The sequence below is a fragment of the Mesoplodon bidens genome (genome assembly GCF_964165515.1).
Source record: "Mesoplodon bidens genome assembly, chromosome: 3".
NCBI classification, from domain to species: Eukaryota; Metazoa; Chordata; class Mammalia; order Artiodactyla; family Ziphiidae; genus Mesoplodon; species Mesoplodon bidens.
The window spans coordinates 93,914,239-94,025,085 of record NC_138178.1 but is presented as its reverse complement, the minus strand read 5'-3'; the positions used below and the strand labels follow the sequence as shown (position 1 = coordinate 94,025,085).

The following is a 110,847-nucleotide window of genomic DNA, read 5'->3' as shown; positions in this document are numbered from 1 at the left end:
CATGGCTTTGACAGCCTTAGCCACTGCCCACTTGCTCCAGGTAGGATTCCATTTCTGTTCTTGACTCTCCGACTCCTTAAATGTAGAAGAGGTCTAAAATAGGGTATCTGTCTATTGCTTGTTAATAAGTTGTCTACCCCCTCATGTACGTACAGTCTCAATGACATATTGTACCCAGCTGTTGTTACATGGCTTTTCACAGCTTCAAGTTTCAGTCTGCTATGTAGGGTATGAGTATCTCTTCTTATTTTAAGGTTTAGTGTCACACCACAAGACTCGAAAGAGTAATAGCTAGAGTCATCCTATAAATTCTAACACAATACCCTCTTCTTTTCCGGTCCCTCTGCCTCAAAATCCATTCAAAATGACTTGCACTGTTTCAGCTTTGCTTCATTTTGAGTGTAATTTTAGGATTTGGAGAAAGTGACAAATAGATGGAGTGACCATGCCGTCAGTTTTGGAGGAAGCTTAATGTTACTGACCATGGCCATAGGTATACCAGTCTGTGACTAAAATAAGATATTCATTGATACTGTAAAAAAAAATTTTAAGAACATTACAACATTACCTGCAGTTTGAAGAGAATCCCCTTAACTAATTTTATTTCCCTTGCTCCCTTCTGGTCTACCCATGCATTACATATTTCTAAAGTAAGTGAAATATAACATGAGGTGATAACAGCTTTTAGAAATTAACATATTGTAATATTTCCCCATGTTAACTGTTCTTCCTTGTTTGTATCAACAGTTACATAATATTTTACCAACTTGATGTAATATTTTCTTAACCATTACCTTACGTGGCATGTGGGATCTTCCCTGACCAGATATCAAACCCACGTCCCCCTGCGGTGGAAGCACAGAGTCTTAACCACTGGGCCACCAGGGAAGTCCCATTACTTTATTTGCTTATTGTTTCCAATTTTATGTTATAAGATAATGGTACAATGAGTGCCTTTTTGCATATAACTCTTTCTTTTTTCTTTGAAAAAATTTTATGGGAGTGGGATTACTAGAGCAAACTTTAGGCATTTACTTACAGCTTTTGATAGGCTTCAAGAGAATGCCAGAAGCAATCAAATTACTCTCTTTTACCTTCAGTATCCTTTTTAGAATGTTCTTCATGGTCACCTATTTTTTCAGATTATAGAATCCTGTCAAATTTTGTGTTTAAAACACTATTAGAATAGATTGTCTTGATTGGGATTTAGAGCAGGTATTTACTGTAGAGACGCCTCATGGAGGACTGTCTTTACAAACTGCATTTCTTAAGCTACAAGCCAGGTGTCTATCCTGTTTCCCAAACACTGAAAGCAGAATTGCTTGGAAGGAAGTCATCATTACTGGACTGAAATTCCCTAAATTCACATTCCTTTGGCTGAGCTTTGAGTCAACTAGTGATTCAAACTGAAGATGGCTGATTTGCCAGTACAGACCATTAACATGTAGCTTAATAGAAACTCCAGTTTAGAGATTTTCATTTTCTTTTCCTCTATGCCAAGCAGTGATGAGAGATTTACCTGGTAAGTTTGTGAGGTACTGCAGGCTGTTTCCTCACAGGTCTGAGACGGAGCAGATAGCAATGAAGTGTCTCGTGTCTTTTAAGATGGAGTAAGTAGGGAATTCCCTGGCAGTCCAGTGGTTAGGACTCAGTTCTTTTGAAGTAAGTAACTGGCCTGACATCTTTACCTAAGGTATAAGCTGATCAAGAACATGGTCTTGAGATGCCAAGACTCAGTTTTCTTCTCTAAGCTCTTAAGTCTCTAAGCACTAGATTCTGATCTCATCAAAACTAGCAAGGCTCTTTGTTTGGAGGCATGGTCCTGACACTTCCCACCACTCTTTGCAGTCTATTCAAGAACTGAAGCAGGTAGGTGAATTGTTATATCTAGTACCTGAATGTGGCTGGAGAAATAAGAATTGATCAAAGAAGGTCTCTGGGCTACCACAGTAGATATCAAGCACCATTAACCAGAGTTTGTGTTTTATTCACAAGAAAATCTCGTATTCCCTAAAACACACAGACACACACACACTCAGATATTCTTTAGAAATAAATCTGATAAATTCTAATAAACCTGGTGATATGGTCATCCAGCCCATAACAAATTGGAAGTAGTTAAATATACAGGCACTACTAGAAACTGATATGCTGATAACCAAGAAGGGCAGCTGACAAAGGAGGAGACAATATGAAAAACCAAGTAGCTCAGTAGACATTCTAGTGTAGACCAGATAATCCTAAGCAGTTCATTAAACCTAAAGGCATTTCAACAACATGTGTTTATAGAAAAGACCTCAAGTCATCAAGAAAAGGTCTAAAATGTGCTGGTGCTTATAAGTTTAAGCTTCAATAAAATAGAAGTTTACTTAGGTGAAACATCCCTGATAATACTAAAAAATTAAATGTTATTACATGTAATTCAGGCTGCACCTAGTTCTGTACAACTCAGTACTGTTTGTACTGGTCGATCTCAGTAATTTCCTGCCTGGTTTTTCCTTTTCCTTTTCCACATCTTTCTCCTTATCATTTTATAAAAAGCAATGGTTGATGGTGACTTCATGTGGTGGCATGGCTTAGAGATATCTGCAAACAACCTTATGGGCGGTGGAGAGAAAAAGCGTTATTCTCTATGACACTATATTTCTTGGGGGTAGGTGTTATCTTTTCTCTGTCAACTTGGGAATAGCAGATTTCTAGCTGTTATTAAATTATCCTCTGCAGGATATCTCTATGGGAAGAAGGCTGCCATGGAGACCCTCATTATTTGATGAAACATTTTCTCAGAACAGACTCAATCTCTGTATAAAAACTTTCAACTTTAGCAGAATGCACATTGCTGTACTTTAAATGATTTTGTGCTGCCTCCTACCTCCTCCTGGCAGATGTGGAGCCGAATCACAAACCTGGGATAGTATACAATCCGTGTTTGTAAAACATGACTCTGCATTCTGTGAGCTCCTCCTCTGTGCCCATGAAATTAGGGGCAATTCTGGTAGCTTCGTAGCCACAGAGACATCATAGATATTGCGAGATGGTTAGAGAACAGAAAGAGGCAGATACTAGCAAAGTTTGAAAAAGGGGAAAAGGGCAGATTTCAGAAATGATCCACTCATTTGTTTGACATTATTCCCCAGCAGAATTTTAGAATAAGTCATTACATGGTTGTGAAGACATGGAAAAGAATTTGATGATCACCAGGATGCTGATGTTTTTGGCAAAGAATTAAGTACAAATTAAGCAAAATTCCTCTCACTTATTTCAAAGTTTTATTAAATTTGTGTGTCAGATGAATGAAATAGGCAGAGTGTTGAGTGTTGCTTTTTTAAAAATTTATTTATTCATTTAGTTATTTTTGGCTGCGTTGGGTCTTCGTTGCTGTGCGTGGGCTTTCTCTAGTTGGGGCGAGTGGGGGCTACTCTTCCTTGCAGTGTGCAGGCTTCTCATTGCAGTGGCTTCTCTTGTTGCAGGGCACAGGCTCTAGGCACACGGGCTTCAGTAGTTATGGCACACAGTCTCAGTAGTTGTGGCTCATGGGCTCTAGAGCACCAGCTCAGTAGTTGTGGCACATGGGCTTAGTTGCTCCACGGCATGTGGGATCTTCCTGGACCAGGGCTCGAACCCTGTGTCCCCTGCATTGGCAGGCAGATTCTTAACCACTGCGCCACCAGGGAAGTCAGCAAAACATATGACTGGGTCTCTCATAGTATTCATAAGGTTAAGATGGAGAAAATTGTGTTGGATTACAGTTGATGTATTTGAGGATGGTAGCTGAATAACCATACACCAAAAAGCTAAAAGATCAGTATCAGCAGTCTTGAAAAAGAGGGACAGAATTGGAATCACACTTCCCAGTTTCAAAATTTACTTACTACAAAGCTACAGTAATCAAGGCATGAAGATAGACTGCCTCATGCTCTAGTCCATAGAGCAATGGACTAGAATCATGTGTCTAGAAATAAATCCTCACATTTGTGGTCAGCTGATGTTTGACAAGGATGCCAAAGCAAACTGGTGGGGGAAACAGTAGTCTTTCGATACAACTGGGGCAATTGGATATCCTTATGCAAACGAATGAAGTTGGACCCCTACCTCACACCATATGCAAACAACAACAAAAAATCAAATGACTTTAAAAAATGTATGAAAGGCTATGTAAGAGCTAAAGTTACAAAACTTATCGAAGAAAACATAGGCATAAATCTTCATGACCTTGGGTTAGGCAGTGGTTTCTTAAATATGATACCAAAAGCACAATCAACAAAATAAAAAATAGGTAAACTGGACATCATCAAAATTTAAAACTTTTGGGACTTCCCTGGCAGTCCAGTGGTTAAGACTCTGCACTTCCACTGCAGGGGGCATCGGTTTGATCCGTAGTCAGAGAACAAAGATCCCACATGCCACGTGGCATGAAAAATAAAATTTTAACTTTTGTTGTTCAAGAAAGTGAAAAGATAATCTATAGAGTGGGAGAAAATACTTGCAAATCATATCCTGATAAGGGACTTGTACCACATTATATAAATTACATCTCAACAATAAAAAGACAACCCAATTATGCAACACTTCGGCACTGTTGCTGGGAATGTAAGATGGTAGAGCCACTGTGAAAAACAGTACAGCTGTTCCTCAAAAAATTAAAAATAGAATTACCATATGATCCAGAAATCCCACTTTTGGGTATACAACCAAAAGAATTGAAAGCAGAGTCCTTTTTTTTTTTAACCACTGTAGCGTCCAGTTTCTATTCACAAAGAAAAAGCTCCAGTCCATCTTTTAACTTTTTTTGAAAATTTCCTGACATTACAGAAATAAACTGAAATGTATTAATATTCCACTCACATTTCTGTGACAAACAAACAAAAAGTTCATGAGCCAAAAACACACAAAAAACAAAAAACAAGGAGAAGCTTATAAAATGAAATATGGATCTCAGCATTAGCAGCTGAACAGAGAAAGGAATTAAAATGCTTTAATTAAAAAATCACGAGTGGATGATAAAGTGTGTAGAAACTGAAAATTTACAAACTATTTAAAACCTGGAATCGCTGACTGTACTCAGATGGATCATGGGTAGTGATGAACAGCAGAAAGGGATTATGGATGAATCTGCATTGTTCTGGATGCTCCTCATGCCACCTGTCTCTGAGGAAAGCCTGACATTTATTAGACATTGAGCCAGGCTAATGCTGGCAGCAGATCCAGTGATGGTAACCTGCCTATCAGTAGATCCTTCCACTGGGTTCGCAATTTTGATCTGCACCCCAGATATCTGACAGATCTCATTGATTTTGGCGCCTTGACGCCCGATTATGCAGCCAATCAAATCGTTGGGAACTGTGAGTTCATGAAAAGTAGTGTGAGCAGATGCATCCAAACCACTGAATCCGGTGTTGCCATGTGTCATGGGAAAATGAGACTGTTGCATTGCCAACTGGTGCAGCTTGGTCAAATCTGGCTGTGGAATGGCATACTGTCCTTGAATGGTGTAGGCCTCTAGAGGCAGTCCCTCTAGGTCAGCATTGAGGCACATGGACGGGGTGGTGTGGGGAGCTCGCACTGTCCATGTCTGTGCTGTACCTGTCCTGACCACCTGCAAAGATGACCGGAGAACTGGAGGCTTGGGCCAGTATGGGATGGTTACACCCTTTGTGGGGGGGTGACTGGGAGAGAGTCTCCAACATGACCACGCAGATCTGTTTCACACCCTCAGTGATGGATTGTGGTATGCCAGCAAGAATGATGGTCTGCTCAGTCGAGCTGGGGAGCATATCCCCTGCCACCTGGACCTGAGCCCCTGTACTCTCTCCTGTTTCTTTGATCTTTCAACCACCTTTCCCAATGAGAGCTACACTGACCAGCAGGGGCCACCAGCCTCAGGGTGACTGGGGGTCTACTGGCAGCTGTGCTACTGGTCATAGAGCTGCTGATGTCCTCTTCCAGTTTGTCAATGATCATAACAAAGGCTTTGAAGATGGCATTAGTGGGTCCAGCCAAAGTGATAATCCTCTCAGGACAATTCCCTCCTGAGATGTTGATACGTGCACCACTCTCCTCGCTCATCTTCCTAACTGATTCTCCTTTCTTTCCCGATGATACTGCCAACTTCCTTTCCATGCATAAGTAGCCGGATGGTGAGAGTGACATTTAATCCACCTTCATTCACACCAGTGTCCATGTCAAGCAGTGTTCTGAGGAGCTGGACTCTGAGTGGTCAAGTCTTTGGTCACTGGTGGGGGTGAAAGCCAAAAACTGCAGGCGAGACGACGGAGGGGAAAAAAGGAGCCAGCGGGAAGGGGAAGGGCGGGAGGCCGGGGCGGAAAAATAGGGGCTGGCAGGAAGGCAAGGGGGCCCCTCCGGAGGCGAGGAGGAGGAGGAGGAGGAGGGGGAGGAGGGGGAGGGGAGAGGGGGAGGGAGAGGAGGGGGTGGAGGAAGGGCGAAAGAGACCCCTGGGCGAGTGGAGGGCAGCAGAGGGTGGGCAGGCGGGAGAGAGCGTGCTCTGGCTGCTGCCTCAGCTGGTCTGGGAGCGTAGGGTCTTAAAGAGGTATTTGTATCCCTATGTTCATAGCAGCACTGTTCACAATAGCCAAAGGTGGAAGCAACCTAAACGTCCACTGACACATGAATGGAAAACCAAAATGTGGTATATACATACAGTGATATATCATTCAGCCTTAAAATGGAAGGAAATTTTGACCCATGCTACAACATGAATGAACCCTAAAGATATTATGCTAAGTAAAAGAAGCCCATCACAAAAGAACAAATACTGTATGATTCCAGGGCCTGGAGGAATGGGAGATTAGGGAGTGATAGCTAAGGGGTGTGAGGTTTCTTTTTTTGTATTAATGAAATGTTCTAAAATCGTGTTGATGGATATATAATTTTGTGACTGTACTAAAAGCCATGAAATGGTACATATCAAATGGATGAATTATATGACATTTGAATTATACCTCAGTATAACTATTTATTTATTTATTTATTTATTTTAATCTTTGGCTGGGTCAGGTCTTAGCTGTGGCATGCGAAATCCTTTTTTGTTGCGGCGCGCTGGCTTCTCTCTAGTTGTGGCAGCCGGCTCCAGTGTGCGTGGGCTCTGTAGCTGCAGAACGCAGGCTCTCTAGTTGTGTGTGTCCCAAGGGCTTAGTTGCCCCACAGCACGTGGGATCTTAGGTCCCCCACCAGGGATTGAACCTGAGTCCCCTGCATGGGAAGGTGGATTCTTAACCACTGGACCACCAGGGATGTCCCTCAATATAACTTTAAATAAAAGATCAGTGGGAATCCCCTGGCAGTCCAGTGGTTAGGACTCTACACTTTCACTGCTGAGGGTGTGAGTTCAATCACTGGTTGGGGGAACTAAGATCCTGTCAGCTGTGCAGTGTGGCCAAAAAATAAAAAATACAAATAAATAAAAATTAAAAAATAAAAGATCAGTGTCAGACTTAAGGAAAACCTTCCATGACATGCCATAGGATTTACTGTCAGTACTCAGTCCTTTTCAACATCCAAAGACAAAGCATAAAAGTAATGTTTATTAATTTTTTAAAGTAACATAGTGCCATAAAAGTAGTTAATAGTAGTCCCTCCATGGGAGAATAGAGGCTAAATTATCTTAATAGTTTGCGTTCAATCAATAATAGCTAACATTTAAAAAATAATAATTTTATTTATTTATTTTTGGCTGTGTTGGGTCTTCATTGTTGTGTATGGGCTTTCTTTAGTTGTGGTGAGCGGGGGCTACTCTTCGTTGCGGTGCGCGGGATTCTCACTGTTGTGGCTTCTCTTGTTGCAGAGCACAGGCTCTAGGTGCGCAGGCTTCTGTAGTTGTGGCACGTGGGCTCAGTAGTTGTGGCTTGCGGGCTCTAGAGCTCAGGCTCAGTAGTTGTGGTGCACGGGCTTAGCTGCTCTGAGGCAAGCCCAGGCCAGGGCTTGAAGCCGTGTCCCTTGCATTGGCAGGCAGACTCTTAACCACTGCGCCACCAGGGAAGCCCAATAATAGCTAACATTTATGTGGCATTTACTATATGCAAGGCACTGTTTTGTGTGCTTGACAGATATTAATTCTAATCCTCACAGCAACCTTAGGAGGCAGGTACAGTTATTATCACCATTTTACAGGTGAGGGTATTAAGCCCCAGAGATGCTAAATGATTTTTTCTCCCAAGATCAAAGTCACACAGCTAGTTAGTGGTAGAGCATGGATTCAAGCCCAGGAACTCTGCACAGTCCATGCTCTTAATCATTTCACTCTCCAACAACCTTTATTTTTAACAAAGATAGATGTAAATTCCTGTATTTAAACTAAAAAGAAGAGATGGCAAGCAAGAGACACCTGTGTATTTTAAGATATCAAAAATTTGAAGACCATCACCTTTTAAGGACATTGTCAAAATGATGTAGCCCCAAGAAGCAAAATGGTGAAGGGTTCAGGGCAACTTACTACCTTGGGCAAGTATAGGAACTAGGGCTTTAATCTAGAGAAAAGAAAATCGTTATATTAAAATATTTAGTATCTATATGTATATATATATATATATATATATATATATATATTTTTTTTTTTTTTTTTTTGCGGTATGCGGGCCTCTCACTGTTCTGGCCTCTCCCGTTGTGGAGCACAGGCTCCGGATGCGCAGGCCCAGCGGCCATGGCTCACGGGCCCAGCCGCTCCGCGGCATATGGGATCCTCCCAGACCGGGGCATGAACCCGTATCCCCTGCATCGGCAGGTGGACTCTCAACCACTGCGCCACCAGGGAGGCCCTTAGTATCTATATTATTCATATAGCTAAGGACCTGTCCTTGAAAGGCTCTATTTTGTTTTTTCCGGAGGACAGAATTAGGTGGTTTAATGTAGAATTTGAAAGCATGGACTTTGGAAACAGATTGGATGGGTTCAGATCCTGGCATTACCACTTAACCAGGCACACGAACTTGGGTAATTCTTCTGTGTCTTCTTCCTTAACTGTAAAATGGGGATTATGATGATAATGATAATACTACCAACATCATAGCTTGCTGTGAGGATTAAATGAGTGACTGACACATGCTAAGCATTATTATATCAGTTTTATTAACGAGTGGAAGTGATAGGTTGATAGATTCCAGCTTATTCTAAGGAAGAATTTCCTAATAATTATAACTGTTCAAATGAGGAACAGGATGTTCCTCAAACTAGTGCATTCCCTAGCCCTTAGTTGCTAGAATTGCTTAAGCAAAATCTTGAATGAACACTTCTGTCAGCAATCTTGCAGAATTCCTAAATTACAATACAGGTTTACCTAGATGATCTAGAATTCCTGCGTGTTAATTCATAATATGATTACTAGGTTCTCTAAGTAGCTATAACAGTATTTTACAAAAAATGTTTTGTATTTGTTTTTTTGTTAAATAAATAAATAAATAAATAAATTTATTTATTTTTGGCTGTGTTGGGTCTTTTTTGTTGTGCACGGGCTTTCTCCAGTTGCGGCAAGCGGGGCTACTCTTCGTTGCCGCACACAGGCTTATTGCGGTGGCTTCTCTTGTTGCAGAGCTCGGGCTCTAGGCTTCCGAGCTTCAGTAGTTGTGGCACGCGGGCTCAGTAGTTGTGGCTCGCGGGCTCTAGAGCACAGGCTCAGTAGTTGTGGTGCACGGGCTTAGTTGCTCTGCGGCATGTGGGATCTTCCCGGACCGGGCATCGAACCCGTGTCCCCTGCATTGGCAGGCGGATTCTTAACTGCTGCACCACCAGGGAAGTCCCTTTGTATTTGTATTTGTTTTTGTTTTTAGGAATATACATAAGAATATCTGCAAAGGACTTAAATATCTACAAAGGACTTATTAAATTTTTCCTAAGAATTTTATCGTTTTTGATGCTATCGTGAATGCAGTTGTTTTTTTTCTTTTTTAAAATATTTATTTATTTGGTTGCGCTGGGTCTTAGTTGCGGCAGGAGGGCTCCTTAGTTGCGATATTCAAACTCTTAGTTGCGGCGTGCATGTGGGATCTAGTTCCCTGACCAGGGATCGAACCCAGGCTCCCTGCACTGGGTGCGTGGAGTCCCATCCACTGCACCACCAGGGAAGTCCCCCAACACAGTTGTTTTCTTAATTTCATTTTTGTTATTAGTATAAAGTTGATTTTTTGTATACTGATCTTGTATCCTACAACCTTGCTAAACATGTAAGTTCTAGTAGTTTGTTTTGTTTTTGTTTTTGCTGTGTCTGTGTGTGTCTGTGTTTTCCTTATGACTTTCTACAAAGGATCATGTCATCTGCCAAGGAAGGCAATTTTATTTCTTCCACTCTGGATGCCTTTTGTTTACTTGCCTTTTCACACTGGCTACACCCTCCAGTACAATATAGAGTAGAGGTGGTGGGAGACTGCGTCCTTACCTTGTTTCTGATCTTAAAGGCAAAGTATTGTCTCACCATTAAATGTGATATTAGCTGTAGGTTTAGATGTCCTTTATCATAAGCTTCTGTAAAAATAAGATTCCTTGGCCTCATCTGAAGACTTAGGGAAGTGGATCTCGGAGAGCTGCAGCCGTGGGGAATCTGTACTTTCAGGAAGCAGCTCAGATGACAGCCTTGATGGTGTTTGAGGACCTATACTGCCCATTGCTTGTCGCGCGCCGTTAGAGGAGCTCCCATTTACACTCCCTGCCTTTCCTGGAAGAATCACTGAAGAAAGAATCTCAATACTCCTACAGTTGGGTGTAGTAAGCAACAAGACTGTCAGTTATAACAGTTTGACATTCTGCAGAATGGCCCTCAAAGAAAAGTGACGAATCTGCTCTCGCGCACTGACCAGAACTATAAACGGCAGTCTGGCGTTTGGGCTCTTTAGGAGTGGAAATGGGTCAAAGTCAAGAGGCAAACTTGAGCTATTAAATTGGCTGCCTAGGTGTCGTATTATGCCCAGTATTAAAAGCTCCTAGGCCCTGAGAATGAAATTATTAGTTTAATCTATAGCTTAATCTAACGATGGCTTAAAACTGCCATGCGGCCTAGCCAAACTACCTAACTATGAAGCGACACTATTTCTACGCGGAAATAATTTTACACCCCTAAGCAATGAATTACGAGAACATTTTTCCCTATTACCTCAACCCTGAGATCCAATCAGACGCAAAAACGGACCGAAAAAGAGACGCTGGCGCTATTGATTGACGTACATTTCAACCAATCTACAACGGAAGAAGAACGCGCCTGCGCAAGTCGTTATCCAATCCGTACTAGCGTTGGCGGAAGAGGCGGGGGTTGTGGAAACGGCCGCCGCAGGGTTGGCGGACTTGAGAAGGAGCAAAAATGGCGGAGTGAGGTTCGTGGAGGTCCCCTGGCCTTTGGGCCAGGGGGAGGGCCGGACCCCGGGCGCTCGAGTGCTTCTGCTGGCCCGTGCGAGGTAAGTAAGCCGAGAAGGCCAAGACGGGAACTAGCAGGAGGTGGCGCGGCCCAAGCCGTCCGAAGAACGGAGTGCGCGGAGCCTGCCCGCAGCTGGCACGGGCCTTGGCCAGGCGCGGGTTTCCTTCCGAGCGGCCCCAGGGCGGCAGCCCGCACTTTTCGGGGGGTGTTGCACCGTAACTCAGACCCGACCTGCCACTGACCTTCTCAGTGCCTTACCTTTGGCTGCCTTTGTGCTTTCGGCTTGTTGCCCGATGATTGCGCCCACCCTTGTGTATATGTGGCATTCTCTGCGTCGGCCATCGGTTTATCTTTGAAGAATATCTTTGTTTTATTGATTTATTTATGCTCCTCGCCTCACGAACTTCGTGTCCACTGTTTTGCCTGAGGCTCGGGTCTCAATCGAGGCCTGTTGCGGCTCTGAGTATTTTGTGTCCCTGTCCCTTTGACCTTGAGATTTGGTGTAACAGGTTTCCCCCACTTCCTGGGATTTAGTGTACGTTTAGTGTACGTTCTCTTGCTTACCTTTATTATATGCATTCGTTCCCACTCCCACCTCTCAAACTTTTTGAAGATCTGCGAAAGCAGCTTTGTCCTTGTATGACCTGATAGTTGCCTAATGGCGCATTAATCTCAGCTGACTCTAGGTAGAATTAACCGTAGTTTTCCAGAACTAAAGGAGTCAGTGTACAATTTTTATTTATATATAGAGAGAGAGAATGAGAAAGAGTTTGGGGAATTATTATTATAAAGTAATTTGTGTAATGGGGTGGAGTTACAAAGTATACTACTGTCAGGCATTTGTATTCGGTTCTTGTTTAATTTTATGGGATATCTTTTTTTGTAATTTGGGTTGTTATGACCCCTCATTCGGCCTTTCAGTTAAATTGTGGGAAAGGTTTCTGAGTTGGTGAAGCCTGTTTAAAACTGGCACATTAGTTAGGCCCAGTTCGAATGACATGTCCGAATACAAATGAATGTGTCTGGTATGCTTTTTGCTGGCCCTGGATTTAGCAGAGCTGAAAATACCAGGTAAAGAAATACTTCTAAATAAGACCTTTCTGTTGCTTTTGTCCAGAGTAGTTTTTTCATTTCATCTAGGAGAAGAAAGAAGATACTGGGCAGAGGAAAGGAACAGAACATCCTTCCTACCTCACAAACAGGGGAGTGATCATTTATACTAAAGCAAAGGTCTTTTGTGGGAGAAGAGTGTCCATAGCATCATCAGATTCTCACAGGGGACAGTGTTTAAAAACTCGAGAACCACTGCTCCAGGAGTTTTGACATCTTTATAAAATTAATGCCAGTGTAGGTAGAGAGTAAATTCTTTTTGATTGTTCCTTCTGAATAGTTTTTGATAGTGATGTTCTTAAGACTAGTTTGGTTCATTTGAATAATTTTGCACATAAATGCATACAGCAAAAGTGAGGGCTGTATCCTTACTGTAATGTTCTTTTTATTTTTCCTTATCACAGGAAGAACATTTTCCTTGACTTGTAGGTGCTTTTATATTCATCTCGAAAAGAAAACAAAATTCTGAACTCAGGATTTGGCAAGTGAGTAATAGTGGCTAATGCTTTCAAATACTGTTTACGCAGATTGGAAATAGCTAGATAGAAGTAGAACAAGAAATCATTAGCTTCAACAGAGGATGAACGTCAAAAGTGACTATAAATTATTGGTATAATCTCTCCCTGAAGGCACTAGGGAAGGATTTATTCCACGCTTTTCTTCTAGCTTTGGGTAGTTCTTTGGCTTGTGGCAGCATAACTCCAGTCTTCACAAGGCATTCTCCCTTTGTGTGTCTATGTCCTAAATTCTCCCTTTTATAAGGACACCAGTCAGATTAGGGGCCCACTTGGCCCACTTGGCTCCACTTGACCTCATCTTAATTAATTACATCTGCAGTGACTCTGTTTCTAAATAAGGTCATATTTTGAGGTATTCATATGACAACATAGGGATTTGGGGAGGACACAGTTCAAACCATAAGATCTACTTAGTCATATACCTTGATTGTATTATATGAAAAACATTCAATGTTGAACTGCTTTAAGGATTAAAATCTTGTATACCACTTGTATAAGGGACTTAGAGTAGTTAAAACCATAGAGACAGACAATAGAATAGTGGTTGCCAGGGGCTGCAGGGAGGGGAAATGGAGGTTTATTATTTAATTGGTACAGTTTCAGATTTGTAATATGAAAAGAGTTCTGGAGATGGATGGTGGTGATGGTTGCACGATAATGTGAATGTGCTTCTTACCACTGAAGTGAACACTTAAAAGGGGTTAAGATGATAAATTGTAAGTTGTGTGTATTTTACAATAAAAAAATTGAAGAAAGATGAGTGAAAAACTCCAACTATATGTATTTCAATATTAAGAAAAGGAATAAGAAGAGGGAAAAAGGAATAAATACCCTTTATCTGGTGGAGTCTTTATCATATACTTTTAGAGCCAAGGCTTTGTTGCTTGGATTGTAACCTTAATTAAGTCCAGGCAGACTGTTAAATAACACAAATTCAACTGAGTTAATTAATTAATTAATTAATTTATAAGTATAGTTGATTTACAATGTTGTGTTAATTTCTGCTGTACAGTAAAGTGACTCAGTTATACATACATCTATATTCTTTTCCATTTTGGTTTATCCCAGGACATTGAATCCCAGGACCTTGTATAGTGTGCTTTCATTTATGGGGAGGAAATAAATCCACTTAAGCACATCTATATTAGTATAGTCTAGCCCACATCTGGGGGCAGAAACTGTCCAACAAACCCAGCATTTGTTTTTCTTTTTCTTGTTTTGGCCGTGTGGCATGGGGGATCTTAGTTTCCAGATCAAGGATCGAACCCATGCCCCCTGCATTGGGAGCACAGAGTCTTAACCACTGGACCGCCAGGGAAGTCCCAGCATTTGTTTGTTGTTGTTTTTTTATAATTTTTTAAAATTTTTATTTATTTATTTATGGCTGTGTTGGGTCTTCGTTGCTGCACACTGGCTTTCTCTAGCTGTGGCGAGCGGGGGCTACTCTTTGTTGTGGTGTACGGGCTTCTCACTGCAGTGGCTTCTCTTGTTGTGGAGCATGGACTCTATAAGCATGCAGGCTTCAGTAGCTGTGGCACATGGTCTCAGTAGTTGTGGCTCATGGGCTCTAGAAAACAGGCTCAGTAGTTGTGGTGCACGGGCTTAGTTGCTCTGCAGCACATGGGATCTTCCCGGACGAGGGCTCGAACCCGTGTCCCCTGCTTTGGCAGGTGAATTCTTAACCACTGCACCACCAGGGAAGTCCTACAATACTGCTTTTTTTTTTTTTTTTTTGCGTTACGCGGGCCTCTCACTGTTGTGGCCTCTCCCGTTGCGGAGCACAGGCTCCGGACGCGCAGGCTCAGCGGCCATGGCTCACGGGCCCAGCCACTCCGCAGCATGTGGGATCTTCCCGGACCAGGGCACGAACCCATGTCCCCTGCATCGGCAGGCGGACTCCCAACCACTGCGCCACCAGGGAGGCCCCTACAATACTGCTTTTAAGCACAGATGTTTTATTTTATTTTTTTTAATTTTTAAATATTTATTTATTTTTGACTGTTGGGTCTTTGTTGCTGCGTGTGGGCTTTCTCTAGTTGTGGTGAGCAGGGGCTACTCTTCGTTGCAGTGCGTGGGCTTCTCATTGCGGTGGCGTCTTTTGTTGCGGAGCACAGGCTCTAGGGGCATGGGCTTCAGTAGTTGTGGCTCGCGGGCTTAGTTGCTCCGCGGTATGTGGGATCTTCCTGGACCAGGGCTCGAACCCATATCCTCTGCGTTGGCAGGCACATTCTTAACCACTGTGTCACCAGGGAAGTCCCAACACAAATGTTTTATATAGAATCATTTCATGGACTGTATTACTCCATTTGCATAAGAGGAAGTTAACGTGTATCTCGTTTTATATAATGCAAGTTTTTATATAATTTTAGCTTTTTGTATCATACTTACATAAGTTTCCTGGCTACTGCTTCTGCTTTTCTTTCTTTCTTTTTATTTATTTATTTGTTAGTTTGTTCTTTTTTTTTTTTTTTTTTTTTTTTTTTTTTTCTTTTTGCGGTATGTGGGCCTCTCACTGTTGTGGCCTCTCCCCTTGCGGAGCACAGGCTCCGGATGCGCAGGCCCAGCGGCCATGGCCCACGGGCCCAGCCGCTCCGCGGCATGTGGGATCCTCCCAGACCGGGGCACGAACCCGCGTCCCCTGCATCGGCAGGCGGACTCTCAACCACTGCGCCACCAGGGAGGCCCTGTTCTTATTTTTTGTATATTTATTTTTTTAGCCGCACCCTTACGCATGTGGGATCTTAGTTCCCCGACCAGGGATCGAACCCGTGCCCCCTGCATTGAAAGGTGGAGTCTTAACCACTGGACCTCTGCGGAAGTCCCTGCTTCTGCTTTTCTTTCTTTCTTTCTTTCTTTTTTTTAAAATAAATTTATTTATTTTTTTATGTTTGGCTGTGTTGGGTCTTCGTGGCTGCGCACGGGCTTTCTGTAGTTGCGGTGAGCGGGGGCTACTCTTCGTTGCAGTGCACGGGCTTCTCATTGCGGTGGTTTCTCTTGTTGTGGAGCACGGGCTCTAGGTGCACAGGTTCAGTAGTTGTGGCTCGTGGGCTCTAGAGCTCAGGCTCAGTAGTTGTGGCGCACGGGCTTAGTTGCTCCGCGGCATGTCGGGTCTTTCTGGACCAGGGCTTGAACCCGTGGCCCTTGCATTGGCAGGCAGATTCTTAACCACTGCGCCACCAGGGAAGCTCCCCTGCTTCTGCTTTTCCAGTGATAATACTGAATTTGTTGGTGTAGTTGGACATTTTCTTTTAAACAGTATGTAATCCAAAAAATTTTCTTCTGTGTGTTTTAAAATATTATTTTTAAAAAGTAAGCTCATAGAGAAGTACCTATCTTAATCTTCCTGTTTTCAATTTATTTTGTATTTCCAGGTATTTCTATGTTGTCTCCTGGAGTGGGGTTGTCCTGCTTCTTTTATCGGGCCACCTTCCCTATTCTTGAAATGTGGATATCTCTTCTCTACACTTTACCTCCATGATTTGGACTGGAAAAGGCTGCTTTTCTTTTTGTTCCACCTCTCAGATTCAAAGAAGAGAAGCGCCTGGGATGCAGTCATCCTGCTAACTTCTCTAGGAAGAAAGAAGCAACTGACATGCATCTTCTGCTGCAATTTGCTTAATCACAAATAATTTTACAAGCTGAAGGCTGATACCATTTGAAACAGGTGCTTAGATGGTGATATTTGTGAATTCTTTACCTTTTGTTCCAGACGAGAAGACGAAATAGCAAGCATGCGTGACATCAGGGTGTTTTTTTTAACGCCTTCCAGTTTTAGCAACTGTTGTGATAAGCACAGTTGAGACTTGCAGCAGTAAATTCCAAATATGTGTTCTAATTTGAAGTGAAAGAGATGCTTAAAAAATTACATATATATCTAATACCTGCCTCATCCTTTAGCATAGATTTACTGGATAAGAACAAAGGTCCAATTTTGCAGTAAAACCTTTGATGTGATAAAGAAGCATAAAGACAGGATATCACAAGGTTAGTTGCATATGTGAGTACATCATCACAACTGTATAAATACACATTTTTACATGTGTAAGTCCACATTTTTGGATGATAAGAGGGATATTTCTCCTGGAGACGGAAGCTGTGGTGGACTTCTTTCTCAGAAGTCTTTGGATATATGGTATTTTTTTAATGTTTTTTCATTCTTCTAAGGAGTAACCACATTGTGCAGATGCTAACCCTATGAATGCATGCTTGGGTTTAGTGAAAGGTTGGTAAAAGGAAACTAAACAGTTTTGAGTCCAGGGATGGAACCCTCTTCACCACCCTAGGATGAGAAGCTACTGTATTAAAATTAGTTCATTCTTTTTCATGCAGTCTTTTTTATATAGCACTTGAGACTTGGTGTTACATGCTGCTAAGGCTGGAAGAAAAGTGGCAAAAGTGGTTTTTCTGTTCAGAAGATCTGGGATGGACCCTACAGTATGACCTGCCTTCACCTTTGGACATACAGGAGTGGAGAAAGAAATGAGGAAAGTTTCCATATTACTCCTTTCTCCTAAGAAAAAGAAGTGAAAATGCTTTATGCAGCTCCACCTGACTTTATGGCGTTTCACATTCTATAGCTCTGTTTTTTGTAAAAGGATAAGGTAACTTTTTTCCTTTGATCCAAGATGGGTTCTTGGGTATTTGATTTATTTTTCTAGGCAATAGGTGTATGTTCGGCTGAAAAGGCTGGGACTGAGGTAACTTTCTCCAGTTGGAACTGAACTTTCTCATCAGAGAATGGGCCTCAGAAGAAATGTTCCCAGACTGTGGTTGGGTCAATGTAGATTTAGAAGAAATCCAGGGTCTGAAAAAACTCAGACAAGAAAAATAGTTCCAGTAAGAAATAATGAATTTCCTTTCTTTCTGTTAAAACTTAATACTATCTGATGAACAGACGACAGGGTAAAGCCGTCCTTGCTTCCAAATCAACAGAGGACCATTGTATGAATTGCCAGGTGTTTACATAAGAAGAATGAAACCTTTGTAAGTTTTTGTGAGTAGAGAAAGAATTTACAGCTGGTTAGATGAAATTAAGAACAAATCATCTTAGATCATCTCTGTGATACAGGGAATGTTTGCCCAGGGCCATGCATGTTGTGCTGCTGAAATCTTGGGGCAGATTTACCAGAATTTGAGAGTGATAGAAATAGCCAAAAATTGGAAATATTGAACACTCTTACTGATTAGTTAAATTGGTCAGCCAATTTGAATTGGCATACGGAAGCGTTTTAGTAAAATAATTACATAATATAGATAAAAATATAATTTCCTTTAATTGGGGGCAATTACTGAGTGGTAAAGCATAGTAGAAGTAACTTGGATAAAGGTAACTTAAATTTTTGTCTAAGTAACTTCTCAGCCACTTCCTGATGTTTTCTATCAGTATTTTGGAATCGATAAGGACAGAATGGAACCTACATACATGAGTCCTGTAGGTATGTTGGGAATATCATATCATGGAGAATTTGTATCTTCAGTTGTCTGTTACCCATCCTCCCCATGTTTTTTTGGGCAACTTTTTGGGTAGGATTGTTTGGCAGGGGATAGAGACCCTCTACTGTCAGCACCAGTGAAACCGTCTCTGGCCCACTTGTTTGAATAATTGTGTGTGTATCAGACTCATCTTCTCCAGTTGCTTTACAGATTTTCATTTCAGAGCTAAGAGAACCACTGTTTACTGCTTTCAAGTTGTTTCTGCATCTTCCATGATTTTCACCAGATGGCATTTAACAAAATGGGTATATTCCAGTTGTATTTGCCCAGTGTTTACTTAATACATCTACATTGTTTTTCCTGGTCTATTTTGGTCCACTTCATGATGGCAAAAGCTATAATTTTAGGCAGGACTGTGCCTCAATCTGTAGCTGTGCCTACATCCTTTCCTTTGCTCATCCATGTTAGCTGGCAGTTTTTCTTTTAAAAAGTTGAACAAAAATGGGATATGTGCAATAGAAATATATATATATATGTATATTTTAATACTTGTGGACAGATGTTACAAGTTGTTTAAGAACAACAAAATCACCAATGTCTTCCATTTTGAGATGTGTATAGTTTTGTAAGCATTAGTGCTTGGTAGCATATTGTAGTGCCATGTTAGGGGTTAGTGCATGAGCCTAGTAATAATTTAAACTTCAGGATGAATTATTGATAATAACTAATAGTGTAAAAAGAGTGGAAAATCTAGACCTTTTCTTTTCTCATAAATATCTGAATCCGTGATATTCTCCCTGGGGAAAAGAGATTGAGGCCAAAAAGACTCATTTATGAATAGAAATATGGGGTCACAAGGTGAGATACTGTCTTTGAGGATTTTTAAGCTTTCCATGAGGTAGGAAACCAGTTCCCTTTGTGTGTTATGAAACCTTATATCAAAATGAGGCCCCATTTCATGATTCTGCTTTGCTCTCTTTGAGGTGAGACTGTTCTTACACTGTTTTCACATTGTATGTCTTGTAGGTTTATTGTTTTCCCACTCTTTTTGCATCAGATTATTTTACATTTTGCATGTCTTACTGAGATGCTTTGTTAATTGCTCAAGTGAGTGCTTTTCTAATCTGAAGACCATTTATGTTTCGTATCTGCAGTATGCTACATGTTAACAGAAGAACACTGGTCAGTAGTTGAGTGTCCTAGATAATTTCTCTTGGGCTTTTCCTGTTTCCAAATTTGCTGAATTGTGTATTGATGAGATCCCAGACCTTTTCATGAGAATTGGCAATGTAGCTAAATGGAGGCTACCTAGGTTGCCATGTATTAATATTAACTAACTCCCTGCTTGGTTATAGTAAATTGCCTCAGACAGCTTTCACTCTTTTCTCTTTTCCTTGTAGAAATAAAAGTTGTTTTGTTCTAAAAGCATAGCTTTCTGTAGAAAAGAAATTTCTACCTCTAAAAGCTTTCTTAAGAACTTGGAAATGGCAGTTTTCTGGGGTGATTTTTAAATCTCAGTATTAGGAGAGTCCAGGATTTATTGCCACAGATTCTATAGTTAGTATGATAGGAAATGCAAAACTTTTTTAATGTGGTGTGTCTTGTGTGCAGAAGCAGGCTTAAAGAAATTGACTCTTGGGCAGCAAATCTCGAGGGACCCAGGTTTAGATTCTTATAGTGTACTTAAAGTAGTTGTACTCTTGGTTCAATTAGTTTAGTGCCTGGGAGAATCCACTTCTGAAAAGCATTTAAACATTTTAAAAAATACCTCTGAAAAGGTAATGAATGCAAAATAGCACAGTATATAGGAAAGAATATTTCCTAGTGCAAAAAAAAAGCCATAAAACAATTTTCAAGAGGTAGAATTTCAGTAGCAATAACAGTTTTGCATGTAAACTAAGTTGCATTAGCAGGGTTGTACAGTAGAATACTACTTGAGTTTGAGGCTCTGTGATAACAGAATTCCATGAAAGGAAAAAGATGTTGTAGGTAAAGAGTATATAAAAGGTACTTAAAAAAACTATGAATGTATATGAATATATCATTATGTGAGAAATAGCAACATTTGTGCAAGTTAAAGGTTAAAGACCCTACTTGTTTGCTAGAGCAGAGGGTTAGAGCAATTTAAGCTTTTCTAATACTTAACCTGGAAACGTACTCCTACTGAGTAACCCCACTGAAGCTCATCGTGTGGGGATTTTGCTTATGATGTTTCTTTTAACAACAGGCATTTATAAAATGGCATACTTTTTGCTTTGTCACCTCATCTTTCTCCATTAGTTTCCTGGGTACATTTTTTAAAGAGAGAAAAGTTTGCTGTGTGTGTATATTTAGAGTTTAAAAAACCAGACCAAGAACTTGGATAGCTGGCTTTTCCTCATGCCTGTTAGTGTAGGGGCGTTAGGATTTAAAGGTATAAAACAAAAGGACTGAAGGGAATGGTCAAAGACAGTACACTGTTTAATGTAGATGTGCCAAGGCCTGTGGCCTGTGACTGCTTATTTTAACAAGAACCCAGCAAACTAGTTTCTTGATCTGAAGAATCATACAGCTCTCACATCAGGATGTAATAGTGGAATGAGGGTGACTTCTTACTCCCTTTTACCTCATGTTCATCTTGGCCATTTAGCACCTTGAAGATCCCTGAAAAGATTGTGTGTGTGTGTTCCCTTGTTTTCCCAGGGGAAAAAACTGAAAGATGAGTGGATCTAAGAAAATAGTGCCTCTTGAATATTAAATTCTTAAATGGCAACTCCAAAGGATAGAGAGAAGGCTATATTAAATTAATTATAGCTCCTCTTTAAATATCCTATGTCTTCAGTTTTGTGTTAGAGACATTGGAATAACCAAGCAATATTCAAACATCTGCACGATCATGAGGACACCACTGCATATTACAGTGATGTCAGTAACAGTTTAGTTACTTAGAACAATTAAAGATTACCCTTAATAGCAACATTCATAGTTTTAAATGCTCAAATGTGCTACAAGTTTTTGTAGTCTCCAAGTATGGTTGATACTTCTCAATGTTGTTTTGGTCTCATGTTTACTCTTTGTGTACCTGTGATATGCAAAATATGAAGAGACCCTTGGCCTCCAGGAGTTTACATTCTCATGGTGCTGCTGGTGCAAGCAAATTGCTTCTAGTTTATTCAGAACATTGCTTGGCTGTTAATTATACCATGTTTGGAAGGATTCCTTGGCCAATAGTTTTCAAAAGCAGAGGGCTATGCTAAACTTCAGGGCATTGATTTTTGAGTTTACATTGTATTAGCTCTGCTGTTCATGAACTCCTTTTCCCCAGGGAGCTGTGCAGGTAATGCTCATTCATGTGAATCAAACTATTCTGCCTAAGAGCATCTTCATCATCTCTATACCACCTATGCTCTTCTATGCCATCACTGTTAGTAAATGGCCAAGAAAACTCACTGCTCCAGAGGACATCTCTCAGTACTCTATTTTCCCAAATTTTTTACATCATTCTCTATCCAAAAGGACCAGAATTTGCAATTAATCCTTTTATAACTGAATAATGGTCCTAATTTTAACCTTTTTGTGTGTGACTTTTGTACCTCTGTCTGAAGCAGCATTGTGATAGATGTGGAGCACCTTCCTGCATTTCTAAGCAATCACTTTATTAACCCACATTTTCAGTTGAAATTTTGCATGTATCCTTGTAATTTCCTCTACTTCCTCTGAGTCAAGGGGTTTACTCTGCATGTTTATTAAAAGTGGGTCTGGATGGAAGTGCAAGCAATAGTGGCAGGCCCATAGCTCTTATTTTAGAGTATAATATTCTAATGCATGGTTGAAAATGTCCAGTGTTACGTGGCTACTAGTAATTACATATATGCATTTATTAATAATGAAGCAATAGAGACTTAAACCACTAGCTTGAATTTATTGTTTGGATTATTAGTTTTCATTTTCTAAGATTATCTTACTTCCATTGAAAATGGAAGCTAGAAGATAAACAGGGGCAACCATAAGACATTCAAACTGTCAGGAATAGAGCATAACAGTGCTCACCTTCTAACCTCTTGCCTGGTTCCATTAGTCCCCAAGCATGTTTAAAAACAAAAGGCACAAACTAAGCATGTTCAAATAAATAAAGAAGCTGCTATGGCTATAATAATCAGAAAGGTGCAGAGTTTCAGAAAGAGTATGGAATACCAGTGTGGAAGATGTAGAGTAACTAGGGATGGGGTTTGTCTGATACAGTTTATGTGGCTTAAGTTTGGATCTCTTAAGACTAGAATCTTGGAAGTGAATAGAGGCAACATGGACATATTTCAGATGTTCCAGGATTTTCAGGTAACTAGGTGACTCTTTGGATGGTACTGGTATTACCCAGCCATAAAAGATCTTTCCAGCAAAGGCCCCATTCCATTTTATGGAAATAGTCCTTAAAATATAGACACATCTGTGGTTTGGTTTTTCTGTTGTTATTGTATTTAAGTTTTTAAAGAAATTTTTTTATAGCCAGAGTTTTATCCTTGATGTTTTGGTTAGACGTCATAATTTGTTGCCTAAAGCTTTTGATGCCAGGTAGACAGGAGCAAGTTTTCCCATTTTGTAAAAAAGAAAAACCTTGCTGTTTATTTTCTTACTTGATGCAGAAAATAGATCAGTTCATTGTAATAGCTTAAAATTTTTTGAGATGATTCCTGACTTTGAAATAACCCATGTAAGTACATGTGATCATAACAAATAATGTACAAATGCAATTCCTTATATTTAAAAGAGACCTAAGTAGAAGAGAATTCAAGATTAGACTGGATGATTTTCACTAGGCCCCTTCCAGGTTTCATGTTCTATGATTGAAAAATAATTTTTCCAAAATTATTTCAACCTCATTTTAATCTTCACTGTGGGATTTCACTCTGAATACCTTTATGAATGTTTAAGTGGAATGGTAACTTTCCAGTAGTTCCTAATGAATAACTTATAGTCCTTTTACCCAGTTCAGGAAGTGAAATGTCATATCCCATATGTAAAGTTTCTGTTTGGTACTTATCAGTAAATGTCTGCCAAACAATGAAACCAGTAAAGATTTAAGGACAGAGTTTCTCTAATCTCTGTTCCTATTATTTCCCCTAGGCCATATTAAAATGTTAATATTAGAAGCCAGACATCACAGATTTTTCCAGGAACCTATACTCGTAAACCATTAAAGTCAATAGTAGATATCTTAAGGTTAGAATTTTCGAAAGATTTTGTCTCCCTTGGTGATGGTATGCCATGCCATAGATTAAAATATAATTTTCTCCCAGGGATAAATATTCTGGCAATACATTATCATCAGTCCGTAAACAACAGTAATAGTCTTGGCCCTTACCTTAAAACCACCTATCACTGGTAATTTAAAAGATTCATGTTAGAATAACCTTTGCATAGAGTTTTACTTCAGTAGCTTTTGTTTTTACTTGCTGTTCAGATCTTCTTCATTGCCTCATTGGTATAGAAGATAATGTTAAAAGAATTTCATTGAATGTTTGAAGTTTTACAAAAGGCAGCTTGCTTTCTAATCTATGCATCTTTGGGATATTAGAAATATTCTTTGCTGTAAAAAGGAACTGCTGTAAAAGTTGGAAACTCTGCGCCTGTGTACATATATATTTTGGCAATAAAGCAGCATGGGCTGAGAATGCACTGAAATTTCACTGTGTTGTTATTTGGAATGGGTAATTCTAATAATGCAGTAAATTATGGAGATGGAAGAAGGAGCCTATCCACAGACCTGTGCTTAGGTAGGCGCCAGATGTCAAATAAAGAAGACAAAGGACCTGGGTTTCTTGATGCCAAGTTGTGGCAGTTTCTGTTGTAGTTCAAGGGAAAAACAGGCAACCATATGAATAAAGAGGCACCTTATTTAAACTGCCCTTATGCCATCCCCTGTTTTACCTTTAGGGCCAACCTTATGCTAGGTCTAGGAGCAAATGTTTAGTTTCTGGTAAGGAAATAATGATACAATTATTGCCGATAATTAAGCTTTTATATATATATATATATATATTTTTTTTTTTTTTTTTGCGGTACGCAGGCCTCTCACTGTTGTGGCCTCTCCCGTTGCGGAGCACAGGCTCCGGACGTGCAGGCTCAGCAGCCATGGCTCACGGGCCTAGCCGCTCCGCGGCATGTGGGATCTTCCCAGACCGGGGCACGAACCCGTGTCCTCTGCATCGGCAGGCGGACTCTCAACCACTGCGCCACCAGGGAAGCCCTTATATTTAATTTTAAAAAGTTAACTAAAGACGGCAACACTAATTAAGAAGAGATCCTCCTAGATTCAGGGGAAAGGAAAGGAGTTTTTTCAGTTTTAAGAAAGCTGTTACAAACTTCCTTGGGATTGGCTATTGTCAAATGAACAAAAGCTATGTGGTTTTTGTGATGTGATAACTAATGTAATAGTTCCTTCCTTTGATTTATGAGACTATTCATTTAACACACACTGATATACTCCACTCCCAGGTACTGTGCTAGATGCTGGAGTTATAAAAATTGAGATGGTTTCTGCCATTAATTAAGGAGCTCAAAAGTGTACAACTGAGGACTTTATATATGCAATTTTTTTGTTCTCATAAATACATGGAATTTTGAAAACACTTTTATTCAACATATACACAATGCTAAATGATAACTAGCCTTAGAATCTGTTAATATCAGCCAGTCATTATTGATGTTATAGACTTCCAGAGGAGCTTTTATACCACTAAGGCCTTGTTTAAAAAAGTCACCCATTAGTGAGAGTATTAGTACAATTGGTACAACATTTATGGAAGGCATAATATCAAAATTGTAAATGCACATGCCCTTTGACTCTGTTCCACTTTAGGAATCACTCCTACAGAAATACCAAGACAGATACGCAGACATGACAAGGATCCAATAAAACAATGGTTAAATTCTGATGTATTCATGATTGAATCACATGCAAGTGTTAAGTAATTTGTGAGGCCTGGTATAGAAAGCTGTCTGTGACATGTATTATTTGAGAAGCAGGCTGCAGAATAATGTGAAAAATATAATTGCCTTTTATGTCTGTGTCTGTCCACACGCATGAAGGTTATAATAGCTAGCATTTATTAAGCACTTAATATTAAGCGTTACTCTTAATTACATTAGATGTATTCATTAACTCATTTAATCCTCACTAGAGCCCTAGTTAGTTTTTAATCCCTATTTTACAAGAAGAGTTTAATTCTTCAAGTTCATGGCTAATAAGTAACCAAGCCACAATCTGAATCTAAATCATTTGGCTCCCAGCATGCTACATTGTGCCTCTCAGAAATGTAAGGGGAAGTGTACTTTTACCCTTTCCTTTGTCACACATCTATATCTGAATTTTTTTCTAGAGTAAACATGTAATTTGTATTTGAGATAAAAAAATATTTAAAACCAGCCAGCTTAATTTTTTTTTTTTTTTTTTTTTTTTGCAGTACGCGGGCCTCTCACTGTTGTGGCCTCTCCTGTTGCGGAGCACAGGCTCCGGACGCGCAGGCTCAGCGGCCGTGGCTCACGGGCCCAGCCGCTCTGCAGCATGTGGGATCTTCCCGGACCGGGGCACGAACCCGTGTCCCCTGCATCGGCAGGCGGACTCCCAACCACTGCGCCATCAGGGAAGCCCCAGCCAGCTTAATTTGATGTCAAGTTCAAGCATTTAATTTTCTATTGAAAGTCTACCAAAACAGCAAATCCAGAGGTTAAGGAAAATAGCTATGTAAGAACAGCTTTTTAAAGAAAGGAAATACGTTGAGGCAGACATACCCATACGCAATAAGAATCCCAGGGTGATTCAATGTAGTATTATTATTAGGTCTCATTCTTTAGGAGTAGAAAGAGCTTTTCTGGTACTGGTTGTTGCCAGAGGCTTCGCCCTTACTTAACCAAATTTTGCAACTCAAAAGCATAAAGCGAGCCAGAATTTTCTCTCTCAAATAGTTTTAAAGGAAAATAATATCCTATATGCAGTCTAAAATGGAAGGAATCTGCTCTTATATCTGCTAGCCACTGGGGACTCCCCTGGTGGTCCAGTGGTTAAGACTGCGCTTCCAATACAGGGGGTGTGGGTTCGATCCCTGGTCAGGGAACTAAGATCCCACATGCTGTGCAGCACAGCAAAAAAAAAAAAAAATCTGCTAGCCACATCGGAACCACATTAACTTCTCTGTGCACCACCACCTGGCTATCATCTCTTGATTGAGCTAGTGCCAGCCCCTCCTTGGTTGTCTGCTTGCCGCCCTCCCACCCATTCTCATAGGACAACCCTAATGAGGTTCTGAAAACGAAAATTTGATCCTGTCACAGGCCTCCTTTAATAGTCTTCAAGGTTGTTGGGAGAAAAACAAACATCCTTCAGAAGGCCGATAAGACCTTGCAACCGCTGGTTTCTGGACACCGTTGTAACCCCTACAGGTCTTTTTAAGGGCCTTTGTATAGACTGTTCTCTTCATCAGCTTATTAAACGCCTACTCATATTTCAGACCACTGCTGAAACATTACTTCCACAGAGAGGCCTTACCTGACCCCCAAACCAGGTCAGTTACTTGCTATATGTGCTTATATCTCTATGTCCCTTTTCTTCAGAACCCTTACTACAGTTGTAATTTTAAATGTCTTCATGTGGTTATTTGAGTGTCCCATCTCTTGACTACATTATAAACTGAGGATACAGAGTAGCTGATTTTGCTTATCTTTCATCCCCAGCAGCTAATAGATATTTATACTTTATAAATATTTATTAAATGAATAATATGATGAGCTACTAAGCCACAGTGCTACATAAAGCAAAAGAAAGCATTTCGGTAAATGTTTGATGTTTTTATCATTCCTTTCATTATCATCCTGTTAAGCTCAGTTTACAACAGAAAAGGGAAAGATAAATATATACTATGCAGTTAACTTACTGAACATAACCTACAGAAAATGTATGTACCCGTATTTCACATAAGAAAAAAATGATTCTCAGTATTCATGACAGTTGCTCCATGTAGGAATAATAGTCAACATAAGTACAATGCTATTTTCAGGGCAAACATGCATCTTTAGATCAGAGCACTCATGGGACATTGCCTCTTAATCCCTAAATTTGCAGTCAAAATGTTTTCCGAAATTGATAAAGAGCTAAAATAAATTCTTAAATAACTATGAAACCTGGACAGAAGTCTCCTTAGTTTCTCATCTTCCAGAAACAGCTTCACAAATCACTTGGAAAATCAGTCTAGAGGTAAACAATAAACCACATTTCCCATCCATCCTTGAAACTGATCTTTCTTGAGAAGTGATCAAACAGCACCTGTTGTTGAAGACAGCAATAAGGCCTGAACATGATACTCAAGCTTTGATTCTGGATCAGTTTGTTGGCTTGGACTGGTCAGGAGTCACTTCCTTCAGAATCTTCATAAGTGAATTTAAGCGAGTATGCGTTAACATTATCTTCTCTTTCAGCTGGGAAGAGAAATACATAGATTATCAGGGAATCTTAAATTTAACTCTCAATCTGCTGGTTCTAGAAGCCACTTCAGACTTAAGCTAGTGACTGGGAGCTGGCAATACTGCAACACATTTCAAAAGGACATCTGTTCTATTTCTGAAAGAATTTTATACAACAAACCTAGAGCATAATAAGGTGACAGATACAAAGTTTCATGTGGAAAAAGACCAGCCACTGCTGAGCATCACTGCTTCTAGTCTCCTTCCTTCCTAGCCCTTATCACCAGTTTGGTGATAACTCCAAAACCTGGGGAGGAAGACAAGAATAAAGGGGGATAAGAAAGCTTGTGGAAACAGAAGCATTAATAAGTCTTTCCCTTTTTTTTCCAGTGGCAAGAAATTTTTTTTTCTAATTCTTTGTTCACAGTAACAAATACCTGTCTTTAATATTCTGCTAATCACCTTTAAGAGTAGCTCTGGTTGTCAGATTTAGAACAGATGTTTGACCTAAGTGTCCATCATCGGATGAATGGATAAAGAAGATGTGGCACATATATACAATGGAATATTACTCAGCCATAAAAAGAAATGAAATTGAGCTATTTGTAATGAGGTGGATAGACCTAGAGTCTGTCATACAGAGTGAAGTAAGTCAGAAAGAGAAAGACAAATACTGTATGCTAACACATATATATGGAATTTAAGAAAAAAAAATGTCATGAAGAACATAGGGGTAAGACAGGAATAAAGACACAGACCTACTAGAGAATGGACTTGAGGATATGGGGAGGGGGAAGGGTAAGCTGTGACAAAGTGAAAGAGCGGCATGGACATATATACACTACCAAACGTAAGGTAGATAGCTAGTGGGAAGCAGCCGCATAGCACAGGGAGATCAGCTCGGTGCTTTGTGACCGCCTGGAGGGGTGGGATAGGGAGGGTGGGATAGGGAGGGTGGGAGGGAGACGCAAAAGGGAGGGGATATGGAAACATATGTATATGTATAACTGATTAAATTTGTTATAAAGCAAAAAATTTAAAAAAAAATAAATTAAAAAAAAAAATAGAACAGATGTTTGTGGTAGCTAATTTTCAGTAGTTTTTTCAGCTTAGAATAGCTATACCTAGAACCAAACTTAGTGGTGTTACTCAGAATACAACCTGTACTCAGACTCACAAAGTTACCATGGATAAGTCTTCTGTTGAAGTAAAAAAAAAAAAAAAAAAAGATACTTCTGCCATAATTTGCATAGCACAAAATCTACTTTTTATGATCCAAGATACAAGAATACACAAAATTCATCAGGAAATTTTGCTTAAACAGGTCACTCTAGAGCCCATTTATCTTATTTGGGTGCTCTTGGACACAATGAATCATTTTTGTTCCTTTAAAGATTTTTCTTCAGTCTTTAGCGTTCAACATTTTTACTGTGTGTTGGGGTATAGTTATCTCTGCATTTATCCTACCTGTGCTTGTTGAGCTTATAGACATGTAGATTGTCTTTCATCAGATTTGGGAAGTTTTCAACCATTATTTCCTTGAACATTTTTTCTACTTTCTCTTTCCCTTTTGTACTCCCATTACCAAAGCATATTTAGGTGTGCTTGATGGTGTCCAACAGGTCTCTTAGACTGTTAATTTTTCTTCATTCTTTTCTTTTTTCTTTCTTCTTCAGATTGCAAATCTCATCAGTCTATCTCCAAGTTCGCTGATTCTTTGCCCAATTCAGATCTGCTGTTGAGCCTCTCTGGTGAATTTTTCATTGCAATTGTTGATTGTATTTTTGTTTTTTTTTAATTTTATTTTTTTATACAGCAGGTCTTTATTAGTCATCAATTTTATACACATCAGTGTATACATGTCAATCCCAATCTCCCAATTCATCACACCACCACCACCACCCGCTGCCGCTTTCCCCCCTTACTGTCCATACGTTTGTTTTCTTGTTGATTGTATTTCAACTCCAGGATTTCCATTTAGGTGTTGTTTGTTTTTTAAGCCCTTTTAAAAAAATTTACTATTCTTTTTTAATCTTTGGCTGCGTTGGGTCTTCGTTGCTGTGCACGCGGGCTTTCTCTAGTTGTGGTGAGCGGGGGCTACTCTTTGTTGCAGTGCGCAGGCTTCTCACTGCGGTGGCTTCTGTTGTTGCGGAGCACAGGCTCTAGGTACATGGGCTTCAGTAGTCGTGGCTCACGGGTTCTAGAGCACAGGCTCAATAGTTGTGGCACACGGGCTTAGTTGCTCCGCAGCATGTGGGATCTTCCTGGACCAGGGTTCAAACCCGTGTCCCCTGCATTGGCAGGCAGATTCTTAACCACTGCACCAATAGGGAAGCCCCTTTTGCACATACTTTTAATTGCTGCTTTGAAGGCTGTGTCTGCTAAGTCCCAACATCTGGGCCTTTTCAAACAGTTTCTGATGCCTGTATTTTATCCTGTGTATGGGTCATACTTTTCTTTGCATGTCTCCTAATTTTTATTGAAAACCAGGCATTTTAGATAACATATTAAAGCAATTTGGGATATTAAACATCCCCCTACCTCCACCCCATGTCCTGGCTTGTAGTGGTTATTTTTTGCTTATCTGTTTAGTAGTTGGCTTGACTATTTCATTGATGTCTATTTCCCTCACAGTGTGCAGCTTCTGATGTCACTCCTCGGAGGACAAAGCCTTGGGCATGTGCAGTCACCCTGGGATGACAGTGGATTTAGCAGGGCCTTCTTTGACTCTCTTTCCCTGAGCTCTGTGTAAACTGGATGCCTTTGTTGATATCACACCCAGCTATTAGCCTTCACTAATTTCTGGCTGACTGCTCTATTTTGACAGTGCCCTGGGACATAAATTGCTCCAGTCTAATCCAGTTAAAATCAGACCCATTTATACGGGGGTAGTCTTTAAGGCCAGTCTTCTTTTGTCCCAACCCCAGGAGGGCTCTTATTTTAGCTGTCTGTTTCCCGGATTTTCTCTTATAAATTTCTAACTTGTCCATGGTTTAGCTTATTGTTCATATGGACTATCAGCTTCCTCTTAATTGCTCACCACCAAAATCTCCATTGTTTTGGGTAGAATCCTTAGACTTGAATATCCCCACACCCTGTTCCAAATAAAGTTAGTTCCCTTAGGAAAGCTTCAGAGCTCTTTTTTTTTACGATCTACCTCTTAATATGGGCTCCCAAGCTGGGGTGGGGTAGTGTCTCTCAGAGTAACACCCCTGCTTTACCAGCAGGGTGCTGGGCAGAGGCAGTAGCTTCTGGTCTTCTCTGCTTGCATCTGTCAGCATGAAGCCTCTGCCCTACAAGCAATCTGGGACAAAACTGACTGGGTTCCTAGTACTCTTAGCCTATTTTGCCAGTGGTAGAACTTGCACACTACAAATGGCTGTTCTTGCCTAGAATAGAGCTTCTGATGAGAAATGCTGGTAGCCTGCCCCTCCTGGGAAGATACCACAGCCCTAAACTGAGAGCTAGGGAAAAAGGATCCCTGTGCTCTTGGCTGCATTTGCCCAGATGGAGCCTCCCTCCCTCTGAGCTGGAGGGGCAAGGGAGGGAGGGAGTAGGTTGTGGCTCAAATGCCACAGGTTTTCACTGCTCTTACCAAGGTTTAGTAGATTTTCTTCAATAAATATCTCTTCATTTGCTTTAAGCCTTGAGGAAAATTTCCACAGACTTAAGATGGCTGTTTTCTTTATAATTTTCTTTGGTTATGGCTGTTTTGTTGGGGAGGGGTCCATGAAGCAACTCCGGCCACCATTCTAGAAGTTATCTCCCATACGAATTATTTCTAACCACAGTATTTACTGACCCTGCTCATCAACTTAGTTGCTCAGAGCAAGGGTAGGCGAACTATGGACTGCAGGACAGCCTGCTGCCCATTTGTTTTAATAATGTTTTATTGCTCCAAAGCTATATCCATGTGTTTATATACCGTCTATGTCTGCTTTTGCACTACAATAGCAGAGATGAATAGTAGAGACTGAATGGTCTAGCTTAAGACATTTGTCGTCTGGTCCTTTACAGAAAAAGTTTGCCAATTCCTGGCTTAGAAGGTGGTTTCATGAGCTTAGTTAATTATGCAAAAAAAGAAAAAAAAAATCACTGTTCCCCTGTCCTAAAAGTTACTTAAACTTTGAAAAGTAGGGCTTCCCTGGTGGCGCAGTGGTTGAGAGTCCGCCTGCCGATGCAGGGGACGCGGGTTCGTGCCCCGGTCCGGGAAGACCCCACATGCCGCGGAGCGGCTGGGCCCGTGAGCCATGGCCGCTGAGCCTGCGCGTCCGGAGCCTGTGCTCCGCAATGGGAGAGGCCACAGCAGTGAGAGGCCCGCGTACCGCAAAAAAAAAAAAAAAAAAAAAAAAAAACAACCTTTGAAAAGTAAATGCCCTGGTTACTAAATGTGTAATTACCGAGGAATAAACTATTAACAGTGCTAAAAACAAAACCAACAGTAAATTCTAAGGTTGTTCTTCCGACGGTAGTAAAGTTGTAGCCAAATTTCCACTCAGAATGAGCCAGCAAGCTACTGAAACAAAGTTCCTTTCTTCAACTGGAAACCATGAAACACTAGTAAAGCCCATTTAAGTAAGAATTCTTAATGATGGTTTCAGCACTCTTTTTCCTCCAAGCTATCTAAGCATGAGGTGCTTGCAAAGAGGAAAGACCTATGAAGGATGATGGTGTCCATACCCAGCAGAGAGGAGGAATAGGAATGTGGAGCTCAGCAGCTCTCCACCTCCTCCTGAACCAGACTTGACAATATGGCTTTACTATTTTGCTTTGTGTCACAAATTCAATAACCAGGTATAAAGAATTACTGGCGTATTCACCATTTCACTGCCCCTAAATTCACAGGTACAGATTATTAGGAATTGCCTATATTAAAGGAAACACACAACCATCATGAAATTTTACCTCTGCAACCTTTTCTGGTAGAGATACGTTGTGAATATCCATCTCAGATGCGTTTACTATGGCTTTTGTTTTTAAGAGGTAGCTAAGTAGAAAATATAGAGAGAAAATATTAGTACCATACCACAGTTATAATTATCAAGGAACCAAACTTGCAATATCTCTCAAGCAAAGATTGCCTTCTTGCTTATTTCAAGATTCATAATGTATTTTGTAGGAAAAATATTCTCAATTAATAAGTCATCACGGGCTTCCCTGGTGGCGCAGTGGTTGAGAGTCTGCCTGCCGATGCAGGGGACACAGGTTCATGCCCCGGTCCGGGAGGATCCCACATGCCGCAGAGCAGCTGGGCCAGTGAGCCATGGCTGCTGAGCCTGTGCGTCCGGAGCCTGTGCTCCGCAACGGGAGAGGCCACGACAGTGAGAGGCCCACGTACCGCAAAAAAAAAAAAAAAAAAAAAAAGTGATCAGAGGGACTTCCCTGGTGGCACAGTGGTTAAGAATACGCCTGCCAATGCAGGGGACACAGGTTCGATCCCTGGTCTGAGAAGATCCCACATGCCTCAGAGCAACTAAGCCCGTGTACCACAACTACTGAGCCTGCACTCTAGAGCCTGCGAGCCACAACTACTGAGCCCACGTGCCACAACTAGTGGAGCCCGTGCTCTGCAACAAAGAGAAGCCATTGCAATGAGAAGCCCCCGCTGGCCGCAACTAGAGAAAGCCCGTGCGCAGCAACGAAGACCCAATGCAGCCAAAAATAACACAAAAAAATATATAATTTTTTACATATTAAAAAAGTAATAAGTCACCAGAGAGACCCTGTGCCTCATCTCACCCCTTGCCAGCCCAGAATACATGATTTAAAATTATCCTAGGACAAACTAAAGACAAAAAACCAGGGTCATATGAATAACTGTGATAAGTATAAGCCTCCTAACTCTACCAGTAGATGGTGTAGCACAGTTAGAAGAAAAGTAACCACAATTGTGACAAATACTGTTGGTTGCCTACCCCAGAGCCATTCCTCAAGTTTTTGTTGCTAACAGAACCCAGATTTTGTTTAGGGCAGCAGTGTGTCCAGTCCTAAAAGATGAATCATAACTGTTCTGGGCCAACTGTGGCAATCTTATTCCCTACTGTCACATATTTGCTTTTCCAGCTTAAGGCAACCATGTGACATAGTTGTGCCAATGATAAGGAAATTTTTGCTGATAAAAGAAGACCATTCCCTGTGTTCCCACACTTACCATATCCTTTTCCTTCCAGTTTTGGATGCTACTATTTATGGATGTAATGCTTATACTTGCAGCATCCAAGAGGAAAAGGCCAAGAGGATCAGAGATGCTGACCCAGAGCCCTGTCATGGCTGAGCGACTAGAACAATCCTGGAGTGGCCAACTGCCCCACACTGTACTTGTTAAAGCCACTCTTTGGTTTTCTGTAACTAGCAACCAAATTCATTCTGATACAGACATAGATTTATCACATTCCCAGACTCATGCTACCTATACTTTCCCTTTTTTTAAAAAAAATTTAATTTTATTTATTGACTGAGTTGGGTCTTCGTTGCTGCGTGCGGGGCTTTCTCTAGTTGTGGCAAGCGGGGACTACTCTTCATTGTGGTGCACGGGCTTTTCATTACAGTGGCTTCTCTTGTTGAGCGCAGGCTCTAGGTGTGCGGGCTTAGTTGCTCTGCGGCGTGTGGGATCTTCTCGGACCAGGGCTCAAACCTTTATCACCCGCATTGGCTGGTGGATTCTTAACCACTGCGCCACCAGGGAAGTTCCCTAATGTCTACTTAATCAGAAAGAATATACTGACCTTTGAGTCCAGCTCCTCATTTTGATTAAGAAATTACTTAAAAATCTCATAATGCTTTTCACATTTATATTAAAAATTTTTGTTACTAAAAGCTTATTTCCCTAAGCAAAAACTCGATTACAGGTTGGCTGGAATAATTACTTAAAACTATTTCTAAAAAAGATTTGAGGTTACGAATAGCACACATTTAGGGATACTTTTCCCTGTGTCTTTAAACTTAATTCTAAATAGACATTATTTAAGAATGAACTAGAAATTGAAAGTAAAATATCAATCCATCTCAAGTACATATGTCCTGTTGAAAATCAGCATTGAGGGACTTCCCTGGTGGTCCCCGGTTAAGACTCCACACTCACAATGCAGGGGGCCTGGGGTTCAATCCCTGGTCAGGGAACTAAATCCCGCACGCCACAACCATCCACGCATGTGCCGCAACTAAGACCAAGTTTAGCCAAATAAATAAATGTTTAAAAAAAAAGAAAAGAAAATTGGCATTGAAGAACAAATAGTGTACCTAATGTGCACTGAACAACCTCATGGTAAAGAATGGGCTTTATTTTTTTATTTATTTATTTTTGGGGGGGGCTTTATTTTTAAGGTTGTTTGTTTGTTTTTGCAGAGTCTTAACCACTGGACCACCAGGGAAGTCCCCACTATTTATAAGTTTTATTGCTCTTGTCCTCCATAGCTCAGCTAGAAACACCCATCTAAGCGCATTAAATGAGGAAAAGGAAACTTTCTGTTTTATGAATGGAAATTAAGCTTTGGAGTTAAGACATGGACTCAATTCTCAGCTCCTCCACATCTCCAAGCCCCAGTTTTCTTACATTAAGAACTCAGTAGGGGGAAAAAAAAAAAGAACTCTGAGGTAAGCATAGTACAATACCTGACACAAACTAGGTCATCAATGGCTGTTTTTGTTTCTAATAACAAAGAAAAGACTTTGACGGATGTTTCAGTTTGTTGCAATAAAAGAAAAGCTTAAGTAAAAAGTAGAATTTATATTTAGAAAGATAAGAAATATCCAAAGTAATTCATGAGAAGGAACAAACAATAGGGAATTTTTTTCTGACTTTATGAGGCCACATGGTCATTATTTTTTACTTTTCTTTGTGTATCTGCTTCATTCTCCTTTTTCTCTAGACAAAATTTCTCTGCATTTACATGCACGACATAGAAAATATCTACCCTAAACCTAGAGCTTTCACTTCCCAACTTCAGCACCAGTTCCATCTACAGATGACCAATGTCTCTGGGTCTTTATTTCAAATTCTTAGGGTAAAAAGCCTGATTGGCTTAGCTTAGGTCAGGTCTATTCCTGATCCCATCACCTGGGAGTGGCATCACACAGGATAACAAACATGGCCACAAAGTCCCACACTATGGGAGGGAGAAAGGGGCTAGGCACAAACCCCAAAAGTGTCTACTACAGCATTATTTTGCAAAAACTTACCTTCCAAAAGTTCTTGGAATGAAAGAATATCCTCTCAGTTATTCCATGGTATGATTATTAACACATGGTATGATTATGAGACATCTAAAATGATCATAATGTTATAAGACTGTGTTTTGGTCCCATTGCCATCTTTTTTGTAAGAAACAGTACCTGGCTTTAGCATTTTCTCTGGTACAAACATTCTGCCTTTTCTCGAAGATGGTTTAAAATTTATTTGATAAAGCATATCTAAGTCTACTTACCACACCATTTTGTCAGTGGAAAGGCAGAAGTGACCTCTCAAGGCAGCAAGGGCAGCATGAGTAGAATACAGATGGAAACCAATGGGAATCTCACAGGAACTACAGAATAAAAGGTTGTAAGTGCTGGGAGGAAAAAACAGGATATGGGTTAAGAAAGAAAATCAGAGAACAAATACAAAATAACTCACATTATGGACTCATTCCTAAAAAATAGGCTATAGTAGGAATGAGCCTAAGGAAATGTCACATTCAAGAAAGGTTAACTCAGAGATTATAGATACCCTTGTGGATTCTGGCCACAAAAGCCATCATATGATATATAACTGTCATTTCACTGAAGTAATTTATATCTGAAAGCAGAAAAAGAGCTAACAAATCAGATTAACATTTAAACAGGGACCTCCCTGGTGGCTCAGTGGTTAAGAATCCACCTGCCAATGCAGGGGACACAGGTTCAAACCCTGGTCCGGGAAGATCCCACATGCTGTGGAGCAACTAAGCCCATGCACCACAACTACTGAGCCTGCGCTCTAGAGCCCGTAAGCCACAACTACTGAGCTCACGTGCTGCAACTACTGAAGCCCGCGCGCCTAGAGCCTGTGCTCCGCAACAAAGAGAAGCCACCTCACTGAGAAGCCCATGCCTAGCAATGAAGGGTAGCCCCCGCTCGCCACAACTAGAGAAAGCCTGCAGGCAGCAGTGAAGACCCAATGCAGCCATAAATAAATAAATTTATTAAAAAAAAAAAAAACATTTAAACATATAAAACTACACATGACCATATAAATTAGCTACCATTAAGCCAATTTCCAGTTAAAGTAAAACAATCAAATCGATTAGGGCTTATTAAGCAATTTATTAATAGAACTCAAATCAGGTTTTGTTTTGTTTTGTTTTTGCAGATATAACAAAAAATAAAAAAATTACCCAGATAAAATGCAAAAGAAAGAAAATAAATCGTATTGTCCTAGCAAGCTATTTTATTTTCCTTTATCCTTTGAAAGATTACTGGATGAGGAATCAGGAAACGTGGATTTTAGTTCTAGTTACACCATGTGGGTAAGTCACTTACCTTATTTGCTGGTGTATAAGACAAATCCAAATATTACAAAAAATATTTAAGAAAAAATTAACTTTCGCCATTCATGTACTGAAAGCAATTTAAAGTGGTTTAGTAAGGGAAAAAAATTATCTGTATAAACATACTATATGCAGTAAATGAGTACTAATAAAGTATAATAATTGCATGGCTAAAAATAGATTCATGTCAATGGACACTAAAGACCAAGCAACAAAATATAAATTTACTGGTAAATGAAGTCCCACACCACACATGCAGTACTGTATTTTTGTGACTATGTTACCAAAAAGCAAGCCATGAAATAAAGTTGCATTTTTATTAATTCCTAAGTAGGAATTAATTATATCAGACAAACCACAGTACCTGTAGACAAATATCTGTAGAAACTAATAAATGGGACAGAGCTGGGACTTCCCTGGTGGCGCAGTGGTTAAGAACCTGCCTGCCAATGCAGGGGACACGGGTTTGTTCCCTGATCCTTGAAGATCCCACATGCCGCGGAGCAACTAAGCCCGTGCACCACAACTACTGAGCCTGCACTCTAGAGCCCGCAAGCTACAACTACTGAGCCCGCATGCCACAACTACTGAAGCCCGCATGCCACAACTACTGAAGCCCCCATGCCTAGAGCCCGGGCTCCGCAACAAAGAGAAGCCACCGCAATGAGAAGCCCGTGCGCCACAACAAAGAGTAGCCCCCGCTCGTCGCAACTAGAGAAAGCCCGCGCGCAGCAACCAAGACCCAACGCAGAAATAAATAAATAAATAAATGTAAAAGTGTCTTTAAAAAAATAAATGGCACAGAGCAAAATGTAAAGAGATCCCAAAATTATGCTTAGCATGTAACATATAACAAATATTTCATTGAATATTAGTCTGCTAATGGCCCAGGAGTGAAGGTTTGCATCACACCAGGTAAAGAACTATGATCATCTGAGTGCCTGCTGAAGGCAATAGGAATACAGAATGGGTAGTGGAAGAGGGTAGTTATAAATACCAGCTATGACCATGTGAACCAGTTACAGGAATGTAATTGTCATGAATATCTCCTCCTTATTTTGTTATGAATAGGTTTACATGTATGTGCGTGTTTGTTTTCTTCCCTTTCTTTTCCCTTATATAACATAAGATGTACTGACTTTGTATTATAGTATTTAAGTATTAATTTTACATCATAGTATTTAAGCTATGAGATATCAAGGAGAACAGTAAGTATCACTTAAGGACTTTATCTCCTTTTCTGGAGGAGGGTTTAGTGCGTTTTTAGTTGCATGCAAGATAGCTGTAACATGTTAGGAAGAATTATGACCTTGTTATTGTCTTTATTTGGAGATTAAGTATGGGTTTAGGAGATGCATGTGGATGCCAGGTTAACACGTAATGATTAAATTTATGTCAGTTTGAGCCAAAGGGTGCCCAGTTATTTGGTCAAATGTTATTCTGAATGTGTTTATGAGTATGTTTTTGAATGAGAGTAATATTTGAATCAGTAGACTGAGTAAAGCAGTTTGCCCTCCTTATCGTGGGTGACCCTCATCTAATCAGTTGAGGACCTGAATAGAACAAAAAGGCTGGCCCTCTCATGAAAAAGGGGAACTCCTCTTGCCTGACTGCCTTGAGTTGCAACACTGATCTTTTTTTCCTGCAACACTGATCTTTTTTTCCTGCCTTTGAACTTGAACTGAAACGTTCAGCTCTTCCTGGGTCTGGAGCCTGTTGGCTTTTGTACTGCAACTTACACCTTTGGCTCATGGATCTCAGGCCTGTGGACTTGGACTAGAACTAAACCTCTGGCTCTCCTGTGTCTCCAGCTTATCAACCTGTCTCTTGGGACTTCTCATCCTCCATAATCTAGTGAGCCAATTCCTGACAATAAGTCTCTTCCTGCTGAGTCCCACGGCTCTCCTTATTCCAAACACATGGAACTTTCTGTCCAGTGTTTTATAAACCATCTAGATCTGTACTGTCTATTAAGAATGCAAACCACATAAGTAATTTTACATCTTCTATTAGTTTATCTTCAAAAAAAAGTAAAAGAAACAGGTAAGATCAGTTTTAATACATTTTATGCTACCCAATATTCAAAAACATCGTAATCAAGGGAATTCCCTGAGGGTCCAGTGGTTAAGACTCAGCACCTTCACTGCCCTGGGCCTGGGTTTGATCCCTGGTCTGGGAACTAAGATTCCCACAAGCCATGCGGCGTGGCCAAAAACCAACAACAACAAAAAAACCCCATGTAATCAGTACTTTTAAATTATTCAATGTTTTGGGCCAAGTTTTCAAAATCTGGTGTGTATTTTGCACTCACAGCATACTTCAATTCAGAATGGCCACCTTTTAAGTGCTCAATAGCCACCATGTGGCTCGTGGCTACAGTACTGGAGAGCACAGGTCTAGCGAGATGCGCTTCCCTCTAAGATATTCAGAGAGCTTCTGCCTCTGGCCCCAAATGAACCAGTTCCAAGCAGGCCATCACTCCTTCCCTCTCTGTTTCCTTTGGGTGGGAAGAGGACACTCCTGCAAGGATAGGGAGTGTCTTTCAGTTAGGAAAGAGGAGCTGCAGAACTCTTCCTGATTAGAGTACAGCAACTAAGAATTCCTATACGAACTCTACTTAACATTAAAATTGAACCAAACTGTGGTCAGAATGAATTGTCTTGCTGTTAAAACCAACACTGAAAATTGAGTACTACTGAATTCAACTGAATTCAACTGAATTCAACTGAGTACTTTGTTGTCACTTGTATATCACACTAGTCAAGATGCAAAGTTTACCAGGCAATATTCAAGTAACTTTCCACCTGTGTTTTTCCCCAGGTTACAGCAGAATTAATCCTGCCATAACCTATTACAAATTCCAGGTTAAATGAAAACTTGTAATTCCTAGTTATGTCAAAGGATTGTAGTTTATGGTAAGTGATTCTCACTATACACTTAAAGGTAATTTTCTTCTTTTTCCCCTACTAGACATAACTTTCTTAAACTCACTTCACTTGCACAACCCACTAGGGAGATGTGGCCCTCAGAAAGACCTTAAAACCTACACGCAAATATCTTTTCCATTTCATTAATACATCAAGTTCGTACAAGACTCAGTCAAGTAAAGGGAGCATCCTTCCAATACACTGTATGGATGGAACAGACTTTTATTCTAGTGCAAGATAGGAATAAACTGTTTTCTCCTCGTACAAGTCGGTTCCACGCTCCTCAGTCTCATTAAGTCAGGGAATGACTAGAGATCTATCTGGAATTCTCAGTACGTACCTGCCTTTGAGCGAACCGTCAATGCCAACTAGGAAGGGAGCCTCCAAAACTACATTATTTGTGACTCCTAGGAAGACAAACACGGGTCAGAATGACTACCTGTGAGGCATTGAAAGGGAAAAACTCTCCCCTCCAGAAAGACTCATCATGGCCACAAAAATAATGAAAAGTGATTCGCCCCCGACCCCTGGCAAAGGAGTTAATTTCCTTCCAAATTTTCATCCCGCTTTCCTCCCAGCCGGCTCCCAGCCACCCAGTAAGAAAGCGGCAACGCTTTCCAGACGCCGTGCCCACTCACTGGAGAAGACCACGGCTCCAAGGGACCCCGACAGGTCCCAGGCGAGGTGCACAGAGTCAGCGAGCACGGCGTGGCACTGCGCACACTGGAACACAGCGCACCTCTCGGGCTGCAGCCACCATGGCAGCCGTGGGCCGGAAGACGGCTCCTCTGGCCCCAGCCCGGCGGGGCCGAGTGGCGAAGACCCTTTCACCACCTGCGTGTCCCACTCCATGGAAGTCGTAAGAGAAGGTTCATCAATCGTCTTCTTAGCGCCATCACAAAAGTTACCCCGCGGCTGCTTTGCAAAGCGCGAGCGATGCCTCCGCGGCCGAGCCGCCATCTTCTTGCAGCTGGCGCCTCAGTTTCAAAGACGCACCATGCCCCGCCCCAAGCTTGGTTCCTGGGTCCTCACTGGACAATGTGAGCCGGGTGGGGCTCTGCCGCCCACTCGTTGCCCGGACACGCCTTTTGGCGCCTTCGTGTTGGTGAGGGATGGTGAAGAACTTGCGTCTGGTGGAGGGGAAGTCTGCCTTTCTATTGGTCAACACCAGGAGACCCCGCCTTTGAGGTATTTTTAACCAATGGAAGTGCAGCTTTCTCAATTTAAACTGTAACATTGGGTTTGGTCAACGCTTAGAGCGGCGCCAGAGTTTTGAAAGGCGCTTTTGGGAGTGGAGCACCGATCCTCTGCGTGGTCGCCTGGATTGCAGTTCGCCATGACCGTCCCCTCCCTGGAGGAGCTGGACTCCTTCAAGTACAGTGACCTGCAGAACTTGGCCAAGAGTCTGGGCCTCCGGGCTAACCTGAGGGTACGGGGCAAGTGGCGGGTCGGGTAGGACGAGCGGCCTCTACGAGACGGGGTGGGAGGGGACCGAGCGGGAATTCCAAAGGCTGAGGCTGCTGTCCCGGCCCGGGGGCGGTAGATTTGGTTCACAGAAGGGTCCCACGAACTCTGCAAAACCGAGAGGGAGCCATAGTTTTCACCTTATGTTGAGGCTGACTTTCCTGGGGACTCACAAAGACACCGACTCCAAAAGGGTTTGTTTGGTTTCGTTTTATTGGGAGTACTCTGTTATACTTACCAGGGCATCAGTTAGGAAACGGAGGCCCAGAGAGCTAAAGGAATGCTGCATCTAAATGCCGATTAATTGTTAGGCTGTCGCGGAAATAATTGCCTTGGCTTTTGGAAAACTCCAAACAGCTAACATTTCTGTAAATTGTAACAGCGCCCCAAATCTGCTACTTAAATGGGGGACCTGGAAGAAAGGATGACTTTTAGGGGACCTCCCCCGTGGATAAGTTTTTACAACTCAGCCCTGATTTAGTCGGATCGTTCCTCTATTGATCACTACTGTGGTAGTGTTCTATTCAAAACCGGTGAGGTCTTTGAGACTTCAAAACGTTTGGGGGGAAATGTGAGGGTTCAATTCGGGATTGGGGTTCTCTATATTTTATTTTCCCACATAATATTAACGTATACCCTGGAGTTTTGTTCTGCAAGCTGTGATATTTACACGGAGTGAATACCTAAATCAGTCCTCACCAATGTTTTTAAGTGGTTTAAACAAAATAATCAGGGCCCATGCACCTGTTGGTGCTGAATGATAAAGGGCTATCTTTGGAGATATTTCTGAGCTATAGTATTTAATGGCTCCTCAATACTTCATAAACAAAATCTTAATTCCTTGGTTTAAATCTCTTAAATTTTTTTTGCAATCTGGCTGGAATCTTTTATCCAAGGCAGCATCCAGACTGTACTGGTGCCTGAACACTTGGCACCTTTGTCCATCTTTCTGCCTTTGCTAATTTTAATCCTTTCACCTCAAATCCCCTTCTCTCTCCCTCTTCTTTATCTGCATGAATAATTTCCAGTTACTCATCACAGTCCAACTGAAATGTCATCACTGACCTGGCACCTCGTCCCCTCCTCTTCATTCCCTTGGCCACAGGTCCACCACCCCAGTAATCCTAGGAACCCTCTGCGCCTTTAAGGCAGTATAATTCCAAGTACTTTTTCTGAGCACTTGCAGGCTTCCACCTGGCACTGTGGTTATTTGTGTAGATACGTTCTCTACTAAACGTTAAGTTCCTTGAACAGGGATCTCATCCATCCACCTTGGAAGTCTTTACAGCACTAAGTGCAGTACATTTTAATTGGGAGGCGTTGGATACTTATTCAGAACTACTATTTACAACTGCTTCTTGGCAGCGCTGGAACAATGCACCAGAGGGTAGCTCCTTTGTTACTATGGAGGTTTCCTACTTGAGTTCGGCGCTCTAACATTAAGGCCCCGCAACCTTTTGGATATCTGAAGAGCTGTTGCAACTTCGATCTTCTTCTGAAAATCCCACCTATCATTGTCTCTTGAAGAACCTGATCTGGGGTAGCCATTTAATCACCTGTTTTCATATAAGTGGTGTAGTACAGTATTTTGTGTCACTACAGACCTCATTGCTTGCCTAGCATACAACATCTGGTGCATAGTAGGTGTCAACAAATATCTGTTAGAGGTGCTCTTTCCCAGACAAATTTGACTATACGAGGCATTCTAATAACCAACTACAAAAAGACAACTTTGAGATGATGGGAGAAAATTAAACTTGGACTAGGTATTAAATTATATTAAGGTATTGTTAATTTTGTTGCATATGATGGTGGTATTGTGGTTATACTTTTTTTTTTTTTTAAAGTCCTTACCTCTTAGCCAGATATTTACAGGTAAAATGTTATGATGCCTGGGATCTGCTATAAAATACTCCAGGAAAAAGAGGGGGAACTAGATGAAGTAAGAACAGCACAATGTTGATAACTGTTGAAATTGGGTGATAGATACATGGGGGTTCATTGTACACATTTGAAATCTTCCATAATTAAAATGTTTTAAGTTACAGTTGGTACAGCTTCAGAGCTCGTTAAATCAATTGCCTTTTTAAAATTCTAAGTGCATAGCAAAAAAATTGAATAAATTGCTCTAAGAAATTACCAAGATTTGATTATTTAAAAAACTTAACAGAATAAGATTTAAGTAAATTTCACCAGTATGATAACATTCAAAATAAATTTAGAAGAGAAAATATTAACTTTCTTTTGAGACACTACTCTTTTTTAAAAAAAATTTATTGAAGTATAGTTGATTTACAATGTTGTGTTAATTTCTGCTGTATAGCAAAGTGACTCAGTTATACATATATATATATATTCTTTTTCATATTCTTTTCCATTATAGTTTATCATAGGATACTGAACATAGTTCCCTGTGCTATACAGTAGGACCTTGTTGTTTATCCATTCTATATATAATAGTGAGACACTACTCTTAATAGTAAGGCAAAATGAAGGAGTCAGTTACTAAGATTTATTATATGGCCAGGGTCCTTTTCTCACTCTTGCAAGCTTCAGTTATAAAACTACCACTGTTTCCACCTTCTTGCAGCTCCCTTCCCTCACCTGGCAAAACTCTACACCTGATTAAACAAGCTATGTGCTTAATCCTTGCCTGTACTAACCAGCTGACCCTGGCTGGAGAAAATCCCCTAACTTTGTTGACTGAACTTAATTTAAATGTGACCATAAATTTAATTGATGATTTATTTGATTCTCCTACACTTCCTTGGTAGTCATTAATTTTCCCATTATTGAGGACAGTTATTTCATATCTTCTCACCTTAGATTGGCGCCCTTCCATCACTTGATGACTTTGCCTCATAGGTCATGGAAACATAGATGCAATTAAGCTGAGAATTACCTCACCTTTCCATTACCAGACCCTACCTGTCTCCGTATCCTTTGCCTTCAACCTGTTATATGTTATGGTAAAAGGCTGTGCCTGAGGGCAGCCTTGCTGTTTGTGCTGGAGATCCCATTCCCCCCTCTGGGGCTACACTCCTGCAGTCATTCCTCCGCTGCATCAGTTTCTCTCACTCTGCTGGCTCATTTCCATAATGCGCCCAATCAAATCTTAATGTCATCCATCTTTTAAAAAAGAAACGAAACCCCTCTTCTGACCCACGTCTTTTATCTACTGCCCAATTTCTCTGTTCTTTTCTACAGAAATTGATGTTTTTGAGGCCACCATGCCCTGCACCTTGCAAAGCTTGTGGTGCATCTCTATCTACCTTCACCTGCCCATCAGGAGCATTTGGCGTGATTGAACCCTCCCTTCTGCTCAGACCACTTCCTTTTCTAGACTTCTTTGATATTTGGTTTTCTCCTGCCTTGCTAGCACTTCTTTCCAGTCTCCTTTGCTAGTTCTTCCTCTGCTAAATCTCTAAATGTGGCGTATCCCAGGGTTCCCTCTTGGGCCTTCTTTTCTCTAATTGTGCTTCTCCCTTGGTGATCTTATTCATTCTCAGAACTTTAGATTCACCTGGAACTAATGACGCCCAAATACATACCTTCAGTAAGACCTCTCATCTGCTGACTTGTGCATTTAAGTGCATCGTAAACAGCATGATCAGGTCAAAACAATGAAGATCTATCCCCCGTGTTGGTAAATGATTGATTCCTCCCTTCACTGCCCACACCCATCCATCCTGGTGAGCTCTTCCTCCCAAGTATCAATACACCTGAAATCTGGCCTGTGTGCCGTCTCCAGTGCTGTAAACCTGAGCCATGACACCCTCCTTTCTTGACCACTGCTTCAGGCTGCCTGCTGGTCTCCCTGACTCTACTCTTGCCTTAAAATAGTATTCTCTTGGTAGCTGGGTGATAGTTGAAACTTAGAATATGTCATTTTTCTGCTCAGTTCTCGTCAAATGATTTTCCTCACACCTAAAATAAAATCCAAACTTCTCCAAATGTAATGTGAGAATCTTGGGTTGATCCTGATTTGGAGGGAAAAAAAAAATTTTTAAGCTAAAACTGGAGACAATTGAGTAAATTTGATTTTAGGCTATGTATCAGAGGATATTAGAAAATTATTATTTTTCCGAGGTAATACATTAGAGGTTATGTAGGAAAATATCCCCTTATTTTTAGGAGATGTGGCTGATGTATTTAGTGGTAAAGTATCATGATGTCTGGAACTTATTTTCAACCAGCTTGGCAAGAAATACATATGAATGAGAAAGAAAGCAAACATGAGACAATGTTAAGGGTTGCTGAATCTACGTGAGGAGTATCAGAGTGTTTACTAGACTATTGACTTTTCTATAGACTCGACATTTTTATAATTTTAGTTAGAAGGAAGAAATCTACACTGTGTGCTGTGGCCTGTAACCCTCTTCTTGACCCAGGTCACCTCTTTGGTCTCCCTGCCCTCCACTCGCCCCAGTGTTCACTGTGCTCCCCACACTGGCTTCTCCCTGTCCTTCAAATTCACCAGCCCATCTCTGGGCTTCGTGTTCCCCCTGCTGGGAATGCTCTTCTCCTGCATCTTCACCTACTTCCCCTCCCTCATTCACATCTCAGCTCAAAAGTCACCAACTCTGAGAGGCCTTTCCTGACCATCCTAACGCAGGTTGTCCTCCCCCGCCTCTACCCTGAGCCTCCGGTTTTGTTTTTGCTTCCTAGCACCTAATGTCATACCATTTATTTTTGCTTACTTGGTTAATAGGGTGTTTCCCCACTAGCCTACCTCTAGAGGTTCCTGGAGGGCAGAGACCTTGTCTGTTTTGCTCACTATTGTCTCTCCAGTGCCTGGAACAGCGTCCAGCACAATAAATGCTTGTTGAGGTAGTGCGTGAAGATGTGCTGATGCTAACATCGGCACCTCCAGCTCAGCTCCCCCGAACGTCACCCCCATCATTCCTCCTGCTGTATGCCCTCACCTGGCTCTGCCACAGGCCCTTCATTTCATCACTGTTGCATGTTTGAGGTTTTCATGGCATTTTAAGATGTTCTAGAAATCTGTACAACATAGAGCCTATGATTAACAATACTTTAAAATTTGCTAAGAGGTTAGATCTTATGTTAAAGGCTCTTACCACCAAAAAAAATCCAAAGGGTGCAGTAGGAAACTTGGAGGTGATACATTTAAGGCAGTGATGATGGGTTCACAAGTGTATATTGATCTCCCAACATATCAATTTATATGTATTAAATATCGACAGCTGTTTGTATGTCAGTCATACCTCTGTAAAGTGATTGAGGGAGAAAAAAAGAAGAACCAAGAATGCCTAAATTCTGCCCTGCCAATCACTCACTTTCCAGAGAAGACCCGAAGAGAGGTTCAAGAAACAACAGCAAGTAGAAAATAGGTCTCTCCTTTATTACCACTAGCCGGTGTCATGCCTGATTTCTTGATGCACAGTGTTCTGGTAAAACTCACAGCCTGAGCACAGCATCTCCTGTGCCCTGAAGCCCAAACCAAATCGGGATCTCTGCCACTCTCATCTGAACACATGGCTGATGGTAAATGGTAGGTAGGAGCAGAGAAGAGACGAGCCTGGTGCCTGGGCCCCCCTTGAGAAGAAAGTCTCTGGCTCTCAACTGCATGGCTGGTGGAAGAGGAGGGAATGAGAACCCAGCCATGTGCTTGAGCTTTTAAAGCACAGGAAAACATAACCCATCAGATTAGTATTCTTTTTTCAGAAAAGAACGGGAAGGGAAATTCTCCTGTGGTGGAAGGAGGAGCTAGGAGTTCCCTTCCCCTGGGGACCTGTAGCCATCCTCCTAAGGCGGTGCCTTTGGCCTTCCCCATCTTAGGACCCCCCACACCTCCACACGTGCTTCACCAGCTGCCCAAGCCAGAAACCTAGGCGTGATAAATTTCCCTGTTCCTCAACCCTCACATTCACACTGATTCTACTTCCTAGGAAAGTTTTTAATTCATCCGTGTGGCCTCAGTCCCATTCTAGCTCGGGCCGAAGTCGTCTCTGGCTTCCTACGACAGCCTCCTGGCCCTCGCCCTGTCTTCCATCTTGCCCTCACCAAATGCATTCTGCACATTATACAGCCAGAGTAATCATCCCGAGTAATGCAAAACTGATCACCCACTGCCCTGCTGCAAACTCTGCAGATTGCCTTTGCCCCGAGGGTAAAGTTCATACTCTTTAGAGGCTTAGTAGGCCTGGCAGGATCAGGCTCACTTTCCCAACATTCTCTCTCACCATCCCCTCCAACAGCTCCCTGGCTTCAGCCCACACTGAATTTTAGTTCTTCAAACTCCACACATTCTTAGCTTCCTATGCTATTTTTTTACCCTTTTCCCTATGTCCCACTCTCTCCTATTTGTCCTTCAGCCTCAGCAGCTAGTGACTTCACATCTTTGTCTTAGGACTGGCGTGTCCACTTACCTACTGAAGTCTACCCTAGCGGTCCAGGCTTTGGTGGCCCAGCCCACCTGTGTTCTCACACGACACCTGAGCTTCCTCATATGGGCATTTACCCCACTGCGCTGTAATTGCCACTTTCCTCTCTGGCTTCTGCCGTGAAATCTGTGCGGACAGGGACCCCTTCTGTCTTGGTTACCCTACTCCCAGCCTGCCCCGGATGACATTTGATGAGTAGAAGAACAGGAGAAAATGTTCAATGAATCTTTTGTGCTTATTTGATCTACTGATAAGGTCTTTAAACTTTTCTGCAGGCAGACAAGTTATTAAAAGCCTTAAAGGCCCACCTTAAAAATGAAGCAAGAAAAGAAAATGAGAATCAGGTAAGTAACATTTTCATCACCTATTACATAGCAAAACAATCAGTTAATGAATGATAAGCACAGTTGGTGATGACTTAAGACATGCTATTTGTTACCAAAGAGATTGTCATTGGTAATTTTAAATCCTTTCATAATTCTTATAAATGACAAAGCTGCCTCTGTAATCTACTGAATAAGGTGTTCTCATACAAAGGCAAAGATTAATTACTAGTTGCCACATGTATGCCAAATGGTGTGAATAGGGAGGGAACTGGATTTGAGGTCAGAAAAACCCAGTTAAGTAGCAGCTCTGTCTTTTTTGTATGTGTGACCTTGGAAAACTCAAATCATTTATTCTTAGTTTCCTGGTCTTTGAAATGGAAATAATATCTTTTCTGCTGAATTGAGGGTTGTGAGAATCACATGAAGTAGGGACTGTGGAAGTGACTTGTGGGATACTAAACCACTGCTGATGGGAGGGAGCAGTTGTCATGGCTGCTTCAGACCCACTCCAAAGAGTTCTGACAAGGCTCAACACCTAAATGATCAATGAATGCTTCATTCTTAACTTGAAAAATAGGAAAATGTTGAAAGGCCTTAAGGAACTGGGCTTTGGAGGGCATCCATTATATATCTTGAAATGAAGGTAAATATAAACATGAACTGAGCATCTGAATTCCTTCTCTCTGTCTTTATAGATTCCATAATTCTCTGTATTCCAGGTTATAAACATTTAAAAACATTCAGTGTTCAAAATTCTTTTTGATTCCAGATTTAATTAATATAAAATAGACAACAAAATTGATTTTGGATTCCTTTAAGTTTCTATATCAACTAAATCAATCTAGATATTTTAATTAATTAAAAATCTTTTCGGGGCTTCCCTTGTGGCGCAGTGGTTGAGAGTCCGCCTGCCGATGCAGGGGACACGGGTTCGTGCCCCGGTCCGGGAGGATCCCGCGTGCCGCGGAGCGGCTGGGCCCGTGGGCCGTGGCCGCTGGGCCTGCGCGTCTGGAGCCTGTGCTCCGCAACGGGAGAGGCCGCAGCAGTGAGAGGCCCGCGTACCGCAAAAAAAAAAAAAAAAAAAAAAAAAAAAAATTTTTCATGGTTAAGGATACATGATCGTAGTGCCATCTGAAATTGGGATTTTACTTTGGGTGGTAATTGATGGGCTAAACTTAAAATGATCTATCATGTTTCAAATTCAGCATCTCAAGAGCCATTCCATTTTGAAAAACTTTCACAAGAGCAGGATGATAATCAAAATTTGGTCAGCTGTAGAATTCCTAAGTGGTGAATCTGTCAATAGTGAGCTTAGGTTGGTGGAAAGAACTGACATAGACAAAGAGTTTATTTATCTAAAACTGCAGGAGTCAGCACAGTCCAAATACATGGCAAAGAGATCGGTAATATTACCAAGGACAGACAGATGGGTAAGCTTCCAGACCTCCAAATCGTCACCTAGGGAAGTGCACAGGTGTGGGTCACATCTAAGTGAGCATGACCTTCTGGATGCCTTGTTCTCCCTCTGTAGATTAGCCTTAACTATATGAGTTGGAGCAGCTCTGTATGTAGGTTAGTCTGACTGTGTGCTGGGGACTCTCAGAACCAGCTGTGCCACTTCAGTCTTGGGCTTATACAAGTCTTTACAGGTACATCATGGTGCGTTCAGGAATGAACATATCCTACCTGATCACTGCTGGCCTCCCAGACTAACATACCCTGGTTAAGGTGTGTGGGGTTAAAACAAGACATCTCTGGGAGTCGTGTTGATAGGTTTCTAAACCAGTTATAGGACCTCTTCTGTACTGTGTTAATGGAGGTAAGGGAGCAATAAGTACTTTTAAAGTGTGTCTATACAATATGTATAACCTGAGGGTTACACTTCTGTAGTGAGAACGGCTTCTTTTTCCTCTCCTTCTTCATGACTATCCAGGGAGTTGGAAAGTAGGATTCAGATAGCGTCTTTCTACTCTCACGTAAATATCCCTGCTCCTTTGAGTTCAGGCTCACCAATTCTCATCTCTCATCTGTTGACTTCCTTGTTGCTTTCCAGTGTTCACTGTCTCATTGCCTGGCTCATCATCTCCTGTCCTGACCTTACTTTGGGTGAATTCAAAGGTCCACCTGGATGTCCCTTACTACCCTTGCCTCCCTGTTCCTTGAGTCCTGTGACTTTCTTTTCCACTCTTCATTAGCCATCCCCTTCTTTGGGTATACCTTGGATCTTAGATCACTTAGAACTATTATTCTTCTGTAATATTTCTCCTCCGTCTAAAAACCTTCCATTTTCTAAGCCTCCTTATTCTTTTACAACCAAAGCATTTATTTTATATTGTGGTTCTCAACCCAGGATGTGTGGGAGAATCATTTGTGGGGCTTTTTAAAAACACTGATATTTAGGCCTCACCAAATCCCAGGCAACTAAATTAACTCTCAGAGGGTGGGGTCCAGTCACCATACTGAAATGGACTGAAAAGTCAGGATGCAAAGCCCTCTTACCCACTACTTCCACGTGCAGAGTACCACGTGTCTACTACTGTCTAAAATGCTGGAAGGTTTCTCTGTAAGGAAGAAGATGACCCTAAAGGAAACATGATACAGAAAACAAATGAAAGCTTTGAAAAATGTCTTACAATAACCTATTGAATTACCAACTTCTGGAATCAAGCTACACAGACGATTCAATTAAGGTTACATAACAAGCTATAAATGTTAACAACTTAAAGAATAGATGACAGAAGTTGAGATAAGGACAGGAGGTGAAGAAAAGTATAAGGATGCTAATATCTGCAGTTTACAGGATATGTGTCTGCAGTCATGGAACAAGAAATAAAGGTTTAAGTATATTTAAAGCTGCAAAGGTAATAGAGTGAGTAAGTGGTATAAGTCTATTAGGAAGAAGATGGGGAGACGAGAGTGGTACAAATGAAGTAAATCTTAGTACATGAGGCACTGAAAATAGTTATTGAAAATAAAAATGAATATCCCATCAGCAAATCATTAGTGATATGTAAGTAACCTCTTAACATCAAACCCTAGAAATACGAAGGGTAGGGCAGAGAATGACTTACTTTTCATTATACTCTCTTTAGTATTTTATTATTTTAACTATATGTATGTGTTAGTTTATTTCAAAAAATTAGAATTTACGTTTAACAAGCTACAAAAACACCAAGAGCAAATCAAGCCTCTCCTTTATCATCTCTAGGTAGGATAACATGCTTAATGCCTTCCTAACACTCGATGAGGATATAATTCACCTATTTCTCCCTAGTGCTTTTTTAGTTTCATATTTTACATTTAAATCTTTAATTCATCCAGATTTCATTTTGGTGTGAGAAAATGATCAAGTTGCATTGCCCACCCCCTCACCAAAAACATAGTCAATGTTTTCAACATCATGTGTTGAATAATGAATCCAACCATCCCCCACTAATGTGAGGTGCAACCATTGTCATACGATGATTTCTTCTAGAAGCAGTTCTGTTCAAGACATTCTGGTACCTGTGCCATGCTGTTTTGATGACAAAGCTCTTTACTTCTAGTTTACGATAGTGCACATGCCCTTCTTCCCTTACTCCCTTATGTTGACCTTTAACAAGTTACTTTGGGCTCTCTAAGCCTCAGTTTCCCTACCTGTGAACTGCAGATAATGTTAATACTTGTCTCATAGGCTTTGAGGAATAAATGAGATAATCCATGTGAATACTTAGTCCAGTGCAGTTATGATATTAGCTGTAATTGTTATTAGTTATAGCATACTGCCTAGATATAGTGTATATTCAGTAAATTAACATACTTTTAATAATTTGTGGGAATTCCCTGGCACTTTCACTGCCATGGGCCTGGGTTCAATACCTGTTCAGGGAACTAAGATCCCACAAACCATGTGGTGTGGCCCCCCAAAAAAAATAATTGGCTTATTTACGCACACTAAGATACCTTTGAATGCTTTGCAAGCCTAGTTTTTTAGCTTGGGTTGTTAAGTGTGATTGTTTCTTTCTGAATACTCTATCACTCTTGTCCTTGCCTATAATTTAGTGCTGGAGGGTTTTAAAATTATCTCTTGCATATGTAATACATATTTTTTATTCAGTTTAAATTCTGATTCTTCCTGAGCATTGTAACTCTATACATTGGACATGGCAGATTAATGTCTCTCTTTTTCAGGATGAAATTCAAACTTCTGTATCTTCTTGTGATGAGATTGAGGTACAGCTCAGCAGCCAGGAGCAAGCTGAGAGGGAGCCAGTTGGCCATGTCACCAAAACAAGGAGAAGGCGCAGGACTGTCTACAGGAGCCCTGACTCCCAGGTGAATAGAAATGTGCAAACTAAAAATAAGCTACCACCTGTGCCCAAACTGGTATATTATTAGGGAACCTTCTCTTAATTCCCTTATGATATCGGGTGGTGGCAAACACTGTTGTGAGCTCCATGAAAGCGCAAACCTGAGTCTGGCCTCATCACACCCCGGGCACTGGCACTCGGGAAGCACTTAGTAAGTATTAAGCACAAATTAAATGTTTGTTGAATAATATGAACGTTCATTGAGTGTTTACTTAAGTGAGGTGTAGTAAGTAAGAAGGAAAGAGACACCAACATCAAATATGATTTTTTATTTTTCCTCCTTCCTATCTTGTCCTGGGCCTGGTGATCAGCTGAGCTTAGTCTTTGAACAGTGTGGTCACGTGATTCCGGGGGCTTCTCCCACTTGCTCTGAGAGGACTCTGATTTTATTATCCTTTCATTCAAATGTAACTTTTACAAGATGGCCCTAATTTTTATTTTCTAGCTTTATGTAGTCCCTTAGTCATTAGCTTGTCTAGGTCTCTCAGTGTTAGTTTCTCCTCCCTAGGAGAGCAACCTCTGCCATGTATGCCTTCCAGTGGTCCCTAGTCTCTACTATTCCCAGATGCATGTTCTCATGACATTTGGTGAGGCAGAGAACCAAATCTGCCACTCAAAAAAGCTTGGTCTCCTACTTTTCTTTCTTTAATTCATTTTCCTCCTCAATTTGGTTCCTATCTTTGGAAGGCAGTGATTACTTTTTTCTTTCTTTATGTCTGACTATAAGCAATGTTTTTAATGATATGTTTTTAAATTGAGATATAATTCACATGTAACATCCTATCAGTTTCAGGTGTACAATGTAATGATTCAATATTTGTGGCGATCATTTCACAATATATTTACAATAAGTCTAGTTAACACCTCACGTAGTTACAGTTTTTTTTCTTGTGATGAGAACTTTTCAGATCTACTCTTAGCAATTTTCAAGTGTGATTCCTTATTTGTTACTGAAATCATTTATTTTCTTTTAAAATTTGTAGCAGGATCATTCAGAGATAAAAGTATGTGATCCTACTGAATTCCAGAATCAAGAAAAGCATGAAAACCGGGCTCTCAGAACTGCTGCAGAAGCTCCTTCTCTACCAAACAAGAGTCAAGATGAGAATGCAGTGCCCTCAGGAAAAAGTGGAATAAATGGTATGCCAAGTAACTTTTTAAAAATCCAAAATTGCTCGGGTAACCATGTGCATTAGTTTCCTAGGACTGCCATAACAAAGTGCCATAAACTGGGCAACTTAAAACAACAGAAATTTGAGAATTCCCTGGCAGTCCAGTGGTTAGGACTCGGCGCTTTCACTGCTGGGACACGAGTTTAGTCCCTGGTCGGGGAACTAAAATCCTGAAAGCCGCACGGTGCGGCCAAAAAAAGAAAAAAAAATTATTCTCTCACAGTTCTGGAGGCTGGAGTCTAAAATCAGGGTGTCAGTAGGGCCATCTTCCTCCAAGATTCTGGGGAGAATCTTTCCTGGCCCCTTTGTACCTTCAGTGGTGGCTATAGACCTTGGCTTGCAGCTAAATCTCTGCCTCCTCATCATGTGGCAGTCTCTCTGTGTGTCTTTTTCTTTCTTTCTTTTTTTTAAAAAAAAAAATCATTCATTCATTCATTCATTTATTTATTTATGGCTGCATTCGGTCTTTGTTGCGGCGAGCAGGGGCTACTCTTCCTTGGGGTGTGCGTGCTTCTCATTACTGTGGCTTCTCTTGCTGTGGAGCATGGCTCTAGGCCCATGGGCCTCAGTTGTTCTGGCATGTGGGCTCAGTAGTTGTGGCTTGTGAGTTCTAGAGCGAAGCCTCAGTAGTTGTGGCGCACAGGCTTAATTGCTCCATAGCATGTGGAATCTTCCCAGACCAGGGCTCGAACCCATGTCCCCTGCATTGGCAGGCAGGTTCTTAACCACTTCACCACCAGGGAAGTCCCTATTTATTTATTTATTAGGCTTTGTCCAGTCTTAGTTGCGGCACGTGGGATCTTTGTTGCAGTGTGTGGGCTTGTCTCTAGTTGTGGCGTGTGGGCTCTCTAGTTGTGGCACACGGACTCTCTAGTTGTGGTGTGCGTGCTCTAGAGCTCATGGGCTCAGTAGTTGCAACACACGGGCTTAGTTGCCCTACGGCATATGGGATCTTAGTTCCCTGACCAGGGATCAAACCCGAGTCCCCTGCATTGGAAGGCGGATTCTTAACCACTGGACCACCAGGGCAGTTCCTGTGTGTCTTTTTCTTTATATCGTTTTCTTAAAAGGACACCAGTTATATTGGATTAGGTCCATCCTAATGACCTTGGTTTAAGTTGATTACGTCTACAAAGACCCTTTCCAAATAAGGTCAGATCACAATTATTATTATTTTTAATTAATTATTTATTTATGTTTGGCTGAGTTGGGTCTTTGTTGCTGCTCACGGGCTTTCTCTAGTTGCGGCTCTTCGTTGTGGTGCCCGGCCTTCTCATTGCAGTGGCTTCTCTTGTGGCGAAGCACAGGCTCTAGGCGTGCAGGTTTCAGTAGTTGTGGCTTGCGGGCTCTAGAGCACAGGCTCAGTAGTTGTGGCGCATGGGCTTAGTTGCTCCACGGCATGTGGGATCTTCCCGGACCAGGGCTCAAACCCGTGTCCCCTGCATTGGCAGGCAGATTCTTAACCACTGCGCCACCAAGGAAGCCCAGATCACAATTATTAGAGGTTAAGACTTCATTCAGCATATCTCTTTTAGGGAAACAGTTCAACCCGTAACACCATTATGTAGAACTTCTAAGGGTTCAGCAATGAAAGCACAAGTTAGAACCAAATACAGTAGGCCATCAGGTCACCTTTAATAACCGTGTAGAAAGCAGAATATGAGTGGTAGCTGGAAAGTTTAAGGCAGTTGATCTTAAGGCAGGATGAGGAGAGAGCCTGGCTCATTCTGCCAATTAGCTCCTTCTGGCCTGCTCCAGAGACAGGTACAAAGACCTGTTAGGCCCTTCAAGTAGGACAGTTAAAAAGGATCTGCAGAGTCTACCTTCCCAGGGGTGTGGCCATTTTATTATGATAAATGTATATTTTACTTAGTCTCTAACCTCCTAAAAAACTCTTCCCTAAACTTTCTCAACTAAAAATTTGTTTCAGTAAGGCCTGAAAACTTCAGTTCCCCTATGCCTAACAGGACTTGGTGCTTTCTGATTTCATCCCTCAGGAAGCCTGCCAGTTGCAACAGTGTCTCAGTGTTCATTTCCCCCAGCACATCTCTCTGGGACCTGAGGCTTGCCTGAGGGGATTGGGAGAGAAGATGATCCACTCATGTCCACCAAGCAGTTAAATGCAGAATTTCTAATGCTGTGCCCTCCCAGTTTCCCCAGAATTTTGAATGTCTTACTAAATCTAGAAAGTTAAACAAGGTAGATGTTCTGATTTGTAGGTCTGAGGTGAGCCTGGAATTCTGCAGATTTAATAAGTACCCCCAGGTAATTTTGATGCATATGCCTCATAAACCCATTTTGAAATCCTGAGACGAGGGGAATGTAAAGAAATATGACAGAGTCAGAAGTGGGGGTGGAATTTAAAATATCTATTATTCCACCAATCATGTTGTCAAGAAGACTTACCTCTAGGACCCAGTTTTGAAGGCATGGGAAAAATGAGGGTGGACCCTTTAAGTCAGGTTTGCCCAATGAAGCGCGCAGGCTGTTTGAAGGAGAAAAATCTGATCATGCAGTTTCTGGTGAGAGGAATTTTTTAAACTTTGACATAATTCCAGACTTAAAGTTGTAAGAATAGTACCAAGAGTTCCTATATCTCGTTCACCTAGATTTCTCAAATGTTAATATTTTGCCGTATTTGCTTTATCCTCCTCTCTATTTATATTTATATACATATCTACATACGTATATGTGTTATATACATTTTTTTCCTGAACTGTTTGAGAGTGTTTCAGATATGTGCCCGTTTACCCCTAAATATTTGTGTGTTTCTTAAAACATCAGGACTTTTTCTCACAAATGTACAGAGAGCAGAAAGTTCACTGATGGGGCTTCTTCATATTCCGCATTACAACTAACCTCTGAGAAACAACCACTTGTCAAGGTTTGGTATAGTATCAAAGAAGAATATCCACAATTATCTGAAAAGGCTATTAAAATACTCTTCACTTTCAACCACATAGCTGTATATGACAAAATTTGTTTTCATATATTACTTCAATCAAAACAATATATCACAACATATGTATACAGAAGAAAAGAGAATCCAGCTGCCTTTTATTGTCAGATGATAAAGAAATTGTAAAAACAAAAACAAAAAACACTCTACTCACTTTTTTGATTTAGAAATTTTAGCCATTTTTCATAAATTATTTATGTTAACGTATAGTGGGTATATTTTTAGTGAATCAAATATTTTTTAATGTCTTAGTTTTAATATCTAATATGACACATATTGATATAACGTACATGAACAAAAATTCTTTGGGGTCCTCAGTAATTTTTGAGAGTACAAAGGGATCCTGAGGCTAGAAAGTGTGAGACCTGCTAGGTAACCTGTAGACAGACCTTATCTAGGTTTCATCCCAGCAATATCCCTTAAAACAAAGGCAAATCTCGATTCATTCTTTGCATTTCATTGCCATGTCTCTCCTTTTTTTTAAATAAATTTATTTATTTATACATTTTTAAATTTTTGGCTGCGTGGGGTCTTCGTTGCTGCACACAGGCTTTCTCTAGTTGCGGCGAGCAGGGACTACTCTTTGTTGCCGTGCGCAGGCTTCTCATTGCGGTTGCTTCTCGTTGCGGAGCACAGGCTCTAGGCGTGCGGGCTTCAGTAGTTGTGGCACGCGGGCTCAGTAGTTGTGGCGCGTGGGCTTAGTTGCTCCGCAGCATGTGGGATCTTCCCAGACCAGGGCTGGAACCCGTGTCTCCTGCATTGGCAGGCAAATTCTTAACCACTGCACCACCAGGGAAGTCCTGCCGTGTCTCTTTAACCTACTTTAGTCTGGAACAGTTCCTCAGCCTTCCTTTGTCTTCTAGCGCATTGACCTTTTTTAAATACAGGCCAGTTTCTTGGGTCCTCTGACTTGGTTTGTCTAATGTTGGTGATGGTTAGATTCAGATCATGCACTATTGGCAGGAATCCTGCAAACTAGGGCTGTGTCCTCCTCATTCAGCACCCCAGAGGGCTCAGATGTTGGTTTGTCCTATGACTAGTCTTGTCAACTTGCATCACCTGGTTATGGTGGTGTCTGCTAGGTTGCTCCTTTGTAATAGTTATTATATTTCCATTTGTAGTAAGTATCTTGTGAGGAATGACTGTGACTCTTTTTTTTTTGGAAGAAAAATTAAGTCATGTATTTCTAAAACCAAACCACTAGGAAAATATATCACAGTCTTGAAACAGCAAACAGACAGGCTATATTATCATTTCAAGTAATAAGTTGGTAAAAACACAAGGTCCTTAATACAATGATAAGGTGCCAGAACTGGGGCAAGAACAATGCATGTCGCACAAGTAGTATTTGGTACCGGAGGGCTGTCCCGTTTTTTGCTCTAAAGGGGTCACAGCTTGCCCCTGAGTTGCTTACTTTTTCTTCTTTGACCTTCGTGTTGCCAAGGGATTGTTTCAACAGAGCTCTGTTATCACAGGGGGCAAAGTAAGCAATACTGGGTTTAGGCTTTCATTCTATTTTGTTTTACAAAAACCAGATTTTTCCAAAGCCAGTGCTTCATAACTCTCTTAATTAAGCAGCTAACAATTCCTCTTTCACTGTTCATTCTTGAAGACTAGCATATAGCACAATCAAAATCCCCTTTCCCTTCAAGGGTGAGTGTCACTGCAAGATTGTCTTGTCACTCGGCTGACTCTGCTGCTGACAGCCTCAGGGCTCATCATGGCTGCCAGTCAGAGGGAAGGTTTGCTTCCCCTACCAGTGTGATAGCACTTCTTAAATTTTTGCAGGGTCTCCAGGCTGAAAGATGTCATGTGTGAGAATTTAAAGAAATGCGCATCCACATCCTGACGGCCAGAAATGAATATCTGCAAGGACCCTTTCAAAGTTTTTATCGAAACTACCTCTCCCAACTATACATCTTAAAGTAGCTTCATGCCCTTGTATACAAAACAAAACCACGCAAAACAAATCCCCAGAAGCCCCCTTTCCCCTTCTAAATTAGTGACCTCATGGATTTTGTTTTATTTCCAGTTTGTGGGAAATGTTGTAGTGATCCTTCTGGTAAACAGGAGGTTGACAACAAACAGAAACACCTCTCCTCACACTCCACCAGCTCATAAGCAGGTCAGATGAACCTGCCAGCCTGTTGGTATCTGTGTACTAAGAGAATCTGGTACCTTGGAGGGCTCTGGTTTGGTACAAGGGAGACTCCCTGTTGCCAGGATAAGCACTTGCCACATGAAATTCAGGCTCACAGAAACTCTCCTGTGCTATCTCTGACCCCAATTTTAGCACCAGGTTTTTTCCACTTTCTAGGTTTCAAACACAAAGGAACCAGTGTCCAGCGGCAAGTGATGTAGGCCTTAAACTTGCTGCCATCCTTAATTTCCTCATTCATAAACTTTCCTTAGAAAACCCAAATCCCCATTTCTCTTTTTAAATAGACTCCTGCCTTCAGCCCCGATGGCCAATAGCAGACATCTATTTCCCAATGGATGACAGAGACTCTTTCATCTTCTTGGTCATGGTTGGGATGAGGTTCATGTGGTCATCCACACACGTGGTCACGCAACGCTCCAGCTGCCGCTTCACCTGAAGCTCTTTACTCCCTGCATCAATTGAATCTTTGGCTTTGTCGTTGCAATGCATAGTGCACCGGGACAGGCGGTCCTGGAACTTCTCCAACTCGCTGGTCACCAGGGCCTGGGCTTGAGCCAGAGGTGCATGGCAGCGCTCAATGCACTGGTGCACTTGCTGCATGGACGCCTGGCCGTCCTCACAACAGCCAGCGCTGCACCGGAACATGAGGCCCTGCATCTTCCGGATGTTCTCTCTCTCCAGACTCTTCACCATAGAGTCCACCGCCTCCTGCACCCGGAGCTGCTGCAGCTCCGCCATGGCGACACGGCGCTGCTCCGCGCCGCGCCGGCGCCCACATGGACTCCCGGGCCGACTGTGACTCTTTAAATATCCTATTTCATGGCCAAGGTCCAAGCAAAAGCCCTATAGCCCCTCTGCTCTATCCAGTCATTCTTTTGCCTTGTTTTATGGATGCATTGGGAAACCTTAAGGATGAGTGACTTTATAAGTAGCATTTCTTGAAAACCCACTTGCACAGTTTTTAGTAGATTGCCTTAAGTTGAAAAAGATACTAGAATGTGGGAGATAAGTAGGCGGAAATAGCAACTCTTATATACGTGATGGCTTTAACTGGATTTAAAGAACAAAAGTAAAACAAATATAGAAGCAAAGGACCTGAGAAAATATAATAAATATAATAATAGCCAAAATGATAATAGTGTTTCTTAGGCTGGTGGGATTGTGTGACTTTTATCATCCTCCTTAAAACAGCTAGTCATGTTCATAGCAAAAGTTCTGGAAAAGAGTTTTATAAACATACAGAAATTTAAAAACGTCTATACCAGAAGCATAAAATGTCTGTCTCCTTGAAATACGAGCTAAAATTGTGGTGATGCTGTAACTAATGCTTTGTGCTCCTTGCGCCGTCTCTGCCACATCTTGGCAGAGGCCTATCACATGAATATGCTCCACGTTAACTTACATTTCTTAATGGGAATAATTTTTGGAAATCTTTCATTAGTTCTGTATCCTTGGATTCAGGTAATGAAGGTCCAAAGATACCTTCAGAAAGAAAGAAGTCTCTCTACACAGATGGGCTCTCCAAACCTGGACACAATAAAAGAACTGTGAGCACTACTCCAAGTAAGTTTTGCAACACAAAGAAACATAGAATGGTGGTTGGCCCCCTTCAGGCTGACGCTGCAGAGGCGGTGCACTGTGACGGCCGAAGGCTCAGACACTGGCGTTGAGGTTTGCGCCCTCGTTGCCTCAGTTTCTACCTGTGAGACCTTGGGAAACTTATTTATCCCCAGTAAACCCACGTCCTCAGTTTAAAGTGGGAATAATTAATCTACCTATTTCATCAGGTTAATACATGGATTAATTAAGACTGTTTTCCACTTCTGATTACCTAGCAGGGCAGCTAGCCTGTAGCAAGTATTCAAGAAATATCTGAGAATTAATGTGTATCAAGTACTTGGCACAATGTCTACCTTGTAAAAACTTATTATTTTTAGTAATAAGTCTAAGGGACTCCATTTCTGGACATGTAATTCTCTTTATTGCCTGGCACATAGAATGTTGATTGTGCTATGTGTTTAGATTACTTAAAATGCTGCTTAGCATATTTGAGAAATTCTAACAATTATACTTAATAAGAATATAATTAGTTAGAATAGTACAGAGCAGGAGTCAACAAACTATTGTCCATCTTGGCCTGTCTTATAGCCCTTGAGCTAAGAACGGTTTCTACATTTGTAAAGTGTTGTATAAAAGAAAGAATATGAGACAGAGACCACAGTGTATGTGACCGCCAAGCCTAAAATATTTACTGTCTGCCCGTTTACAGAAAGTTTACCAATCCTTTGCATAGAACTTTCTTAGCATTATTAAATGTCAAATTTATGATTAAGTAAAGGCCATTAATTAATTGGTGAGGGGAGAGGACAAATCTGTTAATCTTTTCTTATCCTCTGGACTAAACTAAGATGTTAGTCAGCAGTGAAATGGACAATGGAGAGATGGTCAGTGTTTGATAGTTTATAAGGTGAATATGCTTTGCCCCTGACTTTCTAAAACCTAAATGTTTTGAAACTAAAATTTTAGCAAAGATGATGCTGAAGTTGAATGTCAGGGATGCCGAGACAAGAATAAGAGTTAACAGAAAAACATAGGGAAGGTGAATAAATGGATTTTGTCTTGTTGTTAATTGTCATATTTGGGGAAATATTCTAGATTTTAAGAAGCTTCATGAGGCTCGTTTTAAGGAAATGGAGTCTATTGATCAATATGTTGAGAGAAAAAAGAAACATTTTGAAGAACACAATTCATTTAATGAACTGAAGGTATGCTGATAAAATTATGTTCTTAATGCCACTAAGCTGTTTGATTTTAATGTTGATACTGTGTATATACCATGGTTAATACAATTAGCTATTATTCTACTAGTGGAATGGATTTGTTTGAGTCTAATGTATTTTTATTATTTTAAATTTGTTTTTGAGAATTTTCAAAACCCTCCAGATAAAGCAGTGAATCTTCACTATGAAAAAGAATTCTGTAAAAAATAAAGTTAAAAAAATAAAACATTTAAAAATTTGTAATAAAAAAATTTAAAAAGTAAACAGGAAAAAAAGGGAAAAAAAAGGAAGAACTCCAAAGTAGCAATAAGTTGTTCTGTTTTCCACATTCAGACACTGTGCCTATCACTTTTGTTGGGGAAGGACTGATATATGGCTGAAGCCATCTTTCCCTGTCTCTGACCTAAAGGGAAAATGAGTGACTAGCAGTTGCTAATTTAAAGGCTTCCTGTCATAACTGAACTCCCTGGGTGGGGGGCCATCAGGCCAGGTCCTGCTGGACTCAAGCAGCTTCGAGTAAGAGAAGGTAAAGTCAACCCCGAGGCTGAGTTAGCAGCAGAGTAGTGAGTAAATAACATCCTAGGAAGTTGATGTTCCTGTCTTACATGGTATTTGGTGTTAAAGGGGTGCCACAAAGATCGATGGGAAACATTTTTGAATTTAATAATACATAATAACCTGCCTATTTCTCAAAGAATTTGAGGCAGTTTACACACAACACAAAACAGTATAAAGCTGGTTTAAAAGGGGCAGAAAATGAGCACTGTTAACCGGCACAGTGACTAATATATCAGTCACTCAGTTGAGTTTTGAGTTTTCTGATACCAGTGCCAATGGGGAAATGCACTGGGTAATAAGTTCTAAATAATTAAAAAACAAAAAAACATACGGTTCTTAGAAGCTTAATCTTGGATAATAAATGTTCACTTGAACATTTATAAAACCACTGTTACCACAGTTGAAGACACTGTTAACAACCTTCTAGCAAACAGTCATGGCATTAAACATCTCCATTCCTTCATAGTGATCTAACAACATAGGTGGACAATCCAGGGAAGAGATTCAGTACGTCCATAAGAAGACTCTTAACTATTAGCAAGGGCTAAGTATCACAACATTCATAGCTGAATATTGGGACGAGAGGCCCATCCCAGAGGAGCGGGGGAGGGTGTCCTGCTGATGCTTTACAGAAAGTAGACAGTTAGCTTCTTTTTCTGCATAGGCATGAGCTAGCCGCAAATATGCCTGTAAGGAGGGCCACTCGTTCTACTTACCATGAAGCTGAGACTACTTAAGTACTTGATTGAAAGTCAAGCTTTCTGTACTACATAATATGGATGAATTAATTTCCATGTAAAAATTAAGGGCAGAACAACTGCTTCAACCATCAACTTGAGTGTAGCCTTGAAGATGTGTTGAATAAATGAGTAGCTTATGTTGTTTTTTAGTTGATAGCCCCATCTGAATGAGTTTAGTTCTAAAATCCCACCCCAGCGCCACTGTTTAAGGAATTGGTCAATCAAATGGGTTATTTGGTATGATCTGTTAGGAGACTAGAGAATAAAAAACAATTACCGTGACTTCACCATAGCTAATATGGTTTTCTTGATGGTTGACTTGTTTGGGGATTGGTCATTTGGAGAGCGATGGACAATAAGAAATGAGCAGAGATCTAGAGAGAATCATCCTGGCTGTGACCAATCTCTCCTTTCATGATTAGAGGGTGGAAACCTGATTGAGTTAGTTGCCAAATGGCTCCCCTCTGCAATGATCTGAAACCTTGTGCCCCGAGTTGACTGTTAACTTGGCTAACAGTAGGAATGATCAAATTTTTTGATCTTTGACAGTATATGACAAAATCCCAATTGAATTTGCATTTCTCTGATCATTACATGTTACATGTTTATGTTACAAATCTTTATATGTGTTCATTGATGGTTTTGCTGTGAATTTGCTTTTTCTTAATTTTTGCTGATTTATGAGCCACTTATCTATATTAATGACATATATTATGTATTATATGTTCTAAATACTTTCCCACAGTTTGTCTTAACGGTGTCTTACCTTGTGGAAGGTTTTATTGTTTTATCCAACTATCCAGCTTTTTCTTCTAAAACTGAGGGTTTTGTCTTGCTCTCTCTGTCCCAAGATCATAAAAATATGCTTATATTTATTTTTACCGCTTTTATTATTTTTCCCTATGTTTACTCCTTAACCCACATTTTTATTTTTATGTATGGTATGATTGAGCTCTTTGCTTTGTTAAAACAGGATTTTTTTTGCTAAAAGAAAGGAAGGAATTGATTAGATACACTGCAAACAAAATAAATTAGTGCTACTAGAGTCTGCGGCATAATATTCTACCTGAAAAGTCAGAAAGATTGGTATTCAGTGCGAGTAGAATCATTTAAACATAAGTTGCTCAAGCAAAGGTGTAGAGTTGGTGATTCTGTCACCAGGTGAACTGGAAAGTGGGAATTTTAGGGGAAAGACAGAAGAAGATATAAAAGTTGTGGTTAAATATAACAGCATACTTAATACATCTAACCTGAGTTTTCAGCTTATAGTAAAGATATGTATTTACCAAATACTTTGGTTTTAAATTTGTCTCACAACATGAGAATCTCTTCTGCTCGTATGTCGAAATGAGAAGTTAACATAATTCTCTAGTTTCTTGTATTATTTCATAGGATATAATCAGAATTTTTATGTCTTTTGGCTTTACATTGTCAATTTTAATAGTCCTATCTCTGCTGTCAGTGAAGTTAGATTTCTTCTGCTTGCAACAGAGCTTAGACTAATGATAGTAAAACATTCAGTCATTCTTTGTGCTTTGACAGTATCTAAAAAAAGATAACATAAGCGGAACCCTTCCCTGCCATTTCATTCAAAGACAGCATTTCCCTTCCTCCCTTCTTTCTTTTCTTTAGGTTTTTTTAAAAAGAACTTTAAAAAGCTATTGGGGAGCCAGGGGTGGGTAGGGGAGGAATTATTTGTAGATTCCATAAGCTTTTTACATAGTAGGTTTCTCTTTGAGTTTGTATTTAATAAACTGCATATCATGCTCTCAAAGGAACCATCTTTCCGAGAGAACCGATTTATCCTCCCTTTCTGGCCATGGCTGACTGTTTAGCCACCTGCTTTCTCTAGTTAGAAAATACCTGGGGACATGGTAGCTGGGAAAGGCTTTCTGTAACACGTTACTCAGCACAACCAGAAGTTTCTCTTCAATCAGAGTCACCATAGCAACACAGGTGCAGGGAACTGCTCAGCCTGCCAGGCAGGTAGGGTAGGGTGAGGTAGTGGGGAAGGAAGGATGACAGGGTTAAAAGTGGCGATGAAACGGGATAAATGGGGGCACTCTGCTGCACTTTGCCCAGACAGTACTGTCTCAGAGGCCAGCTTTAATGTGGTGCGTTTCCCTTTCTTCAGAAGCAGCCCGGCACTAAGGGAGTGGCGGCAACTCCAGTTCCTCCCCGAGGAAGACTCTCTGTGGCTTGTACCCCCGCCAGCCAACGGGGCTCACAAGCCCGGCCCCATGCAGGCCGTAGCACCTTGTGTGTGAAGGGGCTGGCCAAGCGCTCCGCGCTCTCAGCGACTAAGATGAACGTCAGGTAAAGAAGAGCTCCAAAATGGAACCAAGGGCGAGGGCTCAAAGCTTTACTGCTTCTAATACATCTCAGGTGGACCACAACAAGTGTTTTAGCGTTGATGAAAAAGGAGAAAGGATCGGAATAGAGAGAAAGATCAGCAAACGGTTTTTATTTATAAGTTACTTTTTTCCCCTTAAATTTGTGTTTGATTTTCTTGTTTTGTCCACCTTCCCTAAGCTCACGGGTTTTTTTTTTAAACACTACCTTTTTATTCATTTTGTTTTGGTTTTTTAATTTATTTATTTTTTGGCTGCGTTGGGTCTTCATTGCTGCACCCGGGCTTTCTCTAGTTGCGGTGAGCGGGGGCTACTCTTCCTTGTGGTGCACGGGCTTCTCATTGCAGTGGCTTCTCTTGTTGCAGAGCACGGGCTTCAGTAGTTGTGGCACACAGGCTCAACAGTTGTGGCTCGCGGGCCCCATTGCGCAGCCTTAGTAACTGTGGCGCACGGGCTTAGTTGCTCTGTGGCATGTGGGAACTTCCCGGACCAGGGCTCGAACCCGTGTCCCCTGCATTGGCAGGCGGATTCTTAACCACTGCGCCACCAGAGAAGTCCCCCTAAGCTCACATTTGATTCATAAGTAAAGATAGAAAATAAGATCTATATGGATATTTTACCTTATTAATTTAATGTATGTCTGCAAAGATGTGTAAATAGAAATTTTTCCGTTGATGTAAATATAAAGTTGAAGCTAAATTCCTAATCTCCCAATGTAGTGAGCTAAAGAATTGACTCATCCTAAACTATGAACATTGTAACCCACTGGGTACTGCAGTAGCATAGCCATCTCATGCTCATTGATCCCTGTTTTCTTTGCTTGTGCCTTTCCTGACATCAGGTTAGCCCTCATCTGTGACTGTCCCCACAGATGAAGATCTTCAGGCTCCTTTCTCTTAATACCGAAATTTGATTCGCTCCTTTTTTAAGGGCGTTTGCAGCATCTAACAGAACTGGTGCATGGTAACACTTCCCCAACCCGTGTGATTATCTGACATAGTTTTTAAAAACTGAAAAATGCCCTTGAATTTGGAATTCTTATTGAGTTAGCCTGGAATATGAGGTACCTGTACTTGGCAGTTCTGATTGTATTTATTAATAGTTAAGAACACCATGGTCAGGGGCTAGTCCTTGCTTCATGCAGGGTACACAGCAGCCTGGAATTAGTAGCACTTTTCCTACCACACCTAATTTTCTTAACTCTGTTGTAGTCTTTGGTAATAATTTTAGATGTTGATTCAGGATCACCATCAAATCTTTAGTTGTAAGTCCAGAAGTTCCCTTCTGTTAACCCACCACCACCAACCCTATGTGTATTTATGTCTGTCATTACTGGATTTTCATTGAATCTAAGATACCATCCACTGAAGACTCACCATTATTTTATGAACCACTAAGAAAAGGCACTGCCGACTAACTTTGATGTGTTACCAATTGTAAAACACATTCTAATTTCAGAGATGTTAAAATGTAGAAAAACTCTGCATCAGAGGATCAATGAGAAACATTTATGGCAATTTGCTCTGAGTAGAGAAGGACTTAGGTACCACTCAAATGAATGACATTCTTCTAGGAAGATGGAAGAAATGCTCCCATCACTCATTTGGCATCGCAATCTCCTGTTCCCTCGAACTTGCCCTCACTAGGAGGAGGAGGAAGAAGGGGAGCTTTTTAAAATACCTCCTAAACTATAACTTGAGGCCCATAGGCATCTCCTTTGAGCTTTGCCTTATACTGTCATTGGCCAAGGCAGGGAGAGCAGAGAATATAAAACCATATTTTACAAATAACAGAAGTTGATAAATGATTTGCTCTAGCATCATTGTTTAAGAACATGTCTATTCTGTGAAAGAGGTGCATTTGTATAACAAGTATTTATTGAGGCCCTTTCAGTGCTTGGTGATGGGTAGGTGGTTTTGTTCAGAAGCTTGACCCAAGTACTCATGTCTTATACTCCACTGTCCTATTTAGGTTTTCAGCTGCTACTAAAGATAATGAGCATAAGCGTTCACTGACCAAGACTCCAGCCAGAAAGTCTCCACATGTGACCACATCTGGGAGTACCCCCAAAGGCCAGGCTGTGCTCGGGACACACGAGTTAAAGACCACAAGGGCTGAATCTGCTGCTGGTAAAAAAAAAAAAAAAAAAAAAAAAACCAGAACAAAACAAAACAACCTCCCTCCCACCCCGCAAAGTTCTGGTTTATCTTTAAGCCATGTAGCTTCCTAATATGCTTGTCTGTTTCTTTAAAGCCTCTCCATTATCTATAGAATCAAAAGCAAAAATTTGTCTAACATAGTTTTCATTTATACTGGCAAGGGAAGTGCCAGAGACACAGACAAAAAAAACTGATATATCTGCCAGAGGACTCCATCCTGTCCAAGACGAGCCCTAAAATGGGTGACCCTCCCTGAAGAACATTCAGCCCCTTCTCAGGGATTAGGAGGGGGATTACAGTATTCATTGCAGCCTCTGAATGGTTCTGCCAGACTCTGAAACTAACAGGACCCAGAGTTCATGGAATAAATGCCACACTATTGACTACTAGTAGATTGTATAAGCCAGAATAAGCCATATACATAATCTTCTCCACACTGTCTACTTAATCATCACCTACAAAGACCAAGTGGTTTTCAAAAGAACACTGCAATAGCAGTGTGAAGGTTTAAAAGAGTATCACCAACAGGTTAAGGCCTGTATTAGAACTGAGTATATCAAAATTCTCTCAAGAGTCCTACTGAATGTCAGGCAAGAGCCTTGATTACACAGGAAGGACTGCCAGATTCCCTGAGACTAGAGCAATCCAGCAGGAGTTTAAACAAGAGGAGAGTATTATTGTTGGTAATAATCAGCGTGGAGACTCTGAGGATTTTTTCATGCCTTTGACACCTAAATTAAAGATTGAATAGTGGGACTGACAATTAAATTTCAAGAGAGAGTACAGAGGTGGGATCAGAAAATTAATGATTCTTCCTCTAGATGACCTCTCTCATTCCTACCCACCCTTAATTGTTTCTATATCAGCAAGGAAACTTTCCACATAACATTCTAAATCATCCTGTAATAGGGGAAGAAAGGGGCTTGGGCAGAGAGCAGGGCTAAAAAATGAAGAGTGGACTTGCCTAAGATGTGACTGTGTCATTTTACATGGAGCAGGGGTCACTGAGCAGCAGCCACCTGCCTAATACTGAGAAAGGACTCACAAATACTCACAGATAAGGACATGAGGCAGGAACTAAATGTTTGCCATATCCTGAGCTTTCTCCTCTAAGTAACTCAGGGGTGTGCCCAGTCGGAATGGGATAGTTTTCTTTCCCCGCTTATCAAATATGAATTTTATATAAATGAAATCAAACTAATTTTTTTCTTGTGATTTTCTTTATTCACTGTTTCAAGAATCATATTAATAAATGAACTAAAGTTCATTTTCACCGTGTTTTTCAATTGTATGGATATATTTCAACTTATCCATTTTACTGCTCATGGACCCCATGGGTATTTCCAACTTCTGTTATTTTGTATAGTGTAGCTATGACCATTCTGGAACATGTCTCCTGTCCATGTACACAGTTTCTCGAGAGTAGGACTGGGGCTGCTGGATAGTAGGGTAGACAGACACTTACATTACTGGTTGAACTGTACTAGTTTATATTCTCATCAGCAGTGTGGGACAGTCCCATTGTTCCCCTCCCTGCCAACACTTGATAGCAACACAGTGGAATGGCTTCAGCACAGGAGTTCTGTGCTTTTCTGGGTTGTTTCACTAGGTGGTCCTAGATCCTAGTTGCTTGTTCACATATACAGGCAAGTGCCAACATTTGACAATGGCCTGAAGGCAACCTGTGAGGGGAAAGGATTACAAAATGTGCCAGATATATGCTTCCCAACTGTAGCAAAAATGTGGCTTACCAAGTTATACCATCCTGGTATATTTTTAACTTTATGTTACAAAAATTCATATTCTTCAGTAACAGCCTTCATTAGTAACAACCAGAGCCATGGATCTTTTTATTTCTATGTGATTAGGTTCCTTGCAGGCTTTATATCTGTTTGTGTTAATGAAAATGTTACTATTAACAATATATAATTTTTTTAAAGGGTAGGGAATTCCCTGGTGGTCCAGCGGTTGGGACTCCACGCTTTCGCTGCAGGGGGTGCAGGTTTCATCCCTGGTCGGGGAAATAAGATCCCACATGCCACATGGCTTGGCCAAAAAAAAAAATTAAATTAAAAAATAAATAAATAAAAGGGTAAATATCAGGGAAGCAGCCTGAAAATATACCTAGTTATTTTTTTTTAACTGAAATAAACTTGATTTACAATGTTGTGTCAGTTTCAGGTGTACAGCAAAGTGATTCAATTACACATATATATACATATGTATATATAACTGTATATGTAATCTTTTGCAGATTCCTTTCCCTTATAGGATATTACAAAATATTGAGTATAGTTCCCTGTGCTCTACAATAGGTACTTTTTTTTGGTTATCTATTTTATGTATAGTGTGTATATATTAATCCCAAACTCCTAATTTATCCCTCCCACCCAATTAATTCTTTTTTTTTTAATATTTATTTGGTTTTAGTTGCGGCATGTGAACTCTTAGTTGTGGCATGCCTGCGGGATCTAGTTCCCCAACCGGGGATTGAACCCGTGCCCCCTGCATTGGGAGCATGGCATCTTACCCACTGGAGCATCAGGGAAGTCCCTCACCCGATTAATTCTTAAAACTGGATTCTAAACTCCAGCTGATCCTAGGAAATGTCACGATATTTAGACTCTTTGGGGAGCTGCTAACGGGAACAGCTAAGGGGTTAGTTTTCCTCAGTTATTTTGTCCTTTTTTTTTTTTTCCTTCCCCCCGACCCCGTGTCCTCAAGTCCATTCTCTACGTCTGCATCTTTATTCCTGCCCTGCCCCTAGGTTCATCAGAACCATTTTCTCCTCCTTTTTAACCCTATATCTGTTTCAGACTGTTCATATTGAATTCTATTTTTAAGATTGAAAAGTGATACTTAAATAGGTCTTTTTTTCTAATTAAGCCCTTGGATCTTGTTTGTTGTTTTAGTTATTACCCCATTCAAGTTGACAGCTGAGGCAGCGCGGACTCCGATCTCCCATAGAAAACCAGTGTTTGATCTCAAAGCAAGTTTGTCTCGTCCCCTCAACTATGAGCCACACAAAGGTATGTGGGAATGTTTTGATGTATAAGATTTAAGATTGAACAATTCCACATCTGAGGATGTGAAAAATTCTAGTGAGTCAGTGGAAGCCATACTTGGAGTAGAATTCCTGCCTCTGCCCCTGTATCCACGTGACCCATGATTTAAAAAGTGTCCATTAAAAAAAAAAAAGTGTCCATTAAACAAATACTAAAAAAAAAATAATTGATTCACTTACGTTTTTATTAAGCAAAGACAACTTCTAATCAGTGTTACTACAAAGTATTAATAAAACTTCAGCCAAAATCAAGAAACTTGGAAGTTAGGCTGTGGGTAAATGAATGTTTTCTTTATAGTTTTTAAAGGATCCCAAGCTGAGAATCACGGGTCAAACAATCTGGGACATTTATTGGCCAGATGTCGCTCTTGGGGATATATTAAAGTATCTTTACATCCATTTAAAATGTCAGTACTTAATGTGATCTATCTGTCAGTGCTTCTGGAATTACTTTAAAACAAAACCTTCCTATAAGAATCATGTATCAGTGTTTATTTTTAAATTACTAATGTTAATGAAACAAATATAATGAAAATGTAAGTCTTTTTTTATAAATTTATTTTATTTTTGGCTACATTGGGTCTTCGTTGCTTCGCGTGGGCTTTCTCTAGTTGCGGTGAGCAACTCGTCTTCGTTGCGGTGCGCGGGCTTCTCATTGCAGTGGCTTCTCTTGTTGCGGAGCACAGGCTCTAGGTGCGCGGGCTCTAGGGCACAGGCTCAGTAGTCGTGACGCGCGGGCTTAGTTGCTCCGCAGCATGTGGGATCTTCCCAGACCAGGGCTCGAACCCGTGTCCCCTACGTTGGCAGGCAGATTCTTAACCACTGTGCCACCAGGGAAGCCTAAAAATGTAAGCCTTATTTAGAGGTAAGAGTCAAACTGAACCGTGGTTTAAGAAAACTTCTCCCACCCATTTTTCCTCCCCAAGTTTTCCCATCTGTGGCAATGGCACCTCTCTCCCGAGTGTCGGGGCAGAAGCCTAGGCGTCACCTTTGCTTCCTCACTCTCTCTCAGACCCCATATCCAGTCCATCGGCTAGTCCTTTCAACTCCATCTTTGAAATTGATCTTTAATCTGACCACTCTTCATCCCTCCACTGTGACTCCCTTTGGTCCAAGTCACATCATCTTACCTGGGCTTCTACAAAAGCCTCTTTGCCCCACTACAACCTTAAAAACAGATCAGAGCACATCACTGCTTGCTCAGAACCTCCTAAGGTTTCCTGTCTCTCTCCCACCCTCATTTCATTGCCTCCTCCCTTCCCTGACTCTGTGCCAACCACACTGGTGTTTCAGCTCCTCAAACACTGAAACACCACCCCTCCTCGAGGTCTTTGAACTTGTTATCCCTCTGCTCCACCTGGAACACTATTCCCACTGATCTTTGCACAGCTTGCTCCCTTGTTTTAATGGGGCATCCACTCAACTGTCAGCAACCAAGAAAGGTCTTCCTTGCCCACCCACCTACCCGCACTCTTTATTCCTCACCTTGTTTTACATTTCTCCACAGCACATAGCACTGCCTCGTGTTATCTTACTTGACTACTGTCTACCTCTACCACTGGAAATGTAACCCCAAGAGAGCAAGTATTTTTGACCACTTGGTTCACTGCTATGTCCCTAGCACCTAGAACAGTCCCTGGCACATACCAGGTACTCAAAAAGTATTTGTTATGGGAATGACTGATCACCACTAACTTCTACTGATGGTAAAAAACCTGGTTGAGAGCTTCATCTGTGCTTGTTATTTTATATCCTAGACAAGTCACTTAATTCCTTTATGGAAGGGAAAATAAATAACTACTTCAGTGGTTACTGAAAGGATCAAATGATATGGCAAGTGTGAAAGTCCTCTTTATAAAATGGGAAACACTGCAAATGATAATCTTTGGTACTCAGAAGTAGGTCAAACTATACAAATAAAGTAATATATAAACATCTGGAAATTTGGTCACAGTTCTAAAGCCAACAAAATATTCCCACTTCTTCCATTCCAAATAAATTTTAATAGGTTAACAATAATAATAAACTGCACAGATGAAATACTACTTTAATATTAAACATTCCTATGCAACGTTGGGATAAACTACTTAAGTTGTTATGGCTTCTTTTAATGTGCTATGTAATGGGATTCAGTATTAAGGGGTTTTTTTTTTGTTTTTTTAAGATTTTTTTCTGGCTTTCCAAGGATTAAAAAGTAGAAGACACTTATTTTTAAAGGAAAAAAATGTAACGTCTATCTGTGGAATATTAAATTGAAATTAATAGAATTATACTGGCAAATGCCTTTAAAAACAAAGTATGAATGTTGACAGCAAGCAGGTAGCCACAGATAAAGAGAAAACTAGGAATAGAAATACAGGAATCTTTTCATTTATTTATTTATGGCTGCATTGGGTCTTCATTGCTGCGCGCAGGCTTTCTCTAGTTGCAGTGAGTGGGGGCTACTCCTCGTTGCGGTGCATGGGCTTCTCGTTGCGGTGGCTTCTCTTGCTGCGGAGCATGGGCTCTAGGAGCGCAGGCTTCAGTAGTTGTGGCTTGCGGGCTCTAGAGCGCAGCCTCAGTCGTTGTGGCACACAGGCTTAGTTGCTCTGCGGCATGTGGGATCTTCCCAGGCCAGGGCTCGACCCATGTCCCCTGCATTGGCAGGCGGATTCTTAACCACTGCGCCACCAGGGAAGTCCCAAGGATCTTCTTAAATCTGTCTCTGTCTCTGTCCTAAACTAGGAAAACTGAAACCATGGGGACAATCTAAAGAAAACAGTTCTCTGAATGAACATGTCAACAGGGTTAGCTTACACAAGAAAAGTTATAAACAACCTCATCGCCAGACCAGGTAAGTACATAATTATCCAGTTCTATAATGCTTTTAATTTTGAAAGACTGTATATAAAAGCAGAGTCTCTGAGGGATAGAGTCACAGTAATAGTGGTGTTTAAGAAGAGGGTAGAAGTGGAATCATATACAGAACTTTCTAAAAGTACATGTGCCTAGGCAATACCACAGTGGGTTCTAATTCAGTAGGTTTGAGATGGGACCCACGTATCTGCATTGTTTCCAAAGCTCTGCAGGTGATTCAGAAGAGGACCCGGTTCACAGCACTGCTCTTACATGACCTATCTGCCCAAACAGTGCACCTGGATGTCCCTCCAGATACCAATCCAGGTGCCCAGGGCACCTAAGTATGCACATAAATTTCACACTCCCAGGGAAACCAGGCTTTCTAGGCTTCAGGGCTCTACACAGGGGGAAACCCCAGGATGATCCTTAGAGGCTTCTTTCTGTGTGAAAACCAAGTTAATGCCAGAGTCTGTCCTGGGCTGCAGCTGGTCCTGGTTTGCCGATTCCCTGTGTGACACCCTCCTGATACCGGGTTAACTACCATTTGACTTGCCAGCTACCACCAAGACCTTATTATTTGCTATTAAAATCATTATCATGATTCTGGGCCTTTTTTTCTCTTAATTCCTTCCCCCCAAAATCATAGTGGTTTAAGTCAGAGACCCTGATTCCAATTATAGCACTTTCATTAGACAATGTGATTTTGAGCTTGACCTTTGACTTCCACAGGTAGAGGTTTCTCATTTAAAACAAACTAAAAAAAACTACAGGGGTTGGATTCGATCTCCCAGGTGTCTTCTGCTTCCTATTCCATGCTTGATAGAATGCTGCCTTAACATTAAAAAAACAACAAAAAACCCCCCAAGTTCTAGCCTTTTAACACAACAGTGACTTACAGGTGCGGCTTCCATCACACAGACCACTGGACAGAGCACAGTGTCCTGTAAGAGTGTGCTTTACACAAGTGTGCTGGATGTCATTTTAAGTTTGGACATTAGTCTAACAACAGGTGCTTTAAAGTGGTCCATTTGGAGCTTCACTAGAGCCTAACGTACACCTATCCCTCCTTAGGGAGGAGCAACGGAAGAAACATGAGCAAGAACGAAAGGAGAAGAAAGCAAAGGTTCTGGGAGTTCGAAGGGGCCTCATTATGGCTGAAGATTCATAATTTAATATCCCATAAATATTCCTTTTCTCTGAACCCTTTGTAAATACTCTGTACTGTCCTCTCACTTTAGCCAAAAGACCTTTTTCTGCTCTTAACTTTGTTCGTATATATGTAGTGTCTGTGGCTTCTTCACGTTTTACCCCTGAAAAGACATTACTACCTTTAAAGCTCTCAAATTGTTTTGAAATAGTTCTTACCTAAGCCCCTGTACAACTAACTCAGTTTTCTTAAAAGACCCATCCTATAAATTCTTGACCTAGATTTTTAAGGTCAAGTTCCCTCTGCTGGCTCTAATAACAGAACTTCAGTCCTCTTCTAGGCAAAAGCACTTACCTGATGGTAGCTAGTTATACTACAGACTTTACTAGAAATTGAACAAGTTATGAATAGGGTAAGCTGTGAAAGGCCACCTCTTCATCCTCTCGAGACCCTAGTAGTCTTACTGAAACTGTGGGCCATATGGGTTTATAAGGCATCCATGTTTTATCTCTGCGAAATGTGTCACTTAAGCCTCTATGTACCTCTTTCAGATCACTTCATGTAATTGCCAGTTACTTATCTTTTTTTTTCCCTCAATATATTCTTAAAAACAAAACTCTATAGCTCATTCTAGCCTGGCTTATTTAAAAATATACAAGGTCATATTGAAATTTGAGGATTGCTGCTTTAAGGATTACTATATGCTCTGTCAAACTTATACATCTTACTCAATTTATGGAAAAGACTAGAGTTGCTTAGTATCATATCCATGTCTGTTGCACCCGAATGGAGCTTCTGAGTTTTGTACTGCTTAAAATTTTCATAAATAAAATTTTTTCTCATGGTGGTAGATTCATTCTTTGTAAATGTAATTGGTTTCTAAAATTTAGTTGACCAGCCAAGACTATTAAGAGTTGACTTGTACTCTTTGTGTATCCTTTCTTGACCTTACACTCCCCACTCCTAGAAGAAATCACTATGTCCTTTTGTATTTTCACAGCACCTGTCAGATTCTGTTATACTTATTGTTATACATATATGGGCCCATAGAACATGGCATACTCCTGGGTGCTTCATAAACTCAGATTTTGCTATCAAGAGGCAGAGATCAGATCAATCAAGAAATCTGTGTCAAATACACTGCTACTGGGAAGGTGAAATGATATAACCACTGTGGAAAACAGTTTGGTAGTTTCTTTAAAAAATTTAAATGTACATCCACCATATGACCCAGCAATTCTAAGAAATGAAAACGTATGTCCACACCAAAACTTGTGTCTGCAAATATTTACAGCAGTATTATTCACAGTAGCCAAAAAGTGGAGAAAAATCCAACTATCCATCAATGGATGGATTTAAAAAATATGCACTAAAAAAATGAAATACTGATAAACACGCTACAACATGGATGAACCTCAAAAACATTATGCTAAGTGAAAAGAAGCAAGACACAAAAGATCATATATGATTCTATGTATATGAAATATCCAGAGAAGATAAACCTATAGCAAAAGTAGATTAGTAATTGTGGGGCTGAGAGTGGGAATGAAGAGTAACTGCAAAGAGGCACTGAGGTTTCTTTCTAGGCTGATGGAAATTTCCTAGAATTAGTTCACGTAAAGACAGACTGCAGAATTCTGGGCATTCCCTGGCAGTCCAGTGGTTAAGATTTGGCGCTTTCACTGCTGTGGTCCTGGGTTCAATCCCTGGTCAGGGAACTAAGAACCAGCAAGCCATGTGGCACGGCCAAAAAAAAAAAAAAGACTGCACGATTCTGTAAATAAACTAAAAAATCATTGAATTGTATACTTAAAACAGATGAACTTTGTTATGTAAATTATACCTCAATAAAGCTGAAAAACATAATTATATGAAAACATACAAAATAGGTATTTTAGGCCAAGATGATGGGAAAGCTATCAGCCTTTGTGTATTCTCTTATTTTAAACTTGGCTCTCGTAGGGTACTCTGGCTATATCATATAGTTTCCTACTTCTTCCTCTAAGATGACAAGAATTGATCAGTTTAAACTGTTAATCAAGGTCTTATTTTTGGTATATACAATCTCTAATACTAAAAATGACTGGGGAAGCCTTGGGGACATTAGTCTATAAAGTAAGAACTGGTAAGGATCACGCATCTTTGGAGAACCAGCTATGCAGGTGTTATGGACTGCATGCTTGTGTCCATTCCCCGCCCCCGCCTGCCCAATTCATATACTGAAATCTTAATTCCAAATGTGACTTGGTACTTTGAGGTATACTTGGAGGCCTCTGGGAGGTAATTAGGTCAGGCAGGTGGCACCCTCATGATGGGGTTAGTGCTATTATATGAAGAGAAAGAGACTAGAACTTGTTTTCTCCATGTGAGGATACAGTAAGAAGGCAGCTGTCTACAAGCCAAGAAGTACTCACCAGACACCAGGTATCCTGGACTTCCCAGCCTCCAGAACTGTGAGAAATACATATGTGTTTTGTTTAAGCCACCTAGTCTATAGTAATTTGTTATAGCAGCTTGGGCAGACTAAAACAGGTGTCTTTTCCCAGTGACTACTACAGCACCTTAATATTCTTCAACAGTCTCCTATCCTGATAGATTAGAAAACAGAAGAAACCTATAAGGAATAGAATGGTAGAGGGCCATAAACAGTCACCTCAGAGACTCCCTGCTTTGGAAACCACCTACTTATATAGGAACTGTTGCTAATAGGAATCATTCTAACCAAAAACAGTTATTTACGTAGTACCTCTGCATCAGTACTTGATTCTTTTTTGTTGTTGTTGTTTTGCGTTACGCGGGCCTCTCACTGTTGTGGCCTCTCCCGTTGCGCAGCACAGGCTCCGGACGCGCAGGCTCAGCAGCCATGGCTCACAGGCCCAGCTGCTCCGCGGCATGTGGGATCCTCCCAGACCGGGGCACGAACCCGTGTCCCCTGCATTGGCAGGCGGACTCTCAACTACTGCGCCACCAGGGAAGCCCAGTACTTGATTCTTTAAGTTAAGGTACAGCTTAGATCCTGGTCCCTCTTAGCAGCAGCATTTAGCTATGTTTTAGGGAATACATACCAGCCATTGTTTGGATGCCATTAAAGAAGTACTATATTTTTGTGTCATCGTGGATTCTACTACCCTTAGTTTAGTAATACAGAAATACTACATGATCTCTATTTAAAAAGTCTTGGATTAAGCTCTGGAGAATTTTCATAGGCAAATTCTTCTGTGTGGGCTGGATCAGTAAATACTCCAATAAAATCTATTTCTAGGAAGAATGGACCATCCACTTTATCAGCCAGGGTGAATCCGATAGAAGAGATCTAAATTTAAAATAGAGAAATTGATCAAAATCTCATATGCTGATGTTATTCCCGGAGTTTTAAAATTCCGTACTATCAGCCCTTAGCAAGTATACCATAGTTCTCATGTGCTGTAGCCAATTATAAGAGGAAGTACAGGACTGCTTTTCTTTCCACATTCTACTTCTCTCTTAAAAGTAGTGCCAGTTAAGACTAGTAAGTACAACATGGATGTCTAATGGAGGTTCCTTGAAGCTCTCCTGAACTCTAATACTCTTATTTTAAAGCTAAAATAAAATGTAGGCACGCTGAAAGGAGGACCATACTGAACTTCCTCCAGGATGGGGGTTTGGCTCACAGGATAGCTCTGAGTCAGCATCTGTCTAGGTATAATAGGAGTATACTTAAATAGGAATTTTCATCTTTCATTTGCCAGCCTTCAAATATGGACTGAACTCATCCTCACAGGAGTTCTGTTTCACTAAAGATAATATAGTTCTGAGTGAAAATACAGGAAAATGTTACCTTGTCAAGCATTAGCTGGTACTGGGCATCCCGGATTCTTCCTCGATTAGAGAAGAAAAATTTGGAGAAAGGAATCTGAAAGAAGAAACCATTGACTTCAGAACTGAAATGCAAGCAACGGAGGCATCTGTTTAGAACTGCAATGATAAAATAATAACGGTTTAAACTGAATTTTAAAATTAATATGTGAAGCTATAACAAGTGGCTAGTCATTTGGATCACAGAAAAAAAAATTTTTTTAATGAAATAACCTAAGTACTGGTAGAAAACAGGTGAAAACCTTTCTAAGCCAGGAGTCCCAAAGGAAAAAATGACAGAGAACAATTATAACTTTCTGATGGCAAAAACTAATATCCTAAACACAAAACTTTTACAAATAACTAAGAAAAAGATGAAACAACCCAGTAGAAAAATGGGGATGGGAGAAACAGGCACATCTGTATACTGCTGGTAGGAGTGCAAATTAGTCCAACTCTTTTAGAGAGCAGCAGCTAGCAATTGTGGTAGGCGGGATTCTAAGATGACCCCCAAGATTTCCACCTAGTGCACACACACCTTCTTCCAGGGATTCAAACACAAATCTCAGTGCTGCTATGAAGGGACTCTCCCGAAGTCTGGTCCCAAATCAGTTGACCTTAATATAGGGAAGATTATCCTCTGTAGGTCTGACTTAATCACTTGAGCCCATAAAAGTGCCTGGTAAAAGAGGTAAGAAGAATGAGAGGGATTCAAAGGGGGAGGTCAGGGGGATTCTCCACTTCTGGCTTTGAAGATGGAGGGAGCTAAATGGTAAGGAATGTGGACAGCTTCTAGGAGCTGAGAGTGACTCCCAGCTGACAACCAGTAAAGAAACCAAGACATCATTACAACCAAAGGAACTAAATCTGGCCAATAACCAGAGTGAGCTTGGCAGTGGATTCTTCCCCAGAGCCTCTGAAAAGAAGTACAGCCCAGCTGACACCTTGATTTCAGCCTTAGAAAGCCCTGAGCATTGAACCTGGCCACAGCGTGTCCCAAACTATGACTTACAGAACTGTGCAAAGTTTGTGGTAATTTTTTATGTAACAATAGGAAACTAACACAGCAATATCTAGCAAAATTTGAAATGCCGTAACTTGGCCTGCCAGTTTCACTTTTAGGAATTTATATTACAGATAAACTCTGACAAACACATAAATATACAGCTTTTTCTAATTAAAAAAAAGGAAAAATAGGGGAATAGTTCAATAAATTATAGTGCAACCATACAACTGAATACTATGCAGCTATTTTTTAAAATGAAGTAGATCTATACATGATGCTGTGGGAAGACCTCCACAATATATTATTAGTAAAAAAGTAAGAGATAAACAAAATCTATAGTATAAATATCATTTATGTTATTAAATACAAGTTTTTTCTTGGCCACACTGTGTGGCTTGCAGGATGTTAGTTCCCCGGCCAGGGACTGAACCTGGGCGCTGGCAGTGAAAGCCCCAAGTCCTAACCACTGGACCACCAGTGAATTTCCCCTAAAAACAAATCTTTTAAATGCCTAAAAAAAAACTAATAAAAAATTTACTATAGCAATTGGGAACAACCCAAGTATCTATCAATAAGGACTAGTTCAATCAGCTATGAGATATCCATATAACAGAAAATACCAAACAAAATAACAAAGAATGAAGAATTATTCCATGTAGTGATATAGAAGCTCTCCAGGATCTAAATGAAAGAAAATATAAACTGGCACAGAAGACGCATAAAGTATGCTATATTTTTTGAGTAAAACAAGGGAGAAAATAAGTGTATGTGTATATATACTCGCTTATATTTGCTTAGAAAAACTAAATCTATGGAAGAAACTAATAAATGTGGTTACCTATAGAGGATGAGGGCAAAAAGGGTGGAGAGAGAACTGAGTGGGAGTGAGACGTTTTTGTACATGTTTTTATATTATTTTGATTTTTGAGCCAAAAAATAAAAATGAGTTAAACAAATAAAATGTATTGTTCAGATTATCACCAAAAACACTTGCTGACGTAAAAGCAAACTCAGTCCAAAGCTCATGTAACAAAGCACCACTGCACAAGGTCATGTTCCTCACACAGCAAATCCAACTGCAGTCACATCCTCAGTTCTCAGGTTCCCTTCCTTTCCGTTACACAAACCTGGAAGGACCCTGCACCCCCAGCCCCCAGCCCCGTCAGTTCCTCATGTTTGCATCCTGGTTGGGCACTTCATCTACCTCATTATTCAAAATATATTTTGGAAACGGAATCAATACTACCTGCTCACCATTCAAGGAGCATGTGTCACCCACCCCACTGGCCTTTTGTCTTTTTGTCATGTAATTTGCTAAGGCCACTGTCCACACCAAGGGAATTTTTTAGCCTGGAAAAAAAAAGGAAGCTAAGAAGCATTAAATTGTACAGCTTGCATAAAACGAAAAGGATCAACCGTTGTTTTCTCCCTACAAATGACAGAAAACTAGCATGTATAATTTTTCCATCATTTTCCTCTGTTTTCTTTCTATAATCATAGTAAATATTTGAGCATCTCACTTCTATTTACTAAAGGAGAATTATTCATGAAGACATGGACAGCAATTAATAACATTTAATTTTTAAAAATGTCTTCCCTGGGACTTCCCTGGTGGTGCAGTGGTTAAGAACCTGCCTACCAATGCAGGGGACATGGGTTCGAGCCCTGGTCCGGGAAGATCCCACATGGCACCTAGCAACTAAACCCGTGTGCCACAACTACTGAGCCTGCACTCTAGAGCCCGTGAGCCACAACTACTGAGGCCCATATGCCTAGAGCCTGTGCTCCGCAACAAAAGAAGCCACTGCAATGAGAAGCCCGTGCAGTGCGATGAAGAGTAGCCCCCGCGTGCTGCAACTAGAGAAAGCCCACGTGCAGCAATGAAGACCCAACACAGCCATAAATAAATAAATTTATTAAAAAGATAAAAATAAAAATCTCTTCCCCAACACTTCCTTTAATAATTTAAAGAGGGACTTCCCTGGTGGCGCAGTGGTTACGAATCCACCTGCCAATGCAGGGGACGCAGGTTCAATCCTTGGTCCGGGAAGATCCCACATGCCATGGAGCAGCCATGGAGATCCCACATGCCATGGAGCAGCCAAGCCTGTGCGTCACAACTACTGAGCCAGCACGCTAGAGCCCGCGAGCCACAACTACTGAGCCCACATGCCACAACTACTGAAGCCCACGTGCCTAGAGCCCACGCTCCACAACAAGAGAAGCTACCACAATGAGAAGCCCACACACCACAACAAAGAGTAGCCCCCACTCGCTGCAACTAGAGAAAGACCCAACGCAGCCAAAAATAAAATTTTGAAGTAATAATAATAATAACAATTTAAGGAAAGGTGTTGCAAACAACTATTATTTCCAGCCAAAGATTAAAACTACATGTACTTTCAGGAAAGAAAGTAATAAGTCAATGATTATACTGGAAAATAATTTGGCAATGTGCATCAAAGGCCTTAAAAATGTACATGTCATTTATTCTAGGAATTTTATTTCCAGGAATACATCTAAGAAAATATTTAAGGATATTTACCTCAGAGTTTGGTATAAGAGTGAAAAACTCTGAAAACAATCTAAACGTACAACAATAGAGGATGGATTAAGTAAATTGTGTCTATTTACATAATATCATGCAGATATCAAAAATGATGTAGAAATATTTCAACAGAAAGTTTGTATATAAAATTCAGTTCAGTGAACAATGTATGTTATAAAATAGCACTGGCACAATACAATTCTTGTAAAAAAAAAGTGTAAATAGAAAAGTCTGAGGGTGGGATGGGGAGCGTGGGAGGGAGGGAGATGCATGAGGGAAGGGATGTGGGAACAGATGTATATGTATGACTGATTCACTTTGTTATAAAGCAGAAACTAATAAAAAAATATGAAAAAAAAAAGTCTGAAGGTGCATACTAAAATAAAAATAGTATTTTACCTCTGGGTAGTGGTACCACAAGATTTTTTTCCTTTTCTGCATTTTCTAAATTTTCTATAATGAGATACTTGTTTTGTTTAGTAATTTGTTATAAGTATTATTTATATACAAGTGTTACATACATAATAATTTTTTGGTTATACATCTGTATTAGTGTATAAATATGTATCTATTATATGCTAGGCACTGCACTGTTCTAGGTGCAAGGGAAACAGCTATGAAGGATACAGACAAAGTCCCTGCTCTCAGAACTTACAGAATTTATGTTCCATAGGAGCCTGGTAGAGAGTGACAATAAACAAACAGACAAGTGAATGAAAAAGATAATTGAATGAATGAAATAGACAAGTGAATGAAAAAGATAATTTTACTTAGTGATAAGTTCTATGAAAAAATTAAACAGGATGTTGTTACTGGGTGAGAAGGTGCAACTCTAACTAGAAGGATCAGGAAAGGCCTCTCTGAGGTGGCTTTGGAGATGAGAGGTAAATAGTAGGAAAGAGGAAGCAGGTGAAGACATGGGAGAAGAGCATGCCCACAGATACAGCATGAAATACAAAGGCTCTGAGACAGAAGTAGTTTGTTGAGTTTGACACACACAAAAGGGGCCAGTATGGAGGAGGGAGAGGGGAGGAGGACAGACTGAAGATGAAGACAGGGGTCTGCTACTATAGGCCCCGTAGGCCATGTTAAAGAGTTTGGACTGTATTCTAATACAGGGAGACCACTGGAGGGTTTTAAGCATGTGAGTGATGTAATCTGAACTATGCTTTAGAAAGATCACTCTGGCTGCTGTGTGCAGAGTGCACTTTAGGAGGCAAGAAGACAAAGAAGGAAATCAATAAAGAAGCTCTTGCAGTAGTCCAAAGGCCTGGACTAGGGTGAGAGTGGAAGAGATGGCTTGAAATGGTCAGATTCTAGGTGTATTTTGGAAGGATAGGTGAGCGAATTCGTTAAAAGACTAGATGCAGTGTTGGGGAGAAAGGGATCCAGGATGAACCCTTAGGTTTAAGTATGAGCAAAATGGGGACTTTCTTTTGAATTTATGGATTAAAAACCTTCAGAAGAAAGGAGTGGGCACCTGATTTTGCCCTCACTCCCTGAATTTCCACTATTTTCCTCCTGATGAACATTTTTTACCTTCTAAAAGTTTTTTCTCCCTACAAAATAAGATTGCCTTATATTACCAAGAAATAAACAAAACCAAAAATGTCAATAACTGTAAAATATGAAGTATTTATTCCTCTTAAGGGAGCCTTTCTGCTCAGCCAGGGACACTAGCTTAGTACAGTTGCCTGGAAGAGATGATATGGCCAGAACTTAAAAAGAAATACCTATAGTACTGATAATTGTGCATAGGGCAGAGATGGACCCATGACTCAGCATGGACCTGGCCACATCCTTATCAAAAATATTTACTGGTCAGTAAGCTAACATTTATATTCATAAAAGAAAAAGTCGGGGCTTCCCTGGTGGCGCAGTGGTTGAGAGTCCGCCTGCCGATGCAGGGGACACGGGTTCGTGCCCCGGTCCGGGAGGATCCCACATGCTGCGGAGTGGCTAGGCCCGTGAGCCATGGCTACTGAGCCTGCGCGTCCGGAGCCTGTGCTCTGCAACAGGAGAGGTCACAGCAGTGAGAGGCCCGCATACCGAAAAAAAAAAAAAAAGAAAAAGAAAAAGTCGGACTTCCCTGGTGGCACAGTGGTTAAGAATCCGCCTGCCAATGCAGGGGACACAGGTCTGATCCCTGGTCCGGGAAGATTCCACATACCGCAGAGCAACTAAGCCCATGCGCCACAACTACTGAGCCTGTGCTCTAGGGCCCGCATGCTGCAACTATTGAGCCCACATGCTGCAACTACTGAAGCCCGCGCGTCTAGAGCCCATGCTCCGCAACAAGAGAAGGCACTGCAGTGAGAAGCCTGCATACGGCAACAAAGAGTAGCCCCTGCTCGCCACAACTAGAGAAAGCCCAGGCGCAGTAACGAAGACCCAACACAGCCAAAAAATAAAAAAAAGAAAGAAAAAGTCAATTATGTAAATTTTGCCCTTAGGTCCTCTTCCTTCTTTCCCTCCCCATACTGTCCAAGAGGAATTAATAAGAAAAAAAAAAAAACTACAATGTAACCATGATCTCATAAGACCTCATTTTCATACACAGTAAAGACTTATGCTGTTACCTTGACCTCCTGCCAGTAGGGCCCCCCACGGGTGAACATGAAGTAACTGTACATCTGATCCTTCCTCTGGATTATATCCGTGTCCTCCCTGATATTCACCATCCAAGGCCGACCATCTCCACGGACACGAAGATACAGAGTGTTGAACTGGGACCAATCATAAAGCCTCTTCCTCTCAAAAGGGCCCTAAGGTATAGAAAGGAAAGTTAATTTCACCTCATTTTCCACTATTAGCAAAATGTGAGTCATCACCTTTTACAGCATCAAAAGGATCAACAAGCCATTTTTCTGCTTTTTTCTGCTTCCTACCACGGTAAGGAGGCAAATAAATCTGGTGATTCTTATTTTAGTACAAAATACTGACCTAGTTAAATGTTTCTAAGGTAATGTTCAAGACCTGATTGGCCCAGGACAGTGTTTACATGGGGTAGACACTCACTTGTGTCACTGAATGGAAATGAATTACTACTGTATGTACTTCCTTTCCCAGGGCCTAGGGAGCAATATCTTCTGACTGGGCCATTTTATGACAACTGCCTTCCCATAAATCAGAAAACTATGAAAGACCTCAAGTTTTAAAACTGGTATTTTATTGACAACACCTACCATCCATTGAAAATATACATTAATCACTCTGCATAACTTAATCCTCACAACAGCCCTATGAGATAGGTACTATCATTGTACTCCATTTTATAGACGAAGAAACTGAGCACTCAACCAGTAAGTGGTAGGTCCAGGGCTGTTTAACTCCAAAATCTATGTTCTTAACAACTACCTAAATTGTCTCTGAAAGTAGAATGTAGTGTTAATTTCCAAAGGTGTTTGTTTACAGCAATCTCAGAGCTAATCAGATTTCAAGAATACCAGTGCTCAGATACGAACTATTACTTACTAGTCATGTAATTTTAGACAAGCTACTAAATCTCCCCAAGCCTGTTTCCTCATCTGTAAAACTGGGATAGTTATACCTTACAGGATTTTATGTGGTGAATAAAAGGGATAATGTATATAAAGTAATTAGCACAAGGACTGGCAGGGTACACTTAGTAAATGTTATCGACTACTTTCATTATTCCACAGTACATCATAGAATTATTTTCTACTGTGGACTGACCAAATCCATTCTGTGGATTTTCAGGGCCTGAAAAAAAAATCTTGTATGCATAGTTTATTACCTCTGAAAGAACATGTACCTTTCTTTTTCATCACTATCTGGAGAGAGGGAGCCTAATACTATTCCTATCATTTGCCTTTCTCCTTAAAACACCATAACCAAGGGACTTCCCTGGTGGTCCAGTGGCTAAGACCCTGCAATCCCAGTGCAAGTGGCCCAGGCTCGATCCCTGGTCAGGGAACTAGATCCCGCATGCAGCAACTAAGAGTTCGCATACTGCAACTAAAGATCCCACATGCCGCAACAAAGATCCTGCTTGCTGCAACTAAGACCTGGCACAGCATGCATGCATGCTTGCATGAATGAATGAATAAGTAAATATTAAAAAAAAAAAAAGGACACCACAACCAAGCAAACACCCATGGGCTGTGGCCACGGCCGGGCACAGGAGCCTGTCCAGAGCAGCCCTGAAACACCTGATCAGCATTGCAAAATGCAACAGGCTGGTGGCGAGACAAAGGAGCTGACCTAAGTAGCCCTGGAAAATGGTGTTCTGACTGGAAACCAAAAGGCTAAAGACAAAAGAAACTATACATAAACATTGTACTGTAGTTGGTAAAGTTGTTTCTCACAGGGTTATGGGTTAGAAATTCTGAAACTGCTTTATTTATTTATTTAATTTCCAGCTGCGTTGGGTCTTCGTCGCTGTGTGCAGGCTTTCTCTAGGTGTGGCGAGCAGGGGCTACTCTTCGTTGCGGTGCACGGGCTTCTCACTGCAGTGGCTTCTCCTGTTGCGGAGCACAGGCTCTAGGCGTGCGGGCTTCAGTAGTTGCGGCACGTGGGCTCAGTAGCTGTGGCTCATGGGCTCTGGAGCACAGGCTCAGTAGTTGTGGCGCACAGGCTTAGTTGCTCTGTGGCATGTGGCATCTTCCCGAACCAGGGCTCGAATCCGTGTCCCCTGCATTGGCAGGCAGATTCTTAACTGCTGTGCCACCAGGAAAGTCCTGAAACTGCTTTACATGTACTCTTGGGTTGACTTAATAAGTAAATGTACAGTAAGTGGCGGGAGACAGGTTTCACACCATCACAGAAGTTATCAATAAACAAGAGGGAGGAAGCTAGAATAAATAATGTGGTACCAGATTAGAGTCAAAGCATCAGTTTGAACTCATACTTAGCTTAATATAGATACAGAAATAGTTACAGATGTGTGTTTCCATGAGTTGGTATGCATACATATATTTCCTAGCTGTGTCCACTGAGAGGTCCTAGAAATAGTGTCAACCCAGAAGCAACAAGCATACTTAGCAACCAGATCTTGGTTTCCAACTCCATCTTCCAAAAAAAAAAAAAAAAGAACCAGGGCTCCTTTGAGAAATGGCTAATTCTAGGGTTGGAACAGAGGAAATACAAGATGAGCTTACAGCACCTGGTAGTGCCAAAAAGTGCTCAAAAATACAAAAGGATGGGGGCATGTCAAAGGGACACGGCCAACCTGAAAGAGCTCCCAGTGGCCAAAGCTGGAACAATCTGAGCAACAAAATGAATAACATAGTATTGGATTATAACCCAAAGTGTGAGTCCATACTAAATGACTGAATAAATAAATAAATGTAGGAGAAGAAACAAATCTTCCTTTCTGAAAAATCCCAAATAATTTATGTAAATACTACCCCTTCCAGGAGCTAGAACTTAATCCCACACCCTACCCCATGCCTAGAATGCAGGGTACAATTAGTGACTTGTTTCCAAAGAACAGAATATGGAGGAAAAAAAAAAGTAACTTAACAGTGGAGTAATCTGGCAAATACTACCTTGACCAGGTGATCAAGGTTAACACATCAGTGATAAGTCATGCTACTAGCATGTAACCTAATACGATGAGAAGGGTACTTCAACTCTGTGCTGTTCTTCCTAAAAACCCAGAAAACCCAAGTCTAACCAGGAGAAAAAAAAAATCAGAAAATCCTAAATTGAGGATCATTCTGCAAAATACCTGACCAGTATTTCTCAAATCCTCATGAAAAATAAGGAAAGACTAAGTAACAGACTAAGGAGACATGACAACTGGATGTAATGTAATGTATCCTGGCTGGGATACTGAAACAGAATAAAAGATAGTATGGAAAAACTGGTGAAATTCAAGTAGAGTCTGGAATTAGTTAACAGTAACGGAGCAATGTTGGTTTCTCAGTTGTGGCAAATGTACCAAGTGATGTAAGATGGTAACAACTGGAGAAGCTGGGTGAGGGACATACAGGAACTCTCAGTACCATCTTTGCAATTTTTCTGTAATACCAAAAATATTCTAAAATTTAAAAGTTTACTTAAAAAAAAAAAAAAAGAAAATCCCGGCTGACCCTACTTCCACTCTAAGGAACCCCTAGCCATTAGAGGGTCTAAGGCCTATGTTAGAGATGTAAATCTCCCCAGATCATCGTTTAAATATCTAAGCTCTCAGGGCTCCTCAAACATAAGTATGCCCCACCCTGGCCCCAAGTGATGCCCAGAAATATGTAGCCTCTCTTCAGAAACCACTTCCCCCTTGTGCTTATGAAACTTTACACTTGTGCCCAGTAGTTATTTAACCCCATATACAAGATGAGATGCCAGCTGTTTTCATTTACAGAAAAAAAAAGCTGTCTGCTATAGTTCATGCTACAATGAAGTTCACCTCAGTTCACTAGAAAACTGCAGCTCCTGGGTCTCACGTACCCTTGGAATCTTGGATATCATTGCACAGTATCCACTTCGGCCACTCTCCCCGTCCTGGGGTGCCTCAGAGCTCAGAGTTCCATACAGCAGTGCACTTTGGTTACTCCTGCCCATTTTCAGGAACACTTCACTTCTGCCACCAATCGTCTTATCAGAAGTCACTATCCACTTATTCAAATCTTCTTTGCCACGGAACTGCCAGACAACCTTGGCTTGTTCCATCAAGACCTCATGCAGAGGGCGGCCTTCAGGCCCTATCCAATGATGCACAATATCATCCTTCAAACGCCTAAAATGGTCCTTTATTTCTTCTTTAATTGCTTTATCAAAACTAACTTCAGGCTTGTCCTCAGGAGAAGTTATATCCAAAGCAACTTCTCTCTGGTGATGTCCTTCCAAATTCTCTTCAGTCTTCCTCTGAGAAGAGGCTTTGCCAGGAGCAGCCACTGGTTTCTCAAGACTGCTGGAACAATAATCTGCAAAGCGAGTACCCAAAAATGGACAAGAGGCAACACTTGGCTTCGGGCATTTTCTGAGAATATAAGTGCCATTCAGCAATTTATGAACCAAAGCCATGATTAAAAGAAAGTCAAAATGTAAATTTTTCCCTGGCCTACCAGGGAAAGAAGCTTCAGCAAATAGCCCAATTCCACCTATAATAAAAGAGACAGTGAAGAGTTACCAGTAGAGCCAATGAATGCATCATAATTTCAAGTTCAACATGGATCATGTACTATGAAATTCATGAACTTATTTTCTAATTCTATGAACATTTACCCAGGGGCTACTATGAGCAGAAGAATGTTTACACTGTACATAATACATCCCACTGCCTTGTGAAAAAGTGCCAAGATGAACAGAAACACAGGCCCCTTTCAGGGAGTTAATGATCAACCCCAAAATAATTCAAGTATGTGCTTCAAAAGGTTGTCAATTTTAAAGCAAATTCTTATGCTAGATTTTTTTTTTTTTTTTTTTTTTTGGTGATACGCGGGGCTCTCACCACTGTGGCCTCTCCCGCCGCGGAGCACAGGCTCCGGACGCACAGGCCCAGCGGCCGTGGCACACGGGACCAGCCGCGGCATGTGGGATCCTCCCGGACTGGGGCACGAACCCGCGTCCCCTGCATCGGCAGGCGGACTTCCAACCACTGCGCCACCAGGGAAGCCCTTTATGCTGGATTTTTAAAGAAATAATTGGTCCCTAAACTAAAATATTCAACTGTCAATAATTCACTCCAACATTTTAGCACTTCATCTATAAAAAGAAGAGACTACAGTTCGCATGGTATGTGGAGTCAGAAGGCTTGGACTTCACACCTAGAACTGTTTACCCTCAGGTAAAGCGGCTGATCTTCTGAAGCCTCCATTTCCTCGGGGGAATGGATGTGCTAACACCTCCCCTACCGACCTTAAGGGATCCTTCTATAGATCAGAGGGAATAGTGGCTATAAAAGGTTTCTCTGATCTGACAAGATCCCCAAGATTCTTCATGTCTAAGAAGCTCCTAGTCTAAGGCCCACACTTTGAGTAACAAGGCTTTGACTATCAGCCACTATCTGATCTCCTCAAAGACAGAACCTAAACAATAGTAGCAATAATACCATTACCTTTAAATGCCATTCTTAGTATTTTCAAGTCACCCTGACAAATATTATCTCATTTAATCCACATAAGCCTCATGTAAGACAAGTCAGGTAGTTATCTCCTTTCACAAGGAACTAGACACCAACAGGGGAAGTAACTTGCCTAAGATTACACTGCTCATCAGTTTGGAAGCTGTAGCACTAGAACCCTGGCCTTAAATCCTTCCATTAGTTACTGCTGCCTCTCCCTATGTTAACATTAGTAATATAACTTCCATAGCTCTACTGAAATAGCAACTTTGCTCTTACAGCAACATTCAAAGACCGCTGGCAGGAAGTGCTGCAAGAACCAGGAAGGCTAAAGAGTCCCCTCTCCTACTTATTCCAGCTACCCCGAAAATGAAATAAAATATGGAATGCTGACTTCATCTTTCTCCTTTGTCTTTCTCTCACCAGAGACCAGGAGAGAGAAAAATCAAAAACAAAAAACCACCCACTAGTCAGAACACAGTACTGAGTGAGAAACTAGATGGAATGCTAAAAACTTAAAAAAAAAAAAAAAAAAAGCTTCAAAAATGCCCAAATCCAACAATTCAGCTCAGTCGCCTGAGAGTCTACATCAAAATGGCACCCAGACCATTCTATCTACAACACAGGACTGGTCATCTTTCCAGACTGCCCCTCCTCCCTCACTCCCCACATCAGGTGGCTCACCACCTTCTCTCTCCTAAATCACTGCACTCCAGACTTGCACCCAGACCTCCACCTTATCCCACCACTCAGCATCTAGAGGGCCTAATACACAAAACTGATTGTTTTCTCTGATTAAAACTCTTCAGAGGCTCTCATGGTCTTCAGAATAAAACTTGACTTTCTCCACGAGGTCTGTAAGACCCCTCCAGATCTGGCCTCTGCTCATCTCTCCAATCTCCCCTCTGATCACACCCTACTCTGCTCTAATCACAGAGAACACCTGTGGTCTAACAAGTGCCACCCAGTACCCCCTCTCTAGGCTTCATGCCTTGGCAGATTGCTGCTCCTAGGCCAGAAATGCCCTCTACCGATTTCTGCTGGCTGATTTATCCTTTGGGACTCAGCTTAGGTATCCATTACCTCCTCCAAGAACCCTTAATTACTCAACTCCACAGAGACCTTTTGACGTATTGCATCCTGGGCTTACACTTTCCCTGCTACAGTTTATTGGCAGTTCCCTTGTCAGTCTCCCCAGCGAGACTGAAGTGTCTTGAGGGGAGAGACTATCTTCATTGTGGTACTTCCAGCAACCAGGATGGTGCCAGACATGCAGGAGGCTTCTAATATTTGTTGAACAAATAATATCTCCACATTTCTCCACCACCACCATCACTGTCTTGGCTCAGGGGTTTATTGTTTCTTATCAGAACTACTGTAATTCCCCTAACAAAGTGCTTCTCATATGTTAAAGTGCCTATGAATCATCTGGGAATTTTGTTAAAATGCAGATTCTGATTTAGTAGATATAGGATGGGGCCTGAGATTCTTTATTTCTAACGAGCCCCCAGGTGTTGCCCTTGGAGTTGGCGCCGAGAACACCCTTTAGGATTTAGTAAGGTCCTAACTCATCTCTCTGACTCTGATCTCCTCCTCCTCTCCCAATCCAACCTTTGCCTGGCAACAAAGGGGATTTTTCTAAATATGATGGCACTCCCCTTATTCAGCAATTCCCTCCAGAAATTCAAACTCCTAAAATGGTACACAAGGCCCTCCAAAATGTGCCCAACTCCCTGGCCTAACTTCTCCTCACTTCCATGGGCAATAAATAACCTCAGCTCTATTAATTATACTAACTATTATCATGTCTGAACACACACACAAAAAAAACATTGCTCAAAACCCACAAAAGTGGGGCTTCCCTGGTGGCGCAGTGGTTGAGAGTCCGCCTGCCGATGCAGGGGACACGGGTTCGTGCCCCGCTCCGGGAAGATCCCACATGCCGCGGAGCGGCTGGGCCCGTGAACCATGGCCGCTGAGCCTGCGCGTCTGGAGCCTGTGCTCCGCAATGGGAGAGGCCACAATAGTGAGAGGCCCGCGTGCCGCAAAAGCAAACGAACAAAAACCACGAAAGTGACCAAACATTCTACTATCCTGGCTAATATGAGTGACTGCCATACCCTGACCAGTCATAGCATTAGCCTCACTCTAGATAGATAAGATTCTCTCCTAATTATAGAATTACCTCCACCTCCTCAATACTTTCCCCCAAATCATCTAACACAAACCTAAGTCCAACAATAAATCCCTTCTAACACCCTCTTACTGAGATGCCCCATGGTTTCCCATGGCTGTGTTCTTTCTCACTACAAGAATAATAAGCCTGGAGCTTCCCTGGTGGCATAGTGGTTGAGAGTCCGCCTGCCGATGCAGGGGACACGGGTTCGTGCCCCGGTCCGGGAGGATCCCACATGCCGCGGAGCGGCTGGGCCCGTGAGCCATGGCCTCTGGGCCTGCGTGTCCGGAGCCTGTGCTCCGAAACGGGAGAGGTCACAACAGTGAGAGGCCCGCGTACTGCCAAAAAAAAAAAAAAAAAAAAAAAAAGAGTAATAAGCCTAACTTCAACTACAAGCATGTTCCTGGTGGTCTCTGATTGGAGGGCACTGACACTGCTCTTCCTCCATATTCTTATGAGAACCTATGCATACATCTCACAGCACTTACAAACTATTAGAATCTTGCTTTTTTTTTTCTGTCTACCTAACTAGCCTGACTTTAATCTTGGACTATGGCTTAAACATAACTGATACACAATGTTTGCTAAAATAAATGAAAACCGTGTAAACAGTATGTTTTCACATGGACTAAAAAATAGAAGGGAACCAGGAAAAATAACAACTGTTGATCTCACGTCCTGGAATCATAGGTAATATCTAAATTTCCCTCACTGACTTCTTTAAATGATTTTACCTCTACATATGCAGGAATTTGGAAAATAAATGATAAGCCTATAAAATGGAATTTGTACAATCATAAACAGGATTTTCGTTAACACCATGCTTAGGCTACACTACTGAGTGGCAAATAAGGAGGAATCAAAATGCATATGCACTAACATTACAAGTATAAAAACGTATGCACAGGGGCTTCCTCGGTGGCGCAGTGGTTGGGAGTCTGCCTACCGATGCAGGGGATGCGGGTTCGTGCCCCGGTCCGGGAGGACCCCACATGCCGCGGAGCGGGTGGGCCCGTGAGCCATGGCCGCTGAGCCTGCGCGTCCGGAGCCTGTGCTCCGCAACGGGAGAGGCCACGGCAGTGAGAGGCCCGCGTACCGCAAAAAAAAAAAAAAAAAAAAAAAAAAAAAAAACGTATGCACAAAAAGATTTGGGGGTAAAAAATAAGAAAAAGGCTTAAAGTCGTGTGTAGGATGATGGGATTATAAGTAATATTATTCACCCTATTCTCCAACCCCTCAGTAGTGCTATCACTTCTCGAATAATATAACTTTAATTATAAGTGTTTTGTTTCATACTTTTACCAATAAACATAAAGTCAAAATCATTAACTGGATGATCCCGGGTGGAAGTTGGTGAGCTTTCAGGGCAACGTAACCCACGCAGCTGAGAGCAGTATTAGTGAAGATTGTACATCCTGAGCTTACTATGTGCCAGAAACTGTCCTGGGTGTATTTTCGTTAACTCCTCACAACAACCGTGAGAAAGGTACTATTATTATTCCACTTACTGAGCAAATTAAATTACCCCCGGTCATACAACTAGTAAGTGGCAAGACCAACCCTAGAGTCCCGGTGTTTACTCGGGAAGCGGTCGGGACCGTGCCACAGCCCCCTCACCCCTCACCTGCTAGGGCCGTGGGGCCCTCACAAGCCCCGGACGCTCCAGCTCCCGGCTGGCGTTCACTGGCCTCCCCTGCCGACGCTTCAGAGTGACTTCCGCCCGAGCCCGGCTTTTGCAGACCGAGCTCTCCACTTCTCTGTAGGGCCGTCTGCTTTTCCAGGCCGGCGGGAAACCAGGCCTGATGACACGAGTTCCGGCCGGGTGCAGAGGCCGGGGAAGAGTAATGAGGCTCCCGGATCCCGGCGAACTGAGGTTTTTGGTCGACTAGCTTCCCCAAAGGCTCCCCCACCCCCACTCCCCCGATCTCTTCTGCCCTGTGTGAGAAAGTGGGGAGAATTTAGAGAAGCTGTTCGCCTCTCCTTCCTGCATCCCGCCTTCAGGCTGCAAACTCCATCCCGTATCTTTCAAGTAGGACCTAGATATTCCTAACATCCTTCGCCCCCAAGGAGCCAGGGTCCACTCGTGCTCCATCCCCCCATAGCCGCCCAAGAGCTGTACACGGCCTCAGAGGACTGGTTCTGCTGGAATTGCCCTGCGGAATCTCTGGAGACCCACCACAAACTTGGACAGCAAACCGTCCTACCCTCCCTTCCCCAGTCCAGCCCCGTGGGGTCGCCCACTCCGCAGGGTTTCGATTGTATCTTGTGCACACCTCTGTTTGAGCACTTTCAACACTGTAACTTAATTGATTCACTTCTCACTTCCTCCGCCACGCTGTGAGCTTCTTGGGTCCAGAAGGTGCTCTTTTCCTGTCCCCAGCACCTAGCATAATGCTAGCAGGAATTAAGTGCTCAGCATGAATTTGAATGACTTGTAACTGCTGGCACTGAACACCGTTCTCCAGGGTTCCAAGACCTCGCCAAATACAATTGCCTTTTCCACGTTTCCTCCATCACCCTTTTCCACACCATCACCTCTTCCTTCTTTAAATTCTGCTTTGACTTTACTAGACTCTATACTTGCCTGGTTCTCCTACCTCCTTGAAACTTTTCTAGCTGCCTACTTTACTGACTCTTCTTTCTCCTCCCACAACCCTAAATGCGGGTTGTCTCCAAAGCCCAGCAGCCTATGGCCTTCCTCTTTTCTAGTTTCAGATGAGTTATCTGCAGACAATCAGATAATCTCTTCCCCTAAACACCAGCATATATTTCCAATTTCTTGATAGCAGTTTCAGTTGTGGGATATACCACTAGCATCTCAAATGTGATTTGTTTAAAACAGAACATATCACATTTACCCATATTAACTCCTCTTCTCATCCTCCCTGTTTCTGTAAATGCCTACGTCCTTCTAAGCTGAAGATTCTTGGCTATCCTTGGCTTCTCTCCTTGAAACCTCCTCTCACTGACCTTAAGCCCTGTTTGTTTTGTTTTGTTTTGTTGCTGTCTTTGATCTTTCACTCCTTCTTTCCAAATCAAGTGACACCCCAATAGTTATTGACCTATGCAATTTACATTCAAACTGCTGACTGCCCTACTCTGGACACAACAGTTTGTCTATTTTCATTTAAAAATCACCCAGAGATAAACACAAAATTCCTTTGGCCTCCAGATGTGCCACTGCATCAATTCTAAACAGTCCATAATCTCCTAATCCATCTATACTACTCATACTTATCCTCAATTTCTCATCTATGTGGCCAGGACACTCAAGCTCTCTGCACAGACCCTGCCACAAGTCCCTGCTTCACTCACATGACTATCCAACCCTCTTAAGTATAGGGTTAATTAGCCCCTGGTAACTGATGTGCCCCACCTGACGTCAACTCCCCCACCACCGTCAATGGTAGCCTCCTTCTCCCCCCAAGTATCAAAGATTGCTGCTATGTTCTGGTGGGGTGTCACTCCAGGACCTTTTGCTTCAGACCTCCTATCCAATAATTCCTTGATGTCTCTGTCACTGCTTCCAGGCTCTTCTCTTTGGAGCTGGGCCTGTGGGGTGCAGCCCAACATCATCCCAGGTGTTACCTGACTAAACCACACCCATTCCTCCTCATAATGGAGTTAATGTTTTCTCTGCTCAGTATTCCTCTTTTCCGCATCCCACACGTTTGATCTCAAGTGTCTACATGACTTCCCCATCCCCATGCGCTGACTTTAGCTGACTGATCCAGTGGTAGAAACCTGGTCAGTACTGGGCCAACCGGTTATTCCCAGGGACTTTCTGAACTAAAACTGGAAAAAAGAGCTTTTAACCCCTGGTGGTTCCAGTGGAGCTCCTGAGCAGCCTGCTGATATTGTGAAGAAAATTGGTTTATGGAAAGAGAAAGTAAAATCAAGGTGCTAAGAGAGACAGAAATGGAAGGATAAAAGAAGATCCAGTCAGCATGTATATTGCTAGTTCTAGTTCCTGAGGCCCAGCTGCATGGTTGTCTAGTCTTTTCCTTGACTTCTAAGCACCAATACATTTTTTTACCTAAATTTATCTGACTTGGGTTTCTATCACTTGCAACCAATAGGTCTTAATTGATACATAGAATCCACCTATTAAGAACACACCTTAAAATCCATGTTCTCCTTAAAAACTTGCCCTAATGCCTCCATCTCAAAATGATTGCTCTCCTTCTGACATCCTATAATATTTATTCTTTATGCTGTAACACTGGCAATTACTTGTGTTCAAGTGAAAACTAGATTACAAACATGAGTAAACTGCTTTTTCACTGTTTTATGTATACAAGACTTTTCAACAGAGTAAAACCCTTGAAGGTAGTGATTTTTGTCATATACTTTAAAATATATATGACAGTAACCTGCACAAATTTAGACAGAATGGGCACTGCCTCAAGAGGCCAAACAAAAGACAAATTTCATGAAAACATTTTAGAAGGGCTGTAGTGACACAGTCAAGCAAAGAATATTGTAAAAGGGCAAGAGGCAAACATGATTCAGCAATTTCACCTCTTGATGGAGTCCTTTCAGAGTTTAAGGAGGCAAAGGAAATAAATGATTTCAGAAAAGGAGATTACCTGGTGGGAGTTTGAGGTCATCTGTAACCCTACAGATCCAGGGTTAGTTCCCTGCTTTGCTAATCCAGGAACTTGATTTTATCTGTTTACTCAGAGGATTACTTCATGACAAGCAACTTCATAGGAGGAGAAATGACAAACCAGAATGTCCAGTTATTAATTGACAACAGAAAATGGGTCTGATTTGAGACCCAAGACCATCCACCCAGGACAGTCCCTCCTGGTGGGGAAACCCACCCTCCAGGCCAGACACAGACCAGTGGGTGAGAAGGGTCACATAATTAGAAACAGCTGGCAGTGCTCAAGCAAACTGTCCTTTAAACAACAGGTATTGTCTATTCTTCCTTTGGGGATATTTCTATCTGCTGTTCTGAGACCAGACATTTTATGACGCCACTTTAATCAGTATATATACACAAACATGTTCTTTTTCTGTGGTTCTTGTCCTAGTTGACTTCAGGTAGGTAAACCCCAATCCATCCCCCACCAATATATGAGCAGCGACAATCCCTGCAGACTGAGGTGATTTCATCCTCCTTGACAATTACAATCACAATCCAGGTGGCTCTATCACTGTCCCTTCCTGACTTGGATTTGGGAAAGATCCGCTGTGTCTGCCACAGCATTACATATCTCCTCAACCTGAATTGCTTTTGCTTAAACCTAGGAGAAAATTTATTTTTCACTTGCCAGGGTGCAAGATTTGGACAGACTTAATAGCTTCAGTTTCTGATTGACAGTTCCTAACTGATAGCTGTTTTCTGGAGTTGAGCCCTAAGGGGGAAACTACTCAATGTTTCCTGATATTTGTTCTTCCTTTGTTTCATTGTAATAGAATATTTAGCTGGGCCCATAAATAAAGTTTACATTTCCCATTTGCAGCTACCAATGGAAATGGGAATGTTATGTGATAGTGGCTGAGAGCTTTCCTTAAAGAAGTTGACAGGTGGGGGCTTCCCTGGTGGCGCAATGGTTGAGAGTCCGCCTGCCGATGCAGGGGACACGGGTTCGTGCCCCGGTCCGGGAAGATCCCACATGCCACGGAGCGGCTGGGCCCGTGAGCCATGGCCGCTGAGCCTGCGTGTCCGGAGCCTGCGCGTCCGGAGCCTGTGCTCCGCAACGGGAGAGACCACAACAGTGAGAGTCCAGTGTACCGCAGGAAAAAAAAAAAAAAGTTGACAGGTGTCCTCTCCATCCTTCCCCTTTGCTTTCATATTACTGCTTAGAACCTGTCATGACAGAACCCCATCCTGAACCAGGAGGATGAGGGCAAACTCCTGCAGAAGTAGTAGAAAGCTAGAAGGAGCCTGGGACCTTGAGGACTTTGTGAATCAGAGCAGCCAAAACAGCCCTGGATCGCCTATCAGAGCAGCCAAAACAGCCCTGCATCGCCTATATCTGGACTCTAACATGAAAAGTAAGCTTTTTTTTCCTATTAACACTGTTAATTAGGGTTTATCATCCACAGGTGACTCTAATCCTAAATAATGTATCCCACTTTGTACCACTATCTGTAAGTGTACAGCTTGACCAATTTTGGGTCATGTTTCTTTTTTAGTAAAAATAACACATCCAGATAACTAATAAGGACCTACTGTGTAGCACAGGGAACTCTACTCATTACTCTGGAATGGCCTATATAGGAAAAGAATCTTAAAAAGAGTGGATACATGTATCTGTATAACAGATTCACTTTACTGTACACCTGAGACTAACACAACATTGTAAATCAGTTATACCCCAATAAAGATTTTAAAAAACCCACCACACACACATACCCCCAGGGACTTGCCTGGCCATCCAGTGGTTAGGACTCCATGCTTCCATTGCAGGGGGCGCGGGTTCCATCCTTCGTCAGGGAACTAAGATCTCGCACAAGAGTGCGGGCAACAACAACAACAACAAACAACGACGACAACACATCCAGGTAGACCCAACAGGAAAGACAGACAAATAGGCAGGGACTTTCTAAACTCACTGAACTTTCTGTGATGATGGAAATGTCCCCTATCAACGCTGTCCATTATGGTAGACCTCAACCACATGTGGCTGTTAAACACTTGAAATGAGGAATTGAATTTTTAGTTGTATTTATTTTAATTAAGTTTAAATAGCCGCATGTGGCTAGTGGCTGCAATATGGGACAGTGTGGTCCTAGATAATGGTGCAAGAACCCTGAATTACTCCTGAATGGGTCAGCATGTGAAAGCCAGAGATTACTAAACATGATATGGGAAATATATAACTCAAGTATAAATTTTGTCACAGATTAAACCATCAGAAGAGTCAGGTAATACTGGCTCGGGTGGTTTCAACCAGTAAGGCATTATTCTGCATTTTCTCTCCCCCATCACCTAAATGTGGGTTTCCTCAAGATTTAGTACTTAAGCTTTTTTTTAAAAAATAAATTTATTTACTTTTTGCTGTGTTGGGTCCTCATTGCTGCACGCGGGCTTTCTCTAGCTGCGGCGAGCAGGGGCTACTCTTCATTGACGTGCGCAGGCTTCTCATTGTGGTGGCTTCTCTTGTTGCAGAGCGTGGGCTCTAGGCGTACGGGTTTCAGTAGTTGTGGCACACGGGCTCAGTAGTTGTGGCTCGCGGGCTCTAGAGCGCAGGCTCAGTAGTTGTGGTGCACGGGCTTAGTTGTTCCGTGGCATGTGGGATCCTCCCGGACCAGGGCTTGAAACCATGTCCCCTGCATTGGCAGGCGAGTTCTCAACCACTGTGCCACCAGGGAAGCCCAAAAAGCTAGCTATTATTGTTGAACTCTGGGACAGTGCTCAACAAGTCCACAGTCTAGTGCATGGCATGGTGTCAAATAAAAAATGGCAGCACAGAGTGAGAGGAATTATAGTAGAGGGAGTTACTAGGTACAGGGTGGCCCAAAGAAGGGTGTGATGGGCCAGGCACCGAACCTAACACTTTTGAGGCAATTTCTCTTTTAATTCTCACAACATCCTATGAACTAGATACTAATATTATGCCTATTTCACAGGCGAGAAAACTGAATCTAACAGATGTTAAATAACTTGCTAGTCACAGGCTTGTCATAGCTGGTGAAGTGGTGGAACTGGGATTCAAACTATGTTTATTGGTTCTCTCCAGGATACATGCTCATTATCCACTACTCTGTATCATATCTGCTCATCTGAGTCAGGGAGTAGTTCCTAGAGGAAACTGAGCTGAGTACTAAAGGATAAAGCACTTAACAGACAGATGAGAAGGGAAAAGGCAATCCAGGTGAGGCAGCATGCATGCCCAAATGCATGGAGTTATGAAAGAGATCATGTATCTGAAAAAGAGTTCTGTTTGGCAGAATGCTGACCATTTCCAGGGACTAAATTCACACACAGAGTCAAGCCTAGGGCCAGACATTTACCATATCATGTCTCTTACATATTACCACAATCTTACAAGACAAATGTTATTTCCCTCTGATACCTCTGAAGAGAATGAAGCTCAGAGAGGTTAGGTGACTTGAACAAGTTCACAGAAGCAGGGAAGTGGTAGAACTGGCCTCTGAATATAGGTCCTATATCTCTATGCACTCCTTTGGAACATAGGGTATAGTGAGGGCAGAGGGAAAAGGAAGCAATAGAGCAGTTTCTCAAGTATTTTTTTTACTGTGACCCACAGTAAGAAATGTAATTTATTATGACCCAATACATACATACATATTAATATGGTGGAATTTTTCAGGGCCCACCAACATCCAGTTCTTCTATCCCTCTGGGCATATTGGAGGATTATATTTCTCTGCCTCCTGGCAATTAGGCAGTCATATGACTACTTCTGGCTAGTGAATTATGAGCAGAAGTGACATTTACCAATTTCTGGCCAAAACATTTCATTTCAGGTTCAAGACCACCCAATGTTCTCTTCCCCACCACAGTGATTGTGAAAGCATGTACTGAGCTGGATGTACCACAGAATTGAAACAGCCTGCATTGCTCCTTTTTTGTTTTTTGTTTTTGACTGCACCGCGCAGCATGTGGGATCTTAGCTCCCCAACCAGGGATCGAACCTGTGACCCCTGCAGTGGAAGCACGGAGTCCTAACCACTGGACCGCCAGGGAATTCCCCACCCTGCATTGCTAATCCAACAAGAAGAGGACAGCTGCCCTAGAGCATTTCTGAGATTCACAGTAGACTTTGCATGAGTGAAAAAATAAGCTTTGCTGTGTTAAGCCACAGAGATTTGGGTATTATTTGTTACTGTAGCAAAAGCTATCCTATCCTCACTTATGTAATATATAAATGAAATGTAATACTTGAATAATCTAAGTAATACACTCTCATAGCTTCAATTCTATATATTATACTTCTTTAAATGTTACATGTGACCCACTAAATTGATTTCATGACTTGCAAACAGGTCACCACTCATAGTATGAAAAACATTTTTGAAGAGTGGTCTGGGCTAGACAGCATCACAAATCATATTTCACACCAAGCCCAAGAGTTTGAAGTCTATCCTGTAGACAAAGTGGTGCTCATTGAAAGGAGAAATACAAACAAGATATGACTTTTAAAAATGTTCTCTTAGAACAAGTCATAATGGCTTTAAGAGATGGATGATGGTGTAGAGGCTGAGGAAAAGCTAATGAGACTAACATAACGTAAGTCAGGCCAGTAGCAGTGGGCATGGATGAAGAAGATAGTGAGATGTACTAAGGAGGTAGAGTCAGAAGGCTTAGGAAGGTTTTTTTTTTTTTTTTTTTCGGTACGTGGGCCTCTCATTGTTGTGGCCTCTCCCATTGCAGAGCACAGGCTCCGGACGCGCAGGCTCAGCGGCCATGGCTCACGGGCCCAGCCGCTCCATGGCATGTGGGATCTTCCCGGACCGGGGCACGAACCCACGTCCCCTGCATCGGCAGGCAGACTCTCAACCACCGCGCCACCAGGGAAACCCTTAGGAAGTGTTTGAGGGAGGTATGAGGAAATATACCAGGAAGCAGTTTTGGATAACTGGGTGGACAGTGACCCCATCAATTAGTAGAGTGAGTAAAAGAGGAGGAACAGGTTTACAGACAAGGATAAGGAGGGTAGTTTACACACGTTAATCTGAAGCACTTGTGGGTCATCTGGTAGGGGGTGTGCAGTAAGCCTGTTGACATATATGGAGACCTGGAGAGCAGAATCAGCTGATTATACAGTCTTGGGAATTATATTAGCAGAGTGGAGTTCAAGCCTAAGTGAATACCCATTCATTAATTTGTTCATTTGTTTAGTATATTGTTTGAGTGCTAATATGTGCCAGACATCATACTGGGCAATGGGCCAGATACAACAGACTTTGCAGATCGACAAGAGAAAAGGGCCTAAAATGGAAAACCAACACTTAAGGGACGAAGCCTGAGAAAGAGTGGTCAGAGAAGCAAGAGTAGAACCTAGACAAAGTGGTATCACATAAGCCAAGGGAGTCAAGAGAGGAGTCATCAATAGTGTCAAATGATACAGAGAAGTCAAACAAGGTAAGAACCTAGAAGGAACAATGGATTTGGTAGTATTTAATGATGTGGGCATGAGGAGCAATTTTTTTCCCAGGATCAGGGCTAAAGAATAGACAGAAGGGGACTTCCCTGGCGGTCCAGTGGTTGACTCTGAGCTTCCAACAAAGGGGGCAGGGGTTTGATCCCTGGTCGGGGAACTAAGATCCTGCATGCCACACGGCACGGCCTATATAAATAATTAAATAAATAGTCGTCCCTGTAAATTTATTTTTTAAAAAAAGAATAGATGGAAGATGAGAGCATTCCACTATGACCATGGCCTATATTTTCAGAAGCATGGCTCTTACAGTGAGTCTCTGTTATTGATTGCTAAGCAGCATTTCCTCTCCTTCCAGTACTGTGTCCCCAAATATTGTTCGGAAAACCACTCCTCCTCCATTCTCAGCCACATGATTTGGGTGGGATTAACTCCAAATCCAGCTCCAAGGGTTGCCCTAACTGGCTCAATCCAATCAGCACAGCCCAACCCTTGGTCCCAGGGATTGGTTCAGAGATTGACAACTAATTCAGTCAGTGCCAAGGAGTACTGTGGCCTTCTAGGAAGAAACAGCTTCCTCTCTCTTCCCTGGAGGTTCCTCAGTGAGATCCTCTATCTTTCCCTGGGTAAGGTGGTGGGAGGATTTGAGCTATTTTGCAACCATGAGGAGAAAACTTAAAACTGCCAGGGGTGAGTGGGATAGGACACCAAGGATTAAAGTAGAGCAAAGAACACAAAGGGACTAGGCTCCTTCAGGCATCATTTGAGCTACTGCATCAAGTGTTGCTTAAAGCCAGACATGCTTCTGGACTTTTCAGTCACATGAGCCAATAGATGCTTTTGTTTAAGCCAATGTGAATTGAGTTTTCTGTCACTTGCAGCCAAAAGCATCCTAAGTGATGGGGTTGTGAGGAAGAAAAGAACATAATTATAACTAGAGGAGACACAAGGTCAAAGAATTTTTACTTTTCAGACAAAAGAGATGTGTTAAAAGGAAGGATCCAGCAGAAAAAGAGAGCTTGAAGGCACAGGAAAGGGCAATAATAAATAGAATAATGGTTCAGAGAAATAGAAGTAGCAGAATATAAGGAATAGGAGGAGATTTAGACAGAAGGGAATGCCCACCAGTACCTGGGACAAACTAGGCACTCAATATTTGTCAAGTGAGGATGTTAATCATTTGGAATCTTCCGAAAACTCCTACATATTGACAGACAACTTGTTTATATAAGTCTGCATTCTTCTGCATTTAAATCTTCCTGAGTCATTGTCAGAGGGTCACTCTAACTTCAGCACATGATAATACGTATGTGCTGCTTATTTCAGGAAATATCAGGGATAAAAATAGTCCCTGATCCTAAACCCCTAATGTAATTTTTGGGCTCCTCTGTGTCAAGACCAGTGTTTTTCAAAATGAGACCATCCCGGGACTTTCCTGGTAGTCCAGTGACTAAGACTCCATGCTCCCAATGCAGGGGACCCAGGTTCCATCCCTGGTCAGGGAACTAGCTTGCACATGCTGCAACTAAAGATCCCGTGTGCCTCAACAAAGGTCCCGCATGCTGCAACTAAGACCCGGTGCAGCCAAATAAATAAATAAACAAATAAATAAATAAAATGAGACCATCCCATACTCTTGAGGAAATCACCATGGGTATCTGTTAAAAATGCAAATTCCTTGGTCTCACCTACTGAAACAGACTCTGCATTTTGATAAGCTCCTAGTTGCTTCTCAGTAAAGTTCAAGAACTGCTGTACTAGATTGGAAGCCGGGATGGTGTCTCGTTCACCTTTGTTTCCTCAGCACCTGGTTCAGTGCCTGGCACAGAGCAGGTGCTCAGTCGAATGTTTTTTGTTGTTGTTTTTGTTTCTGTTTCTGTTTTTAACCGAGCAGCTTCGGGATCTTAGTTCCCTGACCAGAAATTTAACCCACACCCCCTGCAGTGTAAGTGCAGAGTCCCAAACACTGGACTGCCAGCAAAGTCCCTTATAAAAGTAATTTTAAAGATATAAGGTTATCCCTGTGGCAGCATCCCTTTCACTTCCTGGCATTCTGACATGCTTTTCCTGAGTGCTTTTTTGAGTACAGAGGACACTTCAGGTTATGTGTGTATCAAGTGCACACAGCATCTGTTATGTGTGCTGAGATAGGAAAAGGTTATGAACCATGGAGCTATACTGAGAGAGGCCAGAGAGAGGGCTGACTTTCAACATCTTAAAATCAATTCTCACTCACCAGGAGGGAACAATTAAATACAAAAAAAATGCAGTTTTCCCATTTAATAAGTGTTCAACATGTACAGCATATACAACTTAGTCATGGAGCTCAGGCCCATGGGGATAGACATTACCTTGTAGCTACACGCAGCATTTTCTCAGACTCCTTTGTGCCACCTTGGCCTGGCAGTCAAGCCAGTCTAACACTACTGGGAGAGGTCACGTTACAAGATAATACATGTTGCCCAATCCTGTTTTTGGGGTGTGTTTACATGTGCTCCCCAAAGGTCTGGAACAATACACACCAAACTGGTCTTAAGAGTTAAGGAGAGGGGGCTTCCCTGCTGGCGCAGTGGTTAAGCATCCACCTGCCAATGCAGGGGACAGCAGTTCGATCCCTGGTCCGGGAAGATCCCACATACCGCCGAGCAACTAAGCCCGTGCGCCACAACTACTGAGCCTGTGCTCTAGCACCCACGAGCCACAACTACTGAAGCCCGCGCTCCTAGAGCTCATGCTCTGCAACAAGAGAAGCCACCGCAGTAAGAAGCCTGCACACTGCAATGAAGAGTAGCCCCCACTCACTGCAACTAGAGTAAAGCCTGTGAGCAGCATCGAAGACCCAACACAGCCAAAGATAAATAAATAAATAATTTTTTTTGAAAAACAGAGTTAAGGAGAGGGACTTCCCTGGTGGTCCAGTGGTTAAGAATCTGCCTTCCAATTCAGGGGACGCAGGTTCGATCCCCAGTCAGGGAACTAAGATCCCACATGTCGTGGGGCAACTAAGCCTCACACCACAACTACTGAGCCCACGTGCTCTGGAGCCCATTCACCACAACTAGAGAGAAGCCCACGCACCACAACTAAGACCGAACACAGGCAAATCAATCAATCAATATTAAAAAAAAAGAGTTAAGGAGAGAAGGAGAATGAGGATGAGGGCTACCTTTTTACTTTATACACCTCGGTATTTGGATTTCTTATTCACAACGGGCATATATTAATTTTGCACTTGAAAAATAAATTCAAAATATCTGAGAGTGACTGAAACATACCCCACATTCCCCCCAACTAATTAAATTACACTTTACTCAAAGGATTAACTTAGAAATGTGTGTCACTCGGTGTTGCAAAAACATTTTTTGAATGAATAAAAAGCCTTGAGGAGACACTGAAAGAAACTGTGGCTTTAAGCTCTGTCCTCAACACACCAGGGGATTGCCTTCTTCCTTTCCTTTTGATTTCATCTATTCCTCATTTTTTCCCCTTCTCCCTTTCTCCCTTCTTCTCCTTCTTCTTCCTCTTCCAAAAAAAATAGCACCTGCATGAGAGCAGTCAGTAGGAAAATATGATTCTATTCACACATTGGGGCATTAGGGCATGATTTGGGGCTGAAAGAGAAAGTCATCCAGTCTAAGGCAAAGTAAGAAAAACAGGGAGAAAGAGGAAGGGCCATGCATGAAAAGCACGGTGTTATGCTGAGGGAACACAGAGCTCAGAGTCCCCAGGCTGTCACCTCTCCTCTCTCCTTGAAGTCTGGCTGCTCAGGTCATCATTGAAAAGTGCTCAGGCTCTGGTGAACCAGTCCCTGCTAACCAAAGACAGAGAGAATGATTTATAAGATTGATCAACAGTTTATTATGAAAAGTATATTTGTCAAGAATATTTGTGTCTAAAAAGGAAAAGCCTTTTTAGATTAGGGGGCTGCTTGGAGTTCAGGGGCTTCAGAACAGATGGATATGGAGGGTGTTAAGTGATATTTTCTCCAAACTGGGGAAATCTGGAACGTTACCCACTCTTGGACTCCCAGGAGAGTATGACCAGGCTGATGGACAGGGCATGCTAGCTGCTCAAGGCCCCTCCAGCCTACAGCACTGGAGACGTATTAGAAGACTCTCCTTTCCCTATCCCGCCTCTGGCTACTGTGTTTCTCCTTTCTTGCCCCGTCTTGACCACGTTTACTATCTTGCCCCTCCATATGTTTTACACTAAAATTATTTCCAGTGTGCTGGTCCCTTACTGCTTTGAGTAAACAAGCTGAAGGTGCTTGTCTACCAGACCAGGGAGAGGCACCAAATTGCTGACGATGGTTACGAGTGCTACTCTAGGGCTTCCCTGGTGGCACAGTGGTTAAGAATCTGCCTGCCAATGCAGGAGACATGGGTTCGAGTCCTGGTCCGGGAAGATCCCACATGCCGCGGAGCAACTAAGCCCGTGCACCACAACTACTGAGCCCGTGTGCCACAACTATGGAAGATCCCACATGCCGCGGAGCAACTAAGCCCATGCACCACAACTACTGAGCCCGTGTGCCACAACTACTGAAGCCCGCGCGCCTAGAGCCCGTGCTCCCAACAAGAGAAGCTAACACAATGAGAAGCCTGCAGACCCCACTAGCCTCAACCAGAGAAGAGCAGACCCCACTCGCCTCAACCACAGAAAAGCCTGAGCGCAGCAACGAAGACCCAACGCAGCCAAAAATAAAATAAATTAATTTTTTAAAAAAAGAGTGCCACTCTGGAGTCAGACTGGCTCCATTATTTACCAACTATGTGACCTTGAGAAGCTCTCTGTGCCTCAGTTTCTGGATAGACACAGAAATATATCCTCCAGGAAGGAGGGACTTGCTGGCCCAAATGATGGCCTTTAGCTTTCAGATACTTCAGTATCAGCTAAGCTGCAGAGAGACCCTTTCCCCAAGGTCATGTCCTTCTCATCTAATGAATAATAGAAGAAGGGTATCATAAGTCTGGCCATTTCAGCCCAATGTGGGACATCCTCACCATCTATTTTAGCTTCAGAGTGCCTACATGATCAGTTCATATTGTTGTCAGGTATGCACCACAGTTCAATTTCTCCCCCTTTTCCTCCCTTCCATGGTTGTCAATCCCAGGAACACTCTCTAATAAACACTCTGTACACTAAACTCGGTCTCAGAGTCTGCCTCTTGGAGAACCCAAACTGCAACAGTTGGAGCTGGGAGAGGTCTGAAAAAGCAGGCAAAAAATTATGTTCAGAAGCTGGGTCACTCACCACACAGCTGGAAATGAAGATCTGGTGGTCCAGTTGTTGAACATTTCATCGATGATGAATGGAGATAGTATGATAATAGAAGGGAATGTACTAGCTCGTGGGATGTATCAGGCATTTAAAAAATATGTGGGTTCACATCAGCTTCACACCCAGACTGCCAAAACGAACCAAAAAGCTGCTCCAGGTTCCAGAAGCACCTTCCTCCCAGGGCTCCAGGGAGTTTGCCAACCGAGGCTGCCTCTCCTCCAATCTCCCCACCTGACACTGCCGCGATTCAGAGGAAACAGGAATGCTTCTGGCTGCCCTGCCAGGCACACAGTGGCTGGAGGCTATCTGTATCTGCCCACATATACCTAGGCAGAGCTTTTAAAAGTGCCAGAGCCTCCCCATAGTCCACTCTAGGCAGGGGCTCCCCCCACCTTCCCATAGTGCACACCTGAAGGGGCCCACACTGGTGAGGGGTTGAAGGGGGTGGGGGGAGGGGGGACCATCTGAACAGCAGCTGCCCACCCCCGAGTGCCTCTGTGTGGTCCGGCTCAGTGGCAACCCTGACCACCACCTGAGCACAGGTGCCCTCTTGGGACCACCCCCCTTATATTTGTTTTTGTAAGAATAACCAAAAGCATTTAAATGTTTTACCTTCTTTTATGCATACAGACTCCAAAAACAAAAAGCAACACAAATTTTTATTTTTTGACTTAAAAGATATAATGAAAAATTATGGGGAGAGTATTCATTATGGCAGGTGTCTATCTGTAAGAAAATATGTATATATCTATATGTCATATATCTTGTTAGCAGGTTTATTTTTGAATGAAAGGTAACAAAGAAATTGATCTGAAATATATACCATGAGAAGTCCCATGTCCCATCAAACTTGTATTTTATAAATAAACTTATTTTTGGAAAAAAAATATGTGTGTGGGGGCATCAACATCCATTTATGATAAAAACTCTTACCAAAGTGGGTATTGAGGGGGCTTCCCTGGTGGCACAGTGGTTGAGAGTCCGCCTGCTGATGCAGGGGATGCAGGTTCGTGCCCCGGTCTGGGAAGATCCCACATGCCTCAGAGCGGCTAGGCCCGTGAGCCATGGCCGCTGAGCCTGTGCATTCGGAGCCTGTGCTTCGCAATGGGAGAGGCCACAACAGTGAGAGGCCCGTGTACTGCCAAAAAAAAAAAAAAAAAGTGGGTATTGAGGGAATATATCTCAACATAATAAAAGCTGTTTATGACAAACACACAGCCAACATAATATTCAACAGTGAAAAGCTGAAAGGCTTCCCACTAAAATCTGAAACAAGACAAGGATGCCCACTCTCATTACTTCTATTCAGCATAGTATTGGAAGTCCTAGCCACAGCAATCAGGCAAGAAAAAGAAATAAAATGTATCTAAATTGGAAAGGAAGAGGTAAAATTATATGCAGATGACATGATACTATATATAGAAAACCCTAAAGACTCCACACAAAAACTACTAGAACTGATAAACAAATCCAGCAAGGTAGTAAGAAACAAGATTAACATCCTGAAGTCCATTGCATTCCTTTACACTAACAATGAAATATCAGAAAGGGGAAGTAAAAAAAAAATCCCTTTTAAAATTGCATCAAAAGGGACTTCCCTGGTGGCACAGTGGTTAAGAATCCTCCTGCCAATGCAGGGGACATGGGTTTGATTCCCTGGTCTGGGAAGATCCCACATGCCATGAAGCAACTAAGCCCATGTGCCACAACTACTGAGCCTGTGCTCTAGAGCCCATGAGCCACAACTACTGAGCCTCCATGCCACAACTACTGAAGCCCGTGTGACTCGAGCCCATGCTCCACAACAAGAGAAGCCACTGCAGTGAGAAGCCCATGCACCACAATGAAGAGTAGCCCCTGCTCGACACAACTAGAGAAAGCCTGCATGCAGCAATGAAGACTCAATGTAGACAAAAATAAATAAATAAATAAATAAAATAAAGTAAAATAAAATAAAATTGCATCAAAAAAATAAATACTTATGAATAAACCTGGTCAATGAGGAGAAAGACTTATATGCTGAGAACTATAAAACCTTGATAAAGGAAATTGAAGATGATTCAAAGAAATGGAAAGCTATCCCATGCTCTTGGATTGGAAGAATTAATATTGTTAACATGGCCACACTAAAAAAAAAAAAAAAAAAAAAAAAAAAGGCCATACTACCCAAAGCAATCTACAGATTTAATGTGACCCCTACCAAATTACCCAGGACATTTTTCACAGAAGTAGAACAAATAGTCCTAAAATTAACATGGAACCATAAAAGACCCATAACTGCCAAAGCAATCCTGAGGAAAAAGAACAAAGCTGGAGGAATAACCCTCCCAGACTTCAGACAATATTACAAAGCTACAATAATCAAAACAGTGTGGTATTGGCACAAAACCAGACATATAGATCAATGGAAGAGAATAGAGAGTCCAGAAATAAACCCACACATCTATGATCAATTAATCTTTGACAAAGGAGGCAAGAATATACAATGGAGAAAAGACAGTTTCTTCGGCAGGTGGTGTTGGGAAAGCTGGACAGCCACATGCAAATCAATGACATTAGAACACTCCCTCACTCCATACACAAAAATAAACTCAAAATGGCTTAAAGACTTAACTATAAGACATGATACCATAAAACTCCTAGAAGAGAACATAGGCAAAACATTCTCTGACATAAATCTCACCAATGCTTTTTTTAGGTCAGTCTCCCAAGGCAATAGAAATAAAAGCAAAACTAAATAAATGGGACCCAATTAAACTTATAAGCTTTTGCACAGCAAAGGAAACCATGAACAAAATGAAAAGGCAACCTATGGAATGGGAGAAAATATTTGCAAATAATGCAACTGACGAGGGCTTAATTTCCAAAATATAAAAACAGCTCATACAACTCAATAACAAAAAACAAACGACCCAATCAAAAAATGGGCAGAAGATGTAAATAGACATTTCTCCAAAGAACACACACAGATGGCCAACAGGCACATGAAAAGATGCTCAACATTGCTAATTATTAGAGAAATGCAAATCAAAACTACAGTGAGGTATCTCCTCTCACCGGTTAGAATGGCCATCATTAAAAAATCTACAAACAATGGGGAATTCCCTTGCAGACCAGTGGTTGGTACTCGGTGCTCTCACTTCCGGG

At 41.6% G+C, this 110,847-nt stretch overlaps 4 protein-coding genes, 1 long non-coding RNA gene and 1 pseudogene across 7 annotated transcripts; 2 read left to right on the top strand and 4 right to left on the bottom strand.

Annotated features, from left to right (window-relative positions):
• Window positions 1-5,035: 5,035 nt before the first annotated feature.
• Window positions 5,036-6,237, bottom strand: LOC308614049 (poly(rC)-binding protein 2-like; annotated as a pseudogene). The gene has a single exon. The product of its transcript is annotated as a poly(rC)-binding protein 2-like (transcript).
• Window positions 6,238-11,247: 5,010 nt separating this feature from the next.
• Window positions 11,248-24,072, top strand: LOC308615111. The gene is made up of 3 exons (XR_014015481.1): window positions 11,248-11,393; window positions 12,868-12,948; window positions 16,353-24,072. It is a non-coding gene; the product is annotated as an uncharacterized lncRNA (long non-coding RNA).
• Window positions 22,599-41,283, bottom strand: OIP5 (Opa interacting protein 5). Of its 2 annotated transcripts, XR_014015480.1 has the most exons (6): window positions 40,915-41,283; window positions 40,617-40,683; window positions 36,270-36,392; window positions 32,752-32,833; window positions 28,028-28,153; window positions 27,773-27,861 (listed from the first exon to the last, which is right to left on the bottom strand). XR_014015480.1 is itself a non-coding variant. In XM_081230190.1 (5 exons), exons 1-5 carry the CDS (start codon window positions 41,234-41,236, stop codon window positions 27,766-27,768), a joined length of 690 nt encoding a protein of 229 aa, XP_081086316.1. In that variant the 5' UTR covers window positions 41,237-41,283; the 3' UTR covers window positions 22,599-27,765. The 2 variants fall into 2 exon arrangements, 1 of the variants encoding a protein (XP_081086316.1); XM_081230190.1 differs by lacking the exon at window positions 28,028-28,153 and having other exon boundaries at window positions 22,599-27,861.
• Window positions 41,284-41,513: 230 nt separating this feature from the next.
• NUSAP1 (nucleolar and spindle associated protein 1) lies at window positions 41,514-75,595 on the top strand. Its single transcript, XM_081228587.1, has 11 exons — window positions 41,514-41,705; window positions 48,423-48,491; window positions 52,644-52,787; window positions 53,806-53,962; window positions 60,576-60,677; window positions 61,770-61,879; window positions 65,327-65,508; window positions 67,515-67,672; window positions 70,615-70,731; window positions 73,491-73,599; window positions 74,676-75,595. Exons 1-11 carry the CDS (start codon window positions 41,613-41,615, stop codon window positions 74,770-74,772), a joined length of 1,338 nt encoding a protein of 445 aa, XP_081084713.1. The 5' UTR covers window positions 41,514-41,612; the 3' UTR covers window positions 74,773-75,595.
• Window positions 58,312-59,899, bottom strand: LOC308614278 (protein FAM136A-like). The gene has a single exon (XM_081228589.1). The coding sequence runs from the start codon at window positions 59,850-59,852 to the stop codon at window positions 59,436-59,438; it is 417 nt and encodes a 138-aa protein (XP_081084715.1). The 5' UTR covers window positions 59,853-59,899; the 3' UTR covers window positions 58,312-59,435.
• Window positions 74,822-94,093, bottom strand: NDUFAF1 (NADH:ubiquinone oxidoreductase complex assembly factor 1). The gene is made up of 5 exons (XM_081228588.1): window positions 93,966-94,093; window positions 88,551-89,203; window positions 84,719-84,904; window positions 78,569-78,643; window positions 74,822-78,064 (listed from the first exon to the last, which is right to left on the bottom strand). The coding sequence occupies exons 2-5, from the start codon at window positions 89,124-89,126 to the stop codon at window positions 77,915-77,917; spliced, it is 987 nt and encodes a 328-aa protein (XP_081084714.1). The 5' UTR covers window positions 89,127-89,203; window positions 93,966-94,093; the 3' UTR covers window positions 74,822-77,914.
• Between the last annotated feature and the right edge of the window lie 16,754 nt (window positions 94,094-110,847).

Excerpts from the sequence above, each read along its gene's own strand:
- NDUFAF1 (XM_081228588.1), bottom strand. The coding sequence starts at position 89,126 with ATGGCTTTGGTTCATAAATTGCTGAATGGCACTTATATTCTCAGAAAA. Across the intron at positions 78,644-84,718 it reads CCTACTGGCAGGAGGTCAAG|ATTCCTTTCTCCAAATTTTT; the intron begins GTAACAGCATAA and ends TTCTTCTTTCAG. Across the intron at positions 78,065-78,568 it reads ACCAGCTAATGCTTGACAAG|ATCTCTTCTATCGGATTCAC; the intron begins GTAACATTTTCC and ends TTTTAAATTTAG.
- OIP5 (XM_081230190.1), bottom strand. The coding sequence starts at position 41,236 with ATGGCGGCTCGGCCGCGGAGGCATCGCTCGCGCTTTGCAAAGCAGCCG. Across the intron at positions 40,684-40,914 it reads TGGAGCCGTGGTCTTCTCCA|GAGTCACAAATAATGTAGTT; the intron begins GTGAGTGGGCAC and ends TTGTCTTCCTAG. Across the intron at positions 36,393-40,616 it reads GACGGTTCGCTCAAAGGCAG|CACTTACAACCTTTTATTCT; the intron begins GTACGTACTGAG and ends TTTTCCTCCCAG.
- LOC308614278 (XM_081228589.1), bottom strand. The coding sequence starts at position 59,852 with ATGGCGGAGCTGCAGCAGCTCCGGGTGCAGGAGGCGGTGGACTCTATG.
- NUSAP1 (XM_081228587.1), top strand. The coding sequence starts at position 41,613 with ATGACCGTCCCCTCCCTGGAGGAGCTGGACTCCTTCAAGTACAGTGAC. Across the intron at positions 48,492-52,643 it reads GAAAAGAAAATGAGAATCAG|GATGAAATTCAAACTTCTGT; the intron begins GTAAGTAACATT and ends TCTCTTTTTCAG. Across the intron at positions 65,509-67,514 it reads GCGACTAAGATGAACGTCAG|GTTTTCAGCTGCTACTAAAG; the intron begins GTAAAGAAGAGC and ends TGTCCTATTTAG.